This window comes from Helianthus annuus, chromosome 15 (genome assembly GCF_002127325.2).
Source record: "Helianthus annuus cultivar XRQ/B chromosome 15, HanXRQr2.0-SUNRISE, whole genome shotgun sequence".
Classification (NCBI taxonomy): Eukaryota; Viridiplantae; Streptophyta; class Magnoliopsida; order Asterales; family Asteraceae; genus Helianthus; species Helianthus annuus.
Genome location: NC_035447.2, coordinates 118,971,162 through 119,102,296, shown reverse-complemented (window position 1 = coordinate 119,102,296; position 131,135 = coordinate 118,971,162). Strand labels below are relative to the sequence as shown.

General features: G+C 39.8%; 3 protein-coding genes and 1 long non-coding RNA gene across 4 annotated transcripts; 2 read left to right on the top strand and 2 right to left on the bottom strand.

The window, feature by feature from the left end:
• Positions 1 to 32,348: 32,348 nt before the first annotated feature.
• LOC110914097 lies at positions 32,349 to 33,609 on the top strand. The gene is made up of 2 exons (XM_022158918.1): positions 32,349 to 32,695; positions 32,961 to 33,609. The coding sequence occupies exons 1-2, from the start codon at positions 32,349 to 32,351 to the stop codon at positions 33,607 to 33,609; spliced, it is 996 nt and encodes a 331-aa protein (XP_022014610.1).
• Positions 33,610 to 49,737: 16,128 nt separating this feature from the next.
• LOC118487679 lies at positions 49,738 to 50,816 on the bottom strand. The gene is made up of 2 exons (XR_004882621.1): positions 50,702 to 50,816; positions 49,738 to 50,609 (listed from the first exon to the last, which is right to left on the bottom strand). It is a non-coding gene; the product is annotated as an uncharacterized LOC118487679 (long non-coding RNA).
• Positions 50,817 to 53,030: 2,214 nt separating this feature from the next.
• On the bottom strand, positions 53,031 to 54,971 carry LOC110914096 (FK506-binding protein 5-like). Its single transcript, XM_022158917.1, has 2 exons — positions 54,854 to 54,971; positions 53,031 to 54,568 (listed from the first exon to the last, which is right to left on the bottom strand). Exons 1-2 carry the CDS (start codon positions 54,969 to 54,971, stop codon positions 53,031 to 53,033), a joined length of 1,656 nt encoding a protein of 551 aa, XP_022014609.1.
• Positions 54,972 to 125,436: 70,465 nt separating this feature from the next.
• On the top strand, positions 125,437 to 126,432 carry LOC110914095 (uncharacterized mitochondrial protein AtMg00810-like). Its single transcript, XM_022158916.1, has one exon. The coding sequence runs from the start codon at positions 125,437 to 125,439 to the stop codon at positions 126,430 to 126,432; it is 996 nt and encodes a 331-aa protein (XP_022014608.1).
• Positions 126,433 to 131,135: the final 4,703 nt, after the last annotated feature.

Genomic DNA, 131,135 nt, shown 5'->3' with positions numbered 1-131,135 from the left:
GGTAGAAATTATTAGTGTCTAACTTATTAATAATAAAATTTACACAGATGAACACATAAATTATCACACCATACAAGCATAACCAAAATTGTCAATTTCTCGACTTTCATTTTGTTATGGTATATTGTATATGCATCCGTACACACCGTATCTTACAGAGTTTTATTGCCCATTTTACAAAGTTTTTAGGTTACTATTTATATATAATAAGGTTTCCTGGCTTTTTCATGGGTTGACTGACGGTTCTAATAACGATGTTCTCTCTCATCGTACTTCCAAGTCAGATGCTCTCCCATTTCCCTGATCCTATTACCCGTACCTATCAGTTCTTCGCCGAACTGACGGAGTTCAGCTAGGTTTTCATTACTCATGGGTGGATTGGGGATTGGTTCGGGATCGAATTGAGGAAGGAAACTATAAGGACTATTGACTATATCTTGGAATTGCCAGTCGTTTGTCCACCATTCCTCCAGTTCGCCTAGTGGTCGGGTGTGGATTAAAGGTTCAGGAATAGCTGGTGCTACGTTTAAGGGAAATTGGACTGTAGCCGGGTAAGGATACAAATTAGTACGGATTGGGCTTATGACTTCACAGTTTCCTAATAGACGGTCTATTTCGTCTTGGAACGTGATTTCTTCTGGCTGTTTAGAACTTTCGCCAATCTCTATTCCCTTTTGCTTAAGATCTATTCCTATTTCCTTTTCGGGTGGTTTCGAACTTTCTCCAGTTTCTAGTTCCTTTCCCTTGCTCACGCTCACAGGATTTTCTATTTTAGGGAGTCTCCTAGTGGCTGGTTTCCTACGGCGTACTTTCCTCCACCCTACATGTCTTCTCTTCTTTTTAGGTTTGGCTTTTTCCAGCGGTGGAGCTTGGAATTCCACGGGTTCTTCTATGTCAGCAATGTAACCAGTAAAGTCGTGAGAGACTTCGATAGGCACTGGATATAAGTTGAGATTCTGAAAAGCTTCCGACATCTCATTCATGCTGCATAGCATATATGCAAAAATGCAATGTTAAAACTTTGGAACAAAGTTTAACAAACAAACACTGAAGTTTTATTGCATATTACTTTGTACAGAAGAAAACACACTAGGATTTATTTATTTACTGGATAGTGATTTTTCTTACTAGCCCCAACTTATCAGATATTTAGAGATTTGCATTTTCTGCTACAGTAGCTAGCATATAAAGATTTGCCCATTTCCCGTCTAATTTATCTTCCCAGGGTGCACTATGACCCAATTCTTGGACTTCTAGGTTAAACCTAACTTTCTTGGTTCAGGGTTTCTTGTTCTCCTGACTCTTTTTAAGTATCGAATCCCTTTTCTCTGGGGAAAGAGGATTCTCATAGTTTGCCTTTCGGACAAAGATTCCTTCTTCTAAGTTTACTGGGTTTTTAGAAGAAGATGCAACATCTAGTTTGTGGTAGATAGCAGACAGCTTTTGTTTACCCATACTGTAACTAACAAATAGTCAGTTAATAACACAAATAATCACAGAATAACAACTAGTAGAATTAAGTATTTTGTCAAATACTTAATTTAGTATTAGGCTTAATCAGAGGCTCGATCAGTGGCTCAATAGTTATTAATTCTTAGCTCTGATACCACCTTCACTGTCACGGCTCCCCGACCCACCCCGGACGGAGCCGGGGGCCGCGAGGCAGTTCCCGTGGTATCCGTGGTATTTAATTTATGCGACAGTGGAAGTCTTTTTATTTTTACAGGATCTTTTCACCGAAAATACTCGTTTAATATATTACACAAAGTTTAAGGGATAAATCCCATAATTTACAATAAGTTGATTTCACACAGAAATCTTTATTTTCCAAAACATATTTTATTGATTTATTCATACTGAGCCACTTCTCTGAGATTGATAGTGCTTTACTGCACTTTTCCTGGATCACATAGATCACCTGAAACATGTTTGAAAAAGGTTTTGTCAGCGGGGAAATACTGAGTGAATCATTCCATTTTCTAAAACGACCCGTTAGTTATAAATTCACAGTATTAAGAGCAATTACAATGTTTCTATCAACCAATTATCAAGAATGGGTATTTGTCACTCGACCGGATCTGTGACTGTGGTCATACCACTATTGGGTCCCGTCGCCCCAATAGTGACGCTTCACTCACATAGAGTGATACTCACTCACCTAGAGTGATAAACATAGTAATGTGCACAATACCCCACATACCAGCTGTAATTTGGTGATTACAAAGACTTAATCCCTGTAATTATAACCTTGAAAATAATTTGAGGTATTGTAATACTTACTCACAAACTGTGAGAAAACAATTTAAAAAGGAGAATGACTCACATTGCAGATTAACGAGCAAATAGATAAGCCTACTGATTATCCTTGCTTACACCTAGTTTAACATAATGCACACACAGGCAGGTTAGTAACTAATACAGCAGTTACGTCAATTCACGAGATTAAACCCTCACAACGATTAATCAGTGCAATACTCGATAATTCAGTCGGATTCACAACGAATAACAGAGCATAGTCCGAATTCGAACAACACTCAAATATTCAAGTCGAAATCACGACGAATAATCAAAGTACAAGCTCAATTGAGCAGCACCCGGACTATCGTTGGATAGTTATAATCGATCGGACGTTGAATCGTAATTGCGATCGAGTTATTACCCTGATTGCGGCAGCACCTCGTGATCGTGTGTGTATGATTGTAGTGTAACAGTGAAAACTCAACGTACACAGAAGCTTTGTGCAACGTTTTAACACCACAGTTCAAGTGCCAAGGTCGGCTATTTATAGCCAGAATTTCGACTCGCTTACGGACCGTATGACCCAACCCTTACGGTCCGTAAAGGGACCGGTTTGCTTACGGTCCGTAAGGACCAACCCTTACGGTCCGTAAAGGTGCAACCTATTTTTCCTAGCCTAGCTGAGTTCGGTTGTAGCTTAGGTGATTCAATAATTTCAACCAATCAGCTTTTAGCAATGGCTTAAACTAGATAATTATCAATTAGGGTTTGCCCCCCTCGAGTTTTAGGGGCCCTGATCCTGATTCCGATTATTTCGGAAATTTCAGGGTTTATGCCAAATTACTTGGGTGTCTTAATTAGGGTTTTCTTATTGGATAATTATTATCCTAATTACCGGTTTTATTGACAGTTGTTACAGACGATAAGCGTTCGATGGTCCTTGATAACTCATACTGTAAAATAACATATTGTCAAATAACACAAAACAATAATATACACATATGCAAATAGTCACATAGATTATTTCCTAACAGAATTGACAATTTCAATGTCAGCAGAACACTTCTGTGGCTGAAATAAATGGTTGTAGCTCTGATACCACCTCTTGTCGCAACCCCCGACCCCTTGCCCTGTGAGGCGGGCGGCCGCGAGCTTCGCACATTCGGTGGTATCAGTGTTAATTTTATTTGGCAGTGGAATTTACATCAGGAACGTAGTTAGGAAATATTTTATCAGAGTAAAACACCTCATTTTATAAATGTTAAACACATTGGTAAAACCCTCTCTAGGGGTAGAGGTAAGGTGTTCCCACATCCCACCCTCCCCAGACCCTACAAATAGCTTTGCTATTTGTGGGATTTTATTAGGTATGATTGATTTATTGATTGATTGATTGAATGGGTAAAACCCAAGTTTCCATTCATAATATGTTTGTAGGGATAAACCCTAATTTATTGAAATAAAACTTCTTCTTTATTTAGGTAACTTTTATAGCCACTTTTCCAAGCCTTCAGTGCTCCCAGCTGGCTTTTATTTTGGCTTTCACATTTTGTTACCTGAAACGCGTTTAAAACATTTTTGTCAGTGGAAAATACTGGTGAGTGAATCCCAGTTTAATCAAAACAAGTTTTATCATTTTATAACATTGAGGGCAATCCAACAATTACATTTGTTTACATCTACCTTAATTACCACCCACGGTACTGTTAATCCTGACTTGTGGTCATGCTACTACTCACAGTGTAGTAACAAGTTATGTATACAAAACCCCAACATACCGATGATAATTGTAGAATTACAAATACTCAATCACTGTTAATTATAATGTAAATAATTGAGGTTTTGTAAAAACAATTTATAAAAAGAAGGATTACTCACATTGCTAATTTATGTATTTCCTTGTGATTTCTTGGTTATAATCTATTAATTTAATCAATGCACACGTGTTAGTATAATAACCCAAATTTACATTTGCTATACCCTCCCTGAGACAGAATTCTAATGACTAAGTCAGGCAGAGCCTCGACATGAGTTACGAAGTACTAGATCAATCGGGCAGCGTATCTAATACGTAACCGGGGTTATAATACTTACAACACAGCAGAGCTTCGCTAATTAGGAGGTATAATACCCGGGAATTACTTTAGGTATTCAGAAATTTAGAGAGAAAGATCGATTGTGAACGTTTTCAAATGAAAGCCGAGGCCCTCCATTTATAGGGCTGTTCGGCCGCTTTCTCGCGTCCCGCGACGGAAACAAGACCGGGCTTCGCGCCCCGCGAGAGCCTGTAGACTAGGCCCTAGCCTTGCTGACTTGCGGACTAGCTTCGACACAATGCTGACACGTGGCGGCACCGGGTTAAGCCTAGTGGCCAGGCTGCCGCGCCCCGCAACAGAATTGGTAAAGGGGGTCGCGCCCCGCGAGCGAGTAAGGAATTTTGTTTTAATTTAATTTTTGTTAAATTAAGGTATTTCGGGACCACTTTTCGTATACGGGGTGTATTTTAGGACATATAGGGGTGTTATAAGTATCTTAGGAGAGTTGTTATAATGACTGATCCTTGGCATTAAAGGCCCCATGCTCTCCGGCCGCCCAACACTTGCTTAGCATGAAAGCACACATTTAAGGAGACATGCACTAGGGATATATCCGGATAAAACTGTTACCCAGTGGAACATTCCTTTGAACTCTAGAGAGAGGGAAAAAGGAGCATCATACATTGGGCTCATCCCATATAAGCAACATAAGCGATCATAACAAGGTAAGATATCATATATAAAACACTTGAAACTAAGAAAAGCTCTCAAGCTTATTGAATCCTTGCATTCAATACTGGGATCTCACTAATAACATGCCGACCCATTTACTGTAATTTCAGTCCAAGACACGAGACTTATTCTCATGCCAGAGATTGGTCACAGACCCCCCCCCCCCGGCTCTCCGTGAAAAGGCCAACGATGTTTTTTTGTAGGTTAGGTCCGGTAAGTGGCGAATGTCAGTGGATCTCCGGTGACAGACAAGTCATCTGTGACATTTTGGGCCAAATCTAAGGGACTAAAATGACAATTTACTTCAAAATTGGGGCTGTAAACGAACCGAACGAACATGAACAAGGCGTTGTTCGTGTTCGTTTGTTAAGGAAATAAATGTGTTCATGAACGGTTCACAAACACTTTCCGAACGAGATTTTACGTTCGTGTTCGTTCATTAAGGAAATACGTGTGTTCGCGAACAGTTCACGAACACAAATGAACAAAAACGAATTTGGCGAATGCGACGAAGGCTAAAGGTAGATTGCCCAGAGAGTAGCACTGGAAATTGAATCCCTTATTGTGGAACGAAGGTTGATTGTTTTCGTCGATGTAAATAATGAGAAAGGAAAGGGAAATGGTGCATAAAGAAGGTGAAAGCGGGTTTCCTAGTTTAATTGTTAGGGAGATAAAATAAATAAAACTTTAATAATATAAAAAGTATAGATAAAATATATGAAAGTACAAAAATCTTTAATTAAAACACAAACATACGAACATAAACGAATGTTCACGAACACCTTACTAAACATTCATGAACGCAATCGAACGAACGAGACCTCTGTTCATGTTCGTTCATTTAACTAATCGAACAAAATTTCTTGTTCATATTCATTTGTTTATTAAACGAACGAACATAAACGAACTTCTCGCCGAACGGTTCACGAACTGTTCGCTGAATGTTCGGTTCGTTTATGTGCCTATAGGCATCGGCTAGGGCTTTCCAAACGGCTTTGGCCGTGGTATGACCAATAGTTTCGGTCATGGCTTCTTCGGTTAGGGTAGAGTTGATGAGGAGGAGGACTTTTTGATCGGCTATTTTCCAAGCAAGGAAGTCGGGATTGGCCACAGGTTTGTTATCGGCAATGATTGTTTCGGAAGGAGATGGGGTGTTGCCGGTGACATGCCCGGTAAGTTTGAGGTAAGAGATGACCGGAGTAATTTGTTTCTCCCATGTGAGATAATTGGTGGAGGTTAATTCGATGTTAATGAGGTGGCTAAGAGAATGGAGAGGAATAGAGGTAGCGTCGGCAGCCATGGAAAAGGAAGAGGATGTGACCGAAAAGAAAAGAAGGAAGAAGGAGATGTGCTAGAAAGAAAGGATCTTGAATGTTTTAGGCTGATACCATATGAAATCACAATGGTTCAACTTAATTATTTCATTATTTACAAGCCTTTAAATACAAAAATGAAGACAACTAATGAGGAGAGAATTACTCCTCTATACATGGATACAATTGACTACATAATTATACTTTAAAGAATTAATGGTATGGGAGGATATTACTCCAAGAGTTTATGGTGTGAGAGGATATTTCTTCAAGAGTTATGTTGTAGGAGGATATGGCTCCAGGAGTTATCTTATTTCCTAATAGTTTACAACCCTATTTAGAAGGCTATATAATATACAAAAATAATAAAAGCCCGTAAATTTATTACATTATTAATAAAGAGGAAAGGAGAGACTAGATAAAGATGATACATCGATTCATTGTATCTAGTAGGCCGCCTACTATTTGTGGCCTTGTGGGGCAAAAAATCATAATACAAGGAATACAGCGTATTTTGAAATCAAATTTGGTTTGTTAATAAATACATGGACTTTATATGAGTAACTATGTATTTAGTTTAGTCTAATGACATTCAAGACGTGACGTGGATAATATCTTTATCGACCATTTGAACGAGAAGTTTCAGATTTAAGTAACAAAAGTATTTATATGGCGTCTTTGATCATAACCAATTAAATACAAAAGAAAAAAAAAAATACAAAATCACTTAACATGTTCATAAATATGTAGAAAGTAGATCGTTGGTCTTTGACTTACCATTTCTTTGTAAGTCAATTATCCATTTTGTTGTGGTTCTACTTTTAGGAAAGTTTGTTTGCATGGGTCCCCGCTGTATATAAACAACTAATAGAGATGTGTACGGTGTGCCGATGATTGATTGTTGGTGTACTGACATTAGGTGTTTATACATGTTAGGGTGAAGGGAGTGGTTACCTATTAGGAATAGGTAAACTCTCCATTCATCCAATCAGACAGTTCCACGTCAATTTAACTATTTTGTTTACCTAATGCTCAAAAATGTTGACGGTGGTTTACCTATCTTTGATTAGGTAAACTATTATTTAAAAAAAACATAATAAATGAAACCATCCAATCATCGGTAAACCTTTACCGCTTCCTTCCCCTCACCGATCGGTAAATACCATCGGCGGCGGTGTTACCGATAGGTAAACCGCTTACCGATGGTGTTTACTGCACCACTCCACTTTCCTTAAAGTAACCTTGTTTTTGAGAAATCAGTTCATGTTCTTGTTCACCAAACATGTTATCTATATCATCATTTGGAAGTTCTCCTTCCGGCTATTCTTCAATCACCCAAAATCTTGAATGATTAATATACTTTTATAATCAACCAGATCATAGGATCTCTTAGCATATTTGTGTCTAAAAAAACATTTACCTAAATGTTAACACTTAAAAAGTAAATTACGATGTAATAATTGTTTTAAAAAAAATCATGATATCGTACCTATTTTGTAGGCGCAAGTTGTAATGAACAAACACATGTTGTAATGAACAAACACAAGGTCATTTAGTCATTCATGTTCCAACCTATTTCTTTTTTTCGTGTGAATTCTTCAAAGACACTCCAATTACGTTTACAACCCGAGGAAGACACAGTTTGACTTAATATTTGAATGATAAAGTTTTGCATTAAAGGATAATCTCAACCAAATAATCTCCACCATTCGGCTACAACAAAATGGTTATCAAAATGATAACAAAATAACAAACTAATATAGTTAAACTAACCTTAAGAATATATATCTTATCGGGTTAAGTAGCATTACGAGAAGCAACAACACTACTCCTGCAAAAACATTCAAGTCCATCACGAAAATTTCCTAAAGCCATCGTAACATCTATAACATCATCACCAGGAAAATTCTTCTCAACCATATCAAGAATAACCTTAAAAACTTCTTTACTTTTACAAATATTTTCTTTATCATATTGGAATTTAACCAGTTGTCGCACAAAGAATACTAGAGCGCAATGTCTTTCCATCGAGCATCGATTATATCTGTATATGGCTTATACAAAGCTAACTTTTCCTGAAATAATGCCTTAATTCCCATACCTTCCCGATTAATCCCCTTAAAAACATAAGGCATAGAAGCTTTTTCATCCAAATCACACAAACATAAAACCCTCAACAAAGGAATCATCGCTGTCACAATAATCAAACAATTTTTCAAAAAGCTTCATTCATCACAATTTCTTTACATTCAATTATTCCCCAACTTCATCATCTTTTTGAATTCATTAGATATCACAAGGGCTTGCAAGTCATTATATGATTATATGATCGACCAAACTATTTAACGTAGTGAAAGTCATGTCAAAATGGGTGAAACCTAGATGGGTGATTTATGTCCAACTCTCTCTCTCTTTTTAACTAATTCAAGGGCATCTTGTGATTATAAATAAAAACAGTAACCCTAGATGCAAGTTTGACCAACTTTGCAACATTCTCTATCTCTAAAATATCTTTTAACACAATATTAAGGCAATGAGCTGCACGAGGTGTCCAAGTAATTGAAGGATGTCTATCATATAGCATTTTACAAGCAAGCTTGTAATTAGTAGCATTGTTAGTAACTATCTGAACTACATTCTTAACCACAACCATTTCAACAACCTTAGCAAACAAGTTACACAAATTCACAGAATTACTCTCAATATCTGATGTGTCTACAAATTAAATAAATGAAATCTATTTTTAACAATAAACTAAGAAATTAATCAAGTGATTGTGCCTAATATCCCTCCACCCATCAGTCATAATCGTGCAACCATTTTTAACCCAGTCACTTCTATATGAATCTATTAATAACCCGATTGATGTTTTTGCATATTTCAACAAATTGGACCTTAAAACATGATAGTTAGGTGCTTTGTAACCATAACCTATATATGCTATTGTATCTACCACAAGTTAAATATAAGGAGAATTACAAGCATTCATAGGGATACAAGAATCATAGAAACTACACAGCAATAGCCAAGTGAACATCATGTACCTTTTCTTTACTTTGCATAGCTTATTTTATAATTTATAGTAGGTTGAGAAGGATCGTTTATAGCTTTTGTAAAGGAAGGATACAAATTCGATTTCACTTTCCTCTTTCCCTTTATTGTTTGGTCATTTATTTCATCAACTTCTTTGTTGTTGTTTAAGACGTCAGCACTAGATCCAATCGTAGTAGCTGATGTAGATGTCGTCATCTAATAAAAAACAAGTTAAAAGTGTAGTTTTTGGAAGTAAGGTCGTCTCCACACGGAATTGGTGGCCAATGATGTTTTCTACTAAATTAACTAAATGCTAAAGTAAATTGGTTGGTTGGTTGTTTGCAACAAAGCAGTTAAAAGTATGTGAAAAGAAGATTATCATATTAAAAAAAGTAACCCCTACCCATGATTCATATTGTAAATTTTACAGAATAATTAGTTCAATTACTTAAACATCAGATAGACATGGCTTTGGAATTGTTAGATATGAATAACAATCAAGGACAGTTTTTAATACTAACCGTATAACCCAATTATCCGTTGATAGATACCAACTACTTACCTAATTACCAACCCGCTTACGATGGAAGAAACCGCAAATACGTTTGATAAAAGACAAGCGGTTCAAATATAATAAGTGTTTATCAAATCTAATCACAAATGGTCAAGATGTACTAGTCAATAAAGTAACTAAAACAAAGTATTTGTGCAAAAACCTAACAGTCTTTCACCCGGGGGAAGTCACAAGGAGTTTTGTAACATTTGTGCTTGTAATCATTATGAACAGTTCTATTATCAATAAAACAATGTTATTTGATCCCAATGTTTGTTTGGTTGTGTTTTACATTTTTTCAGTTTTGACTTTTGTTCAATTCCAAACTCTACATCGCTTTCTGGAGAATTATACGCAAACTGGTGCGTAAACGTACTCAGTTTAATGCGACAAATACTCCGGAACATCAACATATACTCAACATACCTTAAGTAACCTTTACATAACTTAGAAATAAGTTTTGAAGGCTTTGGTATGGCAAAAACAAGTTAATTCGCTTACAGGGACTAAACTTGACAAACTGCGAAAGTATGCCAATTTGAACTGTAATGAACATTCCGGAACATGTCCATAAGTTAAACATACCATAAATATCCTTTACATAGCTTAGAAATAGGCTTTGAGGGGTTTGGTATGCTAAAATAAACTTTTGGATAATTCAGGGACTAAAAGTGTCAAAAAGTGCACAAGTTTGCACTTTCGAACCGACATCACAACCGTACGGCCAAACGAACCGACATCCGGGATATTTTCAAGCATATTTCATGTTCCCTATGTCTTAACATCATTGCGGAGCTTGAAATTGGGTTTGACGGGTGTTAGAAGTGCCGTTAAAACATGTGCAGGGACCATTTCTGCAAATTCTGCAGAAATAAGGCTAGGCGTGACGCGACGGGTCTAGGCGTCACGCGAGGCCCCTTCTGGACCAGATTCAATGTTTAAACAGCTTGTAACAGCCCTTCAACTCTTCAAAGGCCAATGCCACTTGTCAAAACCCTATGGTGGGGGCAAAATAAGCCACCACAACTTTGCGACAAGTGTACGGATTAGATCGTGGCACGATATTCAAGAAACGATCCTAACGGTCTTGCTTTTCCTATAAATACCCCCCCCTTTTGCTAAAAACTCACATAATCTGATCTAAAAGCTCTAAGTTGGAACCTTTGTTTCATACCTGAGCCATTTTGATCTAGATTAGCATTCGGGGACCCTTCGTAAGTGTTCTTTTGTTCTTTTATTCGCTTTTCGAGTCCGAAAGTCAAAGTTTTGTTTGACTTTCTGTGTGACCAGCATATGGTCAACACGAAGTTCATGGAACTTCATAGCGTGAGCGTGATCACGATGGTTATAGTCCATGGTGACTATACCTACTGATTACCACGTTATCTAGGCTCAGTGACGAGTCGTAGTTTCGGCCAAAATACGCATTCTTGCGTATTTTGTAACCAAACTACTCGTGAGCATCAAAGCCGTTTGTTTTGATGCCAAACCTGTTTTCTAAACTTAGTTAAGCATGTTCTAACATGCTTAGCTCGTCACTTTTAATATAGTGCTTATATAGGGACGTAAGGTAAGCGATCTAAACCATCGCTTATACTTTCGAACCCGACCCATTTGGTCGATCATTAGGATCCGACCAAACACATTAGGTGACCATAGCTATAACCTTCCGAGGTTATACCTTATGGCCACGATGTTAGGCGTCCCAAACGCGTTCTACGCGAACGACACGTTAAGGTAGCATAAGCTACCTAAACGAGTCGTAATGGGCCGTAAGCACTTAGGTTAGGTTTCATTTTAGTATGTAGGCTTTGTTAAACCATATTTCACGAGTCTCCATACTCGTTTGGTTTACGAACCCGCATGCTATCCGATCCTTCCGATTTTGGTCCGGTATATTAATATAGCTACCTATTAGGTGCCGTTTGATATCCCGTGATCTCTAGCATTGTGTGATTATTACACAAGGAATTCAAAGCAATCTCAGGTGAGTACATAGAACCCCATCTTTTACATGTTTTCGAGGAGTCAATGTGAGTACATTGAACCCCTCTTTTACTGTTTTCCAAACTGTTTTGGGGTGAAACACATGTGCCTACTTGTTACTTTCATGCTTTCCATGTTTTCACATCATATACCGGCTATGTTCGTTAGTACATTATAGTACATGTTTTCATTACATTTCATGCTATGTATGCCCATTGTGTGCGTACTTAGTACATTGCTTTACATTACATTTCATGCTATGTATGCCCATTGTGTGCGTACTTAGTACATTGCTTTACATTACATTTCATGCTATGTATGCCCATTGTGTGCACACTTAGTACATTGCTTTACATTACATTTCATGCTATGTATGCCCATTGTGTGCGTACTTAGTACATTGCTTTACATTACATTTCATGCTATGTATGCCCATTGTGTGCGTACTTAGTACATTGCTTTACATTACATTTCATGCTATGTATGCCCATTGTGTGCGTACTTAGTACATTGTTTCACATTACATCTCATGCTATTTATGCCCATTGTGTGCATACTTAGTATAATTGTTTACATCACATGCCTTCATTTTGGTATGACATTTGGGTTGTTTAACATGGAACAATACATTCATTAACATTGATCACGCCATTCGTTAGTAGGTAGTGGTACCATAGGACTTGACAACTCCCGTTCCTGAACCCTAGGTTTGTTTGGGTGGAAGGAATGACCGAATTCGATATACATAACTTAGATAAACCTTTAATTTGTTTAAGGGTTTATCGCCACAGTCTCAAGGCTTGGATGTATGCATATTTCACAATACCGTATAAATGTTAATATCAGTAGAGCATGCATTGTTCCACAAAACATAACGTTGATTTAAACCATGTTTTACTTCAACCCCTTGTTTTGTGCATTTTACATATGGTTTAGTTGATACATCTCACTTACCGTACAAGATATATTTTGGGTACACATTACATGATCTACATTAAACATAAACATTTTGACATTCATATACATACTTGGTGGTTTACATTGAACATAGACATTTCGATATGGTTTACACAATAACACTTGACAATTGATTTATACATGAACAATTTACATGGTGGTTGGTTTGGGTAAATGGTTGGAGTAACGTGGCGTATGTAATATGATACAAACATGGTAGATACGCCGCTGGTACTTCCTATATATAAGTGCTTGTATAATATTACATATCGTAGCGTTATCTAAGTCATTTCAGTTTAGACACATTACATTTTACACAAATAACATACTCTTCACAAGACATTATTTTTACAAACAACTTATCTTATTCAACTCATTTTACTTGGTTACTCGTTTAACCTTACACTTATCTATACATATCATCTGATATTATCGTTTTTTTCAAATGGTTTACAAAGCAAGACAAATTACAAGGTTCATGACTGACTGTTATTAAACATTTCTTTAAACTCAAGTCATGAATCCCATTTTCACAAAACCTATGTATCTCACAGGCATTTTTATGCTGACGTACCTACTTTCACATGTGTTTTCAGGAGCTATTCCATAGGATGATGATCATGACACTAGGGCGGACCTGTGCCTTAGAGACTAAAAATGAAGATAGACTAGTTTATTTATGTTTTGAACTCTTTGTTTTCCTGTTTAAGACAATATAACACTCTTGTTTCTAAATAAAATACAACTTTGTATGCCATGGTTATGAAACAATTAATTCTGTCCACAACACTCCCTGGCGTTTCCGCCGCGGTTGCACGTTATACGCGGCCGGGGTGTGACAAGTTTAGCCGCACGTGCTCGTCATCACAGCTTCAAATCTTGTTTCGAAATGAACTAAAATGAAGAAATTGGAAGAATATGATGAAAGACACCAAAAATTGCCTATAGTATGCTCTCAAATCGTCCCAGGAATGTGAATATCTTGGTCGACATGCCTTAACTAGGTCAAAATCTATTTTTCTCGATTCAGCCTCCCCTGGGCGTCGCGGGGGATCCTTGACTATCTGTCATGTGACGCGAGGACACAAAAGAATAAAAAATAATAATTAAACACCACTGCACGTCGCGGGGGAGACACATTTCCAGCAAACTTATTTTCTTGTCTTCGTTTCACCCGTGCGCTCCAACCTTTGTCATTAGAACTTGATTTCCATCATTTAGCACCCTTTTAACCTACAAAACACGACACAACATAAATACAAAAAAACCTATATAAATCAACTCGATAAAACACTAAAATGTATACAAAACTACTATAATAACGCTGTGTTGTTTCGTATCACAATTACAACCAGCACTCGCAATACCAGTATAACCGGCTGGTATTTACCAGTTTTTAAAACATTGGTTTCTACAAACTCCACCTGTACTTCGAGTATACCTTAACTTTATAATTTATAATTTGTAATGGTAATGATATTTTTAAATTAAAATTTACCGGAAACAGATTTTTATGAAACTTTCATATATTTGATTTATAATGTGAATGATATTTTTGAATTACGCTATCAAAAAATGCCCTTATTTTTAATATAATCTAATTATAAGCATTTAATTACGAAGATATATTTAAATTCAAACCTTGATTTTCCTATATAAATATGAGCCACGCCTGATTGTTTTTGCATTCAATCCTCTCATACATGTTTATTCACTGTTAGTAGTGTGTTTTGAATTAGCCATATCCCCTTCTACTTCGATCCACAGGCTATTTTGTTAGTTATTGCAAAAGGTTGAAAAAAAAAAATTGAAGCTGAACATAGAGAACGAAGCATAACCAAGTGGCATATTTTGAAGATGTTTTAATTAATTAACTAGTGTATAAATCCGCGTACTACACGGATTTGAAGATAAGGATAATGTAATTTTATAACATGTAGACCAATTTACATAAATGATTTATACTTATTAAATCAAACATTGTAAAATCAAGATACACATTTACAAATTTCTAAACACTTTTTTATAGACGATATTTGTAGTTTTGTTTGTAATTTGACCATCCTCATGAAGTATCAGTAGCTTAAGGTTGCATCTACTTTTTGCTCTGGACAATGACACATATTATTGGTCATGCGTAAAAACTGGTTTTTTCTAGAAACAAACCAATCTTACGTATTTCCCGACTTTTATCAAATATTACTTATGGATAAGATATGCTCCTAAACAAAGTGATTGCCATCGTCACCGACAAGGTTCCTCACTGTAATAAACAATTAATTGGTAACCTTGAGCAAAATAGGTAAATCTAAATAAGAAATTTCAAGCATACAATGTGAAGACAAATTTATATATATAATCACATATGGTAGTGATGAAACCAAGAATAATGACTACATAGGGAATAGAGATCGATTAGAAAATTTACCATGTGTGAATTAACTTGTAGGGGGAGGTCGGTGATTATGAGGATTTTTTGAGGCTACAAAGAGGAGCGGTTCAATTATAGGAGTTTAAAGAGGGTCTAATTACGATTTTTAATTCTAAGTTAGAAAACCAAAGTAAATCTAATTAAAATTTGTTTTCCATTGGTAACATTATAATCGAATTCATATTAAATTTAAAAGGCTTTAAAAGCTCAATTACGTTGAAAATTATCAAGTGGCATTTTATGGAATCATTTTAAAAAACTTATAGATAAAATTAACTTGTATTTTAAAAGTTTAATTACATTAGAAATTGCCAAATGTCATTTTATGGAATCATCACCGAAGCCTCTTGTGCCCCGCCTTCCCTTATATATATTCTTAAATGGGACAAATTAATTCAATATCATATATATTCTTTTTAAATGTAAAACTATTATTATTTTGATAGTTTTATTTATCATTAGTAATTACTATACTTTTATCATTATAAACATGTTACTTTTGTTTTTTATTCGATTAAAAAACTCTATTGTCCTTAAAGAAATATTAAACTTTTAAATTACTAAATATGAAATAGCCAATGTAATTATTATTATTATTATTATTATTATTATTATTATTATGCATTATAATATTTATGCAAATATGAAATATAAATATATATTATTAGTGAATTGAATAAGAAAATGCCATGTGGCATTAATAGAACTTTTAAATGAGAAAATATCATATGACATTAATAGGACTCTTTTATTATAATTAGATTAATTATTTGTTATTAAGAAGAAAAAGAAGAAGAAGAAACCGAAATTTTTGAAGGGTTGGATCTAACAAGGCCCAAATCTCCATTTTGCTCATTTAGCGTCCATACCAAAAATAAACCGGTTTAGGTTGGATTTTGTTTTGAATCATCCCTAGTTTCAGTGTATGACTTATTTCTCGAATGTTAGTGTTGGAAGTTTTGGGTGTATGAATAAAAGTCTCAAAAGTGGTAAATACTGACATGTTTATAAGGTAAAACCTTTACTAATCCGTTGTGGCTTTATGACATGTTTTACCACAAGTCCTACTCACGCGCAAAGGGGGTGAAAAAAAATGAGTTTCCAAATTGGAATTTGGTTGAATTCGTGCATGCCCGCACGTCTCACGGACATGAAAGCATTTCCGAACGGCAAGCAAGGCCCAAATCTGGTTTTTGATTATTTAAAATGTAGTTCAGACCAAAGATAAACCGGTTTAGGTAGGTTTTAGTTGTGGTCACACCCTGACCACTATTATCTCTTCCCTAGAGGTTAGATTTCTTTTGAACGGCTAATTTCATTTTAGTGTATGTCATCTGTGGGCCTTCATGTGTAAGCTTTCTTCTAACATCCGTATAGGTTAGGTTCGAATTTAAATAAATACTTAATCTTTTTTAAAAGAAAAAAAAAAAGAAAGAAAGAAAGAAAAAAACTCAATCCTCTAAAAAGTATGTGTTCATAGTAACTAATTTACTAAACTTAACGAATATTCCAAATTTGTGTATTGTATTAGAGTATGTAGAAAAGGTATGGGCATCATCAGCGTCTAAATGTTAGTTTCAATATATGGACACATGCATGCATGTATCATTTAAAGATAGAGACGAGGATGATGTATGCTTGAAAACAAGAGTTTTATGATAATCATGTGACACTCTAAAACCATATGATGTCATATTCTTTATTTGGTACACGTAAGAATATATGAAAGAAACATTGTTTTTTACATTGAAGTAAATTACGTTTTTGACCTCTAGGGTTATATCACTTTTACTATATTAGTTCAAAATAAGAATTTTTAATATATCTGTCCCCATGGTCTCTATAACTAACCATTTTGGCCCCTAAGTCTAGAGATCATTGGGGCCAAAATGGTTAGTTATAGAGACCATGGGGGCCAAAATGGTTAGACTTAGGGGCTAAAATGATTAGTTATAGAGATCATGGGGGCAGATATGTTAAAAATTCTTACTTTAGATTAATATAGTAAAAGTGATATAACCACAGGACCAAAAAACATAATTTACTCTTTACATTGTTATACTAGATCCTCTAACTTGTAATATTGAGATATTTAATTCATATGTATGTTTCCTTCACATACATATATTTTATTATAGATTTAGAAATATTGGAAGGCTAATGAAGTGGCGGATCTTGCCCGTTGAATGTGCCAGGGCCGAAAGACACGGGGATTAAAAAAAGCCCGGACAAGCCCCGGCCAAACATAGTATATATAAAAAATTTCGATCGAAATGCGGAAAATTAGCATTACGGCCGAAAAACTTGCCCGTGCCGTGGCCCTGTCAGAGCTCTTCAAAGATCCGCCCACGCTAATGATATTAAGCGAGCCTCAATATTATTGTTCATATAAGTGATCAGCCGATGCCTTCTTGCTCAGTGATCACGTCAGTTTATTCCTTTTAAAGTGGTGCAGGTTTAAGTCCCATGAAATGAGCAATATGTGAATTTTTGAAGTAGATTTAAGGGGGTGTATGTGTGACAACCCTCACCAAATCAGGTATCCGTACGAATTAATTAACATTTAATTACTGCTTAATTACCGTGCTTGCTTACAATTGTGGATAAACTGCTACTTGAATTCTGATAACATACTTATACATGCATCATACTTTATTAACTGTCACTACACTATCTACACAAAACTTTAGTGACAAACTTGATGCACAAAAGCACAGTAGCACAATGAACGGATAACCCAGTAAACGTGCTGACATAGCCAGCACCAGACAGACACTGTCTCTAAGGCCAGTATGAGCCGGGAATAGTTTACTACACTAGTAGGAAGTGTAGGGAGGTGAGGATTGTAGAACTGCGTCACTAGATGATAGTTATAGTGACCGGATGTGCCTAAAACATGTTTTAAACACAAAATCCTGCACTTTACCACAAAATTCAGGATTTAAGCTAACTAGTAAAGTGTAAAAACATGGGAAAATAATACTAGACACTTTCCAAAGTGTCGGGAATTCATTGTGTCACTAAAAATAATATTAAAGACACTCTAAAGCTTTGTTTGACACTTTAACGGATCAGTATCAAACCGAACAATCGGACTCTACCCGGAACATAAAAATATTGTCAATGACAATGTTTTTCTTTCTCTGGGCCAGTTAGGGTCCCCGAATACCCTAACACCCGCTATATTGCATAACACACTAGTAATTAATTAAACCTCCTAACTAAATTAACTATAGCATAAATAACACCATAGGATCATTACATTCACATAACCAACCAGCAAAATTCCATCTTTCTCTCCCTCTCTAAGATATCCTCGGCCGAACCCACACACCCACATCCACTCACTTCAAGTTTTGATGAAGGCATTCCAAATACATACAAAGGTGAAGGATCACATATAAGGAGGCTCGGTGCTTGCGGAATCACAAGGACCTCTCTACGACGCTATTATCCACCTATTTTTCGCCTAGATTCTTCCCTAGCCTTGAGCTAGTTGTAAGTGATTCTAAACACCCTCTCGATCTTGTTTGAAGTGGTTAATAAGAGATTTAACGGGTAAAAATTATGAACACTAAAGATCAAAGTTTAAAGTCTTGAAAGTGTAATGAACATGGTGGATAAAAAGAAACTAATGGTGTAAAACTCATGAATCTTGTTTTGTTATGGTTATTTTGTGTTGTTTGATGCTAGTAGTAGATCGGATCGTCATCTAACCAGGCTAGGTCATGTTCATGAAACATGAGCTAGTGTTATGTTAAAATGGTAAGATGATGAACCCTACTACTTATGAACATGAACTTGTGTAAAAAGAGCTTTTCATGTAAAATGGAGTTCTAAACTAGTAGATCTAAGGATCTACAAGTGGTATTTTCGAAGAACCAAGTGTAAGATAAAATTAGGTTTAAAAGCCGGATCTTTCATAAACTAAAGGTGTTTTTGTGAACAAACAAATGTGTAAACACTTGTGAGACAAAAGGTTTTAACAAAGAAATATTTTCGTAGTCCTTGGACTAGAAGTTGTAAACTTGCATTTTCTATAAAAATAAGATGTCCAAGAAACTGATTTTATTTATAAAGATGAAAAGATCTACTAAAAATATTGGGAAGTTACTACATACTTTTACACAACTTACAAGTTCATGTGTTTGCGATTTATATTTGTTTTGACTAGTTTAATGTTTGAATATTGTTTGTTGATGTTGGGAAAATTGTTTATTGAATTTTGAAAAGAAAATGATACGCCAGTAAGCGTGGCCACCTCCAGTTACAGAGAAAACTCTGGCGAAATTTTTCCAGAAATATAACACTTGGAAATATTTTTGTAACAAGTGTTATGAATATTTTTTTTACTAGTTTTCCTAAATAAAATTCGCCATGATTTTTATTACAAAACTTCCAAGTGTCGGAGATGGGATTTTCATAAATAAAACTTGCTAAAATATATATTTAGAATATATAGTTTTCATAATAGCACTTGTGTGAATTTTATGATTAATTTGTGAACTACATAAATATTATTTTTAGAGTAAAAATAATATTACTGGAATATACTGAATAGTAACGACTCCAAAATAATACCAACGCCTTCACAATAAATATATAAGTTACACCGGTATTATTATTACCACACAAACGTTAAGATGTAACTTATGTATTTTCGGAAAATACCCTTAAACGCGTATTTTGATAAAAGTATTGTTTTGGAAATAGTATGAAATAAAAATATAATATTTTTGGGAAAAATATTTATATTTTGGAGATAGAATGTTTTGGACGAACGAATTAAAGTATATTTTATTAAGTGGGATTTAATAATGAAGTCTTGAAATTATATAAACGCAAATGTATTAAAACCCCCATCCTTGGGAAGGAATATAATTAATACATAATTACGAAGTGTAAATACGAAATAGTTGTCTAACTATTTCCCAAAAACATTAAACCTTAAGCTAAGGCACGGCCGTCCGTCTAATAGAAGTTAGTACGTGTAGGTCGTCGCACAGCAGGTTGACTGGGAGATTTCTAGTTAGAGACGCACTACGATGAGTTCATGTCCCCCTTTTCTCTTAACTGTTTTCAGTTTTTAAACTACGGGGGTGAAATACATGTTACTATGATTATGAGTACTTTTACACATGGTATGATTAGCGTAAGGAGGGTTACTACCTAGATCATGTGAGTGAGTAGGCGGGAACTGAAGGCAATTAATCCTCAGTGTAGGAGCGAGGGACAATAGCGGTAGATCTATCTAGGTGTAGCGAGCCCAGCCCCAGGCCCAACAGTACGGACCTCGGGGTGACTTGGTGCCCGACGCAAAAATCTGCTAGGTTTGAGTCTTCCTACTGCACTTCACACATATCAATGGCCTTGCAAACCATTGATGATCTCTTTATTTCCTTATTTGCTACATACCAGGGATTTTATACTTACAAAGTTTTTACATACTCACTACACATGAACTCGCTCAACATTTTTGTTGATTTTTCCAACTTACATGTATTTCAGGGAATTAAGGATCTGGCACGGTATGCTACGTTTTCACGCTGCGTAAGAGTTATGGGATCATCGAAGTTTAGGGGTTGTGGCTTTTACCTGGATGAGTCACAGTTCTTAAACGGCGTTTATTTCATGTTTGTGTTGTGTCTTAAGAACAATGTTTTTATCATGTAGTGTTGTAAATTCGATGCATGTGTCGGCGTTTCAAACAATGTTGTGGTATTTTGTTTTTAAGACTTTAATCAATGGATGATCTGCATGGTTTTACTTTCATATAGCTTTGTTGTGATTAAGCTATGGTATTAAGAAGTCACACCAAATTAACCCACGCTTCCGCAAAGCCAGGGTGTGACAACTTGGTATCAGAGCTCTGATCATAGCGAACTAGGATTCTTTCTCGAGTCTAGACTATGATCACTAGGGCTCTCACGAAAACATTTTTTACATTGCATACCACTTAAGTCCACATCCAGGTCACAAAACGTTTTTACAAACAAAAGTTGAGCACATTTTATTTGTTAGTTATGGCTCAGTCTGGGAGGCTGAGGGAGTGGTCTAGTGGGACTAGGAGGCTCAGTCTGGGAGGCTGAGAGAGTTGTTTAGTGGGACTAGGGTGTCAGTCTGGGAGGCTGGGAGAATTGTCTAGTGGGACTAGGGAGTCAGTCTGGGAGGCTGGGAGAGTTGACTAGTGGGACTAGGGCGTCAGTCTGGGAGGCTGGGAGGCTAGTGGGACTAGGAGGACTATTTGATTGCTTATTGTTGATTAACGTGCTTATATGACTATATGATTGATTATTTGTGCATATGTGTGTTTGTATTACAGACGACATGCCTTCATCCGACACTGGAGAGTCGGACACCACAGACCCCATGCCCATAGTATCAGACGACATAGTCTCATCAGAGCACGAGGTGTATACCTCAGATACTACCAGCACTGACGATGATGATTTCCAGCCATTTGCGCTGCCCGATGTCGTTGCTGAGCCCGCTGATGGCCCTATCGCTGGGGATTTGCCGCTCGCGGTGATCCATGCCCCTGTACCTCTTGCCGCTTACCCTATGGTTGACATGCCCCTCGACGTAGTCGCTGACGAAGACGTCGACTTGTTTGACGAGGATCCACTCGAGGATGATTTTGAGGGCGAGGCACACATTGCTACTGGTGATCTCCTACTTCTTGTTGATGCTCCTGCTAAGGAGGCACCCGTTCATTCACCAGTCCCAGACTCCTTTGAGTCTGTGGCATCTGCACCTACACACCTGCAGGGAGTGCAGCACCATTCGCATGACACAGACCCTGATATGGCATCATCCGCTGCACCTGCACCTGCCCCTAGCTTTGCGTTCGATCATGATATTGATGATGATTCGGATCCTGTTTTCCCACACGGTTTTGACCCAGATCATGACATTGAGTTCATACATTTAGATCAGCCCACGGAGGATCCCATAGCCCCAGTTGACCCTATGTTTGCTGATCCCGCTGATTTCGAGATGGAGTTTGATGATCTGGAGCCTGCTGTGGCCCCTAAGCCAGTTGATGCTCCTGTCCTCGCATTAGAGCATGATCTTGATCATGCCGATGCACCAGTTGTTGCTCCCTTGGTTGATGACGTACCTGTTGATGATCATCCTGTTGTTGTTCCACAGTTGGTGGATGATCATGTTGCTATTGATGCTCATGTTGATGCTCCTCATGTTGCTGATATTCCTGCTGATCCTGTTGTTGCCCCTCTTCCTGACCCAATGCCTGTGCAGCCCGATCATGCACCTTTTGCGACCCATATTTATCCTCGATACGCGCACACCCGAAATGGGTGGATAGACGATGATGATGACTACCCGCCTTTCGTGGTACATGTTACACCTGCTTCAGCACCTGCTTCAGTTCCTATTGATGCACCATTGTTACCCACACTTACCGCTGATGCTCACCACACCGACTTGCCTATCACATTTCTCCAGGACATACCCCCACCACGTCCTGGGGAGGGTTCATCCCGTCAGCCATTTGGTCAGATACCTTTCATGACTGGAGGAGATCAGTTTATACCACAGATCTCTCATCATACTGCGATTCCCCCTGTTGCACCGTTTGCTGTGCCATCCTTTGCTCCATCTAGTGAGCCTTTTCTCTGGACTTCACCAACCATTATGCCACCATCTGATCCTTATCATCCTTATCACATGGGTTATTCTATAGAGGATATTCTCAGGTCTTTCATGATACAGTAGGAGGCGCTGACTCGTCGCGTACAGAAGCTTGAGAGAGCTCAGCGACCACCATGCCAGTGCCAGGGCCAGACTCACCCTGCGATACCACACCCTCCTCGTCCGTTATCTCCGGACTCTGCTGCTCGTTTTTGGACTCAGGAGCAGCAGATAGCATATCTGTTGCGTTCTCATCAAGCCATGGAGGAGGATTGGCTTCACATGCGACGTTTGCTCTTTTCTCTTTTTCCCCCTCCTCCACCGCCATCAGCTTAGGCTATTTTGTATGACACTGGTAGACTTTTGTTGAGAAGACGGCGATTGCATAGATTGCACAGCTTTTGGGAGACTGCATTTTGATTATGACTTTTGTTGCTATGTATATTGGATGTTGTTGACACTGATTAGATATTTTGGACTAGGGCGATGTGGCCCTTAGTCATTGATGTTGTATGATACAGTTGTGTACTTGTAAACTTTACATTGTGGTCTTGATATATGATAGTGCAATCGCAGTATTCTCATCATATGTGATGTTTGATTGATTGTTTATGTTTGTTAACACGAGATGTTATGTGGTTGATTTATTTATAACATGGGATGTTATGTGTTTGGTTTATTTATAACATGAGATGTTATGCATTGATATATACGTATGCTTTACTTACTATGACCTGACCTACGTGAACCATATTTTAGAAGATGCCTCCAAGACGCCAGACGCGCATGCTTACCAACGAGGCAGAACTCCAACAAGTCATTGCTGCCGCCATTGCGCAATATGCTGCTTCACAGGCGGAAACCAGTGGGAATATCTCCCAAAACCATGGCAATAACAATCCGCCTCATGGTAATATTAAGTCATTAAGACATACCATGATACATTTGGATATCTCTAGCAAGTTTGCTAATACCATTTGTATATTCTAACGTATGTGCAGGGTGCACCTACAAGCAGTTCCTAGACTGCAAACCTGTAAACTTTGACGGCACCGGAGGTGCTGTTGCTTTTGTCCGATGGGCCGAAAAGACAGAGTCTGTTCTCCGGATGAGCAAGTGCGCTCCAGACCAACAAGTTACTTACATTTCTAGGCTATTCTTGGACGGAGCCCTGTCCTGGTGGAATTTACAAGTACAGACTCTTGGTGAAGCCGCAGTTTACGCGATGACTTGGAATGAGCTGAAAGAGCTCATGCGAAGGAAGTATTGTTCACGCGCTGAAATTCAAAAGTTGGAAACTGAGTTTTGGCATCTGAAGATGGAAGGTCCGAAAATTGCGGAATATGTTCAGAGGTTTCACGACTTATCTCATGTGGTACCTTATATGGTTACGCCGGAATTCAAGCGAATCGAGCGCTTCATTTGGGGTTTAGCTCCTCAAATCATGAGTATGGTGACCTCTTCATAGCCGGCAACAATCACCGAGGCAATCGATCTGAGCGTAGCTCTTACTGAGGAAGCCGTCCGCTTAAACAAGTTTTCTGATGTTGAGCAAAAGAAGAAGGAGACTTACGTAAAGTCGTCCGGGGTAATAAAAGGAAGTTCTCGAATTTCAAACAAGGAACAAGCGGGGTTGTTAAGAAAGGAGAGTCAAGCACGCCGGTTCAAGCTACAACCGGTGCTGGAAAGAGAGGAAAAGGGTATATGGGTACACACCCCAAGTGTAACACCTGCCAGCGTCACCATTCTGGCCGGTGTGGGCCAAAAGTATGCGAAGCTTGTGGAAAAGTTGGACATTTGAAGGATAACTGCTGGGCTAATGCTGGCCGGGGAGGCTAAGGAGGTTTTGGTAATCGGAACAATAACCGTGGTGGTAATGGAAATCGTGCACAAGGAAATAATGGAGGAAATGGAAAGCGAGGCAACGACACGAATCAAGCTGGTAATGCGAACCGAAACAACAATGCCAAGCTGGGAATGGAGCAGGAAATGGTCAAAGAATGGGTTGTTTTAACTGTGGTGATATTGGGCATTTTAAGAGAAACTGCCCGGAATTGAACCAAGCACGGGGAAGGGTTTTAATATCGAAGCGAGGGAAGCGCGCCAGGATCCCAATGTTGTTACTGGTATGTTCCCTATAAACCAACGCTTTGCATCCATTTTATTTGATACTGGTGCTGATTATAGCTTCATGTCGTTAGAGTTTAAGAATATGCTTGGGTTAACCGCTAGTAAATTAGATATTCCCTACTCAATCGAATTGGCTAATGGAAAGTTGGTAGAAGCCAACGAAGTTGTCAGAGGTTGCGTAATCGAGTTGGGAGAGCGTGAGTTTGCTTTGGATCTACTACCAGTCAAGTTGGGAAGCTTCGACGTGGTAGTAGGGATGGATTGGTTATCGAGCAACAAGGCAGAGATTGTCTGTCACGAAAAGGTCGTACGCATCCCAACCGAGGATGGTGAAATGATTGCTATTCATGGGGAGAAACGTGATACACCTTTGAGAATCATCAGCTGCCTGAAAGCCCGTAAGTGTCTACGAAAGGGATGTGCTGCCTTCCTGGCACACATCGTGGATAAGAAAGCTGCTGAGCCGAAAATCGAAGACATCCCTATCGTAAGGGAGTATCCTGAAGTCTTTCCTGAGGACTTGCCAGGATTACCACCCCAGAGGCAAGTGGAGTTCCGCATCGACTTAGTTCCAGGCGCCGCGCCTGTGGCTAAGGCACCCTACAGACTTGCACCTTCAGAAATGCAAGAATTGTCGACACAACTTCAAGAGTTGCTAGACAAAGGATTCATCAGACCAAGCTTCTCACCTTGGGGAGCTCCGGTCCTGTTTGTCAAGAAGAAGGACGGTAGTTTTCGTATGTGTATCGACTACCGGGAGTTGAATAAGTTGACTATCAAGAATAGATATCCTCTACCAAGGATTGATGATCTGTTTGACCAACTGTAAGGTTCAAGCTTTTACTCTAAGATCGATTTACGACCAGGTTACCATCAGCTAAGGATACAAGAGGAAAGTATTCCGAAAACAGCCTTTAGAACTCGCAATGGGCACTACGAGTTCCTAGTTATGTCGTTTGGGTTGACTAACGCACCAGCTGTTTTCATGGACCTAATGAACAGAGTTTGCAAGTCGTACTTGGATAAGTTCGTAATATTGTTTAACGACGACATTTTGATTTATTCAAAGACGAAGGCTGAACACGAACATCATTTAAGGGCCATTTTGGAGTTGCTTAAGAAGGAACAGTTGTATGCTAAATTCTCGAAGTGCGAATTTTGGTTGCGTGAAGTCCAATTCCTTGGACACGTGGTGAATGGGGATGGGATTCATGTGGACCCCACCAAGATTGAAGCGATCAAGAGTTGGGAGACCCCAAAGATGCCAACCAAGATTCGACAATTCTTGGGTTTGGCTGGTTACTATCGAAGGTTCATTGAGGATTTTTCAAAGATCGCTCAACCACTGACACTCCTCATGCAGAAAGATAAGAAATTTGATTGGGGAATCAAACAGGAAGAAGCGTTTCAGCTGTTAAAAGACAAGCTCTGCAATGCGCCAATCTTAGCACTACCAGAGGGTACAGATGATTTTGTGGTATATTGTGACGCTTCGCGTCAAGGCTTGGGTTGCGTGTTGATGCAACGCCAGAAGGTTATAGCTTACGCATCGCGCCAGCTGAAGGTACATGAAAATAATTATACCACACATGATTTGGAACTCGGCGCAGTGATATTTGCGTTAAAGATCTGGAGACACTACCTATATGGTACGAAATGTACAATCTTCACAGATCATAAGAGTCTGCAGCACATATTCGACCAGAAAGAGCTGAACATGAGACAAAGGCGTTGGGTCGAGTTGCTGAACGATTACGACTGCGAGATGAAGTATCATACAGGGAAGGCGAATATGGTCGCCGATGCCCTTAGTCTAAAAGAAAGGATCAAGCCCATAAGGGTTAGGGCTTTGGAGATGATCATCCAGACAGATCTTTCCTTGCGCATTCGTTCCATGCAAAAAGAGGCTCTGAAAGAAATAAACATTGAAGAAGAATATCTCCGTGGGATGGAGAAGCAAGTAGTTCCAAACAAGGAAGGAACTTTATGTTTTATGAAAAGGATTTGGGTTCCTCTGTTTGGTGGTTTGAGAAAAGTTATTTTTGATGAAGCTCACAAATCGCGGTACTCTATCCATCCAGGAGCAGATAAGATGTACCAGGACCTTAAATATTACTATTGGTGGCCTAGGATGAAAGGCGACGTTGCTGTTTACGTGAGCAAGTGTTTAACGTGCGCTAAGGTGAAAGCTGAATACCAGAAGTCTTCAGGACTTCTGCAACAACCTGAGATTCCCAAGTGGAAATGGGAACAAATTTCCATGGATTTTGTAACGAAGTTGCCAAGAACGCCGAGAGGTCATGACACTATTTGGGTAATAGTGGACCGATTAACGAAATCAGCGCACTTCTTACCTATCAGAGAGAAAGATAACACGAGCAAGTTGGCTGAAATTTACATGAGAGAAATCGTTGCACGCCATGGAGTGCCTCTCTCGATCATCTCTGATAGAGACAGAAGGTTCGTGTCAAGGATTTGGCAGTCTTTCCAAGAGGCTTTTGGCTCACAATTGAATCTGAGCACTGCATTTCAACCACAGACCGATGGACAAAGCGAACGGACTATTCAGACATTGGAGGATATGCTGAGAGCATGTGTTATGGATTTGGGTGGTAGCTGGGATAAGCATTTACCACTGGACGAGTTTTCATACAACAATAGCTACCACACCAATATTGGTGCCGCGCCATTTGAAGCTCTTTATGGCCACAAGTGCAGATCACCGCTTTGTTGGTCTGATGCAGGTGATAAACAATTGGTTGGTCCCAATGTGGTCCAGGAAACCACATATAAGATTGCACAGATCCGAGATCGCATCAAGGTGGCTCGCGATCGACAAAAATGCTATGCGGACCGAAAAAGCAAACCTCTAGAGTTTGAGGTAGGTAACATGGTATTGTTGAAAATATCACCCTGGAAGGGTGTGGCACGCTTCGGGAAGCGTGGAAAGTTGAACCCGCGCTATATTGGTCCATTCAAAATTCTGGAAAGAATTGGGTTAGTAGCATACAAGTTGGATTTACCTGCCGAGCTGAACAGTTTTCACGATACATTTCATGTATCAAATCTGAAAAAGAGTCCAACGCAAGATACTGTTGTTATTCCCGCAGACGAGATTCATATTGACGACACGCTCCATTTTGTTGAAGAACCCGTTGAGGTTACGGACTGGAAGGTGAACAAAACCCGCCGGAGCAGTGTCAAACTCGTCAAGGTTCGTTGAAGCGCAAGACACGGTCCAGATTACACCTGGGAGCGTGAGGACCGAATGAAAGAAAAATATCCCCACTTATTTCCCAAGACTCCTGCAACTAGAAGCAGAGCCTAAAATTTCCGGACGAAATTTTTCTAACGGGGGAAGAATGTGACAACCCTCACCAAATCAGGTATCCGTACGAATTAATTAATATTTAATTACTGCTTAATTACTGTGCTTGCTTACAATTGTGGATAAACTGCTACTTGAATTCTGATAACATACTTATACATGCATCATACTTTATTAACTGTCACTACACTATCTACACAAAACTTTAGTGACAAACTTGATGCACAAAAGCACAGTAGCACAATGAACAGATAACCCAGTAAATGTGCTGACATAGCCAGCACCAGACAGACACTGTCTCTAAGGCCAATATGAGCCGGGAATAGTTTACTACACTAGTAGGAAGTGTAGGGAGGTGAAGATTGTAGAACTGCGTCACTAGGTGATAGTTATAGTGACCAGATGTGCCTAAAACATGTTTTAAACACAAAATCCTGCACTTTACCACAAAATTCAGCATTTAAGCTAACTAGTAAAGTGTAAAAACATGGGAAAATAATACTAGACACTTTCCAAAGTGTCGGGAATTCATTGTGTCACAAAAAATAATATTAAAGACACTCTAAAGCTTTGTTTGACACTTTAACGGATCAGTATCCAACCGAACAACCGGACTCTACCCGGAACATAAAAATATTGTCAATGACAATGTTTTTCTTTCTCTGGGCCAGTTAGGGTCCCCGAATAACCTAACACCCGCTATATAGCATAACACACTAGTAATTAATTAAACCTCCTAACTAAATTAACTATAGCCTAAATATCTAGTTAAATTCCAACCCATTTACCCCCCCCCCCCATGAACCGAATCGGTCCCAAGAGGACACCACCCACAAATTTTTTTGAATATTTTATTAATCCATGCTTAATATCATGAAGACATAATATCTAGTGGTTAATGAATATGGATGGATTATAAATAACACCATAGGATCATTACATTCACATAACCAACCAACAAAATTTCATATTTCTCTCCCTCTATAAGATATCCTCGGCCGAACCCACACACCCACATCCACTCACTTTCAAGTTTTGATCAAGGCATTCCAAATACATACAAAGGTGAAGGATCACATATAAGGAGGCTCGGTGCTTGCGGAATCACAAGGACCTCTCTACGACGCTATTATCCACCTATTTTTCGCCTAAATTCTTCCCTAGCCTTGAGCTAGTTGTAAGTGATTCCAAACACCCTCTCGATCTTGTTTGAAGTGGTTAATAAGAGATTTAACGGGTAAAAATTATGAACACTAAAGATCAAAGTTTAAAGTCTTGAAAGTGTAATGAACATGGTGGATAAAAAGAAACTAATGGTGTAAAACTCATGAATCTTGTTTTGTTATGGTTATTTTGTGTTGTTTGATGCTAGTAGTAGATCGGATCATCATCTAACCAGGCTAGGTCATGTTCATGAAACATGAGCTAGTGTTATGTTAAAATGGTAAGATGATGAACCCTACTACTTATGAACATGAACTTGTGTAAAAAGAGTTTTTCTTGTAAAATGGAGTTCTAAACTAGTAGATCTAAGGATCTACAAGTGGTATTTTCGAAGAACCAAGTGTAAGATAAAATCATGTTTAAAAGCCGGATCTTTCATAAACTAAAGGTGTTTTTGTGAACAAACAAGTGTGTAAACACTTGTGAGACAAAAGGTTTTAACAAAGAAATATTTTCGTAGTCCTTGGACTAGAAGTTGTAAACTTGCATTTTCTTTAAAAATAAGATGTCCAAGAAACTGATTTTATTTATAAAGATGAAAAGATCTACTAAAAATATTGGGAAGTTACTACATACTTTTACACAACTTACAAGTTCATGTGTTTGCGATTTATATTTGTTTTGACTAGTTTAATGTTTGAATATTGTTTGTTGATGTTGGGAAAATTGTTGATTGAATTTTGAAAAGAAAATGCTACGCCAGTAAGCGTGGCCACCTCCAGTTAAAGAGGAAACTCTGGCGAAATTTTTCCAAAAATATAACACTTGGAAATATTTTTGTAACAAGTGTTATGAATATTTTTTTTACTAGTTTTCCCAAACAAAATTCGCCATGATTTTTATTACAAAACTTCCAAGTGTCGGGGGTGGGATTTTCATAAATAAAACTTGCTAAAATATATATTTTTCATAATAGCACTTGTGTGAATTTTATGATTAATTTGTGAACTACATAAATATTATTTTTAGAGTAAAAATAATATTACTGGAATATACTGAATAGTAACGACTCCAAAATAATACTAACGCCTTCACAATAAATATATAAGTTACACCGGTATTATTATTACCACACAAACGTTAAGATGTAACTTATGTATTTTCGGAAAATACCCTTAAACGCGTATTTTGATAAAAGTATTGTTTTGGAAATAGTATGAAATAAAAATATAATATTTTTGGGAAAAATATTTATATTTTGGAGATAGAATGTTTTGGACGAACGAATTAAAGTATATTTTATTAAGTGGGACTTAATAATGAAGTCTTGAAATTATATAAACGCACATGTATTAAAACCCCCATCCTTGGGAAGGAATATAATTAATACATAATTACGAAGTGTAAATACGAAATAGTTGTCTAACTATTTCCCAAAAACATTAAACCTTAAGCTAAGGCACGACCGTCCGTCTAATAGAAGTTAGTACGTGTAGGTCGTCGCACATCAGGTTGACTGGGAGATTTCTAGTTAGAGACGCACTACGATGAGTTCATGTCCCCCTTTTCTCTTAACTGTTTTCAGTTTTTAAACTGCGGGGGTGAAATACATGTTACTATGATTATGAGTACTTTTACACATGGTATGATTAGCGTAAGGAGGGTTACTACTTAGATCATGTGAGTGAGTAGGCGAGAACTGAAGGCAATTAATCCTCAGTGTAGGAGCGAGGGACAATAGCGGTAGATCTATCTGGGTGTAGCGAGCCCAGCCCCAGGCCCAACAGTACGGACCTCGGGGTGACTTGGTGCCCGACGCAAAAATCTGTTAGGTTTGAGTCTTCCTACTGCACTTCACACATATCAATGGCCTTGCAAACCATTGATGATCTCTTTATTTCCTTATTTGCTACATACCAGGGATTTTATACTTACAAAGGTTTTACATACTTACTACACATGAACTCGCTCAACATTTTTGTTGATTTTTCCAACTTACATGTATTTCAGGAAATTAAGGATCTGGCACGGTATGCTACGTTTTCACGCTGCGTAAGAGTTATGAGATCATCCAAGTTTAGGGGTTGTGGCTTTTACCTGGACGAGTCACAGTTCTTAAACTGCGTTTATTTCATGTTTGTGTTGTGTCTTAAGAACAATGTTTTTATCCTGTAGTGTTGTAAATTCGACGCATGTGTCAGCGTTTCAAACAATGTTGTGGTATTTTATTTTTAAGACTTTAATCAATGGATGATCTGCATGGTTTTACGTTCATATAGCTTTGTTGTGATTAAGCTATGGTATTAAGAAGTCACACCAAATTAACCCACGCTTCCGCAAAGCCAGGGTGTGACAGTATGTTCGTCGGGAAAAAAACGAAAGAATATATAAGTAATCAAACCTCTACCACGGGTAACGTTACGTGTCAAGACCTTTTTGAACATATAATTCTTTTTAAAATGAAAACTCACACACTCAACTATTTTAGGGTATACGGTGTGGTGTGGCAAAGGGGGTTGGCAAAGTGGTTTGCCGCGCAGGAACGCCGCCGCCAACCCCCCTTTGCCGCTCGGTTTCATTGTCGCTCGGTGACCAAACGTCGCTCGGGAAAAGGTCCAAAAATGACCGTTGGAACGATGTAACGGCTAAAAGCCGTTTAAAATAAAAAATATTTTTTCTTTAAAAAATTAAACTATAAATACCAAACCAAACCATACCCAAATACCTTCAAATTTATACCCCAACCAAACCAAAAAAAATACCACCAATTATTCCCAAAAATTTAAAAAACAAAATGGTGGATGAACTCCCGTTATGGTTTCCACCCATGAGTAGCGATGAGTCATCCGATAGTAGCATTCTTTTTTGTTTTCAAAATCTCATCGAAGAAGCCGAACTTCAAGACACGGGCACATCTAACCGAAGGAGATATATTGAACGTCAACGTGAGGAGGGGCATAAGACACTCATGGCGGATTATTTTGTCGAAGACCCGAAGTACAACAAAGATATTTTTCGACATTGGTTCCGTATGTCGAAATGTTTATTTCTAAAAATTGTGGCTGGCGTGGAAGAGAACGACTCATGGTATAAGAGGCCCTCGATGCGTGAGGTAGGAAGGGCTTTACGCCGTTGCAAAAGGTGACATCGGCAATTAAACAGCTCGCAACTGGTAACACTCCAGACGAGAACGACGAGTACTTGCATATGGCCGAAAGAACTTCCCGCGAGTGCCTAGAATATTTTTACGACACGGATTGCAAAATATACGCTCTCGAGTTCTTGCGTAGACCGACAAGCCACGAAATGGAACTTTTATACGAAGCTCATGAGGAAAAACATCACTTTCCAAGTATGTTCGGTAGCCTTGATTGCACCCATTTCGTTTGGCGATTTTGTCCGACAGAGTACCAAGGCCAATATATGCGAGGAGATCACCGATATCCGACTGTTATGCTCGAAGCGGTTGCATCTCAAGACTTATGGTTTTGGCATGCTTTTGCCGGTCCACCGGGTTCTCAAAACGATATCAATGTGCTACAACAATCTCCGTTATTTTTAAGGAACAAAATGGAACCGCGCCAAAATGTCCATTTTACGTTAACAACCATTTATACAAACGTTGTTATTTTCTCGCGGATGGAATCTACCCTCCGTGGTCCGTGTTTGTGAAGTCGATCCCTTACCCTCACGAAGTAGACGAAAAGAAATTCAAGAGGCAACATGATGCGGCAAGAAAAGACGTCGAACGGACTTTTGGTGTTTTGAAGTCGAAATGGGGTGTATTGAGTCGACCGATGCGAGCAACATCCGTTAGAAACATTAGGAGTGTTGTGTACACGTGTATTATTTTACACAACATGATTTTGAAAGATGACGGAAAGGCGATAGCACCGGTGCACATTCGGGATCCTCTGGTCGAGCCCGCTCTAGACGATACGGTGTTGGGCGAGTTGATGGATGAAAACACACATTGGAGACTAAAACACGATCTCATAAATCATCTTGCAAGTCAAGATTTACCCCACCTCTTGGTCGATTCCGACGAAGACTAGTTTAATTTATTTCAAGTTAATGTAATTTTATTGTTTTTTAATTTAATGTAATTTTAATGTTTTTAATTTAATGTAATGTTATTGTTAATTTATTCTACATTTATCAACTTAAATATTAAATATACTTGTTTACAAAAAAATAAAAATAAAAAAAAAGTTTACCACTTCAGCAAATGTCTAAACCATTGCCAACACTTTTCAGCATAGTTTAAACACTTTTCACTAACTGACGTAACGCACTCTGATTGGTTAATTTTTTAGTTTGCCACTCTTAAATGTCTAAACACTCCTTATACCCTTCCTCCTAATTCTAGTTTAATTCTAATTTGTGAATTCGAACACGAATAATCTGCTCATGTCAATATGTATCTTTCCGCTATGTTGTCAAGCCCTAGTCTAGCTAGACTTAGTCGGCCAATCAACCGGCCCCCTATCATCTTTATGTAGTTTTCAACCATTTTTTTATTTTTAGTTGAAGTTGACACTTAAATACTATATAATATTCTCTTAAAAGTGTGCTCTTCTAGAATATATAGCGACCTTTTCCAACATTATAAATTTGAAGTTGACACTTAAATCATGTAATAATTACTTACAAATTATCCATTTCTAGACAAATTTAATAAAAAAATATTAATGAACTAACCAGACCTTGTGACTCTCCCACCGGAACGTCCTCTTCCGACGCCCTTTTCGAAAACTTTCCCGCTACACCGGAGTTAAGACCTACCACACCCATACTCTCCGGAACCCAAACATCATTAACTTCTACTGACCAGACCTTAGAAGCTTTTATTCTTCCATTTGAGGATCGGGCTCCCGGGCCTGACGGTTTTAATTTTAAGTTCGTTAGGCACTTTTGGTACTTATTTGAAGAAGACTTTCGGAAGGTTGTGGACTATTTTTTTAAAGAAGGCAAAATCAACGTGGGTAGTGGCTCGTCTTTTATTACTTTAATTCCTAAAGTCAAAGACCCGGTGGAGCTTAACAACTATCGTCCGATTAATCTAGTGGGGGTGATTAGTAAGGTTATTTCCAAGGTTTTGGCTTCTCGCCTCAAAGCGGTTATAGGAAATTTGGTCTCGGAGTCGTAATCTGCGTTTTTGAAAGACAAGTTCATTCTAGATGGGCCTCTTATAATTAATGAGATTATCTCTTGGTACAAAAAGACGAAGAGAAAGGTTTTCTTTTTGAAGATCGATTTTGAAAAGGCGTACGACAATGTTAATTGGTTATTCGCGATTGACGTTATGAAGCAAATGGGATTTCCGGACGAGTGGTTTTCATGGATTTCGGGGATTCTCAAGTTGGCTAGATCGTCCATTCTCGTGAATGGGTCCCCTACTTTTGAATTTCGCGGAAAAGGAATGAGACAAGGAGATCCTCTTTCTCCGTTCATTTTTTATTGGTTATGAAAGCCCTTTCTTGTACGTTGGAAAAGGCTAAGGATGAAGGCGTCTTAATAGGAATCAAGACCCCGAATGACGGGCCCTTAATTACTCACCTTCTCTACGCGGATGATGCCATCATTATTGGTGATTGGTCTAATGACAACATAGTGAATGTCGTTCGCATCCTTCGGGTTTTTTATTTGTGCTCGGGCCTTAAAATAAGTCCGACTAAATTCAATATGTTCGGGATTGGTGTGAGCATGGAGGAGGTGGAAGAAAAAGCCTTAAGAGTGGGTTGTAGAGCGGATAAGCTCCCGTTCAGGTACTTGGGCATTACGGTGGGAGCAAACATGAATAATATCAACAATTGGAAGCCGGTGTATGATGTGTTCGAAACTCCGTTATCTAAATGGAAAGCGGACTCGCTCTCTATTGGGGGCAGGCTAGTGCTTATTAAGTCTGTTCTCGAAGGTCTCCCCAATTATTATTTTTCGCTTTACAAGGCGCCTTGTAAAGTGGTAAAAGACCTTGAAATAATGATTAAACGTTTCCTATGGGGGGGGGGGTTCTAATGAAGTTCATAGAATTCATTGGGTTACGTGGGACCACATTACGATTGCAAAAGATCGAGGTGGGCTTGGCATTAGCAAACTTAAAGACACTAATGTGGCTTTATTAGCCAAATGGGGTTGGCGGTACAAAACAGAGGAAGATAATCTTTGGCGGAAGATCGTTGAGGCTATTCATAGTAGCTCCCGTAATTGGGACTTCCTTCCCGCTATGAACTATATGGGTGGAACTTGGAAAAATATAGTAAATGTGAATTCTAGAACTACTGTGGAAGAGACTCCGCTAAGAAGTTTCTTTAAGGGAGTCCCGGGAAATGGAGAGAATATATCCTTTTGGCTGGACCCGGGGGCGACAAGTGAACCGCTGAAAGATTTGTTCCCCAGTCTGTTTCATATTGACATGAATAGGAGATGTAAAATTAAAGACCGGTTGATCGGCGGATCGGGACATGATCGTTTCAAATGGCAATGGAAAAGGACCCTGAATGTTGGGCCGGAAGAGAACAAAGTGGGTCAGTTGCAAATCCTTCTGGAGCAGGTCTCGCTTTCAGATAGGAAGGTTAAATGGGTGTGGATCGGAGCCGATTCAGGGATTTCAGTGTGGGGGTTGTGAAAAAAGTGCTAGCGAGTCGCAATAATTCCATAAGCAGTGATATCTTTAAATGATGCAAGTGGCTTCCTGCTAAGTGCAATATTTTTGCGTGGCGTGCGGGGCTGGACCGGATTCCGACAGTGGATGCTCTCATTAAACGGAATATCAATATTCAAGACTTGAGTTGTAGGTTTTGCAACGATGCCGAAGAATCGGTTAATTACCTGTTTTCGGGTTGTTTCTTCGCCAATGTTGTGTGGCAACATATTAGTAGGTGGTGCCGAATCCCGCAAATTTTTGCGTTCTCGTTTCAAGATTTGACGAAGATTCATGAACACTCAGGATTGAAGGAGCCGGAAAAATCGTTTCTGCATGGTATTGTTATTATTTGTTGCTGGAGCCTTTGGAGGTCGCGGAACGAAGCTATGTTTTGCAACATTGAGACCTGAATTGAGAAAGTCATTAGCGAGGTGAAGTCGGTTGGGTTTCTTTGGGCTAGAAATAGATTTAAGTTTAAAATTTTGTTGTGGGAAAATTGGTGTAAATTTGTGATTATATAGTGTGTTTTTTTGTTGCTGTTAATAAAGTTCACATTTCAAAAAAAAAAAAAAAAACTACTAACCTTGTAAATTTATTATTTTTTAACTGTATTTTAGGTGTTCCTAGAAGCTTTACTTCTCTCATTTCCTCATTTTAGGTGTTCATAATATTATACAATTTTTTACATATATCCTATGGAAAATTTGTAATTCTCATGAAAATAATATTATAAATTTTATTTTTATGGAACAACCAAATATTGCGTATTAATGTTAGATAAAAAAAACATTGACCAAACCAAAACTTGATCACTAAGAAATACATAGGAAAAGAAAAAAAATAGATTTGGATGCCAACACATGTTAGACATCGCTATATGAAAACATATTTCACGTGTATTCGCATCTATCTTTTGTGGTAACTATCGAAGTAGTCGTACTACGGAACAAGTTAAAAATTAACCCAGAACTTGTGCCGCTTGCATCTTGGCTTCGTCCTTTATAACTTACAACAAATTTGTTCCTCCTTTTATGTGAGATAAGGTCAAGCCTCATTTCCTTCTTTAATTACATGTTATACTCCATACTGTAGTCGCTGGTCACTGATATCTCAATCACCAAACTGAATATCATCTTCAGTTTGGATGCAACTTAGCTTGGGTTGAATTTCCAATTAAGTACCAGTTTTAAGTAGAGAATTGCGAAAACCCCACAATAGGCTTATAAGATATGCTTTGTATTAATTTAATGGAAGAGAGAAAATGACTGAAGATGACGACGTCTCATGTGTTAAAGCTAAAGCAATGTGAGAACTGTCACCAAATTAACTTAATAACAACTTTAAATGTAACTTATTGCTAGTTTGATGTATTAACGAAGCATGATTATGTGTACACATAGCCTTGTGATAGGTAAACATATTATATTTAGTAGGGAATTTAAACTAGAACAAATCCCTGTTATTTATAGAAAGTTTTAGGAATTAATAAGTAAGCATTGACGAATGACCGATAATTATCCGAGTATGAAAATTATGGCCAACAAAACCTTCACATATCACAATTAGGCTATTAGTAGCTAATTATATCAAAAAACAATGAAACTTTTCATAAATAGAAGCTTTGGTTTTAAAACTGACAACTGTAAGTACAATTAATTAAATTAACCTTCAAAGACATCCAAATTTACGATCTATAGTAAAATTAAAGCCAAAAATATCAAAAGTTTCCAAACATAAAAACTTTAGTTGAACAACTTTGAAATGTTACATATGTAACATATTTAGCTACTTTAACCCAAATTAGTTAAATCTAATAATATTATTTAAAATTCCATAATTATCTCTATTTAAATTCAAGTCCTTCTCAAATCAAACCAAGACTTATTCTCCAAGTCGAATACCCAACCATTATCCTCCTTTCCCTCTCTATTTTCTCACAAAAACCTTTGAAACAATCATTGGAAGCAATCAAAATATGTGTAGAGAAGTGTAATCAACAACAACCATCAAATAACACCTCGGGTAAAACTCTAATCCTTGTTTTATTGTTTTCTGAGTTTGATACATGAATCAAACCCTAATGTTATTAAATTTACTAAAATAATGACGTATTGACATGAATCCATGGATAATTAGTCATTAGTGATTGATCTTACACTCAATTAGTACTTAAAAACTTGTTTAGAACACAAACAATGATAACAATATTCAAACATATTCAAAACTTGGTTTTGTGGAAGTAGTAACTTGATGATAGCTAAACTATTTTGGTCAATTAGTGAGCCTATGATGTACTTCTATGAGTTATTAATTCAGATATTAAATTTTATTATTTTTCACTAAGCCTAAGTCAGTCTTTGTGAATTTACTAAAACATGTGCCAAAACTGTTTTGAGAGCATTAAGGTGTCTTACGAAGGTCATAATTCACAAAATATAAGCTCAAATAACCTAAAATGTATACATAAGATAATACCAGCTTTTCCAATTGGAATGACATGATCAGCATAAACGTGGAAGTTTTAGTAATTTTGTTCGTAAATTGTTGTCAGCAAAACACTGTGCTGACCTTTCAATGTTTATTGATTTTTCATAATTTTTATACAAACATTTAACACAAACTAAAAATATGTAAAAATCACCAAAACATGTGAGAACATCCCATAAAATTTTCATAATTTTGTTTGGCCGTTTAGTATTTTATTAGAATTGATAAATAAGGACCAAAACTTATGTGAAAACATAGCTGCTAAACTGGAATGTTTTCACCTAAATCATTAACCTAAAGACTTTGTGTGACAACTTGAATTTCCAAGATTTCTATTTCGCATTTATTGCACGTTCTTGTATTATTTAGTCGATTGATTTCACAATTAGTTGTTATGGAATTGTATATGTTAATTGTGATTGTGCATGACTATGTGTTAATTGTGATAAACTTGTCAAATGTATAAACTTGGTGGTGAAACTGTGAAATTGATTGAGATGGTGTACTTTTGTAAAATAGAATATTTGAGGGTGTGAAGAGTTATTAGTGAAAACTTAATTACACTTAACCCTAATCCCCTTTTCACTAATCATTCTCTTAAAAATCAAAACACGTACTTGTAACTCTCTAATCCTCTAGCTAGCAATCATCACCATCATCATTGACAAGCTAATCATCACTTTTGATTTCGCATTTCTCTAGGATCATCACAAGGTAAATGATTATTGCTTGTTGATTTCTTGATTCTATCAAATGATTATTGCTTATCGATGTCTTGATTATGTGTTCATGGAAAACCCTAGTTTCTCATGTGATATTCTGTGATTTGATCTTGAATAGTTGAGATTATGACATGATTAGATGCATGCTGGATAGATTATCATTGTGATGATTGTTGTTGTTTAGCATCTGTCGAATAATTTGTGATTTCTGCCGTCGAGATGATTGGATTTAGGGTTTTTGCTTGAGCAATGGAACGTAACTGTTGAATGATATACGTAACTGTTTTAATCGCAAAGGTTGTAGGATTGAAGTGTTGTCTGAGTTTAATTGATGCTTGTAGTCTGAGTTTTTATCAAATGAAAATGGGTCCGACTTTAAGAGGTTAATAAAGCCCGAGCTTTAACAAGATATTAAGGTCCGAGTTTCACAACCATTATGTTGCCTGAGTTTATTGAATGAATTGTGTCTGAGGTTATAAAATGGAAGGGAGTCCGAGTTTCTTGACCCTCCCCAAGACTGAGTTTCTTGAATGAAAACATATGCCGAGTTTGAGAAACATCACTTAGTCCGAGTTTAAAATAGTGTATCATGTCCGAGTTTAATGAGATCTAGCATGTCCGAGTTTAATATGATCTAGCATGTCCGAGTTTAATAAGATGTTCTTTGTCCGAGTTTATATAAAAGCCTTATGGTCCGACTTTAATTAGACAAGGGGTCCGACCTATGTTTAACCATGTTGTCCGAACTACTTGGAAGTGTTAGGTCCGAGTTTATTAAAAAGAATCAGGTCCGAACATGTAGGCAAAGAGATGTCCGACCTTAAATCATGCTTACCATGTCCGAGCTTTTTAAGTGTCACAAGGTCCGAAACTTTTGTGATGTACCTTGTCCGAGTTTCTTTAATATGCGCATGTCCGAGTTTGTTTTATGTAGGCCACATGTCCGAACTCTTGTTAACACTTGAAGAGAGTCCGAAGTTGTGTAAGGAGTTAAAGGGGTCCAAGTTTGAAGGGTAAACCCCATGGCCGACTTTTGTAATGATGATAAGAGTCAGAACTTTTGTATGATTATATGCTTGATGAAGTCCGAGTCTTATACTCTATACTTGTCTAACGTTTATACTTGGTAAACTAGCCCGACTTTTATGCATGATAAACTAGCCTGAACTTTATGTTAAATACATAATCTGAACTGATTACTTGATGGATAGTTTGATGAACTGTTTGAATTAGGTTGATTTATGATCCGGAATGCTTGTTGCGATGCATGCACTAATTACTTGAAAAGACTGTATGATTGTATGAAGTTGAATGCAACTACATGATCCTGCATGCGTGAACATACTATGTAATATCATCATGTACACAATAAACACACAAAGCACCGTTGCTTGAATATCGAGGATTGTAAACCCTAATTGAATGAATCATGTGCAATGTATCCTAGGTCGTGTGTAACGGACTTAGAGATTAATAAACCTTAGAAGCAATAACATACCGAGCAAACCAAGGTGAGTTCACACAGCCAAGGCATGGGGTTCCCAGGGCGGGAATGGGATTTGATTATTTACTGGTACTTCTCTATACTGGAACGTAGTGATGGGATTTGATGAACTATGGTACATACTCCGCTGATTTAACTACAACTAGACTAGTAACACTTATTGAACTGATCTTCGCACACCTGCCAAGGGTTGGCCGCGATATTATGACTGACTTCGCACATCTGCCTTTGGAAGGCCGCGAACTGTAATTTACTAATCTTCGCACACCTGCCTGGTAGGCCGCGATACAGATAAACCTAGTCTAGAATACGCGGGATGAACATCCCCCTAATATCTTCGCATACCTGCCTGGGAGGCCGCGATGGAAACTGAGACGATACATGACAAAACGAACGAACATACTTCTACTCACACTAAACTATTACTGAACTGATAACTGTGAACTCGCTCAACTAGTTTGTTGACTCTCTGCTGCATGCCTTGCAGGACCTTAGGTACTTATGGAGCTTGCACTGGAGAAGCGAGTCGTTGTGGACAGTGGATCATGAACGCTATGTTTAACATTTCGAATACTCGAACTTACGATTTTACTTGGGTTATTTACTTATGCTTCCGCTATACTTTAAAACTATGATTATGTTTGAACACCTATCATATTGAATGACTGGTTTACATTTATTACATTTGGTATTAATTACATGTTCGATATGATTGGTGGCTTGATCCTGGTCAGTCACGCTCCCAAGCGGTGATACTCCGCAGGTGGATTTTGGGTGTGTGACAGATTGGTATCAGAGCCATTGGTTATAGAGAACTTGGTTTTAATACGGGAAAACGTTTTTATTAAAACCAGACTATAACCAGAACAGTGCTCTCAACGATCCACAACGACGCTTCGCTCCACGTGCAAGACTCGACATCCTAGGTAATAAGGTTTATGTTTATTACCTGCTTGCTAGAACTGCATAGAACTTTGCTCGTAGTATGCTTACATTACTTTGCTCACTACTTGTTATTGCTTGAGTACACCTACGTGCTTACACTTTTCTGTCATCGCCCTACTCGCGAACCACTCTCGCTTACATTACTTTTACTATGAAGATCATGTCTGGAAGAATTAGCATGACACAAGCCCAGCTAGAGGCTTTCGTTCAAGCTCAAGTTGCTGCGGCAGTTGCAGCAGCTCAAGCAGGTCAACACGCGCAGCAGCCTGTCTGCACTTTCAAGAACTTCATGGACTGTCGTCCAAATTCTTTCAGTGGCACCGAGGGGGCAGTGGGACTCCTCCATTGGTTTGAAAAGCTAGAATCAGTATTCGAAATGTGCGAGTGCCCTGAGGCTCGCAAGGTCAAGTACGCCACTGGCACCTTGGAAGGAATAGCACTGACTTGGTGGAACGCCCAAGTCCAGATCTTAGGGTTGGCAGCTGCTAACGCCACACCCTGGAATGATTTTAAGGAACTTATCAAAAGGGAGTACTGCACACGTGAAGATATTCACAAGTTGGAAGACGAGCTGTATAATTTGAAAATGGTTGGATCAGAGATCGAAGCGTATACTAAACGGTCGAACGAGCTAGCCGTGCTATGCCCAACTATGGTAGACCCACCATACAAGCGCATTGAGATGTATCTCAAGGGATTGGCGCCAGAGATCCAGAGCCATGTGACATCGGCCAATCTTGACAACATTCAGGCTATTCAGCGCCTCGCTCACCGTATCACAGATCAGGCAGTGGATCAGAACAGACTGCCAAAGCGTGTCAAGGCTACCACTACTGCTGTCACTACTTCTGCTACTCCCAGTGACAACAAGAGAAAATGGGAAGGGGATTCCAGCAAGGGATCAGTTTCTGTTCAGTCTCAGCAGCGCAAGACAAATGACTACCAGAATTCGAGTCAGCAATCATCTAGCAGTCAGGGGCAGGGTGGATATCGGGGAATTCACCCATTGTGTAATAAGTGCAACCGACACCACAGAGGAAGATGTCACAGGGAACAATGTCAAAGATGCCTCAAGATGGGTCATGAGGCTAAGGATTGTAGAAGCTCTCGGCCAGCAAATCAGAACCAGCAACTCCCACCGCCAGCTCCACAGAACCAGCAGCAGCAACCACAGCGTGGAAACCGGGGATGTTTCCAGTGTGGGGCAGAAGGTCATTACAAACGCGATTGTCCTCAGTTGAACCAGAATCAGAACCACAACAATAACCAGGGCAACGGGAACAACAACAACAACAGGGGAAACAACAACAACAATTGCAACGAGGCAAGAGGTCAAGCTTTCGTGTTAGGGCGAGGAGACGCAATGAACGATATTTGAACATATAACTTATTTTGGGTTTTCATTATTATGTTTTCACTACTCAAACAAAGTTTGGTTTGAACATCAATTGTATTGGGTTTTATGAATTATTTTAACTGCTATACTTTATGTTTGATATGATGGATGGTTTGATATTATTGAGCGCACCTGCCGTATTTATGGACCTTATGAACAGGGTGTGCAAACCCTATCTTGACAAGTTCGTCATTGTCTTCATCGACGACATTCTGATCTACTCCAAGAGTCAGGAGGAACACGAGCAGCACTTACGTCTTATCTTGGAACTTCTTCGAAAGGAGCAACTGTATGCAAAGTTATCAAAAGCGACTCCTAGCTTCGTGAAGTTCACTTTCTAGGCCAAGTGGTGAACAAGGATGGGATTCATGTCGATCCATCCAAGGTAGATTCAATCGAGAACTGGCCTGCACCGCGTACACCGACGGAAATACGCCAATTCTTGGGTTTGGCAGGGTACTACCGACGATTCATCAAAGACTTCTCGAAGATCGCTCAGCCGCTCACAATGTTGACACACAAAGGTGTCACCTACCGTTGGGGAGATTCCCAAGAGACCGCTTTTCAGTACCTTAAGGATAGGCTTTGCAGCGCACCTATCCTCTCACTGCCGGAGGGCACAGACGACTTCGTGGTTTGTTGTGACGCATCGATACAGGGTCATGGTTGCGTATTGATGCAACAGGATAAAGTTATTGCTTACGCTTCACGCCAACTTAAGATTCACGAACAGAACTACACGACGCACGACCTAGAGCTGGGAGCTGTTGTTTTCGCGCTTAAGATATGGCGACACTACCTGTACGGTACCAGGTGCACGATTTACACCGATCACAGGAGTCTCGAGCATATCTTCAAGCAGAAGAATTTGAACATGCGTCAACGGAGATGGGTTGAACTCCTGAACGACTACGAATGCGCCATCACGTATCATCCAGGCAAGGCCAATGTTGTGGCTGACGCCCCCAGTCGAAAGGACACCCTACCTAAGCGCGTGCGAGCGCTACAGCTTACTATCCAGTCCGGTTTTCCTGCACTGATACGAGCTGCTCAGATAGAAGCATTGAAATCCGAAAACGTCATGACTGAAGCCCTACGCGGTTCAAGGCAACGGATGGAACAAAAGGAAGACGGCGCCAACTATGTAACGGGGCGTATTCGGGTCCCACTTTATGACGGTTTACGAGAGCTTGTGATGGACGAAGCACACAAGTCTCGCTACTCGGTACATCCAGGGTCGGACAAAATGTACCACGGCATCAGAACTACTTATTGGTGGCCTGGCATGAAGGAAACGGATAAGTTCTCCACTCTCGCAGACATCTATCTTAAAGAGGTTGTTTCGAGGCACGGGGTGCCCATGTCCATTATTTCGGATCGGGATGCACGATTTACGTCAGAACTATGGCAAGCGATGCACAAATCTTTCGGCTCGCGATTAGACATGAGCACCGCGTATCATTCTCAGACGGATGGGCAATCTGAGCGCACGATTCAAACTCTAGAAGACATGCTTCGGGCGTGTGATATCGATTTCGGCAACAGCTGGGAAAAACACCTTCCTTTAGTGGAGTTCTCATACAACAACAGTTACCACACCAGCATTCAAGCCGCTCCATTCGAGGCATTGTACGGACGTAAATGCCGGTCACCTCTCTGTTGGGCAGAGGTGGGGGATAGTCAGATTACGGGTCCAGGGATTGTAGTGGACGCCACGGAAAAGATTGCACAGATACGACAACGCATGGCGGCAGCACGCGACCGTCAGAAAGCCTACGCGGATAAGCGTAAGAAGCCATTGGAATTTCAGGTCGGGGACCGGGTTTTATTAAAAGTCTCACCCTGGAAGGGTGTGGTTCAATTTGGTAAACGAGGCAAACTCAATCTACGGTATGTTGGACCGTTCGAAATCACTGAAAGAATAGGCCCAGTAGCCTACAGACTGAACCTACCAGCTGAACTCGGTGCAGTTCACAATGTATTTCACGTGTCGAATCTGAAGAAGTGCCTATCAGATGAGACCCACATAGTTCCTTTTAAGGAACTCATTATCGACGAGCGGTTGCAGTTCGTCGAGGAGCCAGTTGAAATCACGGACCGGGATGTTAAGGTCCTCAAACACAAGAGAATCCCTCTTGTGCGAGTTCGTTGGAACTCCCGACGTGGCCCAGAGTACACCTGGGAACGCGAAGACCGGATGACAGAAAAGTACCCCAGTTATTCGAAACCAATGCAACCACTACTGAGGCCGAAGCTACTACTACTGAATTTCGGGACGAAATTCCAAATCAACGGGGGGATGATGTGACACCCCAGGAAAACCAGTGAACGATATAACTTACCTAGCTTCCTCAGTGAGTGCGTACCAAATTTCGGGACGAAATTTCTTTTAAGTTGGGGATAATGTGACAACTTGAATTTCCAAGATTTCTATTTCGCATTTATTGCACGTTCTTGTATTATTTAGTCGATTGATTTCACAATTAGTTGTTATGGAATTGTATATGTTAATTGTGATTGTGCATGACTATGTGTTAATTGTGATAAACTTGTCAAATGTATAAACTTGGTGGTGAAACTGTGAAATTGATTGAGATGGTGTACTTTTGTAAAATAGAATATTTGAGGGTGTGAAGAGTTATTAGTGAAAACTTAATTACACTTAACCCTAATCCCCTTTTCACTAATCATTCTCTTAAAAATCAAAACACGTACTTGTAACTCTCTAATCCTCTAGCTAGCAATCATCACCATCATCATTGACAAGCTAATCATCACTTTTGATTTCGCATTTCTCTAGGATCATCACAAGGTAAATGATTATTGCTTGTTGATTTCTTGATTCTATCAAATGATTATTGCTTATCGATGTCTTGATTATGTGTTCATGGAAAACCCTAGTTTCTCATGTGATATTCTGTGATTTGATCTTGAATAGTTGAGATTATGACATGATTAGATGCATGCTGGATAGATTATCATTGTGATGATTGTTGTTGTTTAGCATCTGTCGAATAATTTGTGATTTCTGCCGTCGAGATGATTGGATTTAGGGTTTTTGCTTGAGCAATGGAACGTAACTGTTGAATGATATACGTAACTGTTTTAATCGCAAAGGTTGTAGGATTGAAGTGTTGTCTGAGTTTAATTGATGCTTGTAGTCTGAGTTTTTATCAAATGAAAATGGGTCCGACTTTAAGAGGTTAATAAAGCCCGAGCTTTAACAAGATATTAAGGTCCGAGTTTCACAACCATTATGTTGCCTGAGTTTATTGAATGAATTGTGTCTGAGGTTATAAAATGGAAGGGAGTCCGAGTTTCTTGACCCTCCCCAAGACTGAGTTTCTTGAATGAAAACATATGCCGAGTTTGAGAAACATCACTTAGTCCGAGTTTAAAATAGTGTATCATGTCCGAGTTTAATGAGATCTAGCATGTCCGAGTTTAATATGATCTAGCATGTCCGAGTTTAATAAGATGTTCTTTGTCCGAGTTTATATAAAAGCCTTATGGTCCGACTTTAATTAGACAAGGGGTCCGACCTATGTTTAACCATGTTGTCCGAACTACTTGGAAGTGTTAGGTCCGAGTTTATTAAAAAGAATCAGGTCCGAACATGTAGGCAAAGAGATGTCCGACCTTAAATCATGCTTACCATGTCCGAGCTTTTTAAGTGTCACAAGGTCCGAAACTTTTGTGATGTACCTTGTCTGAGTTTCTTTAATATGCGCATGTCCGAGTTTGTTTTATGTAGGCCACATGTCCGAACTCTTGTTAACACTTGAAGAGAGTCCGAAGTTGTGTAAGGAGTTAAAGGGGTCCGAGTTTGAAGGGTAAACCCCATGGCCGACTTTTGTAATGATGATAAGAGTCAGAACTTTTGTATGATTATATGCTTGATGAAGTCCGAGTCTTATACTCTATACTTGTCTAACGTTTATACTTGGTAAACTAGCCCGACTTTTATGCATGATAAACTAGCCTGAACTTTATGTTAAATACATAATCTGAACTGATTACTTGATGGATAGTTTGATGAACTGTTTGAATTAGGTTGATTTATGATCCGGAATGCTTGTTGCGATGCATGCACTAATTACTTGAAAAGACTGTATGATTGTATGAAGTTGAATGCAACTACATGATCCTGCATGCGTGAACATACTATGTAATATCATCATGTACACAATAAACACACAAAGCACCGTTGCTTGAATATCGAGGATTGTAAACCCTAATTGAATGAATCATGTGCAATGTATCCTAGGTCGTGTGTAACGGACTTAGAGATTAATAAACCTTAGAAGCAATAACATACCGAGCAAACCAAGGTGAGTTCACACAGCCAAGGCATGGGGTTCCCAGGGCGGGAATGGGATTTGATTATTTACTGGTACTTCTCTATACTGGAACGTAGTGATGGGATTTGATGAACTATGGTACATACTCCGCTGATTTAACTACAACTAGACTAGTAACACTTATTGAACTGATCTTCGCACACCTGCCAAGGGTTGGCCGCGATATTATGACTGACTTCGCACACCTGCCTTTGGAAGGCCGCGAACTGTAATTTACTAATCTTCGCACACCTGCCTGGTAGGCCGCGATACAGATAAACCTAGTCTAGAATACGCGGGATGAACATCCCCCTAATATCTTCGCATACCTGCCTGGGAGGCCGCGATGGAAACTGATACGATACATGACAAAACGAACGAACATACTTCTACTCACACTAAACTATTACTGAACTGATAACTGTGAACTCGCTCAACTAGTTTGTTGACTCTCTGCTGCATGCCTTGCAGGACCTTAGGTACTTATGGAGCTTGCACTGGAGAAGCGAGTCGTTGTGGACAGTGGATCATGAACGCTATGTTTAACATTTCGAATACTCGAACTTACGATTTTACTTGGGTTATTTACTTATGCTTCCGCTATACTTTAAAACTATGATTATGTTTGAACACCTATCATATTGAATGACTGGTTTACATTTATTACATTTGGTATTAATTACATGTTCGATATGATTGGTGGCTTGATCCTGGTCAGTCACGCTCCCAAGCGGTGATACTCCGCAGGTGGATTTTGGGGGTGTGACACTTTGTTCAGCGTGTAAATATCATAAAACCCTAAAATAACATTAAGGGATATTTAACAAAGGTTAATTACAAAACTCAACTCAAGATTTACAACGAGTAACATAAACCATCATATAATGACAACTTGAACGTAACGGTTACCAATTCGCCATAGCTAGTCTTAATACATGATAATTACTTTGCAACCTTCATGTAGACTTACAACCTAAACAACTTTCGTGTGGATCATCTAGAAACTTATCAGGTGAGTTTGCATCCTTATTTTCTCTTGTTTATATCTTTTAACTCGGGGGCGAAAAACATGCAAACCTTACAATTGTTTAATGTTTACTGGCTTGCTTTGTATATGTTTTTGCTTTAAACTCTGGGGGAGGTTGATTAATTCGGAGGAGGGTGGTTGGAGTGTTGAAGGTTGAAAGTTGAAGTGTAATAAATAACTTTTAATTTTGTTAAGTTAGATATAAAATAATATGAGGGTATATTAGACATTTCGCCGGTCAAGTAGTGGTCAACTGACATATCCTGTCAAACGTGACTTGATTGATTCAAATCGACAACCACAGAGACTTGGTTGTCCAATTTGTAAAATAGGGACTAAACGTGCCATTGGCTGTTAACCACAAGGATTCAAATTTTAGTTTGCTCTATTTTAAATTTTTACATAGGCTGTTTCTTAATTTATCTAGTTCGATTTCTAACTTTTATTAGTTAAAACTAAGCCCATTAAAGTTTATTCTATTAATTAAGAGTGTACATTGTTTTATTTAATTATTATTTCAACTGATTGGAGTATTGTTTTTCGTATATATTTTTTTCTGTTAAGATTCTAGGAATACATAAACATATATTTTAATAAAAAAGAGTTCTAAAACATTATGATTTAATAAAATTTTAATAATAATAATAATAATAATAATAATAATAATAATAATAATAATAATAATAATAATAATAATAATAATAATAATACGGAGATTCGAGAAAATGTTTAAGTTATTTGAAAATAAGTTTTTCTTGGCGAGTGAATCCATTTGCTTAAAGGTAAAATTAGACTTTCCTAGCTGAAAAGTTCTGATTCCGCCACCTAGGTGAGACAGAGAGAGGGGTGGGGGAGAGGGTAGAAGGAGAGCGCGACAAATGTGTATGTTATATACATAAAAATAAATAAACTAACTTGTTCATTTTGTTTATTTGATTTCTAAGTGTTTACTTGTACATGTTTTATACATAAAGAGTAAATTATATGTTTTGTCCTTTATGTTTACATCAAATTGCAAGCGTTGTCCTTTTGGCCAAAAATTTACATGCGGTGTCTTTAACCTTTCAAAATCTTGCACGTTTTGTCCTTTAGGCCAAACCTGGTTAGAAATTTCAGTTAAAAACCGTCATGTGCAATGCACATGAGGATAAAATGGTAATTTCCCTCTCAGCCCTTACACTTACACATTCATTCTTCTTCAATGATTTAAAGTCAGCACTCAGACTTTCACAACAACTTTTATGAACTACAAACATACAAGAACATTTAAAGATCATGTTGTATTGGAGCATGTAACCACACTTGTGACATTCACCATCGCTTGCAATCCCTTGAACGAATGAAAGGGGGTGTGGATGCACTCGAGAATTCTTGTATGTTCCCCCGAACTTTACACGGAACCATAGTCTGCAAGTTTTTGATTTCATAATATTCTCACAGCCAAAACCCTCACTCCCTCCTTAACAACAAAGCTTCCGTCACTAATAGTCTTTTTTCTCAATCAATTATCCTTCTTCTTTTTTCTTTGTATTTCAACATATGCAACAAACTCTTATCACAATTTTTTGCTTCAGCTTCAGATCTATATCATGCGGCATTGGTTTCTTTTCCACATTATCCCCTTTGCTTTCTTCTACTCTTTGAGTAGACCCACTTCCAGTATTATTCACCAAAGATGTCGGCACCGGTTTATTCAATTCTTCACGCGGTTTCACCTTATTATTAGACTTTGTTTCTAACTTGGGTACTTCTTTATTCAGCTGATTCGACCCAAATTGAGACGATGGAGCCCCAATCCCAGTCTCGTTTCGACCCAATTTCAGTCATTGGAGACCAAATTGCACTCTGGTTCAACCCAATCAGAGACAGTGGAGACCCGATTGTAGTTCGGTTTGACCCAATTGAACTCTGGTTCGACCAATTAGGGAATCTTGAACCACATTTGGTGGGTCAAGATACAGGGGATGAGATTCGGAAACGGAGGAATTCTGTTTTGATTCAAATGAATTTGTTTGGAAAAAGTAAGAGTAAATTGAAGAGAAGTGAGATATGTTATCAGAAGATGGAGAAATTGTTGTACCAAAGTTCTGCCGTTTATGGGTATGTATTTAGTTGAATCTGTCATGAAAGTGAAGAGTTTGGTTCCACTAAGTGAAGTGTGTGTGTGCGTGTGAAGAGAGAGAGAGAGAATGGAGTGTGAAGAAGAAGATGTTTTGGAATGTGAGAGATACGTTTTGATTATAAGGGAAAGTGTAAGGGTTGAGAGGGGGAAATTACCATTTTACCCTCATGTGCATTACACATGACAGTTTTTAACTGAAATTTCTAACCAGGTTTGGTCTAAAGGACAAAACGTGCAAGATTTTGAAAGGTTAATGACACCGCCGGTAAACTTTTAGCCAAAAGAACAGTGCCTGTAATTTAATGTAAACATAAAAGATAAAACTTGTAATTTACTCATACATAAAAGAAACATTGTTCAAAATATTTTCTGAATTTCAAAAGAGATGAATATATATTACATTTCAATTAAATTTTTATAATTGAAAGAGGAAGTTATTTATTATATTCTTTGTTTTAGCAAAGAGTTCCCTGTCTAAAACTCTCTCCGATTTGTAAAATCACTATCTATTAAATTGGGTTCTTTTTTATAAAGATTAAAGTGGTTAGCATCAATTGCGCTAGAACTTACTTAAGTCCATTTTATATATAGCCATACCGCACATGCTAAAAGAACACCAAAGTATTTGTTTACTCTAAATTTATTTAAAGTTTCTAAATACATCTCATGGTTGAAAAATCCCGTATATTATACTAATAGAATAAAACATAACGTAACTTGTTAGCATATGTTGTCGTTAAGATATGTATTTAAACGTTTCAGTTATAAACTTTCTGAAGTAAAATTCTAAAATATTATTTCTTTCAACAGAATTTTAAAATATTATTTCTTTCAACCAGAAATTTTAAAATGTTATAAACTTTTGTGTTTTTAGGTATCATTATTAAGATATTAAAAAAGTATGACAAACGAACCGGTGGATTACATTTCACACAACTTGCCCTTGGTCAACCATTTTTTATCACAGAACCTTTGACAAGATTGGTCCACGAGTGTGAAGAAAAATCTAGAGCTCCTTTTCCTTTATAGGGGTAGGAGTGGTTATCACTTGTAAAAATTTCATCACTTACAATATCAATCAAGTTCCGCCATGTCATCAACCATTATTTTATGACTCACAACCTTTTTTAGTAGAAATGGACATCATGTAGGATCAGTTTTGACCTCTCGAGTGAGTCAATCAGAGCTAGTGCTTACTGAAAATGTGGCGGAAACACATTTTCAGCATGATACAAAGAAAAACGTAGCAGAATGGAGTAGAAACAGAGAATTCACACTTAAAACACTTTTTCTTCACTTGATAACGCTTGCCGTACGGACAACAGTTCGACGTGGAGTTCCAGACAACGTTACAAATGAAGAACACAACGGGGGTATTTATAGACTCGGTGGTCCGCTCATGTGACATGTCCACAAGAGCGGTCCAGACAACAAAGCTGGTTCGCTTTTGTGGATACATGCCACAAAAGCGGACCTACAACATGAAATTCATAAATTTACACTTTAACCCCGTGGACTTATACAAAATAACCTATCTGGACCCTATACATTAAACTAGCATTACAAAGACGCAGGCTTTAGACATTGTGCATCAACAAACTCCCCCTTGGATGAAGCCGCAGTCTTTGTCTTGAATGTAGGTCTGCAGATAGCTTTGAATTTCTCTTCCTTCGGTTTCGGCTTTCTACTCATCGCAACTCTGATCTTTTCATTCTTTATCTTCCTCGCTTTCTCTTCCTTTTCTTGTTGCTTCATAAACTTTCCTCTATTTTCTTCCATCTTTTGATTCTCACGTTCACGATCACGCTTTGCTTTCTTTTTCATCTTCTCGTCTAAAGACCACCACGAGGATTTCCACTTGTTGTCAGAGTTGATTCCTTTCTGAACACACAGTGATACAACACGTTGGAACTGAAGAGCTTGCTCTTTATCTGCTGGTGAGTAGCGAATCTTGTGAATGAATAGACATTCGATGTCTTTTGCTGAGCAATTAACTAACCACATAGGGTCGTAAACATGAATATCCCTCAGCTCTCCACCAGCTCTGTACGTGATTATTGCTTCAGTCGTCCTGCAACTGTAAACCCAATCAATAAAGCCTTTATAAAATTCATGTTCCATTTCTGGCATTGGAATTGTCTTCATAGTACGTAGAGGCTTTACATTCAGAATAATTTCTACAGCTCCAGTTTCCGGATCAACTCTATGAACACGCCTTGGACGATGAGGCTTCCACTTTCGAAATCGCTTCAGTTGTTCATACTTGATGTAGCCCCACATCGCGGTATCATTCTTTCTCACCTTGTACTCCCAAGACTCTCACCTTTGCTAATTCATCAACGTCCCACCACGGTAATGACATTATGTCATATAAACGTGCAAAATACTGGACGCCATATTCTCTTCGAATAGCATAAGCGTTAACTTGCGGAAGAAAACCCCAACTAATAATATCGCCAAGCGAAACATTTCGATCTCGTTGGAAGTACTTCAGCGGCCTCTTGAACTTTCTTTCATGAGAATCTTTAAACCATTTAGAACGATCAATTTCTTCAACATTCGATTGACCTTCTTTATCAACATTAGATTGGCCTTCCTGCTCAGCTTCTTTCCTCAAACATTCAAATACATTATCATTCACCGCTTCAGTCACTTTCTGACGTAATTCATCTCTATTCTCAGCAGCAAAGAACTCCATTAATGTTGGAAGTTTCGAAGTAACTTCAGGAACCTCTTCATTATCCGAACCTTCTTCAACCTCAACTTTATCGTAGATATCAGCATCTTTAACATAATCATACTTATAATCTTGCTGTTTATTGATATCAAACGATTCTAAGTCCTCTTCGAAGTCGAAGGGAATTTCAGGGTTTACATTTTTAAGCATTTCTTTATATTCCTCTAGACGCATGAACAACGGCTCATGATGCTCTACAATCTGTGTCTTACTCGACTCCCCCTTACCTTCAGCTTCACCACTTTCTTCATTGATTGTGTCGTTCAACAGATCTTCAACGACTTTTTCATTTGAGGCTTCAGTCACTCTAACACCTGAACCTCCTGCAGCGTCATCATCATCATCACCTTTAGAACTGTGACTGCTAGCAGAATATACAAACTCATCCTCATCATCATCTTCATCATCCTCTTCATCTTCGCCACCAATTAATTTAGGCGATGGAATTTCTCCTTCGACTAAGCCAGGAACTGCAGATATAGGCTCAGGATTATCTATCACCATCGAAGGTACAATAGACATTTCAGAACTTCCTTCCACCCCTTTACCCTTATCTTTCATTTGCCTTTCTAATTCTGCTTGACGTTCTGCACGAAGGTCTTCTAGCTTCAACTCTTCATATTTCTGTTCCACTGATGTCTCTAACATGCTTTCCACAACTCTATTCAGCATGTAGAACTTATGTTCATGTAGCGCTTTAGCAGCCATAAGTTCTTTATTCTTCAACTTATAGTATTCATTTTCACTTTCTCGATGATTCTTCTCTTCTTCTAATTCAGACACTCGAACTTTCAAAACGTCGATTTCCGTCTGATCAACTTCAATTTTCAGTGTCAACACTTTGTTTTCACCTTCCAACCTCTGCACTCTACCAGCAAGAGTCTTTTCTCTATCAGCAATCTTTTTGCTTTCAGCCACCAACTTTTTATTCTCTGCTATCACATCCTCAATTCTCTTTTCCAATTTCAACACTTGTGAATTGTTTGCAAAGTCGAAACAAACGTCTAGCAGATTATCTTGCGGTATCGGAAGACCTCTACTCGAAGAACCAGGTTGTACTTGGGTGAGTGGAGATGTGCCAAAGAGATCTTGCGAAGTATAATATGGTTGTTGTGGAGGTGGTGTTGATTGAAAAATAGGAGATGGTTGTCGTTGTGGAGTAGGTTGTCTGGGTGGTGTTGAGTGTGATGGAGGAGTAGGTGGTCTTGGTGATTGTTGTGGTGTTGGTTGTCTGGGAGGAGATTGATGAAATGGAGATTGTGGAGGTGTTGGTTGACGTGGAGGTGTAGAATGCGTTTGCTTGATCTTCTGAGGGCGCTTTGACACTTTAATCTTTGGTGTAGTTCTCTTTCGACCAGCAACTTTCTTTTTACCTCTCGGAGTAGATTGTGACGCTGAAACGTGCTCCGGAGAAGGTTCATAAGGTGCATCTTCTTTCTCTTCCCTCTTCCTCTTTCTAATCAACTTCTCCTGTTCTACCTCTTCTCTCATTCGTCTTTCACGTTCTTTAGCATCTATCACTTCATATTCAGACGAACTAGAAGAACTAGTAGTGTCTTTATCAACGCCGTCACCTTCAACATCATCTAACACCTTCTCTTTTTCTTTTTGAACATCAGAAGTAACCGTTTCCACAACATTATCCATAAAATATGCTTCTGTTGTAAACAAATCTGTCTCAATTACAATGTTTTCAGCACCAGTCGTCTCTTGTTCATTTTCAACATTCATCTCAGAGATATCTTCATCAGATTCATCTACTAACACTGTTTGCGCTTTCTTCTTTTGTTTCTTCTTCGGCTTTGAAGAAGAACCTTCACCTTCAGCTACAGGAGTTGCAAATCTACGTCTGCGTCCTGACTCCTTTACATACCACTCATTCTTGGTTGCTTTGAAACTCTAAAGTATTTTCAACTCTACAGTATACAACGCCTCTTTCATTTCCTCTTGATTTCTCCAATTCTGATGATTTTCCGGATCAGGATCCACATAGTTCACATCTCTAAGCAATCCGAAGTTTTCAATCACTAGTTCAGGCTCTGGATGATTAGGATGATACTTGACCAGGTTCTTCAAAGTGTTATTAGACATGTGAGCTTGAACAAGAAGATCACCCTGAATGTTTCTATCAATTCCAGGGTATGCACGATCAATCATCATTTGTACAAAACGCGGATACCTCCAGGTTCTAACATCCGACGTGAGATTCTCCACCATATAATGAAAAACTATGTGCGAAAAGTTGTATTTCTTATTCAACACTAATGCTGTCAACATGTTCATTTGGTAATCCCTCATCTGGTCGAAACTACCCTTTGTATGGCTCAATGTAATCAGAACACAATGAATTAGGAACTTGAAAGATTTTTGAAACTTCGACTTCAAGTAGTTCCCGGTGTTCAAAGCACCTCTGTATCCCATTCTCAGTATACATCCCTTCACCAAACGTTCCGGAAATCTTGTGGGGTAGTTAGCGTCATCAGGAAAGTTCATAACTTCTCGAACTAATGCTTCAGTCACCAGAATAGTCTCCAACTTTCCATCCACTTCCACCACTGATGATATCACCTTGTTTGCTTCGTCATACTTTGCATTTATCCAAAATCTACTAATATGTGATCTATACAACGGTCTTTGGTCAATCATTGCTTTCTTTACTGGAATACGATTCATATAGTCCAAAATACTGCTGAATTCTGACAATAAAGGACACTTCTCCACATCTAAATCAATGCAGCTGTTGTGTACTGGATCGAATAACACGTTTGGTGATGCCTGCACAACAACAACAGAAACCAAGGCTTAGGAAAAAATTTCACATTTTGAACACTTGATCAAAAAGCGAACCAACATTTTACAGTAAAAGCGAACCTACACTGTACTACCATAAAAGCGAACCAAACACTTTGCAACCCTATAGGCGAACCACTGTAATGACTAAAAAGCGGATCTACTTAGAAAATACACCAAAAGCGAACCATCCCTAGCCACATAAGCGAATCAACCCTTTACTGCCTTAAAAGCGGACCTGATATGGTACATATGGGCGAACCTGAAAGTGTTCCTAAAGGCGGACCTAAAATGGTAACAATGAGCGGTCCTACAGATGACTTAAGAGCGGTTCAAAGTTATCTGTTCGTAAAAGCGGTCCTAATACAACACTTGTAAAAACTGCTTAAAACCTAAAATTGATTCCAAAATCAGACTCTACACAACATTCCGAGTCTAGAGGTATCTTTGATTTCTACAAAACATGCCTAAAGTACCCTAGATCTGAAACTGAATCTATGCATCATAGACAAAACACATCTAACACTCAAATTACAGCATCTAAAGCATAACACTATACTCGGAATCATCAGACGACACGACTACACTATTCTATTCAACCAAATTTGACAGTTAAAAGCTCAAAACGCGATTCATTCATTCAAACATACCGACAGACATGTTTTTAACACAAAGAAACTAAAATTGAAAGAGTACTTACCTTTCCCATGATGTAACAACTAAGGATCTATCAAGAATCGAAGAAAAATGGGCTCAAACAGCAAGAAATCTTGATGAACACGAAGGATCGCTCGAAATCGCCTCAGAGACAACGACGGATAAGCGGACCAGGAAATGACAACAAAAGCGGACCCCTGTACCTTTATATGGGGTCTGGTTCGCTTATTCGACATGTTCTCATGAGCGGACTATCTTGTTACTATGACAGAAAAGCGGACCACAAGATGCCATAAAAGCGAACCTGTCTCCAATTTTTTTAGAAATTTATTTTTTAATCATTTTTCCAACTTTTTCGATTTCACACGCTGACACCCAGTTGACCAAGTCCAAGTTAATGACCTTGGACAACTGTTTGACCTACCAAGTCCAAGTTAATGGCCATGGATGATCAGTTTTATGAAGTACTCTGTCGTTTTGTTTCAAAAACAGTTCAAATTAATGAACTTTTCAATGTTTCAAACAATTTCACATTTTATCTTTCAAACATCATACCAGATCTTTGTTTGCAATCACAGCTTACCCAACCCTCATCAGACACTGACATGTTCTGCACACAGGCTTTGAACTTCCAATCCCCAGTATCAGTTGTCGAAAATAAAATGAGAAAAGAAAATCTTTTTGGGTTTTAAGCTGTACAAACTGAAATATATACACACAATATTTTTGTGAGCGTGTTAGGGGATCATATCAGCTGCCGACAGAACACAAGCACCGTTAAGCTTATTTCATTTTAACCATTAAGCAATTCGCGTTGATTGTCGGTATATTGATCCATTTTAAATTCTCGCAAAACTTTCAATCTGTTCAGGATACGTGATTAGTGTTTTAGAGACTTAAACGTTAACGTGTGTTCCCACCTCAGTATATACTCCCGTATCCGGATCCCAGTATTCAGTCTTACAGGTGAATATACCACAGCTGATATCTGTTGGGGTTAGATGCGAAACCGTGAGAGCTCAGGTCAGAACTTCCGTTCAGCAGAGAGATGACGGCTCGACTTTTCGGTGGGTCCCCTTTAGAGGATCTTTTGTATTTCAACAGCAGCGACTATTAATTTTATTGTTTCATCAGCATGCTGAGGGTGAAGCTTATGTTTCAAAGCTTTTTGCGTAAAGTATTATCCGGGGACTAGGTCAGTATTTCCATACAGCAGAAGTCCCGGGATAATACCCCAGATATCACCGAGCATAAAGACCTAGTATCTCAGAATACGGGACCTTTCAAACAGGATTTCAGGGGTTACCTATATATCCTGGAGGTGTTCCCCACGAAAACGCAAGTTAAATTTAGTTTATATCCCAAACTGATCTACTAATTCTGTAAGAACCTACCGGCACATCTTTAGCGAGACTGCTTAATTGCATTTTTACATTACAATTCTTTAGCGTACTGTGCCCGTCTAGCTGATGTACTATCATTTCCCCTATATTACACAGCTCTTTTTGCATTTTTTAATGTTTTTGGATTTTTTATGGTTTTATCATGTTTTTGTATTTTTCTGCGAATATCTCCCCCTAAAACTAAAACATATTTTTGTGTTTTTGTTTTTAACGAAAAGCAGGAAAAAAAATACAACTGTACAAACAAAAGTTGACAACTCGATACGGTTCAAGTCAGATCGCCGCCCAGCTCGGCTTCACACTCGATTACCCTCCCAGATTGCAGATTTTTCATCCCATTTAACCTTATAAGATAATAAAATCTCTTTTTCTCAAAAGGTTTTGTGTAAAAATCAGCTTTCTGATCATCGGTGCCCACATGTTCAATCCGTATTAATTTCTTTTCGTGACAATCTCGAATAAAATGGTGACGGATTTCAATGTGTTTTGTTTTCGAATGGTGAACCAGATTTTTAGTAACATTTATGGCCGCTTCATTGTCCACAAATATCGGAGTATCCAAGAATTGAAGACCGAAGTCGCGCATCTGCTGTTGGATCCAGAGGATCTGCGAGCAACAGCTAGAGGCTGAGACGTACTCAGCCTCACATGTGGAGAGCGCAACTGCAGTTTGCTTCTTGCACTGCCAGGTAACGAGCCGAGTTCCGAAGAACTAGCACCCAGCAGTGGTGGACTTTGCGTTCTGTTTACAGCTACCAAAATCTGAATCAGCGAAACCGGATAAGGTAAAATCACCCGAACGAGGGTACCACAAGCCAACGCTTGGGCAACCCTTCAAATACCGTAAGATGCGTTTGACGATAGTCAGGTGTGATTACTTCGGATTCGACTGATATCGTGCACACAGACATGTCGGATACATGATGTCGGGAGGGGAAGCTGTGAGATACATTAAAGACCCAATGATCGATCGGTATAACGTTTCATCCATCTTCACTCCCTGTTCATCCGGACAAATACCATGGTTCTGTGCGAGGGGGGTTGATGCAGGACTGCAATCTGTCATATCAAACTTGTCGAGCACGTCCTTTACATACTTTGATTGGTGAATGAAGATTCCATCGGGCATTTGTTCTACCTGCAGCCCGAGGAAGAACTTCATCTCCCCCATTGAACTCATTTCAAACTTCTTCTTCATTACTCTCTCAAACTCTTTACACAAATCGTCGTTGGTGGAACCAAAAATGATGTCATCAACGAAGATCTGCACGATCAGCAAGTGGCCTTCTTTTTCTTTTGTGAACAAGGTGCTGTCTACTGTTCCTCTTGTGAACCCGTTGTCCAGCAAGTAGGTCGAGAGAGTCTCGTACCAGGCTCTCGGGGCCTGGTGTAGACCGTATAATGCTTTATCCAGTAGGTACACCTTGTCTTTGTTTAGTGGATCTGCAAACCCTGGTGGTTGCCCCACGTAAACTTCTTCTCGAATCTTGCCATACAAGAATGCTGATTTAACATCGAGTTGATAGACTTTGAAATCTTTCCATGATGCAAAGGCTAGAAATATGCGAATTGCTTCAAGCCTTGCAACTGGTGCGTAAACCTCCTCATAGTCTATTCCCTCCTGCTGGCTGAAGCCTTGGACCACTAGACGTGCTTTGTTCCTCACCACGACTCCTCTATCATCTCTTTTACATTTGAACACCCATTTCGTCTTTATCAACTTCTGATTCTTTGGCAGATCAACAAGTCTCCAGACGCCCAACTTCTCAAACTGTTGCAGTTCCTCCTGCATAGCATTCACCCAACTATCCTCTGTCAATGCTTCTTTGTAAGTCCTGGGCTCTATCTGCGAAATAAAACATTTGAGTGAGACTTCTTTCTGTATATCAGCAATATCTGAATAAAAACATGTAAAAGCTTGGTCTATCTGATGTCTCGTCTTGACACCACTCTGTAGATCGCCGATAATTTGTTCTGAAGGATGGTAAGACAGGGTCCGTGGCATCACAGTATCAGGCACCACAACTTCCGATTCCAAATTTGAAATGTCGAGATCAACAATTTGATCAACAGCCTCCTCTGATGTCTCATTTGGTTCCTCGTCAAAGGTAGGAGCGGGTTCCTCCTCTGAGTCGTCAGAAACGTCAAACGACGGAGCTGGTTCCTCTGGTTCCTCTGGTGGTATATGAACGGTTCCACTCGGTCCAGCTTCATCATCGTGAGTACCCACGGTGGGCATAGGAACATCTAGCGGTCTAGATTCCGGCTCTTGCAACTGACTTTGCTGATACAAGTACATGAGAGTAAGTTCCTCCTCACTCGGCTCGGACGGCAGATGAAACGATTCCCAGAGTTTGTTGTAGTCGAACAGGAATCTTTGTCCGGGAAGTTGTTGCGATGGCGTGTGCTTCTGACAATCCACATGATGGACCTGAATTACTTTTCCCAGACACGGTACAAACACCCTTTTTAACGAGCTGGCGTAACCTATGAAAAATCCTTCATTCGCTTTCGCTCCGAATTTACCATCAGCATCTATGAAAGTACACGGAGAGCCAAAAGGTTCTAGGAACTCAAGATTTGGCTTATAGCGATGCAGCAGCTCGAAACAAGTCTTTTTATATTTCTTCACTGTCAGAACTCTATTCAATGTATAGCAAGCCGCTGACACTGCTTCACTCCAGAAGAAAATCGGAAGCTTAGAATCGGCCAACATAGTACGTGCGGTCTCGATCAGGGTTCTATTCTTTCGTTCAGCCACGCCGTTCTGTTGTGGTGTGTACGGCGCACTGAATTCATGTAGTATCCCCTACTCGTTGCAGAACTCGTACATTTTGTTATTCTTGAACTCTGTTCCGTTATCACTCCGAATTCTTCTGATCGGCAGCTTGTACACCGTTTCCATCTTTTTGAATAAAACCATGAAAGCATCAAATGTTTCGTCCTTCTTCTCCAGACAAACAACCCATGAAAACCTTGTATAATCATCCGTAACCACCAAACAGTAAGAATCTCCACTGATGCTTTTGACGTTGACCGGCTCGAAGAGATCCATATGCAATCTCTCGAGAGGTAACCGGATGGTGTTGAGCATCTTTAGCGGATGAGACTTCCGTACCTGTTTACCTTTCTTACACGCAACACAATCGTCAGGTAAATGAAAATTCTTAACATTTACACCTTCTACCAAATCGTTGTGCACAAGAAAATTCATTTTACGAACGTGTATATGACCCATTTTTCTGTGCCACATAATTGACTCTTTCTCAGTTGCTTTAGACTTTGTTACAAAACATTGTTTTTGAGGAGTTGTTGGTGTTGCAGTGCTCATGTCTAAAATGTAAAGATCATTAACCCTAGGAGCACGCAACAGCACCAACTCATCAGGGACTTTAAACCCTGGCTTTAAAACCAAACACTCTGTTTTAGTAAAATGTACGCTAAAGTCTTTGTCGCAAATTTGTGAAATACTTAACAAATTGTTTGTCAATTCAACAATATAATTCACTTTGTTAAAAGATATGCTTCCGTTTGTGAGCTTTCCTTGACCAACAATCCTGCCACCTTGGTTACCAGCAAATCCAACGTAGCTTCCATTGATTGCTTTAACATCATACAATAGTGCTAAGGATCCCGTCATATGTCTCGACGCTCCGCTGTCCATTATCCACCTGGATAGCACAGACTTGGGCATCTCCTGCAATCAACACACAAACACATCAGTTAAACAATGATGCCCACGACTTTTTAACTTCCGACACTGAACCAAAAAATACATTGCATTTCTCAGTTGTTTTCGGAAAGTTAAATGTGACATTTGACTCAATTTCCTTTTTATCCTGTTTCACTTTGTTATGAAGTTTGGGAAATTCCGACAAAAACTGATCAATTTCAGACTCAAACACAGCAACATCATCTTTCACAAACTGTGACTCATTTTTCAACACACTTTCCATCATTTTGATCTCACCAGATGGTTTAGATTTCGCTACCCATGACTGATTTTCAAAAGTTTTTGCTTTAGGATAAAATTTCGAACTCTTGGGAGACTTAGAAGACTCGCCAATCTCGAAAGTCGATTTTGGCTTATCCTCCGACTTCAACTTTTCTCCCCGTTTAAGAATTCGAATCGGCAAAACCAACACTTGTTTATCTTTTGCAACGACCGGTGATTTTGGTCGAGGTTTTTGAATGATTTGTTTTGAAACATTTTTGTTTTCAACCTTAGGTTTTTCAACCTTCGGTTTCTCAACCATTTGTTTATTAACAGCTTTTACCACAACCGGTTTTTCAATCACTTTCTTACACTGCTTCGCAATGTGGCCGACTTCCTTGCAGCGATAACACACACGCTTATCATATTCTACAAAAGTGGTTGTGACAGTTTCCACTTTTAGCTTTTGCGCTGCATTGAAGTCGTCCACAGCCTTTTGACTAAAGATATAATCTTTTTCAACATCAGTGCTAGGACCAGCGACAAACACATCATCAATCCTATCTTTCGGTTTGACTACCTGCTTAGTCATTTTCTTCTCAAAACCAATACCTTTATTCTTTAACTGATTTTTCTTGTTTTGGCTTTTACCCACCCCATCTAACTTTTCTGAACTAGTGGGACGTGAAGAACCAACTGATTTTTTCAGTTTCGAAAAGAAATCATTTTTCTTGATTTCGTTAACACTCAATTCAACCAACTTAAAAACTTTCTCAACATTCTCGAATTTGACGTTCTGAAGCGGAAACTCGGTGTTGGAGTAAAGTTTGTCAGACCAAACCATAGTGTAAGCCACCATAATCGAATCATCATCCGCACTTTTATCCGTTTTTGACAAATAACGATCTAAAAAGTTTCCATCCTCCTCAGAATCACTACCGGACTCCACTGATTTTTCCTTCTCAGATTTCTCACTCTCATCGTCCAACACCTGATCAATAACATTTTTGATAACCTGGGATTCGTTATCAGTGTCAGACGCAGTGAAAGTGATATCAATATTATTAGGCAAATTACTTTCAATAGTTTTCAATTTAAGCTTTAATGCAGCTTCCACCCCATCTGGATATTTCTGTGTATAATGATTCCACATTGGGGGTGGAACACTGTTAAAGGTAGGTGAAGCATGTGGTTGTTGTGGTACTATTTGCTCTAACACATACGATGACGCCACATAACTCATCAATTTCTGATCAATTCGGTCATTTTCAATTTTAATCAATTCAAGTTCTTTTCTTAAAGATGCGATTGTGTCAAGATGAAAATTAACTTCTCTTTGTTTATCATACAATGTGGATTGAGCCAACTTTGTTGCTTTATCATTTTCAAGACTCTCTTTTTGGATCATTTTTATTGACCTAGACAATGTGTCGTATGCCTCTTTTACTTGATCTAAGTCAAACTTCACCAAATCTGCATGTTGTTTCAATTCCTGATACTTGGTGTCTTTTTCAAGACACCCCGTGCATGGTTGTGAACAACTTAGACACGGTGTATCGGGGATTGAAACTTTTTCAACTTTAATCTCATCCTCACAAACAATTTTACCAACAAGATCTGACTCCGACTCAGACGACTTGACCACGTTGACCTCTATGACTCCAGTTTCCTCTCCTAGACCTGACACTTTATCAATTGACTCCTGGACGTCTGAATCTACCTCTTTTAACTTGCTCATCAGCGCTTTATCTGCAATCTCCTTTAGAACTTTTTCAGTCATTTCCTTCGAAACGTCGATCACTTCTTCGACTGCTTCTTTCTCTGCTTCAAATCTCGGACATGTTCCAGTTCTTGGCTCTTCAAAATAATCTGCAAAAGAATCAAAGACGTTAGGAGGCAAAATAGATTTCATTGTATAAACAAATTCCTCCTGCCATGATTGAAAGTTGAGAACTTCAGTCACTGATTCCTCAGCTTTTGCAGAACTGTCTGTAGAAACCTCTCTAACAACCTCCGGAACCACCTGATCAGCAGCTTTCATAACCTTCTCGATCACAATTTCAGTAACAGAATCAACCATCTTAGTAACTGCTTCCTCAACCTCCTCAGAATCAGACTCAACAACACTCTCAGAAACTACTTCACCGACATTCTCAGTAATCACCTCATCGATAACCTTCGACTCGGCAACTGTCTCAGTAATCTCAACTACCTCAGCCATCATTGCTCTATCATCCTTTCCTGGAACATACTTGTCCCAACTAAACCCAGACGCAACTTTTTCATCATCTTGGTTTACAATAAGTGCCTTCTCTGGTTTGTTCTCAATCTGAGGCCTTTGAACAGCAGATTGTTGATTTGGTCGATGATATATAGCTTGTCTGTAATAATCGTTTGTAAACGGATTCTGATGATTCTGCACTTCACGATTCGGACACTCAGGCTTGAAATGACCTCGTTCTTTGCACTTAAAACAGGTCACCTTTGACTTATCAAATCCTAATTTCTGATCAGGACCTGATAGACTGTTTCTACCCGTGATCTCCATAAAGCGTTGAGCTCTTCTAACCAGACTCGCCATACACCATTTTATATCTATCAGTTCCAGTTCTTCAGGATCGATCTGATCGTAATCCTCTTTAGTCATATCGGGATTACCGATCCTACCAGCCACCAAACCTTCGTAAGCTTCTAGAACTGATGCTAGTAACGCGATGTGCTGCTTGGCTGCATTCTCGGTGATTTCATTTCCATTCTTGATGTTAACCGCAATGTTACACTGCACACCGGACACAAACGTCTGTTGATTTGACCCTGTAGAACTTTGAGGAGAATCCTGCTCTGAAACTTTGACATTTGGCTCGTAGTTGGCAAATGGAGTCGACTGACTCGACTGATAGGCATTTGGAGCAGCAGATGAAGTGTTGTCTACACTAAACCCGGTTTGAATCTTCGTACTCTGAACATTAGTAGCTGCCGGACTATTCTTGTAATACAAAGACACATCCTGAGGCATATTCGCTGAATTCATCTTCTTGATTTTTACCAACTCCAACTCATGAGCTTCAATTTTCTCTATAAACACGCTCAAACTATAGTTCACGAAATCTAAACTATTTTTCAACATCATCAAGTACGTTCCCCATTCTTCATAGGGAAGTGCATCACATAACTTGTCTATCCACTCCTCATTCGTCTTTTCGATGTTCAACCTTCTCATCTCTACCACCAGGTGACAATACCTCTCGATAAGCTGCTTTGTCGATTCACCTTTAATTCCCGTGAATATATCAAATTCTTTCTTTGTCAGTGCTTTCTTACTCTTGATCATCGACGCACTGCCTTTGAATTTCTGTTCCAAAGCTTGCCATATCGACTGTGCACTATCATCGTGCTGTAGCAGAACTAGAATATCCTCTTTTATCACTTGCTGCAGGATGCTAACCATTTTCTTTTCTGCTTTGAACTCGACTTGTTCTTCCTCTGTAAGACTTGCGATGGTCTTCAACATATTCAACCCATCTACCGGAGGAACATACTTCCGTTCAATTTTTATCCAGCACTCTAAATGGTTGGCCTACACCCAATTTTTGAATCTCCCGGACCATCCTGAATATTCATCCAAACTCATCAATTTAGGAGGTTTCTGCATCGTTCCAAGCTCGTTTTCCAGATTTACATTCTGTATGATGCTAGCAGGACTCTGAGTAACTCCACCACTACCCGCAAACATGTTGTAAAAATCTTGGCTTTCCATTTTCAGTTGTAACGAAGAAAGTTTTCAAACAGTTCTGAATAAGCGAACCACGCTAGCTGAATAAGCGAACCACAGTGGCTAAATAAGCGAACCACAGAAGTAACAATGAGCGGACCAGAATGTTGCCCTTGGAGCGGACCAGGCAACTGACTTTCGAGCGAACCACAAATGTATTCTGGAGCGGACCAGAAATTGTACTTCGAGCGGACCAGAAAATATGTCGTTCAAGCGGACCAGACGAGCGAACCAGCAACCAAAACAGCCATTTCGAGCGGACCAGAACTAAAAACAGGAGCGAACCAGCTTAAACTGTACGTTGGAGCGGTCCAGAAAAGCGAACCAAGACCATGACGTAAGCGCGAACCTATTTCACGAGGGTTTTTAGGTCACTTTTAGGCCGTATTTTGATCTGAATCTTTCGAGGGTTTGTTATTAGTGTATTTCACACCTGTTGTCCAAATTTCAGTCCATTTCCACCGTTCAAACAGTCCAAATCTACAAAAGTCCGTGTAAAAAGCTTCGTATCTAGCAAACTAACTCGCAACTGGCTCTGATACCAATTGTAGGATCAGTTTTGACCTCTCGAGTGAGTCAATCAGAGCTAGTGCTTACTGAAAATGTGGCGGAAACACATTTTCAGCATGATACAAAGAAAAACGTAACAGAATGGAGTAGAAACAGAGAATTCACACTTAAAACACTTTTTCTTCACTTGATAACGCTTGCCGTATGGACAGCAGTTCGACGTGGAGTTCCAGACAACGTTACAAATGAAGAACACAACGGGGGTATTTATAGACTCGGTGGTCCGCTCATGTGACATGTCCACAAGAGCGGTCAGACAACAAAGCTGGTTCGCTTTTGTGGACACATGCCACAAAAGCGGACCTACAAACATGAAATTCATAAATTTACACTTTAACCCCCTGGACTTATACAAAATAACCTATCTGGACCCTATACATTAAACTAGCATTACAAAGACGCAAGCTTTAGACATTGTGCATCAACACATCACTTGTGATGGAATTCCATCACTCACAACATTTTTTATTTTTTATTTTTAAATTATAAATTAACAATAAAACATTAAAATTATAAATTTTATTTAAATTAAAACATACTAATTCAATATTTTAGACTACAATTAAAAAAAACATACATAAAGAAACTCTACTTCTCGTCCGAATTAGGAAATTCAAAACCTAAAGAACCTACTAGTTCGATTAAATCGTATCTCAACGGAAAGTGAGTTTCTTCATCACGCAACTGTTGTTGGATATTTTCAGGAACGTGAACTTGTGTAGGAGGATCCGGCTGTGACATCTGTGCTTGTAATCATTGTAAACAGTTCAGTTATCAATGAAATAAAGTTATTTGATCCCTATGTTTGTTTGTTTGTGTTTGATGTTTTTCATGTTTTGAATTTTATTCGATTTTCAACTCTATATCGCTTTCTGGAGAATTATACACGAACTGGTGCGAAAACGTAATCAGTTATATGCAACAAATACTCCGGAACACCAATTATGCTTAACATACCTTAAATAACCTTTACATAACTTAGAAATAAGTTTCGAAGGCTTTGGTATGGCAAAATCTAGTTAATTCGCTTACAGGGACTAAAATTGACAAACTGTGAAAGTATGCCAATCTGAACTGTAATGAACATTCTGGAACATGATCATAAGTTAAACACACCTTAAATATCCTTTACATAGCTTAGAAATAGGCTTTGAGGGGTTCGGTGCACTAAAATAAACTTTATGCTCATTCAGGGACTAAAAGCGTCAAAAAGTGCATAAGTTTGCATTTTCGCGCATAACTTACGTTCTGAATACTTACGGACATCCAAAAATTTATGTAAGCATTAAAATATTATGTTTTAGTGTTTGGCATGAGAAAAATCCATTCGTCGCGCAATTTGGATCGTCTTTCGCGCTTATGCGCATTCCGTCGTAATTAAGCGAACATCGCGATCGTACGACCAAACGAACCGACATCCGGCATATTTTTGAGAATGTTTTATGTCCCTCATACTTAGGCATCATTTTAGGGCCTTAAGGTTGGCTTAACGGGCCTTAAACGTGTCAAAAATGGCCTTAAAAGCATGCAGGGGCTGAAACTGTCATTTCTGAAAGCTGTTTGCTGATCTGTGCACCCAGGCGGGGCGCGTAAGACTTGTATGAATCTTACGCGGGCCGCGTGGCCTCCTGAGACCTGCAATTTTTGCTGAAAACAGCTATTAACAGCTGTTAACAGCTGTTATACACCTAAAAATCATGTGCAAATGGTATTTTCAAAACAAGGGACTGAAACAATGGGCTCTAATGGTTTTGCAAAACAGTGGGTACACTTGGACGGCCGAGATCGAAGCACGTTTCGTGATAAACGATCCTAACGGTTGTGCCTTTCCTATAAATACCCAACCCCAATTTCATTCAAACCCACTTGATTCTGAGATTTTCTCTAAGTTGGAGTTATAAACACTTCATACCTGAGAAATACTCGGAAATCAATCTTGCGGGGACCTTCTGTAAGTATTCTTTCGCGTTTTTTTCGTTCGTTTTAGCGTTAAAGTCAAACTTGTAGGTCCCCCGGAGGACGAGGTTAAACCTTACCCTTGTTATGTTTAACACACTAGCAAGTGCGGAATCCAAGCTAGAATGCAAACCGGTAGTTTATATGAGAACACAAGCTACAAAGAGAAAGGAAGACACATGAGATATCAAAGTTTTCTCTTGTATTTCAGTGGACACGGTTACAGCCCTTGACCAAACTAAAAATACGCTCTCTACAAGACTAAGTTCACTCACACACACACTTTCTATCTTTCTGTCTTACTGTCTCTGTGTCTAACTATGAAGTGAACCCATTACAAGACTATATATACTCATAACAGATTGTCTGGTCGAAGGATCAGAAAGACTGATCGAAACATCATCTATCGATCAGACACCTACCGAAGGATCCACATATACCTCGAAGGATGTATCCTTCGAGGTCCATATATATCCATCGAAAGTTATCCTTCGAGCTCATCGAAGGATATAAACAATCCTTCGATGACTCATCCTTCGACACAAACAACTTACAAACCATGTGTTAACTGTTTGGCCAAGTCAAACCAGGAGGATGGTTTACTTGGTCAAACTTACATCAAAACACATATACAAACCAAGCCTAAGACGTAACTCAGACTATCAAAAGACATCGTTTTGTATCATGACAAAATACAGACAAAGTACAGACACAAGTGCACCAACAAACTCCCCCTTGGCTGTAGCTTTGTCTCGATCTTCATGTCTTCAAGTCTCTGACGTCCTTTCAAGTCTTCAATGTCGGAGGATCTTCAAAGTCTTCACGTCTTGAAAGCAGAAAGTGTATCAACAAACTCCCCGTTTCATGTAGGAAGTGTGTTGACAAACTCCCCCTTAACATAAGCTCCCCCTTGAGTTATGCTCGTGAAAGACTTGATCCTTATAGCTTGAGATCCTTGTGGTGTTGATGATGGTCAGTGGCAACTCGATCTTTTTTCATCTTTTGAGCGCCTTCATGTCGTGTCTTCATTCCGAAGCTTGTCATCGACCATGTTCTCCTTGCCTTTAGAATCTGCACATGCAAGAAACCTAAACGCATAATGAGAACAACTGCTTGGAATATAGTTTATATAAACAAATGACACACGAATGACCATGTCACAATCAAACACCGTCCGACAGTTTGAAAGTTTAGTAAATTTGTCAGTTTTAGTTTCTAACTTTCAAAACTTGCAGATTTCGACCGTTTATGAAGATTTAGTCAATTCGGTTTTCGTTCAGGTTTCAGGCAACGAAGACTCGAGTTCCAACATCGTACGATCGAAAATAAAATAGAAATAAAATCTTTTTGGCTTTTATAAAGTTTATATTAAAACACACCTAAAATCTTTTTGGTATTTTTAATATTTCGAAATGCAAAGACTGAAAGCAGTAAATAAATATATACAGACATTCTTTTTGCGAGTTTCGAGGGTAAGAGAATCATATCAGTGCACGGTCAAGCCAAAACACTCTCTTTGTTCAGTTAGTTAACATTAAGATAAGCATCCTATAACAATTATCGGTATTGTTGTCCACATAAGCTCAACTTATCAGATGTAATCATGGCGAGGGGATACGTTGAGGTATGATTTATACTTACCGACCGGTGTTCATCCATATCACGACACATTCCCGTATCAAGGTATGCACGAGGGTTCATCTTACCGGTGAGTATACCGATTATCATCTGTTTGACCGTATATGATGTGAGATTCTCACTTATTTTGATTTGAAAACAAGCCCTATGTGATAGAATCACTTATTGATGAGGAACTTGATTTTCCTATGCATGAGGGCACAGGAGCAAGTCCGTGAACAGGTCAGTACTTCCGTACAGCAGAGAGACGAACTTGACTCCCGGATAAATGTGATATTTTATTACTTATTTGTTTGGACATGTGATTGTTTATCACTTATTGAGGTCGAATGCAGTATGTACACGTATGTATGGTATCATGGAAGATCTAGACTTGCGTCCCGGTTATTTTTTTATTTTATTTTTTTTCGGTAAAAGAAACAACCATGATACCCAGATGATAAGCAGCATAAAGACCGAATATCTCAGAACCTCGGCAATCTATCAAACGAAATTTCGGTACTAAGACCATATGCCAATGAATGGTTCCCACCTGGTCTTCAGTCGATTTAAGTTTATATCACCCTGCACACTTTAAAATGATTGTGAGCCTACCGATACATCTTATATAGAGCTGCTTATCGTTTTTCATTTAAGGTTTAAAGAGGTTTGGATAGACCACTGATGTACTATCATTTTCTCTTTTGCTCGCCAGGAAACTCATTTTTGCTTTTCTATTGTTTTTGTGTTTTTTAAAATTTTTCGATGTTTTTGGATTTTCAAATTTTGATTTACTCCCCCTAAAATCAATAAACTAGGATAAATTTAAAAAACACAAAGATATTTACAAAAAGATTTTCCGATGTTGGTTTTACTCTTGCTTGACCTTAATGCCGTTTACCAATAATAAAAAGTCAAATCTTGATTTGTCAAATGCTTTGGTAAATAGGTCGGCACGTTGGTGATCGGTATGAATATGAACCACATCGATAAGTCTCTTTTCAAAGCAATCACGTATGAAGTGATATTTAATATCGATGTGCTTCGTTTTTGAGTGTTGTACAGGATTTCTAGTGATCTGTAATGCAGCAGAATTATCAACATAAATAGGAGTAGTTAGGAATTCAAAACCGCAGTCCCGTATCTGTTGTTGGATCCATAGAACCTGGGAGCAACAACTAGACGCAGCAATGTATTCCGCTTCACATGTAGACGTAGCCACACATGTCTGCTTCTTGCACTGCCAAGTGACTAGGCGATTGCCTAAGAACTGACATCCTGCTGTAGTTGATTTGCCATCTTTCTTGCAGCCGCCGAAATCAGAATCACTGTAAGCCTTGAGATAGAAGTTATCATACTTAGGGTACCATAAACCAGTGTCAGGGCAACCCTTCAGATAACGAAAAATCCTTTTGACAGCAGCATAGTGAGAGACCTTCGGATTCGCTTGATATCTGGCGAGAAGGCACGTTGGATACATAATGTCGGGTCTTGATGCGGTGAGATACATTAAAGATCCAATCATAGCACGATAAAGTGAAGAGTCCACAGCTTCCCCTTTTTCATCCGGAGTAATCCCGTGATTCTGCGGAAGAGGAGTAGAAATTGGCTTCGAATCGGACATCTGGAACCGGCTCAAGATGTCTCCGACGTACTTGGTTTGATGGATAAAAATTCCAGATTCGGACTGATTAACTTGCAAACCCAACAAGAACGTCATTTCACCCATCGCACTCATCTCGAATCGATCTTGCATCACCTTCTCAAATTCCTTGCATAACTTATCATCGGTAGAACCAAAGATAATGTCATCGACGTATACCTGTACCAACAGAAGATCTTCACCTTTTTCTTTGATGAAAAGGGTACAATCGATCAAACCCCGTCTAAACCCGTTGTTCAGCAGGTAGGTAGACAGTGTCTCATACCAGGCTCGAGGTGCTTGATGAAGACCATATAATGCTTTGTTAAGTAGTAAAACTCTGTCAGGATGTAATGGATCTTCAAACCCCGGTGGTTGCTCGACATATACTTCCTCTTCGACTACTCCGTGAAGAAATGCACTTTTAACATCCATCTGGTACACCTTGAATTTCTTGAAGGATGCGTAGGCTAGAAAGATTCTAATAGCCTCCAGACGTGCAATAGGTGCATACACTTCATTGTAGTCAATACCTTCTATCTGACTGAAGCCTTGAACAACTAACCTTGCTTTGTTTCGGACAACAATCCCACGGTCGTCTTTCTTGCACTTAAACACCCAACGAGTTCCGATCTTCTTGCAGTGGTCGGGCCTATCAACCAATTTCCATACGCCCAACTTCTCGAACTGCTGAAGTTCTTCTTGCATGGCTTCCACCCATGAATCATCTTTCAATGCCTCCTTCCAAGATCTAGGCTCTTCTTGGCTAACATAGCAGGCGAAAGACCAATCATTTTGTTGTCCCGATTCTCGTATCTCAGCATACAAGCCAGCATTTTCGTTATTTCTGATTTGATTCCTTGTCCTTACACCACTGAGAACATCACCTATAATATTCTGCTGATAATGAATGTTATGAATTCGGGTTTCAGAAACTGGAGGAATTTCAACATTGTTCCTCAAGTTATTGATATTTAAATTCCCGATATCATTCTAAAGCAGTTGAGTTGTAGAAGATGATGCATTTTCTTCTTGGACACTTGGCGCAGACACTGGATCCGTTGCTTCTGAAGTACCTTGAACCGGACGCGGTGTTTCACCATCATTTGCATCAACATACTCCTCATCTTCCGATGACAAATTGTAGTCGACAGCATCATTAAACACCTCATTTGAAACGAGATTGTTGACAGAAGAAGCTGCTTGTGAGTCAACAATGATTGGGCGAGCTAACTGAGAGCCAGTCGCATTCTCGCTTTCAGACAACATTTGAGCAATTGCATTGTCATCATCAAATGTCGGCAAATTAAATGAGTCGAAAAGACCATCATAATCGAACATCCATGGATCTCCAGAAGGCTTCGGTGGATTAGAATATCTTTGAACTCTTACTTCACCCCATTCTTCAATCTTCTTGGTAGTCAGGTTCCATACTCGCAGATTAGGAGTAGCATACCCAAGGAAGTAACCTTCGATAGCTTTGGCACCAAACTTCCCGTCAGGCTCAATCATGGTACATGGTGCACCAAAAGGTTTTAGATATTCCAAGTCAGGTGTTGGTGCATGTTTGTGACAACAGCTTAGATTTGGTCTTTGGATATCTTGTAATTAGTTAAACGATAAACAGTTAGCGGGTTTAGCTTTGTAATAGTGAGATAATAGTGTTTGGGCTAAACTAAACCCATTTGGGTCAAGGGGAACGAATTGGGCTTTGCCCATGTAGTAAACCCTAGCCCAAATAGCAAACCTTGTGTTATATAAACAAGGTTAGGCTTTAGGGTTTAGGTTGATCAGTTAATCAGTTAATCAGCCAAAACAGTTTGTGTGAGAGAGATTTCGTGAGAGCTTAGTCTTGGACGAAATTGTGAGGGTTAGGGTTTAGATTGATTGTAATTCTTGTTTGATTGATAATCAATAGAAACCCGGATTGAAAGTGTCTTGCTGTTCTATACGATTTCTGCTACAATCTGATCTAGAGGATTCCGCACTCTAGGTTAGATAGACGATTCTGTGAAAGATCCATACATCAAGGGGGACCTACAATTGGTATCAGAGCGTTAGGCTCTTGATTGCTCGGTTCAGAATTGTTTGCTGCAGAAACAGGAAGTGATTTCGATTTTTAGTTAAACCTGAAAATTAGGGTTTAAAAATTTTCGAAATTTCTTGTGTTTGGTTGATAAAATTTTCGAAAATTTTGGGTATTTTGATCTTTTGTTTGTTTGATTTTGCTGAATTGCAGGTTTTCAGGATTGTTCGGGTTGTTTGGTTGAAAAATTCGGCTGAACAGATTTGAAGATTGGAAGATTGTTCTTCGTGTTCTTCATAATTTTCAAAAAAATTGGACTGATTTGCTGTTTCGATTTTGCAGGAAATTGTTACGAAATCCTGGAAAATCTCAGAAATTTGAAACAGATTAAGTTTCCATTTTTTTTTGACCAGCGAATTTAAAACATCAGCAAATTTAATAAATTTGCTGACTGATCAGCGAATTTGAGACCCTATATCTCGGTGACCGGAGAACATAAATCCAAAGGCGACTTTGGTAATCGTGAAATTTTCCACAGCGAAATTATCACGGTTTCAGCGAACTGGTTAACCGGCGAAATAAATCTGAGCGAAATTGTTCAGCGAATTTACCAGCAAATTTAAACTGATCAGCGAATTTAACAACTGGCCAGCGAAATTAAGCCATACCAGCGAAATTATCAGCAAAATTAAGAGGTGGAATTTCAGTCGGCAAGTGTCGGAAATTTTTCGGTGTTTTGAAAATAGAAATTGATCCGTAACTCGTTAGACAGAACCGTTTGGACCGTTGAACTCGTGTGACTCTGGAAAATCCCGAATTCAGTTTTTGACATTATATATCATTGGATTCGTCTTTTCGAGACGATTCCAACGGTATAATTTGGTAACCACTGTTTTCGGACAACTTTTGTACGGTTTTATCAGTACGGTTACGGTAAAACGTGTTTAAAGATGATTAAAGTGGACAATGTCGAGAAGTGGCCAAAGCTTACAAATGTTAACGAATATGCTGTCTGGAAAGAGGAGTTTGAATTGGTTGTGAAGAGCGAAGATACCAGAATGTGGTATTGTATTATAGATGGATACATGGCTCCTACACGTCGTGTTGAAGGAAGGACAAAAGTGATTTCTTATGACAAGATGGATGAATCTGAGAAACTGATGGTTGATGCTGAGAAGAAAGCTTTAGCAGTGATAAAGATGTCCCTGCCTGAAGGAATTAAACATACCATCAAGCACTATGGGACTTCTTATGATCTGTGGGAAGCTTTACGAAAACGCTATCAGAATTCATCAAGACAGAGTGTAGGAGATCGTGCGTTAGATGAAGAAGCAGTTGTTGTGAAAGAAGAGAAGAAGAAAGCTCTTGAACAGAAGGCTGAGAAGAAGGCTGCAGAAGTTTCAAAGTGCATGAATGGTGTGAATGAACTTACAACAGAGGTGAAGGTAACACCAGAACCTGTAGGTCATACGTGTCATAATTGCACTGAACTACAGGGTGAAGTTGACAGACTATCGGAGCAAAACAACATTCTGTTAGCTGATTTGGAAAACCGAAAAGAGTTAAATGTTCTTTTGATTAAAAGAGAGTCAAACTGTTTAGAAAAACTAAAATCAAATGAACAGGAAATTAGCAGTTTAACAAGCAAAGTCAATGAACTGTTACAGATCATTGATTTGGCTCGTGAAACTGTGAAAGAAACGAATAACGAGCTTTCAGAAAAGTGCACAGAATTGGCTGATGCACAAGCCAAAATTGTAGAACTTCAGGGGAAGTTACATAATTTTGGGAATTCTTCGTTAGTCAGAACTCAAATTCAAAAAGGTTTAAAAAGAAGTAATGATAAAACAGGGGTGGGGTTTACTAAAGCTTCATCTTCTGACTACTCATTTTTACCAACTGAAGATGAGCTAACTGATTTTGTAACCACTGCACATGTAGTGGATCCGATAGCTGTGGACTTGCCAAGTAGTCCAGTTTCTTTGAAAGAATCTGTTGGGTCTAACAGTACACCTCATAAAGTGGATGAGGATACTAAAGACAAAAAGGCCAACACATTTAAAAAGGGATCAAACAAAAAGAAAAATTACAAGAAAAGATCCTGTTTTAAATGTCACAACAAAGGGCACGTGGCGAGTTGTTGTCCTTTAAAGAAAGGTAAGCAAAAAGTTGACGAAGTTATGGACGGAAACCAGGTTGGGTCAAGCAATAATGTGAAATCTGAATCTAGTTCAAAAACTTCCAATAAGAAGTTTTCGAAAAAGAGATCGTGCTTCAAATGTCACACCAAGGGACATGTAGCTAGCTGCTGTCCTAACAAAAAGAATGAAGCACAGGTGAGTGAGGAGAAAGGTTCAAATTCTCCAAAGAAATCTGCTCCCAAGCAACCACAGAATGTTGCTGTTGGTGTAGATAAGGCTGAAAAAGGAACTCCTCAAGTTCCTCGTTTTCAAAGAAATCAACAAAGATTTCAGCCTAGATCTCCATCAAGCAGATATCAGAGACCTAGAAGCAGTTCATCTAAAATGAACAATTTTAATTCAAATAATTTCAGAGGTCAAAGTCAATATCAAAATCGATACCAGAATAATGGTGGTCGAAATTTTTATAACAATGGCTTTAGAAATTATAACAATAATGCTTCTTGGAATCAAAATCAAAATTTCCAAAGGTCAAATTGTCCAAATGTATATAGAAACCCTCAGGACCAAAGGCCTAGTGGAAATCAAAATCAAATTCCAACAGGTCTACGATCCAAGACTCCGGTTAGGAGTAATGGATATTGGATAGATGTTCCGGTGGTTGGTGAATTTGGACGACCCAAGACCTTTAAGGCTTGGGTACCCCAATCTAACTAATTTCTAGTTAGTGTGTGCAGGAGCTGCTAAGGAGGAGTATCAACTTATGTTGATATTGGCTGCTTCAGGCACATGACGGGGGATGTGAGATTGTTGATATATATGTATATTAAATGATTTAAATTGAAGTTCAAAGTGCTTAGTCGACACAGCGGATAACCTGGCAGATCTTTATACTAAAGCATTTGACAGGGCTCGCTTTGAACACTTAGTCGAACTCAACGGGATGAGGAATCCTGAATAACTGGTTTTTCATAAGAATTTTTGTAAATAATTTATTGCTTTTCTTAAAAATCAAAAACACAAAAAAAAAAAAAAAAAAATTGAAAAATCAAAAACATAAAAAAAATAGAAAATCAAAAATGAGATATCACTGTGTGAAAAAGAAGAAATGATAGTACATCGGCAAGTTAGACTGTCACACTGAAGTTGAACCATAAATTGCTTAAGTGTGATAGCAGCTTCATTATATGATGTACCAGTAGGCAAAAAGCATGAAATAATCAACTTACCAATGTGATATAAACTTAAATGAATTGAATATGAGTGGGGAACACATTAGTGATGTATGGTTTAATGACCTTAATTCTTGCGTTGATAGATTGCCAAAATCTGAAGTTTTGGGTCTTTATACTGTTATTTCATCTAGGGATATCTTGGCTGTCTGTCTGTTAGAACAAAAATTGTACATGACCCCAGGAAAGATAGTCACTTGGAATTAGCTCATTTCTATTTGAATGTCTGTATATTTCCCGATACACACAATTTTGATCTGATTCTGAAATCTTCTCTGAAAAAACTCGTGTACCTCCTCTGCTGCATCCAGATATATGCTGACCTGGAGGTGCTAGGCAACGACAGCTTCTGCTGCATCCAGATACATGCTGACCTAGCTGTACGTTGTCGCGCTATAGATCTAATACACCCGAAAGAGGCCCTCAAGTGCCCAAAAGAAACCCAATAAACCTATATCAAACTGAGAAAATCTCATTTGATTTGTATATTACACCATCTCTACTAAGATCTATTCTTTTCTCTTCTCAACCTAATCCCAGTTAAGATTTCAGAACTCTGGATTGGACTTGTGAAATATGTGGTAGGGAAGATACTTGCATGATAGAGTGTGCTGTTTATATTTCCAGGATTTGATTAGTACTTATTGGGTGTTCATAGTTAAGAAATTAAAACATGATAAAACAGTTTATATGCAGAACTAGACATAGTCAGGATATCTTAAAGGATGAATTCAGTATACTCACCTACTACGATGAATCTTTGTGCATACCTTGATCGTGGGGGTATATCCTTTTGTGGGACACGCTGATATTTCAGAAAATAAAATTACCTTAACGTATCATACGGTAATGGTACCTGAAATGTTCATGCATTTTGTTTAAGTGGACAAACATACTGGTAATCGTCTTGAACTGTTTTTCACGAAAAATTGAATAAAGAATTATATGATTGTGTGAAACAGTTTGCTTGTGCTGATATGATCTTCTTACCAGTGATTCTCACAAAAATAGAGTGTTTATTGCTTTTGTATTTACTTGCTTTCAGAAAAATATAAAATTCCAAAAATAGTGTCATTTTCTGTTTTAAAATTCTTAACGTACGGAAAACTGTTATTCTTGGAGGAATTGTTACTGATAGGGGGAGACGGTGTTAGAAAGTGAGTTCAAAATTTTCAATCAGACAGGTTGTTCTTGTGTGTTGAACAAAAGTTTTGCGTGTTGGTGAATTTGAAAATGCTTAATCTGTTACACAGTTTAACTAATCTCTTGAAAAATAATAATTTATTTAACTTATGTTGAAAAATTCTTATGGTTTCTCGAGATGTTGGTTTTATAGTGTTCAGATTGAAGCGGTTTGTTGCTGAGAAGTTGTTGTGAAGTGTGAAGATGAGAGTTTGATTGGCTGCATGGTAGAACCTCCTTTCTATATTGCAGACAAGATTGAAGAGTTTGAAGATTGCTGTGCAAATGCTAAACTGGAGTTTACTCAAACGCTAACGTGTTGAAGATTTGGTGATTGGATGCATCAGCTTAGGGGGAGTCTGTTGCTGACAGAAGCTGTTGAAGCTGAAGCTATCCAAAGACCAAAGACAGTGCAAGACTGCATGAAGATTGCAAGAAGACCGAAGACAAAGTTTTGACTCAAGACAAAGTTTTTATGAAGCTATTGTCAAGGGGGAGTTTGTTGGTGCATGTTTGTGACAACAGCTTAGATTTGGTCTTTGGATATCTTGTAATTAGTTAAACGATAAACAGTTAGCGGGTTTAGCTTTGTAATAGTGAGATAATAGTGTTTGGGCTAAACTAAACCCATTTGGGTCAAGGGGAACGAATTGGGCTTTGCCCATGTAGTAAACCCTAGCCCAAATAGCAAACCTTGTGTTATATAAACAAGGTTAGGCTTTAGGGTTTAGGTTGATCAGTTAATCAGTTAATCAGCCAAAACAGTTTGTGTGAGAGAGATTTCGTGAGAGCTTAGTCTTGGACGAAATTGTGAGGGTTAGGGTTTAGATTGATTGTAATTCTTGTTTGATTGATAATCAATAGAAACCCGGATTGAAAGTGTCTTGCTGTTCTATACGATTTCTGCTACAATCTGATCTAGAGGATTCCGCACTCTAGGTTAGATAGACGATTCTGTGAAAGATCCATACATCAAGGGGGACCTACATCAGGAGTCTTCTTGTGTAGGAGTTCGAAGCACGTTTTGCCATGTCTTTTCACTGTGAGAACCCTGTTTAACGTGTAGCAAGCCGAGGCAACAGCTTCAGTCCAGAATCGAACTGGAAGCTGAGACTCAACCAACATGGTTCTTGCAGTCTCAATTAAGGTTCTGTTCTTTCTTTCAGCGACTCCGTTTTGTTGTGGCGTGTACCGAGAGCTGTATTCATGAAGGATTCATTTTGCAGTGCAAAATTCATCCATAACCCTGTTTTTGAACTCGGTTCCGTTGTCGCTTCGAATTCGCCTCACCTTTAGATTATCAAGATTTTCAACAAGGTGATCAAATTCTTTAGAATTTCTGGAGTCTCGCTCTTGTGGACCATGAAAGCAACCCATGAAAATCTTGAATAGTCATCAGTGACTACCAAGCAGAAAACCTCCCCGTGCACACTCTTGTGTTTGACTGGGCCGAAAAGGTCCATATGCAGACGTTCGAGTGGCTTGTTTACAGTGTTAACCTTCTTCAATGGATGTGATTTCTTGATCTGCTTCCCTTTCTGACACGGCACACAGACATCTTGAAGTTGAAAATTCTTCACATTGACACCTCTCACCAGATTGTTTTTGACAAGGTGATTCATTTTTCTGAGGTGAATATGACCCATCCGTCTGTGCCAAGAGATCGTCTCCTTTTCAGTGGCTTTTGAAATAAAGCAAGTAACTTGTTTGGACTTAGTTATTGCTTGGCTCATATCGAGGACATACAAATCATTAACTCTTGGTGCTGATAAGAGAATCCATTCTTCGGGAATCTTGAATCCTGGCTTCAGCACATAACAACCGGCATCATCAAAATGCACGGTGAACTTCTTGTCGCAGATCTGAGAAACACTCAGGAGATTGTGATCCAACTGTTGCACATAATTGATTTTGTCGAAACTCACAACTGCATTTGAGATCATTCCCTCGCCGGTGATATACCCTCCTTTGTCTCCAGCAAACGCGACATAACCTCCTCTTATACTTCGCACATCGAAAAGAAGACGATAGTCGCCCGTCATGTGCCTGGAAGCCCCACTATCAACAATCCAATAACTATTAATAGTTCCTCCTGGAGCCGCCTGCACATGCAACTAACTTATCAGTTTGAGAGGGGGACCCAAGCCTTTGTGGACTTGGGTCGTCCTTGATCATCAAGGAAGGTGATTTCAATCACTTGATGATTAGGAAAAAGAACCTGTGGTGCTCCCCCTGATTGAATTACCTGCTTTTGCTTCCAAGCTGTTTGTCTTTTACCAGTATTTGAATTTATTGTTTTAGCATTTACTGGTTTTATAGTTTCAGGTTTTGCTTGTACAGGTTTTTCTTCTTTGACCTCTGATTTTAAGGCCTTTTCAATTACCTTTTGATTCTTTTGCTTTAACTTCTTTTCCCTTTCTTTCAAGATACGTGGGTCTTGTTTCGGGGAAACTGATCGTTTTTGGTAATCGATTTCTTGAGGAGCACTCGTTTTTGATTTCAGCTTTTGCAGGTATGGGCAATATCTTACAATATGCCCAACTGTGCCACATTCAAAACATGTTCTCCGCTCTACAAACTTCGGAGAAACATGTTGATGACCAGACGGAGAACCAGACAATGAACTTTGTGATCTAGACGTGCTTGGACCTAAATCACATCCGTTGGTGTGTTAGGTGTAATTATTCTGATCATTTCGTTTTAAAATTCTAACTTGTTTTACAAAGTCAACGTTAGATTTATCCTGAAATGTTTCAAGTTTGTCTGAACCCGTGGATCCAACAAAGTTCATTTTCTGTTCTCGTTTCTTAACAGGAGCTCTTTTGTTTTGCACCTTTTGTTGTTGAACCTTAGGTTGCTCAACCTTTGATTGTTGAATTTTAGGTTGTGCAGCCTTAGGTTGAGTAGCCTTAGACTGTTCAACTTTAGGTTGTTGAACCTTTGGTTGTTCAGTCTTAGGCTGCTGAACTTTAGGTGCTTGAACATTCTTGTTCTGAGCCTTCTTTCCCTGTACCTTACCCTTTCCGGAATTTACTTGTTGTTTTCGCTTAATTGGTAGTTTTTGGTTTCTGTATTGTTTTCTAATTTGTTCACACGGAATTGGATCACATTGAGTGACGATAACTTTGCCACTTTTGTTCCCCAAAAACTTATCAGCGCATCCTTCAAAAATTTGTTCAATTAAATCTTGATTTACATTTTTAATTGGAAAATCTTTGTTAGAGTAGATTTTGCTATCTCCTTTGAGTGTGTACAACAAATTATTCCCTTCAAGGTTAGATACAAGGGACTCTATTGCTTTTGACATTTCAGTCTTACTCGGTTTCACTGGTGGATCACACAGGATGTGATTCGCGATTGGAATATCTGTTGTAACCGAGTTAGACTGTTGTTTCACAGTTTCTTCAGATTCATCGTCCGAAGAATCAGCATCCTCAACAATGGGAGGACTCTGTTCCTTAACACACGATGAATCTGTCACATTCTCAGATTCTGATTGACCCGAGGTTGATGTACCAGTTGTGAACCCGAGGTCTGCTGCAAAGTCATCTAGACCGAGTGGCACAGTAGGTTCAAAATGGGGCATATCCTCGTCATCAGGCAATTTGGAATAATTGTGATTCATTGGGGGAGGGCATGATTTGAATCCAATACATTTTGCATCCCCCTTTTTCTTTTGAACGTCAATGATGTGATCCAATACATAGCGGGAATTGGAATAGCTTTCCAGTTTCTGCTTAATTGTCTCACATTCACATCGAGCTGTTGCTAACTCTACCATTTGCTTTTCAATTGTGTCAATAAGATTATTGTTAGCATGTTGTTTTCGCAAAACAGCCTTTTGTAATTCTGAAACATCATGTCTTAATGACGCAATTGTTGCTTTAAATTCCTTTTCATTTCTGGTTAAAAACAAGTTAGCTTCGGTTGCTTTAGAAAGATCTACAATCAGTTCTTGATTGTGTTTGTGTGTGATTTCAAACTGACTTTCCTTTTCTGCATATTTTAAACACTTTGCACATTCAATAGGAACAGAAATAGAGTCAGAATTAGTATCACATACCTTAGAAGTCTGACCTTCTACGTGAGCCATAAAGGCTGTATGAAAAGAAAAAGATCCATCTTCAGAGAAGAACTGAGCAAGCTTCTCGGAAGTTCCAGCAGATTTCTGGCAAAGAATAGATCTCCTCTTGCATAATGCTTCAGCTTCAGCCAAAAGCTCATCAACTTCCAAATCTAAAGCATCACTTGATAAATCACCAGCATCAAGTGATTCCCCATTCATGCTCCCACTATAACCCGAGCTATCTTCATCTTCTGAAGATTCACCAGCAGACACGGGTTCTATTACCTTCTCAATCACTTTAGCATAACATGCTGTTCCACCATTTCCTCCTTCTCCGAGCTGAAGGTTCCAGTTGCAGATTTCATCAGCTTGAACGACCAATCCTCTGTGGGGATTAGTGTTTGTGGATCCAGATGCATTTCCTCCAACAGGAACTATTGATCTGACAGAATTGTTGTTCTGTTGCTGTTGTGGCTGTCCTTGATTCCTGAAGGGATTCTGATTTCCTTGCTTAGGTGGCTTCTGACACTCCCGCTTGAAGTGACCCTTTTCACCACAATTAAAGCAAGTGACAGCATTCTTATCAAAACCATACTTGGTGTTGTTGTTGCTTTCCAAGTTGGTTCTCCCCGTCCTTTCCATAAACTCCTTTGATCTTCGAATTGCACTAGCAAGAGCCCATTTGATATCCATCATTTCAAACTCTTCTTTATCCACTTGCTAATAATCTTCATTGGTTAGATTGATATTCCCAATCTGACCTGCGACCAATCCACAATAAGCACTAACCACGGTATTCAACATCTCCATATGCTCCTTGGCTATTTCGACAGTGACTTTGGAAAAATTGGAAGTGTCTAATCTGACTGTGTTCGGATTGGAAGTGGCTTGAAAGTTTGAAGAGCTTCCATAAAACCCTTGCTGTTGCGGTTGTTGCTGCTGAGCTCTGCTTGGGTCTAAGAAAGGCGGTGGTGTGAATTAATGAGCTGCCGGTTGCACATACTGTTGTTGAGAAGAAGAATCTGGTCTTGAATACATCTTCGTGTATGCTGAAGGATCAAACTGATTTGTTGTGGAAAGTCCGGTGTTTGAGATGAAAGCTGTTTGAAGCTTCGCGTGTTGAGAGGCTGGTGTTTCTCCACTGATACCTCCTGCAATCCCATAGTACATCTCTGGATTTTGAGGAGTTAGTGTTCTTTTTGCCTTAAGCTTTTCTTCTACATCCTTGTTCTCCAATTTTTGAATTAACTCATAAACGGTGATTGTGTCTAGAACACCATTTTGTTTGAGAATTTCAAGAAAACTGCTCCACTTTGCTGGTAAGCTATCAGCGAATCTCTGCACCATTTCTTGTGGAGTGGCAGTGACTTTAAAAGCAAACATCTCGCTCAACAAGTGATGGAACCTTGTAGATAACTCTGCCAAAGTCTCATTCTCCATACACGTGAATCCTTCAAACTCTTTCTTCAGTAATTCTTGCTTGATCTTTCTAGATTGAGCATTTCCTTCACATCGTAACGTGAGCATATCCCACAAGCTTTTAGTAGTCGTGCAGTAAACAAACTGGTGGTAAATGTCTCTGTGAAGAGCTTGTGTGAGAATCATGAATGCTTTCTTTTGTAACTCATATTTCTTCTTATCATCATCCGACATAGTGCTGTAAGTTGTTGGATTAGATCCTGCAACTTCCAAATCATTGTCAAATGCGGTGAAGAAACACATCCATAGATCTTGACCTTGCCCCTGAACATAAGTTCTCAGCCTTTCTTTCCACCATCCCCAATGTCACACCCCAACCAATGGCGGAAACATCGGGATGAGACGAAGTGTGAAGATTGCTCGAGACATCATAACGCTATTTGTGACGATAATTTAATAATCCAAATTTCATTTCCAAACTTCAAGTAGTCAACAATACAAGATCCCAAATAACAACAAGTCTAATCAAAAATAACAACCAACATAACCAAAATTCGATACAACATTTTAAACCTAACGTCTAAAGTGTGTATCTAGGCATCGTGCTACCTCTTTCATTTCATCATCATCAACCTGTAACATGTTTAAAAATACAATTCAATGCAAAAGCAAAGGCGAGTATACAAGTTTGATACATACGTAGCATAAGATAAAAGTGTGAACAATTCCTCATAGCAAGCATGTGATTCAAGATAAACATTTAAACATGGTATGTGCCTAACATATCAAACCAAGGAAACGCAATATGCTCATGACATTACCGAGATAAAGGGGCGGGTCGTTAATCCTATAGCGCTACATATGTCACGGTTTGGCTCGTACGAAGTTAATGATAAATTCGACACATAAGATAAATCCAAGTTTAAAGCATCAAGCCATCACGTATACAAGCATGTTATAGGAATGTTCATGTGTCTAAGCAAAATGTTCATGTGTTTATTTGTTGATAGATAAAACATGTTACACCCCAAAAGTGATAAAAGTAAAAGGGGGAATACGAGTATACTCACGGTTTTGCAAGTCTTTAAACTTGAGAATCCGAGAGCAAGTTGGTGGTTGAGTTAGCTAGTTGGAGCACCTTGTTCCTCTACACAAAGAAACAAAGCGTATGAGTTTGGGGAGTTCGGAAGATTCGGAATTTAAGTGATACGAAAATGTAATAGAATTTAATATCAAAATACTCATCTTCCCTTTAACACTTGCATGACACTTGGTAACCACAAGGGTTATAATGATTTCATGAGTTGAACACTCATAAGAATCATGGCAAGGTTTAGGTCCTTAGATGATTATCAAAGAGGTGTATGTACATATATGTTATTTAACTTGTAGAATATATGTATTTTAGATATTCAAGTAAGAGGTAGAAGGTTTATCCTTCATTTAGGTACCTCAAGTTTATGTCATAGATGTCATGTATGGGGTAGGAAGACAAGCTTCCGTTTAGGTACCCCTTAGATGTTCACCACTACACTTGATGTAAGAACAACCAAGGAGGGTCATGAACTAAGGTCATTACAAGTATTAAGGTAATAACAACAACTAATCTATAGAAAAACATCAAGTAATGAGGGGATTCTTATGAAGGATAGCCTAGGCTAAACCATCTATCACACATACATCAAGTTTCACACTTGAACATTACTTGTGGGTAAAACCCTAATTAAAACAAAAAGTTTGTGAGGTTTTAACCTCTGATTTAAGTGTCTCAACCATGTTTTTAAGCTTAACCAACCATAAGAGAGGTTGTAAGCATTAGGACATTGGTGTAAGATGTGTTGGACACAAGTTGGATAAGAAATAACAAGTTGTCGATTAATATTAAACAAAACAGAAAGTTTTAGTCCATTTTAGGGCAAATCCAAGCATGATTCTTCCAAGGAAAAACCAAGGATTCAAACCCAAGGACATAACAAAGCAATAGGAAGAAGAATCAAGTGATTTGGCTAAGAAATAAGCAAGTTACACTCACTTTAGTGAAGTTACAAGAATCTGTCCAAGAACTCAGATTTACTGCAGATTGAGAGTGAATTTGTGAAGATTAGAGAGTTGTGAAAGTGTCAAATGGGTTGGAGAAGGTGGGTATTTATAATGAATGAGTTAGAAGGTGATTGGAGGTGATTAGAGGTGGGTTAAAGGTGATTGGGTGAGTTGGATTATTGGGATTTCGTGCAAAATTTGAAAGGAAACACAAGTCTGCCGAAAACAGGGGCTCGCGTGACGTCTAGGACCCTCGCGTCACGCGGCGGCCTTGTCTCCGAGACTTTTATTTTTTTACACTTTGGCCCCCTGAAGTTTGTATTTGGTTCCTTTAGGTGCAAAGTTGAGAGTTTAGGGACTTGTTTTGATATAAAAGCATAGTATGAGGTGTAGTTAAGCATGATAATCAAAACCAAAGTATGTTTAAGCGTATAAATGTCATAACCAAGTATCGTGCTCGTTCAAAAGACGTTCAATGCATAAGTTTAGATTAATTACAAGTTTCGCACATAGTTTCCAAGAATAACGATTAGACATTGATTGGTTCACCAAATCGAACATACAAGCATACATAGAGTGTGTATGACATAAATGTAACAAAATGCAAGCTTCATTAATGATCCAAGTCTCGGTTTGATAATGATTACAATGAAAGGAGCGATTACAAGAATACAAGGTTTCCAAAAATAGAAATACGAACAAAGCTTTCTATAAATGGAAAGTACAAAAGAGCCGGGCGTTACAGTCTCCCCTCCTTTAGGAAATTTCGTCCCGAAATTTAGGAAGACTCGGGGAAAAGATGAGGATATTTCGACTTCATTTCACTTTCAAGCTCCCAAGTAAATTCAGCGCCACGTTTTCCTTCCCATCGAACCTTGACAATAGGAATTCGACTGCGCCTCAATTGCTTGGTTCCTTGATCCATGATTTCGACCGGTTTTTCCACAAAGTGAAGCGTTTCGTTGACTTGCAAGTCTTCGAGGGGAACATGAAGTCCTTCGTCAGCTAGACATTTCTTTAAGTTGGAAACGTGGAAGACAGGGTGTACATTGCTGAGTTCTTCGGGCAGGTCTAGTCTATACGCAACCTCGCCAATCCGCTCGAGGATTTTGAAAGGACCGACGTAGCGAGGTGCGAGTTTCCCTTTCTTGCCAAATCGAATCATGCCCTTCCAAGGGGATACCTTGAGAAGCACGAAGTCACCCGTCTCGAATTCCATAGGTTTGCGTCCTTTGTCAGCGTAACTCTTTTGTCGGCTCCTGCCTTTCAATAAGTTATCTCGAACCTGTAAAATCTTGTCCGTCGTCTCTTGTATAAGCTCGGGACCGGTGATTTGGGCTTGACCAATCTCGTGCCAACAAATAGGCGAACGGCACTTGCGACCATACAATGCTTCGAAAGGTGCCATTTGAATACTCGCGTGATAACTGTTATTGTACGAGAATTCGACCAAGGGCAAGTGTGAATCCCAGTTGCCACCAAAATCTATTACGCATGAACGAAGCATATCCTCTAAGGTTTGGATTGTACGCTCGGTTTGACCGTCAGTCTGAGGATGGAAGGCAGTGCTAAGGTTGAGTTTAGTACCCATAGCAGATTGAAAAGTTTACCAGAGACGAGACGTAAAGCGAGCATCACGATCAGAAATGATGTCGATGGGGATACCATGACGACAGATTATCTCCTTCATGTAGACCTTAGCCAATTTCTCGACTTTGAAATCTTCACGAATAGGGAGGAAGTGAGCTGACTTGGTCAATCGATCAACAATTACCCAAATGCTGTCATGACCAGCAGTAGTGCGAGGAAGCTTAGTGATAAAATCCATGGCAATGCTCTCCCATTTCCAGGTAGGAATTTTTGGTTGTTTGAGTAAGCCAGAAGGACGTTGATGTTCAGCTTTCACTTTGGAACATGTGAGACATTTTGAGACGAAGGTGGCTATATCCTTCTTCATTCCAGGCCACCAATAGGATGTACGCATATCATGGTACATCTTGTCGGCACCAGGGTGAATAGAATACTTCGTGTTATGGGCCTCCTTCATCAGAAATTTGCGATGATCATCACGGTCGGGAATCCAGATACGATTGAGATAGTATAAAATGCCATCAGATTTGGACACGAGACTATTTTCAGCACCACATTGCATCTCGTTGTAGAGGTTACCCTCATTAACGGATGTGTACTGAGCGTTACGTATGCGATTTTGAAGGTCGTGGACGAGTTGGAAACAACGGATACTCTTGACGTGAGTTTTACGACTAAGAGCGTCGGCTACTACATTCGCCTTACCTGGGTGGTATTTGATTTCGCAATCGTAGTCGTTTAACAATTCCACCCAACGACGTTGACGCATATTCAGTTCCTTTTGGTTGAAGATGTGTTGAAGGCTCTTATGGTCGGTGAAGACCACACATTTAGTACCATAGAGGTAGTGTCGCCAAATCTTCAATGCAAAAACGACTGCACCAAGTTCAAGGTCGTGGGTAGTATAGTTTTTCTCATGAATTTTGAGTTGTCTCGATGCGTAAGCGATAACCTTGTCACGTTGCATAAGGACGCAACCAAGGCCAAGGTTTGAAGCGTCGCAATACACGACAAAATCATCGTTACCATCAGGAAACGTTAGGATAGGAGCATTGCAAAGCATGTCCTTGAGCGTTTGAAAAGATTCCTCTTGTTCGGGACCCCAAACAAAAGGTCTCTCTTTTTGAGTCAAGGAGGTCAAAGGAACAGCGATTTTTGAAAAGTTGGAGATGAAGCGACGATAGTAACCAGCAAGACCAAGAAACGAGCGAATTTCAGACGGAGATCTAGGTGCGATCCAATTTTTCACAGCTTCGATTTTTGCGGGGTCAACGTGAATTCCAAGTTCGTTGACAGTATGACCAAGGAATTGAACCTCTTTTAGCCAAAATTCACACTTGGAGAATTTGGCGTATAGACGTTCAGTACGAAGGAGCTCAAGGATAAGGTGCAAGTGTCGCTTATGCTCTTCTTGCGTCTTGGAATAGATGAGGATATCGTCGATGAAGACGATCACAAAACGGTCCAAGTATGCTTTGCACACGCGGTTCATTAAATCCATGAAGACAGCAGGTGCGTTGGTCAAACCAAAGGGCATGACCACGAACTCGTAATGACCATAACGTGTACGGAAGGCGGTTTTAGGTACATCTTCTTCGAGTACTCGAAGTTGATGATACCCAGAACGAAGATCGATCTTTGAAAAGCAGGTCGCGCCTTGCAATTGGTCGAAGAGGTCATCAATGCGAGGAAGAGGGTATCGATTTTTGATAGTAAGCTTGTTGAGCTCACGATAGTCAATACACATACGAAATGATCCATCTTTCTTTTTGACAAACAAAACGGGAGCGCCCCAAGGAGAAGTACTAGGGCGTATAAAGCCTTTGTCAAGAAGCTCTTGAAGTTGACTCGAGAGCTCTTGCATCTCAGAGGGTGCTAAACGATAGGGGGACTTAGCGACAGGCGTAGCACCAGGCACTAAATCGATGCGAAAATCGACAGAACGAGCAGGAGGCGGACCAGGAAGATCGTCGGGGAATACATCCGGATAGTCGCGTACAACAGGAACGTCACTTATGCTTGGGCCTTTGTCCTTCTTTTCCACAATGTGGGCGAGAAAGGCGAAGGTACCCTTGCGTAAGCATTTGTTTGCTTTGATACACGACATAAGCTTAAGGCCTTGAGAAGGCTTTTCACCATAGACGTGTAGAGAATCACCGTTTGGAAGAGGAAGGCGAATAAACTTTTCGGAACAAACAACCTCAGCACGAACTCGCCTAAGCCAGTCCATGCCTACTATTACGTCAAAGCTACCTGTAAGTCCCGTGAAACGGATCTTTCAATGATATCAAACAATCTTGTGAGAGTGCGGAATCCAATCACAAGATGATTCAAGAAAACCGAAAAAATATGAAAAACAAGAACAATACCGAATCACCTTTAAACACTTGCACACGATTCTATTACTTGAAAAGCAAAACCGTCTGGTACAAGTGTTCACAACCAAATCGAATCCTCTAGCTCTCTCTCTAGGAAATCTGTAACAATGAAGATCCGACCCTAAAACAAGTTAGAAACTTGTTTATATACTAACTCAAGCCCACTTCACTACATGGGCTCCCATTGGGCCTGCTTGGCCCACATGGCCTAAAGCTTGGCCCAAATGACCTATAAAGGTCCACAACCTAATATAAACTAACCCGGTACGACCCAGTTCGTAACTATAGCCCGTTGTATTAATTTGATGCGTCAGTCTCACACTTTAGGGCCTAACAATCTCCCCCTAGACTGATGCTATCAAATTGTCTTCATATCATGAATTCAACAACATCTTCAACGAAGTCTATGGTCGTCGCTACGCTGTAGATGTTGTGGAAGTTCTTGACTTCTGAACTCTCAGCACTAGGTCTCTTTCTTCAACTCTTGTGGTTAGCTTCATATCAGGATCTTGATCAGCTTTGCTTGAAAATCTTGTTAAAAAGAATGTGAGAGGAGGATTCTCAGCAGCTCTTTTCTTCTTCAATCTTTGTCTTTCAAGCAGGTTCATGGTACTTCTTCAAATGCACTATCACTGTCAGACGACAATTCGTATCCGGTTCTTCTGACTCAGGTACATCTTGTAGTCGAGCTGCTCCAGGCTTCTTCAGCAACTAACAGCATCTCAGTCTTCAACAACCCCTGTTCTTGATTGAAATCAAGTTCTGCACATGCTCACAAACTCATAAGCAAACATTTCTCATGCAACAGGGATAGTACCATATGAACACTAGGTACATCCAATTTCACAATTTAAATTCTTTTAACTTTTGATGATCAGTTAAATCTTCAAGAACGGTTATAATTTTTAATTTTAAGAAACAAATAAGCACTCTATTTTTGGATTTTTGAATTTTTCAATTTTTTTTTTAAATTTTTTTTAATTTAAGAACTAAAAACTAAAAACAAATAAAAATCAAAATATAAACAACTACCATAATATACAATTACAATTGCAATGGGATCAAAATTCGTTCTCAGGCAGACTAAGGAACACTTTTCAGTACAAGCCTAATCAAACTGGTCTATGCGATTGCCAATATGTTTGTCCACTTAAACTTTAACACTCAACTTTCAATTTTTCAACTTCGTGATATGCTTAAGGTAATATTATACTACAATACCCGTGTGTCCCATTCCAAGGCATACCCCCGCGATCAAGGTAAGCACAACGATTCATCGTAGCAGGTGAGTATACTGATGTCATCCTTTAAGATATCCTGACTGTGTCTAGGTCTGCATATAATTTGTTTTATCATGTTTTGATTTCTTAACAATGAACACCCAAATAAATACTAATCAAATCCTGGAAATATAAACAGCACACTCTATCATGCAAGTATCTTCCCTACCACATATTTCACAAGTCCAATCCAGATTTCTGAAATCTTAACTGGGAATAGGTTGAGAAGAGAACAGAATAGATCTTAAGCAGAGATGGTATAATATACAGATCAAATGAGTTTTTCTCAATTTGATATAGGTTTCTTGGGGTTTCTTTTGGGCACTTGAGGGCCTCTTTCAGGTGTATTAGATCTATAGCGCGACAACGTACAGCTAGGTCAGCATGTATCTGGATGCAGCAGAAGCTGTCGTTGCCTAGCACCTCCAGGTCAGCATATATCTGGATGCAGCAGAGGAGGTACACGACTTTTTCAGAGAAGATTTCAGAATCAGATCAAAATTGTGTGTATCGGGACAACATACAGACATTCAAATAGAAATGAGCTAATTCCAAGTGACTTTCTTTCCTGGGGTCATGTATAATTTTAGTTCTGAACACAAGGACAGCCAAGATATCCCCGGATGATTCAACAATATAAAGACCTGAAACCTCAGATGTTGGCTATCTATCAACGCAAGATTTAAGACCATAAAATCATACGCCGTTGGTATGTTACCCACATGGTACATAGTTCGTTATGTTTATATCACTTAGTATCTTTTATCATGTTGAGCGTCAAGCCTATCGACATATCGCAGTAGATCCTAGTCTTTTCAGCTATGGCACCTTACATGTGTTAGTCAAACCCTTTAACACAAACATTTATTTCACTTCCCATATCATGCAATTTATCTTTTGGCTTTTTCATTTTTCTAATGTTTTTGTATTTTTCTCATTTTCTCCCCCTAAACACTATATATGTCTCTCTCTCCCCCTAAATTTGTGCATAAATCTTGGATTTTTGCGCAAATTTACCATTTACTAGAGAAAGGACACTTTATATACAAAGTTATAAACTAAGAAAAAGAGAGAAAAATATTTTTGTTTAACCGTTCTATCATCAGATTGAAGACTAATCAAATTCAAATCAAAGTACTGAATTTAAACGGTACCTTTTGCTGATCATTTCTTACTTCGTTTATCTCCTCCAAAGGAAACACATCATCTGTAAAAAAAAATTTGAACTTTTTGCAACAGTGAAATGTTACCCGTTTTATCTCTGGAACAACCGCTATCAACATTCCAGAGATTGTCAACAGCTCCTCCTTGGTTGTTCCTGAAAAGTAAGGAGATTAGTAAGACATGGGTACCCAGGCCATCGTGGTCCTGGGATTTCCTGAAGCATCAAAATAAGACACTTCTTTTAAACACAGGTCCCCTTTAATTTCAAGGATTGGAGACGTTGCTGCTTTGGATTTGGGTTTCCAAAACTGTTTCGGTCTAGCAAACGCGTTTGTTGCCTTCGGTTGAGCAACTTTAGCTGTTTCAGGTTTGTTAGTTTTAGAAACACGTTTTTGTTCCTGAACAGCCTTGCGTTTGTTTTTAGCAGCATTCCAATCCCCATCAGAAGGTTTAACCTTGGGATTCACATTCTTCATTGCCTTAGGTGAAGATACCTTCATTGGCTTGGAATGATTGTTATCCTTTGATGTAACCCTCTGATTTTGCATATAGTAGGGTACGTAGGGACGCCTTGGGCAGTTTCTAGCAATATGACCCGCAATGCCACAGTTGTAGCAAGTTTGTCTTTTCATCGGAAAGACATTTTGAGTAGCTTGATTTGCTCTAGCAGGTCCTGAAGGACAAACCGGTCCTTTTTGCTTTGGATGTGACTGCACATTACTCTTAGACGAAGATGAATTTGGGTGCTTGTATTTGCTGTTTGCAAAAGTCTTGTTGCTCTGAGCACCATTCTTCGTCTTTTCTCCCTGATTGGAGCTTTTCTTCACCTTGTCACGAGCCTTACGGGATTGTGATTGTCCTTGATGAGCAGACTTCTTATATCCCTGATTTTGATCTACTCGTTTTGGCTCCTTCTGTGTGTTGTGAACCGGCTCACAAACATCAGCACAAGAGTGAATATTCGCATTTTGTTGCACGTTTGGGCGATGAACACAATTTCTAGCAATGTGCCCAGGAATTCCACAGTTGAAACATGACTGTCGCTTCAATGTATGGAGATTCGGAGAGCCAGCAGCAGTAGCTGATCTGATGGGCCTAGATGACCGAGCTTGCTTAGCATGCTTAGGTTGCTTTGCTTGTGTTCCATGTGCCTTTTCTGATTTCTTCTGTACCTGTTGATCAGAACTAGCACAAGCATGAGATTCAGTCAACTGATGTTTTTCGTCTTTTATAATTTTATCAGGATCATTTTGAAAAGACGATTCAGTTTCTGTTTTAATTTCCTTTTCAGAAACATTTTCTTCTGACTTTTCATTTAATGTGACCACCTCTTCCCTTTCAAAATTTGGTTCAGTTTTAATTTCAGAAGATGTAGAAGTTTCATCAAAACGTGTTTCTGCATCACATGCATCAACGGTTTCCAATGGGATCCCACTAGATTCAACATTAGGGACACCCACTGAGACCGATTCAGAAGAAGAATCAGGATATTCTTGATTTTCTTGAGAAATAGTTTCAGTGGTTTCACTGAATGTATCCTGAGGGACCTCACTTGTACCACTATCATCAACTGAAGAGTTAGAAACATCACATTCACAATCATTAGCTGAAGAAAATTCATCGCCAGAATTAACGTTCACAGATTCAACACACCCATCATCAGTCTTGCCCAAAACATCAGGCCCATTGGACGCTAACGAAAGAAACATGCTAAAAATACTTTGTCCTAAAAGAAGATCAGGATTATTTTCATCAAAACAAGGTTTTTGTAAATCAGAATTTAAAACTTGTTCTCCCCCAAGGGTATCTTCACATTTCAAGTCAACCTTTTCTGCACATGCAAACGACTGGTTAGGATCAACATTGCCTTTAGAAACAAAGTTCATTGATGGGGCTGACTTTTTATTGCTAACAGATTCATTCTTGACAGATGACTTATCAACTTTTGGTCCATAAGTCATTTTACCCTCATTAATTAGCTCCTCTTCCGTGAAAGGCAAATATGTATAATTGTGATTGTAAGGAGGAGGAGCTTTTGTGTATCCCAAACCAGCCCCTTTCTTTTCTTTGTACTCTAGTTGTATATCACAAATGTTCTTGACCAAATTACTAGAAGTGTCAAATTTTTTAATATTAATTTCATTTACCTGATATTTGACCTTTAAATCTTCTAGTTCTTTGGTCAAGTCACTAATTGTTGCTAGAGCATCTAAAAAATTACAGTTCTTGGCGCTGAGATCTTCTTTTAACTGAACGATATCTTTTCTTTGGGCCTCAATTTTTTCTTTGTAAAGTTTTTCATTTTTGGCCAAAGTAAAGTTTTTATTTTTAATATCTTTGTAATCTTGAATCAACTCAGCGTTGTGTAACCGATATGCCTCAACTCTTTCTCTACACTCAGGAGTGCAAAAGACAGAAAGTATCTCTTCACGTAATGTCATAATTTCAATGGGTGGTTGATACTTTTGTTCTTCTCCTCAAAACACAAACCAAACGAGCACCCGTGTACTTGCTAACTCAAACCCTTTGCAAGCGAATGAACCCGCTTTCTGAACCGTGCCTCAAAAACCTGTCAAAATCCGAATTCACCACGAAACAAACACCCTTTTTTTTTTTTTTAATTAGAAAAGTAAACTAATAGATATTATTATTATTATTTTTATTATTATTATTATTATTAATATTATAAAATCTAATGATTAGACAATGATGACTCAATGATTAAAATACTTATATTATAATTATTAAAAAAAATATTATTATATATTAAACCCTAATGATTATTTAATGATTACTATTATTATATTATTAAAATGAAAAGGAAATCAAATGCTGTTTGTCTTCTTCTTCGTTAAACACACCTGAACTACCAAAACCCTAAAAATGCCGACCGTCTTCGATTAACAGCTAGAACCAAAATCCTATTTCAGATTTAAGACCAGACTGTGAATGGTTATCGGAATGGTGATGTTGGCGGATGACGGTGACCAGTTGTTGAAATGAACAGCGATGAAGATGATCGGAACGGACAATGGTGAGGAACGGGTGACCAGGTTGAAGGTGACCGGAGTTGGTGTGTTGTTAGTGATGAAGCGTTGAATTGAGAAAATGATGTATGGCGACGGTATGATCGAGAATGATGGTGCTCGGAGGTGGTGAACCTATGTTGCAATGTGATTGACAGCGGTTCGATTTGGTTGAGTGACCGGAGAGACTGACGATGAAGATGAAGAACGAAGAATGATGACGACGGACGGAGGTGGTTGCAGGTTGTTGTAGATAACGGCGAGAAAGACGATGAACGAAGGTTGTGATCGGAGTGGAGAAGTTGCAGGTTTCACAGTGATGGTGAAGATGACTCGAACCCGTTGACAGTTGTCGCACACTCTGATGACGTTGAAGATGATGATTGATGTTGTCGCACACTCTCTGATGACGTGAAGATGATTGGCCAGTGAAGTGATCGGAGAACGATGATCAAATGGTTGCGACTCGTAACGGTGTTTGCGAGTCGAGACTGAAACCGTGATGAATCGAGACCTTGATTTGAGTCGAGACCGAGATGACGGTTGCGACTCGTTGTCGGTGATTGAGGTTGCGACTGGAGGTTGCGGCTGAAGGTGATTTAACTGGAGGTTGCGACTGGAAGACTCGGTTGCGACTCGGAACGGAGATTGCGACTCGGAACAATACCGTGAAGAGCCGAAACAAAGATTGCGACTGAACACCTTGACAACTCGAGACCTGCTGGATGATGAACTGATGAAGATGATGGACGGACTCGAGACCTTGATGTTGTCGGTTGTTGGAAATGACTCGAGACTGTGATGACGATGATTCTTCGGAAAACCGAGCTCGAGACCAAAGAGCTGTTGTTGCGACTCGTGTAGACTCAAGACCGATGAAGAAGGTTGCGACCAGTACGGTGAACAAAATCCAAAAATAATGGAAACAGTTGCCAAATAAAATCTTTTAAATTAGGAAGTGGTTAAAAACCCCCCTTTTTTAAAAAAGATTAATTAGGAAACAGTTTCGAAAATATTGAATTTTTCAAATCAATTTTTTAATTTAAAAAATCAAACAATATCCCAATCCTTTAACAACTTTCAATACAATCAAAATACCAAAATATAGCTATTTTTGATAAAATTCGTATGAACATTCACCAAGAACACGAAGAACGCGAAGAACACCGAACCCAAAAATAACGAAAATCTTGAATCTTTGATATCAAACCGAGCCTAGAAATAGGTTCTAAAGGCTCTGATACCACTTGTAAGTCCCGTGAAACGGATCTTTCAATGATATCAAACAATCTTGTGAGAGTGCGGAATCCAATCACAAGATGATTCAAGAAAACCGAAAAAATATGAAAAACAAGAACAATACCGAATCACCTTTAAACACTTGCACACGATTCTATTACTTGAAAAGCAAAACCGTCTGGTACAAGTGTTCACAACCAAATCGAATCCTCTAGCTCTCTCTCTAGGAAATCTGTAACAATGAAGATCCGACCCTAAAACAAGTTAGAAACTTGTTTATATACTAACTCAAGCCCACTTCACTACATGGGCTCCCCTTGGGCTTGCTTGGCCCACATGGCCTAAAGCTTGGCCCAAATGACCTATAAAGGTCCACAACCTAATATAAACTAACCCGGTACGACCCAGTTCGTAACTATAGCCCGTTGTATTAATTTGATGCGTCAGTCTCACACTTTAGGGCCTAACACTACCCATTTGCATAGGTATGAGATTGATTGAGAACGTGTGATCATTTAGAATCAACGAGCAATTGGAGAGAAAAGAATTGACAATGACGGTTTTACCATTAGCGACTTCGACAGCGAAAGATTTTGGCAACTTAGAGCGTTTACACTTGAGCAAGGACTCGAATTCTAACGACACAAAACTTTTATCGGCACCAGTATCAAATAGGCATGAAGCATAGACATGGTTAATGAGAAACGTACCAGTGATGACGTCGTTTGCGTTTTGAGCCTGAGCTGTGGTGAGAAGGAAAGCTCGACCTCTAGCGGGTTCTTGGATCTGTTGCTGTTGTTGTTGAGGCTGTGGTTGTTGTTGTCGAGGTTGCTGTGGCTGGTATCGTTGAGGGCATACGTTGGCCATATGGTTGGTATCACCACACGTGTAGCATGCTCGCGCAGGGGCGACTTGATTCGGAGCTAAAAGGGCTTGGTTTTGGTGGGTATGAGGTGGGAAGCGGCAGTATGGAGCAGTATGCCCACCTCGGCCACACTTGTCGCACTTTCGACATTGAGCGTTTGGAGGGTGGTGATACTGGCATTTGCCACACTTCGGTTGCGTTCCAGTGTAAACCTTGCGTTCATTGTTGGCAAAAGCAGGCACGGTTTGAAGGGGTTGTGGATTTGGCGGAGTGACGACCGCACAATTTTGGCTCGAAGCCTTCCGCTTCTTGCCTTGGTTTTTCTTAGACGACTGGGAGGGTTTGGGCTCATCAGGAGAGTCAATTGTAGCTTGGCGTGCACTCTTTGTTGAAACCTTGTCAAAGGTTCCATGAAGAACGCAGTTGTTGTTAAGTTCAGTGGCTATACGAAAAGCATCTTCAATGGTTTGGGGATTGGCAGAGGCAAGGTGGTTTGTCAGAGAAGGTGCAACACAACGGACGAATTTGGCTACGGTTTTGGGTACGGTTTCAACTTGTCCAGGACAGAGAACACTGAGTTGCTTAAAGCGCGTAATCAGGCCATCCATGTCACTCCCTTTTTGAGTAAGGTTCCAAAATTCGTTCTCCAATTTTTGAAGTTCATGAGGAGGACAGAAGTGGTCCTTCATAAGCTGTTTGAGATCGTCCCAAGGCATAGCATGCGCAACCTCGTTTCCCCTTTTGTTGCGTTCAGTCGTCCACCACTCGAGAGCCTTTTCACGAAACACCCCAGTTGCATTCAAGGTTCTTAGTTCGTCAGGGCAACCACTTTGCAAGAAGGTAAGCTCGATGGCATCAAACCAGTTCATCATGGCGGTAGCGCCATTCTTGCCAGTAAATTCTAAGGGTTTACAAGCCATGAAGTGCTTAAATTGGAAGGTCGATTTGGGTTTGTCTGCCTTTGAGTCAACAGAGCCATGCGGTGAATCGGTTTGAATCTTGCTAACGATGTCGGGTAGGACTTTAGCAAATTGTTTGGCCATGAATTTCATGCAATCTTTTTGAGACATGGCGGAGGAAGTCGAACCCTTCTTAGACTTGAGTCTCTTGGAGGAGCTAGACGACATCTAAAAGATTGAAAGAGAAGGAAAGGATGAGACTTTGATCATTAATCGAAAACAAGGTTTGTGTATGTAAAAGCAAGTAAATGTTCATGTACCAAGTAAAGTTCACATAGATCATAAGTTTCCAACATACATTCGACAAGTATAACACATAAGTTGCGTAAAGGGGTATAAATTTAGTTTGTTCACGAGGATTATTATTGTTTGTGATTGCGGTAACGTGCGAAATGATTAAAACGACATTTCGAAACGAATGAACGTTCAAGTATAAAATCACATATAAATTGAGATACATAAAAGAGAGGCTCAATAAAACATAGGAATGTTTCGGGTAGAGAAACGTCGACAATTCCAAAGTGGGTCGAAAGTCCTTTCGATTTAGAGATATTGTGCTTTGGCCTATAAGTAAGATACTCTCGTCGAGAAGCGATTAACGGTATCTTACCCTTCCGGTTACTACACACCTCTAAATGATTGGAACATTCGGGACTTTGGCGAGATAAAAATCAAGGAATGGGACTTAATCGACAAGATGCGGGTTTCACCCCTAACTTGACGATTTCGTACCCTAAATGTGGTTGGTACTTGTCGGCCAAAATAAAATTGTGACACTTTGACAAGGGTCCACTAGAGTTGAAATGGAAATTACTATTAAGTTGTGGATGTCACTCCTAGCTTAATGGTGAAATTTCGTGCAAAAATAGATTAAAGGTAGAGTGAGAGTCGTTTACCAAATTGTGGGTTTCACGCCTATTTTGGTAAAGTTGTCTCGTTGATGTTACAAGAGTATAAAATAGCATAAGTGTATTCGTGTTAGCCTTAGGAAAGGCGCATAAGTTTAATAACAAGAAGTATAGCTAGGAAGCATGCATGGTAGAGTACAAAAGTTTTAAACAACAAATAAGAGACAAAGTTCCTAAAACTATAGACTAGGGAAAAAGCATAGCAATTTTCCTAATTCCCTATAGTTATGGCTCTGATATCAATCTGTCACACCCCAACCAATGGCGGAAACATCGGGATGAGACGAAGTGTGAAGATTGCTCGAGACATCATAACGCTATTTGTGACGATAATTTAATAATCCAAATTTCATTTCCAAACTTCAAGTAGTCAACAATACAAGATCCCAAATTACAACAAGTCTAATAAAAAATAACAACCAACATAACCAAAATTCGATACAACATTTTAAACCTAACGTCTAAAGTGTGTATCTAGGCATCGTGCTACCTCTTTCATTTCATCATCATCAACCTGTAACATGTTTAAAAATACAATTCAATGCAAAAGCAAAGGCGAGTATACAAGTTTGATACATACGTAGCATAAGATAAAAGTCTGAACAATTCCTCATAGCAAGCATGTGATTCAAGATAAACATTTAAACATGGTATGTGCCTAACATATCAAACCAAGGAAACGCAATATGCTCATGACATTACCGAGATAAAGGGGCGGGTCGTTAATCCTATAGCGCTACATTTGTCACGGTTTGGCTCGTACGAAGTTAATGATAAATTCGACACATAAGATAAATCCAAGTTTAAAGCATCAAGCCATCACGTATACAAGCATGTTATAGGAATGTTCATGTGTCTAAGCAAAATGTTCATGTGTTTATTTGTTGATAGATAAAACATGTTACACCCCAAAAGTGATAAAAGTAAAAGGGGGAATACGAGTATACTCACGGTTTTGCAAGTCTTTAAACTTGAGAATCCGAGAGCAAGTTGGTGGTTGAGTTAGCTAGTTGGAGCACCTTGTTCCTCTACACAAAGAAACAAAGCGTATGAGTTTGGGGAGTTCGGAAGATTCGGAATTTAAGTGATACGAAAATGTAATAGAATATAATATCAAAATACTCATCTTCCCTTTAACACTTGCATGACACTTGGTAACCACAAGGGTTATAATGATTTCATGAGTTGAATACTCATAAGAATCATGGCAAGGTTTAGGTCCATAGATGATTATCAAAGAGGTGTATGTACATATATGTTATTTAACTTGTAGAATATATGTATTTTAGATATTCAAGTAAGAGGTAGAAGGTTTATCCTTCATTTAGGTACCTCAAGTTTATGTCATAGATGTCATGTGTAGGAAGACAAGCTTCCGTTTAGGTACCCCTTAGATGTTCACCACTACACTTGATGTAAGAACAACCAAGGAGGGTCATGAACTAAGGTCATTACAAGTATTAAGGTAATAACAACAACTAATCTATAGAAAAACATCAAGTAATGAGGGGATTCTTATGAAGGATAGCCTAGGCTAAACCATCTATCACACATACATCAAGTTTCACACTTGAACATTACTTGTGGGTAAAACCCTAATTAAAACAGAAAGTTTGTGAGGTTTTAACCTCTGATTTAAGTGTCTCAACCATGTTTTTAAGCTTAACCAACCATAAGAGAGGTTGTAAGCATTAGGACATTGGTGTGAGATGTGTTGGACACAAGTTGGATAAGAAATAACAAGTTGTCGATTAATATTAAACAAAACAGAAAGTTTTAGTCCATTTTAGGGCAAATCCAAGCATGATTCTTCCAAGGAAAAACCAAGGATTCAAACCCAAGGACATAACAAAGCAATAGGAAGAAGAATCAAGTGATTTGGCTAAGAAATAAGCAAGTTACACTCACTTTAGTGAAGTTACAAGAATCTGTCCAAGAACTCAGATTTACTGCAGATTGAGAGTGAATTTGTGAAGACTAGAGAGTTGTGAAAGTGTCAAATGGGTTGGAGAAGGTGGGTATTTATCATGAATGAGTTAGAAGGTGATTGGAGGTGATTAGAGGTGGGTTAAAGGTGATTGGGTGAGTTGGATTATTGGGATTTCGTGCAAAATTTGAAAGGAAACACAAGTCTGCCGAAAACAGGGGCTCGCGTGACGTCTAGGACCCTCGCGTCACGCGGCGGCCTTGTCTCCGAGACTTTTATTTTTTTACACTTTGCCCCCCTGAAGTTTGTATTTGGTTCCTTTAGGTGCAAAGTTGAGAGTTTAGGGACTTGTTTTGATATAAAAGCATAGTATGAGGTGTAGTTAAGCATGATAATCAAAACCAAAGTATGTTTAAGCGTATAAATGTCATAACCAAGTATCGTTCTCGTTCAAAAGACGTTCAATGCATAAGTTTAGATTAATTACAAGTTTCGCACATAGTTTCCAAGAATAACGATTAGACATTGATTGGTTCACCAAATCGAACATACAAGCATACATAGAGTGTGTATGACATAAATGTAACAAAATGCAAGCTTCATTAATGATCCAAGTCTCGGTTTGATAATGATTACAATGAAAGGAGCGATTACAAGAATACAAGGTTTCCAAAAATAGAAATACGAACAAAGCTTTCTATAAATGGAAAGTACAAAAGAGCCGGGCGTTACACCCAATCATTGATGTGATTTAGCTTTGGCGGTTTTGTGCTTGTACCAGTTTCACTGTCGTTCTGCATCATTGCTTGAATGCTGCTGCTTTGATTTGTGACCAATGCCCATTGATTTGCAGTTATCATTGCAGCTTGAGGTGGGGCAATAGCCTGCATCCATGCAGTTTTGTCGAAATCTGACGCAGATTGCGTAGCTGATGATTGTGGAGTCAAAGTTGTTGTAGTCCACGCGGTTGGATCCTACTGACTGTTTGTTCCCATTTTATAAAAATTAATATATTAAGTGAAAATTGATTTAAAATTTGAAAAACAAGTTTTCCCCCTTTTTTTTAAAAAAAAATTAATTTTCACAAACTATGTTAATATCTTGAATGAGAACAGACAGCCGAAAGATCCTTGATCGAAAGACCTGAAAAACACAAACTTGTTAAACTCAAACAGACTAGGATCGAAAGATCAATACTTGTTCGAAGGATCAACAGTGTTCGAAAGATCACTGTTGAATTTCGAACAATGATTTCGAAAGATTCTCCAAAACGAAGGATCCTTATCTTTCGAATAAGAACTGTAGATCGAACAATATATCCTTCGAAAAGATTCCTTGGATCGAAAGATAAGTCACAGACTTCGAAGGATGTTCGAAGGATGGTTATCTATCGAACCTCCTTTGATCGAAAGATGATCTTTCGACTTCGAAGGATATCGTTCGATCTGTACGAACACTGCAGACAAAAGGTGATAGGTTGGTGAAAAGGTGATTGGTTGGTAGAAACTTTCGGCAGAAGGTATGTTTAAACCATACCTTTTACCAAACCAGGATTTGACCAATAAAATATTACTTAAAATGGAAGGATCTTATCCAGAAACCGGTCACCGGAATAAGCCGGAATTTGGCCGGAAATTACCAAACTTCTTAAAAACAAGTTTTTAAGTCACCCAAACCGTCCTTTAACACACCCGGTTAGTTTAGAACACGTTTTTACGTCTAGAAATGCGAGAAAAACACTAAAAACGGGTGCTAAACCATGTGAGTTTTGTCCAAACACTCCAAAGTCTTGTATAAACTCGGTTTTTTAACAAGGAAAAGAGCCACGGCTCTGATACCACTTGTAGGTCCCCCGGAGGACGAGGTTAAACCTTATCCTTGTTATGTTTAACACACTAGCAAGTGCGGAATCCAAGCTAGAATGCAAACCGGTAGTTTATATGAGAACACAAGCTACAAAGAGAAAGGAAGACACACGAGATATCAAAGTTTTCTCTTGTATTTCAGTGGACACGGTTACAGCCCTTGACCAAACTGAAAATACGCTCTCTACAAGACTAAGTTCACTCACACACACACTTTCTATCTTTCTGTCTTACTGTCTCTGTGTCTAACTATGAAGTGAACCCATTACAAGACTATATATACTCATAACAGATTGTCTGGTCGAAGGATCAGAAAGACTGATCGAAACATCATCTATCGATCAGACACCTACCGAAGGATCCACATATACCTCGAAGGATGTATCCTTCGAGGTCCATATATATCCATCAAAAGTTATCCTTCGAGCTCATCGAAGGATATAAACAATCCTTCGATGACTCATCCTTCGACACAAACAACTTACAAACCATGTGTTAACTGTTTGGCCAAGTCAAACCAGGAGGATGGTTGACTTGGTCAAACTTACATCAAAACACATATACAAACCAAGCCTAAGACGTAACTCGGACTATCAAAAGACATCGTTTTGTATCATGACAAAATACAGACAAAGTACAGACACAAGTGCACCAACAAAACTGCGTTTGACTTTCTGCATTGACCAGTTTATGGTCAATGCGAAGTTCGTTTGAACTTCATAACGTGAGCGTAATCACGATGGTTATAGTCCCTAGTGACTATACCTACTGATTACCATGTTATCTAGGCTCAGTGACGAGTCGTAGCTTCGGTCAAAATGCGTTTTCTTGCGTATTTTGTAACCAAACTACTCTAGGGTATTAAAACCGTTTGTTTTAATGCCAAACCTGTTTTCTAACATTACTAAACATGTTCTAGCATGTTTAGCTCGTCGCTTCTAGTTTTGTGCTTGTCTAAGGGTCGTAAGGTAAGCGATCTAATCAATCGCTTATGCTTACGAACCCGACCCATTTGGTCGATCATTAGGATCCGACTAGGGCTGTAAACGAGCCGAGTCGAGCCGAGCTATGCCTAGCTCGAGCTCGGCTCGAACTCGATTCGAGCTGGCTCGGCTCGAGCTCAAATTTCAAATCGAGCTGAGATTTGAGGCTCGAGCTCGGCTCGATTAGAATTCGAGCTAGCTCAGCTCGGCTCGATCTAGCTCGAACTAACAAAAAATCGCAAAATTTACTACTTAAAAATGAATTTCTTCATAAACTGAGGGCTATAATTGCCATTTAATTTAACCATATAGTTAAATATGCAAGTATAAATAGTTAATTTACTTTGTACCTTGTCTTTACCTTCTTTTATAGGGGAGATACTCCCTTAGTTTTTGTGTTCTAAGCGATGTGGGACAAAGAAAATGATGGATGTAAACCTTATCGAGCCAGCTCACGAGCTCACGAGCCGAGCCAGGCCAAGCTCGAGCTCGGCTCGTTTACAAACCGAGCCGAGCCGAGCTGGCTCGTTTACACCCGAGCCAATTTCGAGCCGAGCTTTCTTCGAGCTTTTTTCGAGCGAGTTTCGAGCGAGTTGCGAGCCACGAGTTTTTTGAACACCCCTAGATCCGACCAAACACTTTAGGTGACCATAGTTGTATAGGGAATAACCTTCCGAGGATGGTCACATCGTTTAACTAGTTGTATGATAGGTAATGTATGTGCCTTAGGTAAATTACCAAAATACCCTTTTTACGCCAAAATTCATTTTAAGCCTATGTAACATAATTTTTGGTATCTAAACTGATTTAACAACAATATTAAACATGTTAAGGCATATCTTGTTTATCATAGGGCTAGTTAGGCGTTCCAAACGCGTTTTACGCGAACGACGCGTTAAAGTAGCATAAGCTACATAAGCGGGTCGTAACGGGTCAAGAGCACTTAGGATAGGTTTCGTTTTAGTACGTAGGCTTTGTTAGACCATATTACATAAGTTCCCACACTTATTTGGTTTACGAAACCTCGTACTACCCGATCCTCCGATAGGTCCGGTTATTAATGTAGATACCTATATAGGTGCCGTTTGATTCCGTGATCTTCTAGCATTGCTTGGTGGTTATCCTACGACTTCTAAGCAGTCTCAAGTGAGTACATAGTCCCCTCTTTTATTGTTTTCCAAACATTTTGGGGTGAAACACATGTGCCTACTTGTTACTTTCATGCTTTCACGTTTTCGCATTATATACTTGCTATATTCATTAGTACATTGTTTTACATGACATTTTCATGCTATGTATGTTCATCATACTTAGTACACTTGTTTTACATGACATTTTCATGCTATGTATGTTCATCATACTTAGTACACTTGTTTTACATAACGTTTTCATGCTATGTATGTTCATCATACTTAGTACATTTATTTTACATGACATTTCACGCTATGTGTGTACATTTGATTACATACTTTGTGCATTGTTTTTACATGCTTACATCTTGGGTATGACATTTGGTTTGTTTAAGTGGGACCATATACATTCATTAACTTTGATCACGCCGCTCGTTAGTAGGTAGTGGTACCATAGGAATTGACAACTCCCGTTCCTGACATCCTGGGTATGTTTGGATGAAAGGAATGACCGAATTCAATTTAAACATAAAAACCGATAGACCTTTAATTTGTTTAAAGGTTTATCACCACAGTCACAAGGCTTGAATGTATGCATTTTCACAATTCCGCATAAATGTTTGTATTCAGTATAGCATGCATCTCCACAAAACATAACGTTGATTTAAACTGAGTTTTACTTCAATACTTTGTTTTGTGCATTTTCACCTATGGTTTAGTTGATACATATTTCACTTACCATACATGACATTTTGTTTACACATGACATGATTGACATTGACATAAACATTTTGACATTTTGGTTAAACATAAACATGTTTACATTGGTGGTTTGTTTTGGTAAGTGATTTAAGTAACGAGGCGTGTATAATATGATACAAACATGGTGGATACGCCGCTGGTACTTCCTATATATAAGTATTTGTATGATATTACGCATCGCAGCGTTGCTTAAATCATTTCAGTTTAGCTATATAACATATTTTTCACAATACATTGTTTTACAAATAACTTGTTTTATACAACTTATTTTACTTGGTTATTCATTTAACCATACATTATTCTTCCAAAAATACATATCTTCCATCGTTTTTCAAATGATTTACAAACAATACAATCAACAAGGTTCATGACTACATTTCATTAAACGTTTTTTTTTTCTAAAACCTAAGTCATGGATCCTATTTTCACAAAACCTATGTGTCTCACAGGCATTTTTATGCTGACGTACCTATTTTCACATGTGTTTCAGGAGCAAATGCATAGGATGATCGTGATACACTAGGGTGGACTTGGGCCTTAGTGACGATAAAATGGATCTAGACTAGTTAAAACTTGTTATGTACTTTGTTTCTTTTTATTTTAAGACAATGTAACTTGTGGGTTCTCGTTTGAAACAATGTATTCCACCCTTGGGTGATGAATAAAATATTATATAAATTACCTTGGTTGTGGAACAATAATTCTGTTACAACACTCCCCGACGTTTCCGCCACGATTTGATGTTTTACGTGGTCGGGGTGTGACAGAAGAGTTGGTATCAGAGCCAATGGTTATAGGGAATTAGGTTATTAGTAATGCTTTGACCTAGACTATAACCTTTCTAGGACCCCAACACAAGTGGTCTTGTGTTTAGATTTTAAAACATGCACTTCACCTATCCTTAGGTGATCACCAAAACAAGAACCCAGTTTTCTAAAACGATTTTTGAAAAACAATCTTCTGTTTTCAAATGATTTCTTATGCGGTTTTGAACCCTTTTTGGTTTTTCAATTTGATTTTGAAGCTTTATCATTTGTTTTTAAATGATTCTTTTGGCCTTGTGCCTTCCAAGTTTTCAAAATCTCGTCAAAGTTTTGGGTTCTAAATAGTGTGAACACGTGCAAACTGGAAGGGTGAATGCCTGTACCCTGGGTTTTCTGTCTAAGGCTAGAGTGTTCGTACAAATCCACATAATCGGACCAGTCACTCTTACCTGGGAACTCCTGGGGTGAGTGTTCACTTATAGGCGAGCATGTCTTCGCTAAGCATTATTTATGAGCCCATTTACTTTGATTAGTCACTGTGTGTCGTTTGTTTGCTTTGTGATACGGACAAATGACCACCATCCTTGCTTTGTTGATTTTGTTTCGTCTCGTTCTTTTCATCTAATCATCTCACTCGTTTCCTCTCATGTTTTCCTCTTTTTAGCATGCCTCCTCGACGCGAAAATCAGCTACCCAATGCTGAACTGGCAGAAATCATCGCACAACATATGGCTGCTGTGTTCCCGAATCTTATTACTCAGTTTAACCAAGCCAACATCAATCAGAACGCTCCTTGTAACTTCAAGAGCTTCAATTCGGCTAAACTACTCAAGTTCAGTGGTACTGAGGGGGCAACTGGGCTCCTTCAATGGTTTGAGAGCATTGAGAATACTTTCCGTCATGTTCAGTGTCCTGATAATCGCAAAGTTGAGTTTGCTTCAAGTGTTTTTCAGAAGAGGGCGTTAACATGGTGGAACAGGGTTATGAGAGATCGAGGTGCTGAAGTCGCTTTAGCGCAAACATGGGCTGAATTGAAGACTCTCATGATAAGTGAGTTTTGTCCTCGTCATGAGCTACGAAAGTTGGAAAGGGAGTTTGACGATCTGAAACAGGTTAGTGGTGAGCACCGGGCGTATACGGAGAGATATGAAGAGTTGAGTTTGTTATGCCCAACAATGGTCACCCCACTTGACAAGGCTATCGAAAGATACATCGATGGTCTACCTGACTCTGTGCAAGACATCGTTACTGGTAGTAAACCTACCACTGTTCGTCAGGCAATCGAACTATCTGCAACGTTGACAGAATCGCAGATCAGAAAGGGTAAATTGCATAGGAAGGGTGACAAGGGCAAGAATCAGGCGTCTGACAAAGGGGATAGCAAGAAAGGTAAGAAGGGGAAGGATTCTGGCTCATCAAAGGGCTCCAGGAAGCGAAAGGCTTCCCAAAATTTTGCCATCACTGCCCAACAGAACCAAGCGGCTCCCAATCAGCCAGCGCAGCCTCCCGCAAAGAAGCGGTATGAAGGGAATGCACCTTTGTGCAATAGGTGCAATAGTCACCATCAACAGCAACTCCCGTGTCGTTTCTGTACCAGCTGTGGAAAATCGGGTCATCTTGCAGAGGTTTGTCGTTCTGCTAGAAATCCAGCCCAACAGGGAGCTCAACTACCTGTTCAACAGCAAGCACAAGCTGCACGACCTCACTATCGTCCTGGCTCGTGCTTTAATTGCGGAGACCTGACCCATTATCGAAACCAGTGTCCAAGGCTGGTTAATGCAAATCCAGTTCAGGCTCAGGCTCGTGGACGAGCTTTTAATATGAATGCTGTTGAGGCGCAAGCAGACAACGAGGTGGTGAACGGTACGTTCTTAGTTAATAATCAACCTGCATCCGTTCTTTTTGATTCAGGGGCCGATAAGAGTTTTGTGTCGTTATCTTTTGAGCCTTTGCTTCGCGTGTCTAGAACGAAACTAGGAAAGCCTTTGACAGTAGAAGTTGTGAATGGTGAACCCATTGTTCTTGATTCTGTTTTTCGCAACTGCCAGTTGAACCTCAACGACCATCTTTTTCCTATTGACCTCACGCCTATGCAACTTGGGAGCTTCGACATTATTGTTGGTATGGATTGGTTAGCCAAGAATCACGCAGAGGTAGTTTGTTTTGAGAAGATCGTTCGTGTGCCGCTTTCGTCAGGTGAGATACTACAGGTTCATGGTGAAAAACCTGCTAATAGCCTCAAGCTTATGTCTTGTTTTCACGCTCGGAAGTATCTGCGAAAGAACTATGTGGCCTTCCTGGCACATGTTACGGCAGATAAAGACCAAGGTAAGTCTATTCAAGATATCCCTGTTGTTCGGGATTATCCGGAGTTGTTTCCTGAAGAGTTGCCTGGTCTACCTCCAGCACGCCAAATCGAGTTCCGTATTGATCTTGTACCTGGTGCAAATCCTATTGCCAGAGCTCCATATCGCCTTGCACCATCTGAGATGCAAGAACTGTCTAAGCAGCTTCAAGAGCTTTCTGACAAAGGTTTTATCCGTCCTAGCTTTTCACCTTGGGGTGCTCCCATTCTTTTTGTCAAGAAGAAGGATGGATCCTTCAGAATGTGTATCGATTATCGTGAGCTGAATAAGCTTACCATCAAGAATCGATATCCCCTACCTCGCATTGATGATCTCTTTGACCAGTTGCAGGGTGCTACATGCTTCTCGAAGATCGATCTTCGTTCTGGGTATCATCAACTTCGTGTGTTCCCAAGACAGCATTCCGCACTCGATATGGGCATTATGAGTTCACAGTCATGCCATTCGGTTTGACCAATGCTCCTGCTGTATTTATGGACTTAATGAATAGGGTCTGCAAGCCTTATTTAGATAAGTTCATCATCGTTTTTATCGATGACATCTTGATTTCTTCTAAGACGCGAACTGATCACGAGCGCCATCTTCATCTTACTCTGGAACTCCTAAAGAAAGAGCAACTTTTTGCCAAGTTCTCCAAGTGTGAATTTTGGCTTAAGGAAGTTCAATTTTTAGGACATATTGTCAACGAACAAGGTATACATGTAGATCCCTCCAAGATCAGTGCGATTAAGGATTGGGATACGCCTACTACTCCTACTGAGGTTCGTTCTTTTCTTGGTCTTGCGGGTTATTACCGCCGCTTCATCGAGAACTTCTCGAAGATTGCAGTTCCTCTAACTGCCCTAACTCAGAAGAATAAACCCTTTGAATGGGGTTCTAAGTAAGAAGAAGCATTTCAGACCTTGAAGCTGAAGCTTTGTGATGCACCTATTCTAACTTTGCCTGAAGGCAATGATGATTTTGTTGTCTACTCTGATGCATCGAAATTGGGTCTTGGCTGTGTTCTGATGCAAAGGAATAAAGTCATAGCCTACGCATCAAGACAATTGAAGGTACATGAGAGAAACTACACCACTCATGATCTTGAGTTGGGTGCAGTTGTCTTCGCTCTCAAAATCTGGAGACACTATTTGTATGGTACAAAGTGCGTGGTTTTCACTGACCACAAAAGTCTTCAGCATATCTTCAATCAGAAAGAACTCAACATGAGGCAAAGACGTTGGGTCGAACTCCTAAACGACTATGATTGCGAAATTCGCTACCATCCTGGTAAAGCGAATGTTGTGGCTGACGCATTAAGTCGTAAGGAACGTACTATGCTTCATTGTGTTCGTGTTCAATCTGCTGTTCAAGCTCGATCTGATATCCAAGCACGCATTACTCAGGCTCAACAGGCTTGTGTTTCACAAGACTTGATGGGTAAGGAATTACCCTATCACATTAAGCCTGATCTTGAGCTGAAGGAAGATGGATCATATTATTTCATGAACCGTTTGTGGGTCCCAAGCCAAGATGATCTTCGCACTTTGCTTATGGATGAGGCCCATAAGTCTCGTTATTCTGTTCATCCCGGCTCAGACAAAATGTATAAGGATCTTCGTACTCAGTATTGGTGGCCTGGTATGAAGAAAGACATTGCCTTGTACGTTTCCAAATGCCTTACGTGTCTCAAGGTTAAGGCTGAACACCAGCATCCTTATGGTCTTTTGGAGCAACCTGAGATCCCAGTTTGGAAATGGGAAAACATTGCTATGGATCTCATTACCAAACTCCCGCGCACTAAGAAAGGTCATGATGCCATCTGGGTAGTTGTTGATCGTCTTACAAAGTCAACGCATTTCCTGCCGATCCGTGAGAATCTATCTGTTGAAGATCTGGCTAAAATCTATGTGGATGAAATTGTATCTCGACATGGTGTTCCCTTGAACATTATTTCTGATAGAGATGCTCGTTTCTCTTCTCGTTTTTGGAGAACCATGCAATCTGCTATGGGGACCCAACTCAATCTTAGCACAGCATATCATCCACAAACAGATGGCCAAACTGAAAGAACAATCCAGACACTGGAGGATATGCTTAGAGCTTGTGTGATCGATTTTGGTGGTAGTTGGGATTCACATCTTCCATTGATTGAATTCTCCTACAACAATAGTTATCACTCCAGCATCAATATGGCTCCTTTTGAGGCTCTCTATGGTCGAAAATGTTGTTCACCTGTCTGCTGGAATGAAATAGGTGAGGCTTAGCTTACTGGACCTGACCTCATTCTAAAGACAACTGACAAGGTTAAGAAGGTTCGTGATAACTTACAGGCAGCTCGAAGCCGTCAAAAGAGTTACGCGGACAAACGACGCAAGCCCTTAGAATTCCAAGTCGGTGATCGTGTATTACTTAAGGTCTCACCTTGGAAAGGTGTGATCAGATTTGGAAAGAAAGGAAAACTTGCACCTAGATACGTTGGACCATTCAAGATCGTCGAAAGAATCGGTAAGGTAGCCTACAGACTTGCATTACCTCTTGAACTTGGAAATGTTCATCCAACCTTCCACGTATCCAATCTCAAAAAGTGTTTAGCTGATGAGAACCTCCACATACCACTTGACGAAATTCGTGTTGATAAAACACTACATTTTGTTGAGAAACCTGTGGAAATTATGGATCGTGAAGTCAAATGGCTTAAACGCAAGTGCATTCCGTTGGTTAAAGTTCGCTGGGAGACTTATGTTGACTATGCCTATACATGTACATTGCAAGAATTGAACTCTTTACCTTAGTATAGAGGGGAGACACCTTACCATCACACTATATCCCTTAGAGAAAATCTATATTACACTTATTTAATTGGATGACTAGTTAGTGGTAGACCGTAGTTACAACCTATCACATTCCTCCTAACACTCAAGAGTCCCCATAATTATTCATTTATTCTCATTGATGTTTGTTATTAATTTCACATTAATTCTTTGCCTATATGTATGATCTTCTTGTAACGTGTTTAGTCATAGTGAGAGTTAACATTTCCTACATGGTATAGAGCCAAAACCGATCCACCCTCCCTCCCTCCCTCATTCTTCATCGTCGGTTGCTATGGCCTCCCCTTCTTCCGAATCCACCCCCCTCCCTCACTCTCTTGCTAATCTCATCCCCATCAAACTCTCATCCTCCAACTACCTCCTTTGGAAAACCTAAATGGAGCCTCTTCTTTCCCTTCAAGGTCTAATATCACATGTTGATGGCTCGGTTGATTCCCCAACTCCCACTGTTACTACTAATGATAAAACCTCCCCTAATCCTGAATATGTTTCATGGCTCGCTGCTGATCAATGCACCATTGTTCTCATCAATGCCACGCTATCGGAGGAAGCGATGACCGTAGTGGATGGCCATGCCACCGCTCGTCAAAGGTGGCAGTCTCTTGAAGCTGCCTATGGTAACACTTCTATTGAACGGGTCCAGAACCTACGTGATCAGCTTCGCACTCTTCTAAAAGGGTCTAAAACTGTGGCTGACTTTGGTCGTCAATTCAAGGGTTTAACGGACTAATTGGCGGCGATCGGATATCCAGTTAACCGGGATGACTAGACTCACTGGTTTCTTTGTGGTCTAGGACCCTCTTTTGAGTAATTTTCTGCCATCATCAAATCAGTTCAGCCCCCGCCATCTCTTCAGGATCTTATTGCCAAAGCCGAAAGCCATGAAATGTTTTTTCGGTCGTTATATGCAAACAATCAGCCTCCTTTTGCTTTCACAGCTCAGGCCGATCGCACCTCCACTCCTATGCGTGGTCATGGTGGTCGTTTTTCTCGTTTCGCTGGAACCGGCAACCGTGATGGTCGCAATGGTGGTCGTGGTTATAACAGGAGACTGCCCCATTGCCAACTGTGTCGTCAATCGGGCCATTATGCCTATGCATGCCCCTCATTGTCCACCTTTGCTAATCGTCACAATTCGGTTGATGAGAGCATTGCTAATGCTTTCTCATCGAAATGTGTTGTTAATGAATCTCGTCCCGATTGGTTTGCTGATTCGGGAGCAACAGACCACATGACTCCCAATGATCAAAATGTCCTCAACACCACACCATCTTCAGGTAATCATTCGGTTCTGTTTGGGAACAGTCACTCACTACCGGTTGCCCGAACAGGTTCCTCTACTCTCTCCAATTCATTAAAATTAAATAATGTTCTTGTTGTGCCACATCTTACACGCAATCTTCTCTCAATTAGCAAACTTACTATGGATAACCCTGTTGATGTCCTATTTTCTTATCCTTCTTTCTTTATCCAGGATCGCAAAACAAGACAGGTTCTGGCTCGCGGTCACTGTGAAGATGGTCTTTACGTTTTGAAGGCCACTTCTCATGCTTGCTTTCTACGTCGTCGTTTTCCACCGCATCTTTTGAAATTTGGCAGTCCCGCTTGGGACATGCCCATTTCGATGTTATTGATAATCAAAATAAACGTGGTTCTTTGTCCGTTTCTGCTTTATTACCTAAACCTCAATTATGTCAATCATGTCAAATAGCCAAATCTAAAAGGTTACCGTTTGAATCAAATAATAATAGGGCTACTAAGCCTCTTGATCTTATCCATTGTGACCTTTGGGGTCCATCACAGGTTTACTCAAACGATAACTTTAGATATTATGTCATATTTGTGGATCATTATTCTCGTTTTTCTTGGTTCTATCCTCTCCGTCTAAAATCGGATTTCTATCATACATTAGACATTTTTTTAAAACTCATACAAAACCAATTTTCATCAAAGGTTAAAGTGTTTCAAAGTGACGGTGGCACTGAATTTGTTAACCATAGAGTTCGGTCTCTATTTGAACAAAATGGCACCCTACATCGTCTCTCGTGTCCATATACACCGCAAAAAAATGGACATGTCGAGCGCAAACATCGACATGTTGTTGAAACAGGTTTGGCCATAATGTTCAATGCTCAACTTCCTACGTCTTTTTGGGTTGTGCTTTGTCATCCGCTGTTTACATTAATCGTTTACCCACTCCAACGTTAGAAGGTGCATCTCCATATGAGCTTTTATTTCATAAAACACAAAACTACAACACTTTTCGTGCATATGGGTGTCGTGTGTTCCCGTATCTTCGGGATTATGCCAACCACAAATTAGCACCTACGAGCCTTCCATGTGTGTTCATTGGATACAGTCCGATACACAAAGGGTACCGTTGCCTTGATCCTATTACCAATCGTGTATATATCTCTCGTCATGCGCGTTTTGATGAATCCATCTTCCCGTTTCAAGGTAGTTCGGCCACACCAAGCCTTTCACAGCTTGATCTTATTACATTTCAGGATGATGCTCCCACTCCCACTCCATTGGCCACCCCCACCATGCCTTCGGCTACCTCTCCACTAGTTGACCAACATAAACTCTCTGTTGATGTGCTATCTCACTCTTCTACCCCACCAATCTCCTCACCGCTTCTGGTGCATCCGTTTACGTCGCCACCTCTTTCCCCTACCCCATCGTCTTCATCAGAAGAGATACCATCGCTCCCTACGTCTCCTTCGTCTGCCGCCAGTCCGCCCTTGGCGGTGTGACAACTCGAACTTTAGATTTACTTTGTGCACAATATGTGATTATATGAACTTGATCGATTAATTGAAAGTATGATTATTACGCTTGTGTATGTAATGTATTTATGTATGGTTATGACCCGACCGCACAACACAAATACACAACAATCGCACAAGCCCATGTTGGGCTACTTCACTCGCACACGGCCCAAGGGCAGCCCAAGCAAGGGCCGGCCCACTCCTTTTATTCGTACAAACACCCAAGTGGTGGGTTTGTTTCTCACAACTAGCAAACACAAGAAAACACACACAAGAACCCTAGACTTTTCTCTCTCTCTCTCGTTTGCTTGGAACCCGACGGCAAGAGCATCCCCTACTCGGATCACCTTGCTTTTACTCATAATCCGGTTAGTGGTGTATGTTTTGATTGTATGTTGTTGCTATTAGGGATACGTGCTTGATAACCGAGGATCCTTGTTCACATGATTGCTTATGATAGTAGTTAATAGTGTGTTGTTGATCGGCTCACATATATGAATCAATCTAGGTTGTCAATCCTATTTTGGTGAGTATGATGTAAACCGAATGCATGATTTATCGGCTGGATTGTTACACAACGTGTTGGATGAATTATTTGACTTGTTCGGGTGTAAGGGAATGATACAAGATACCTGCTTATATGTTTAGTGTTCATGAGGATTTAGGTTAGGGTTCATGCAAAATCATGTTGTTATTGCCTTGTTTGATCTATAGTTGGTTAACCGAATAATAGGAATTATGTTAATGGATTGTTGTATAAGGAAACTGTTATGTGATTTGTAACTGATTAGCATGATTATGGGAATGATTTCCGGAAATTAAAACCAATCGCACATCTTGGCTGAAATCACACAAGCCCACTCGCACAAACTGGTCCGATCACACAAGCTGATCCAGTCGCACAAGGCATTACCTCAGTCGCACAAGTATTAGACGTACCAGTAGCCTTGCCTGATCGCACAACACCTGGTGGATCGCACAAGCTAGTGTGGATCGCACAAGGTGTTGGGCCACACACAAGTTATATGTTCATTTAACTGTTGGGCCGGACAGCCCAAAGATCCGGACGCACAAGCCCATTCCTGATCGTACAAGACCGGCTGAATCGCACATGTGTTCAACGATTGGGCCTCTAAGCCCAATACGAGTCGCACAAGGCCGGTTTATATTGTCTGGGCCGGAAGGTTATTGGGCTGGACTTAACCGCACAAGTAACACTGAATCGCACAATGTCACTTACACGTATATCTTTTGGGCCACTTTCTGATGGGTTTAATATTTGGGCCGGGTATGTTTGGGAAACATATGATGGATCGCACAAGACGGTTGGGCTTGTGCGAGCCCATCCTTGAATATGATATAACTGTTATACATGAGGTCGCGTAATTGCCATGATTCGTGTGTGTTTCCTATATGCTATTTTATGTGATAATCGTGTGCAATTCTTGAAGTCAAAACCTGACTTGTGTGGTAACCCTGTTAGGACGTGGTTGACCACTGTTAGTTCAAGATCCCTTTCTCTTTGTGTATCTGCCGAGCAAACCAAGGTGAGTTCACACAGCCAAGGCATGGGATTCCCGGGTTGGGAATTGGGTTGGATATGTTGGATATGGAATGATTACTCGTACTTACGCAATCGCTAGACTATAGACCATCGTCCTCAGGATAGTCAGGACACTTACGTAAAACCTGCGTAAACTAGTATCTACCATTGTCTCCCGGGTCGGGAGGACACTTACGTAAATCCTGCGTAACCTAATACCCACTACTGTCTTCCGGGTCGGAAGGACACTTACGTAAATCCTGCGTAAACCCCACACGTACCACTGTCCTCGGGGAAGGGCACTCACGTAAATCCTGCGTGACCTAGTACGTATTCCTGTTCTCGGATTAAGAAGAACACATGGTTGCAATTAGTCTAGTAAGTACCAAAATGGGAATCCCCCATTGTTAAGGATAAATGTGAGAGTCCCTCACCAATAGTATATACTCGTATGGGAAGCCCCCACTAGCTGAACTTACATATTACTGTTACGAACTTACTTTCTGTGAACTCGCTCAACTAGTTTGTTGATTATTTGCTGCATGCCTTGCAGGACCTTAGGTATACTTGGAGCTTGCACCAGAGGAGAAGCGGGTCGTTGTGGACAAGGACACGTGAATGCCTATTAAACACTTTTACATTCACACATTAATACTTAGTTTTGGGTTTTACTTAAATGCTTCCGCTACATATACAATGTTTGGTTTTGAACATCAATTATGTCTATGGTTAGTATTAAATGCTATGTTTGATATAATTGGTGGCTTGATCCTGGTCATGTCACGCTCCCAAGCGGTAGTACTCCGCAGGTGGATTTTGGGGGTGTGACAGATTGGTATCAGAGCCATTGGTTATAGAGAACTTGGTTTTAATATGGGAAAACGTTTTTATTAAAACCAGACTATAACCAGAACAGTGCTCTCAACGATCCACAACGACGCTTCGCTCCACGTGCAAGACTCGACATCCTAGGTAATAAGGTTTATGTTTATTGCCTGTTTGCTAGAACTGCTTAGAACTTTGCTCGCATTACGCTTAGATACACATGACTTTATTACACGAGAATACCTACGTGCTTACACTTTTCTGTCATCGCCCTACTCGCGAACCACTCTCACTTACGTTACTTTTACTATGAAGATCATGTCTGGACGAATCAACATGACACAAGCCCAGCTAGAGGCTCTCGTTCAAGCTCAAGTTGCTGCGGCACTTGCAGCTGCTCAAGCAGGTAGTATATCCTGTAGTCATAACTTTCGCTAGGATCTTTAGATCCTACATTCCTAAACTAGCCCTTGTATTTAAACTTTGTCCTATTCGTATACAATAGGTCAACCAGCGCAGCAAGTTTGCACCTTTAAGAACTTCATGGACTGTCGTCCAAGTACTTTCAGCGGCACAGAGGGGGCAGTGGGACTCCTCCACTGGTTTGAGAAGCTCGAGTCAGTTTTCGAAATGTGTGAGTGCCCTGAGGCTCGCAGGGTGAAGTACGCCACTGGCACTCTCGAAGGAATAGCACTAACTTGGTGGAACGCCCAAGTTCAGATTCTCGGGTTGGCAGCTGCTAACGCCACACCCTGGAACGATTTCAAGGAACTCATCAAGCGTGAGTACTGCACGCGTGACGACATTCACAAGCTGGAAAACGAGTTTTATCACTTGAAGATGACGGGGTCAGAGATAGAAGCTTACACGAAGCGATCGAACGAACTAGCTATTTTGTGTCCTACTATGGTAGACCCTCCGATCAAGCGCATCGAGTTGTACCTCAAGGGTCTAGCCTCAGAGATTCAGAGCCACGTCACGTCGGCTAACCTCGATAACATCCAAGACGTCCAGCGTCTTGCTCATCGCCTCACGGATCAGGCGGTGGATCAGAACAAGTTGCCCAAACGCATTAGTGCTACCACTTCAGCCGCTACTCCCACTACACCTAGTGACAACAAAAGAAAGTGGGATGGGGATTCAAGCAAAGGTTCAGCATCCGTTCAATCCCAAGCTCAGCAGCAGAAGACTGACCACTACTAGAGTCCTAGTCAGCAATCCTCTGGTGGTCATAGACAAAGAAGGTATCAAGGGTTTCACCCCAAGTGTCACAACTGCAACAGGCATCACATCGGCCAGTGCAACAAGGGTCGTTGTCAAAGATGTCTCAAGATGGGTCACGAGGCTAAAGACTGTAGGAGCCCACGGCCTGCAAATCAGAATCAGCAACCGCAACAACCTGCTCCACAGAACCCACAGCAACAGCAGCAGCCACAGCGTGGAAACCGGGGATGTTTCCAGTGTGGGGTTGAGGGTCATTTCAAACGCGACTGCCCTCAGTTGAACCAGAATCGCAACAACAATAACCAGGGCAACGGGAACAACAACGGTGGGAACAACAATAATAATGGCAACGAGGCTAGGGGACGCGCTTTTGTGCTAGGTCGAGGTGACGCGGTGAACGATCCCAATGTGGTTATGGGTAAGTTTCTCCTCGACAATATTTACGTTACTGTTTTGTTTGATTCGGGTGTGGATACAAGCTATATGTCTGTGAAAATGTGTCAACTGCTAAAACGTGCACCAACACTTTTACCCACCAAACATGTAGTAGAGTTAGCTAACGGTAAAAGTCTAGAAGCCACGCACGTAGTTCAGGGTTGTAATCTTATCCTAGCTGGTCAAGCTTTTTCTATCGACCTTATTCCCATAGTCTTGGGAAGTTTTGATATCGTTATTGGGATGGATTGGTTATCCCAACATCAGGCAGAGATCTTATGCAGTGAGAAGATCATTCGTATTCCACGTTCTGGTCAAGAACCTCTTGAAGTCCAAGGCGACAAGAGTGGTGCTGTGGTTGGCATCATCTCTTTCTTGAAGGCTCAGAAATGTTTGCGGAAGGGTCACACCGCAATCTTGGCACTCGTTTCAGACGCATCAGCAAAGGAAAAGAAATTGGAGGATATTCCAGTTGTACGCGACTACCCTCAGGTGTTTCCTGAAGACTTACCTGGCTTACCGCCTCACCGTCAGGTCGAATTTCAAATCGAGCTCGCTCCAGGAGCAGCACCCATAGCTCGCGCACCATATCGTCTAGCTCCATCAGAATTGGAGGAACTGTCAAAGCAGCTACAAGAGCTCTTGGAAAAGGGCTTCATTCGTCCAAGCTCTTCGCCTTGGGGAGCTCCAGTACTATTTGTGAAAAAGAAAGACGGTACGTTCAGAATGTGCATCGACTACCGTGAACTCAACAAGGTGACGGTGAAGAACCGTTATCCTCTTCTGCGCATCGACGACTTATTCGACCAGTTGCAAGGGTCGTGTTACTATTCGAAGATAGACCTGAGATCAGGTTATCATCAGCTGAGAGTCCGGGATGAGGACGTCTCCAAGACTGCATTCAGAACTCGTTATGGCCACTACGAGTTTCTTGTCATGCCGTTCGGATTAACGAACGCGCCTGCCGTATTTATGGACCTTATGAACAGGGTGTGCAAACCCTATCTTGACAAGTTCGTCATTGTTTTCATCGACGACATTCTGATCTACTCCAAGAGTCAGGAGGAACACGAGCAGCATCTACGCCTTATTTTGGAACTCCTTCGGAAGGAACAGCTATACGCTAAGTTTTCGAAATGCGACTTCTGGCTTCGTGAAGTCCATTTCTTAGGCCACGTAGTAAACAAGGATGGGATCCATGTCGATCCATCCAAGGTAGACTCGATCAGGAACTGGCCTGCACCACGAACGCCAACGGAAATACGCCAATTCTTGGGTTTGGCGGGTTACTACAGATGGTTTATCAAGGATTTCTCAAAGATTGCTCAGCCGCTTACGCTACTGACACAGAAGGGTGTCACCTACCGTTGGGGAGATCCCCAGGAGACTGCTTTTCAGCACCTAAAGGATAGGCTTTGCAGTGCACCTATCCTCTCTCTGCCAGAGGGCACAGATGACTTCGTGGTTTATTGTGATGCATCCATTCGGGGACTTGGATGTGTGTTAATGCAGCGCGACAAGGTCATTGCTTACGCCTCACGTCAACTCAAGATTCACGAACGGAACTACACGACGCACGATTTAGAGCTGGGAGCTGTTGTTTTCGCGCTTAAGATATGGCGACACTACCTGTACGGTACCAGGTGCACGATTTATACCGATCACAGGAGTCTCGAGGATATTCTTAAGCAGAAGGATTTGAATATGCGTCAACGGCGATGGGTCGAGTTACTGAACGATTACGAATGCGCTATCAAGTACCATCCAGGCAAGGCCAATGTTGTGGCTGATGCCCTCAGTCGGAAAGACACCTTACCTCGGCGCGTGCGAGCGCTACAGCTTACGATTCAGTCTAGCCTTCCTGCACAGATACGAGATGCTCAGGCAGAAGCATTGAAGCCCGAAAACGTCAAGGCTGAAGCCTTACGCGGCTCACGACAGCAAATGGAACAGAAGGCAGACGGCGCCTACTATGTAACGGGGCGTATTTGGGTCCCACTTTATGGCGGTCTACGCGAACTTGTAATGGATGAAGCTCACAAGTCTCGCTACTCGGTACATCCAGGGTCGGATAAAATGTACCACGACATCAAAACTACTTATTGGTGGCCTAGCATGAAGGCCCACATCGCTACGTACGTTGGAAAATGCTTGACCTGTGCGAGAGTCAAGGTTGAATACCAGAAACCAGCGGGCCTACTTCAGCAGCCTAAGATACCTCAATGGAAATGGGAAGAAATTTCCATGGATTTTGTCACGGGCTTACCCAGATCCCAGCGTGGGAATGATACCATATGGGTGATCGTGGATCGACTCACCAAGTCTGCACTCCTACCTGTAAAGGAAACGGATAAGTTCTCCACTCTCGCAGACGTCTATCTTAAAGAAGTTGTTTCGAGGCACGGAGTGCCCACCTCCATCATTTCGGATCGCGATGCACGGTTCACGTCAGAGCTATGGCAAGCGATGCATAAATCTTTCGGCTCACGCTTAGACATGAGCACAGCATATCATCCTCAGACGGATGGACAGTCTGAGCGAACGATCCAAACTCTTGAAGACATGCTTCGGGCATGCGTTATAGACTTCGGCAACGGCTGGGAAAAGCACCTCCCTTTGGTGGAGTTCTCGTATAATAATAGTTATCACACCAGCATTCAAGCCGCTCCATTCGAGGCATTGTACGGGCGTAAATGCCGGTCACCTCTCTGTTGGGCAGAGGTGGGGGATAGTCAGATCACGGGTCCAGAGATTGTAGTGGACGCCACAGAAAAGATAGCACAGATACGACAACGCATGGCGGCAGCACGCGACCGTCAGAAAGCCTACGCGGACAAGCGTAGAAAGCCTTTGGAATTTCAGGTCGGGGACCGGGTATTACTTAAAGTCTCGCCCTGGAAGGGTGTGGTACGTTTTGGCAAACGGGGCAAACTGAATCCGCGGTACGTCGGACCATTCGAAATCATAGAAAAGATTGGCAAAGTAGCATACAAGCTAAACCTACCAGCTGAACTCGGGGCAGTTCACAATGTTTTTCATGTGTCGAACCTAAAGAAGTGCCTATCAGATGAAAACCTCATCATTCCTTTTAAAGAACTCACTATCGACGAGCGGTTGCAGTTCGTCGAGGAACCAGTTGAAATCACGGACCGGGATGTGAAGGTCCTCAAAAACAAGAGAATCCCTCTTGTTCGAGTACGTTGGAACTCCAAACGTGGCCCAGAGTACACCTGGGAACGCGAAGACAGGATGACAGAAAAGTACCCCCAGTTATTCGGAACCAATGCAACCACTACTGAGGCTGAAGCTACTACTTCGGAATTTCGGGACGAAATTCCAGATCAACGGGGGGAGGATGTGACACCCCAGGAAAATCAGTGAACAATACAGCTTACCTAGCTTCCTCAGTGAGTGCATACCAAATTTCGAGACGAAATTTCCAATTAGTTGGGGATAATGTGACAACTCGAACTTTAGATTTACTTTGTGCACGATATGTGATTATATGAACTTGATTATATGAACTTGATCGATTAATTGAAAGTATGATTATTACGCTTGTGTATGTAATGTATTTATGTATGGTTATGACCCGACCGCACAACACACATACACAACAATCGCACAAGCCCATGTTGGGCTACTTCACTCGCACACGGCCCAAGGGCAGCCCAAGCAAGGGCCGGCCCACTCCTTTTATTCGTACAAACACCCAAGTGGTGGGTTTGTTTCTCACAACTAGCAAACACAAGAAAACACACACAAGAACCCTAGACTTTTCTCTCTCTCTCTCGTTTGCTTGGAACCCGACGGCAAGAGCATCCCCTACTCGGATCACCTTGCTTTTACTCATAATCCGGTTAGTGGTGTATGTTTTGATTGTATGTTGTTGCTATTAGGGATACGTGCTTGATAACCGAGGATCCTTGTTCACATGATTGCTTATGATAGTAGTTAATAGTGTGTTGTTGATCGGCTCACATATATGAATCAATCTAGGTTGTCAATCGTATTTTGGTGAGTATGATGTAAACCGAATGCATGATTTATCGGCTGGATTGTTACACAACGTGTTGGATGAATTATTTGACTTGTTCGGGTGTAAGGGAATGATACAAGATACCTGCTTATATGTTTAGTGTTCATGAGGATTTAGGTTAGGGTTCATGCAAAATCATGTTGTTATTGCCTTGTTTGATCTATAGTTGGTTAATCGAATAATAGGAATTATGTTAATGGATTGTTGTATAAGGAAACTGTTATGTGATTTGTAACTGATTAGCATGATTATGGGAATGATTTCCGGAAATTAAAACCAATCGCACATCTTGGCTGAAATCACACAAGCCCACTCGCACAAACTGGTCCGATCACACAAGCTGATCCAGTCGCACAAGGCATTACCTCAGTCGCACAAGTATTAGACGTACCAGTAGCCTTGCCTGATCGCACAACACCTGGTGGATCGCACAAGCTAGTGTGGATCGCACAAGGTGTTGGGCCACACACAAGTTATATGTTCATTTAACTGTTGAGCCGGACAGCCCAAAGATCCGGACGCACAAGCCCATTCCTGATCGTACAAGACCGGCTGAATCGCACATGTGTTCAACGATTGGGCCTCTAAGCCCAATACGAGTCGCACAAGGCCGGTTTATATTGTCTGGGCCGGAAGGTTATTGGGCTGGACTTAACCGCACAAGTAACACTGAATCGCACAATGTCACTTACACGTATATCTTTTGGGCCACTTTCTGATGGGTTTAATATTTGGGCCGGGTATGTTTGGGAAACATATGATGGATCGCACAAGACGGTTGGGCTTGTGCGAGCCCATCCTTGAATATGATATAACTGTTATACATGAGGTCGCGTAATTGCCATGATTCGTGTGTGTTTCCTATATGCTATCTTATGTGATAATCGTGTGCAATGCTTGAAGTCAAAACCTGACTTGTGTGGTAACCCTGTTAGGACGTGGTTGACCACTGTTAGTTCAAGAACCCTTTCTCTTTGTGTATCTGCCGAGCAAACCAAGGTGAGTTCACACAACCAAGGCATGGGATTCCCGGGTTGGGAATTGGGTTGGATATGTTGGATATGGAATGATTACTCGTACTTACGCAATCGCTAGACTATAGACCATCGTCCTCAGGATAGTCAGGACACTTACGTAAAACCTGCGTAAACTAGTATCTACCATTGTCTCCCGGGTCGGGAGGACACTTACGTAAATCCTGCGTAACCTAATACCCACTACTGTCTTCCGGGTCGGAAGGACACTTACGTAAATCCTGCGTAAACCCCACACGTACCACTGTCCTCGGGGAAGGGCACTCACGTAAATCCTGCGTGACCTAGTACGTATTCCTGTTCTCGGATTAAGAAGAACACATGGTTGCAATTAGTCTAGTAAGTACCAAAATGGGAATCCCCCATTGTTAAGGATAAATGTGAGAGTCCCTTACCAATAGTATATACTCGTATGGGAAGCCCCCACTAGATGAACTTACATATTACTGTTACGAACTTACTTTCTGTGAACTCGCTCAACTAGTTTGTTGATTATTTGCTGCATGCCTTGCAGGACCTTAGGTATACTTGGAGCTTGCACCAGAGGAGAAGCGGGTCGTTGTGGACAAGGACACGTGAATGCCTATTAAACACTTTTACATTCACACATTAATACTTAGTTTTGGGTTTTACTTAAATGCTTCCGCTACATATACAATGTTTGGTTTTGAACATCAATTATGTCTATGGTTAGTATTAAATGCTATGTTTGATATAATTGGTGGCTTGATCCTGGTCATGTCACGCTCCTAAGCGGTAGTACTCCGCAGGTGGATTTTGGGGGTGTGACAGGCGGTCTCTGCGGTTCCTACACCGCCAGCCCTACCATCTCATCCGATGATTACTCGGGCCAAAACCAGCATTTTTAAACCTCGCCATTTTGCTGACTTCTCCCATTTGGTTACTCAACCACTCCATCATGCCTTGCTTGCGGCTAGTGACCCTAAAACTCATAAATCTGCGGTTAAAGACCCTAAATGGCAGGATGCTATGTACAAAGAGCTCGATGCGCTTCATAAAAATTAAACCTGGTCCCTCGTTCCTCGTCTTACTAATCGGCACATAGTTGGCTCCAAGTGGCTCTTTCGGACAAAATATCTCTCTGATGGCACTATTGATCGTCATAAAGCCCGCCTCGTTGCTCATGGTTTTTCTCAATACCCGGGACTTTATTACTCTCACACTTTTAGTCTAGTTGTCAAAGCATCTACAATTCGCATTATTATGACCATTGCTGTCTTAAATAATTAGAAGTTACACCAACTTGATGTTAACAATGCTTTTCTCCATGGGAACTTAAGTGAATCTATTTATATGGAACAACCACCGGGATTTCTTGACCCGCAGTTTCAAGATCATGTCTTTAAACTGAACAAAGCTCTCTATGGGTTAAAACAAGCCCCACGGGCCTGGTTTCGTAGACTAAGTGACTTTCTTGTTCGTAGTGGATTTATCTGCTCTCGGGCAGATCCGTCTTTGTTTATTTTTAACAAGGGCACTACTAATTCATGAGAAATTACAATAATGCCCCTTAACTTTACAGATTTGACATTTAGACCCCTATACATTATGACCTAGACTTAAGACGTAGGCTTTAGACATCGTGCACCAACGGTGCTATGTATGTTCTTGTATATGTTGATGATGTTATTGTGACAGGTAATCAAGGACACAAACTACAGGAATTTATTAAAGCTCTCAACACTAAGTTTGCACTTAAAGATTTAGGTGAACTTAGTTACTTTCTTGGCCTTGAGGTTGTTCACATGCATCAAGGTTTGTTTATACATCAAGCGAAATACGCTACCAAAGTGCTTGAAGGAGCTCGTATGATGGATGCAAAACCGGCGGCTACACCTCTCTCATCCACGGTCTCGTTTACCTCAATGGGTGACCCGTACCACGATCCGACTTTTTATCGATCCATAGTTGGTGCAATACAATACTTAACTATCACTCATCCTGATCTTCCGTATGCCGTAAATCAAGTGAGTCAATTTTTACATGCTCCAACAACACAACATTTCCAAGAAGTCAAACGCATTCTTAGATATGTTAAAGGCACGCTATCGTATAGGCTCAATTTTACTAAACCAACCAATATGAACATACTTGGGTTCTCTGATGCGAATTGGTCCAAGTGTCTAGAAACAAGGAGGTTCACCTATGGTTATTCTATCTTCTTTGGAGGCAATCTTATTTCTTGGAGTTCAAAGAAACAACCAACTGTGTCCCGCTACAGTTGTGAATCTGAGTATCGGGCCATGGCTAATACGGTGGCAGAAATTATTGGTATAACTCATCTTCTAAGTGAACTTGGGGTCCTACCTACAAAGTGCCCAACGCTTCTATGTGATAACCAGAGTGCATTTTTTATAACTCAGAATCTCGTTGCTCACAAGCGGGTTAAACACTTGGAACTTCACTATCACTTCATTAGAGAGCTTGTTGCTTTGGGTAAGTTACTCACCAAGTTCATTCCATCCAAGCTTCAGGTGGCAGACATTTTTATGAAGAGCTTGCCTAAACCGCAATTCGAAAGCTTACGCTCAATGCTCCGGCTTAGTCTACCACCGTCTCGCTTGAGGGGGGATAACTATAACAACCCTCGGTAAAACCGACACCCTCATAATATTTCTGACACCCTAACATATCTTGAAATGTATCAATATGTCTTTATATGCACCCCGTATATGAAAACCGAGCCCAAAATACAATATAACATATTAAATAAATTAAAAACAATAATTAGTAAGCTGAGGCGGGCCGCGTAGGACCTCACCTCAAGCTCATACGGGCCGCATTAGGATGTAATTGGACTCCGTTTAAACCGTTAGTTGATGCGGGCCGCGTACAAGATCGCTTAAGTCCATGCGGGCCGCGAGTGTCCTGAATTGTGGCGCAGCCCTGGGCCGCCACGTGGCCCAACACCCGGACAAGCTAGTAAACGACTCAGCTAAGCTACGCAGTTGACCGGAGTCAACGCGGGCCGCGTAGGCCTTATGCTCATGTCACGCGGGCCGCGAGAAAGATAGGATCAGGCCCTATAAATAGCACGCATCGGGTCTTCAGTCCGATCGCTCAAATTCTTTCTTTCTTTCTAAAATTCTGTAGTGGCGTTATTATACCCGGGAATTATACCCCCTAATATAGCGAGGTTCTGCTACGATGTAAGTATTATAACCCCTAGAGACGTATTAGATACGCTGCCCGATTGATCTAGGGTTCCGTAACGGCTGTCGTGGTTCTGCCCGACGTAGTCGTTGGAATACCGTCTCGGGGAGGGTATTACTAATGTTAAAATGGGTTATTATACTAACACACGTGCATTTGTGTAATTTATAGATATTCACCAGGAAACCTTAAAGAATAACCTAAGACAGCAATGTGAGTTGATCCACTTTTTGTAAATCTTTTTGTTAAATGTTTTTACAAAACCTTAAATATCTTTCCATGCGAATGACAGTTATTGAGTATTTGTAAGAATACAATTACAGTAGGTAAATTTGGGGTTTTGTATACAAAATTTGTTACCACCTGGTAAAGGAGTAACATGACCATAAGTCGGAACGACATTACCGTGTGGTGGTAATTGATATAACTTGGAAACAAATGTAATTGCGGATGCGCCCTCAATACTGTTCACTGTGAAATTGTTTTTATATAAACTTGATTAAACTGGGATTCACTCACCAGTATTTCCCACTGACAAAATGTTTTTAAAACGCGTTTCAGGTAACAATATGTGAAAGCCAAATAGAAGCCAGCTGGACAGCACTGAAGGCTTGGAAAAGTGGCAATAAAGTTACCTAAGAATAAAAGAGATGTTTTTAATAAATAAATAGGATTTATTCCTATGAAACGTGTGTATTGAAAACTTGGGTTTTTCCCATATGTTTAATATTATTAAATGAGGTGGTTTACTCTGATTAAATATTTCCTAACTACGGTCCTGATGAAAATTTCCGCTGCCAAATTGAATAAATAAAAGTGATACCACCGAAACTGGCTCACGGCCGCCCGTTCCCGGAAACTAGGGATCGGGGGCTGTGACAGAAGGTGGTATCAGAGCTATGCCACTGATTCAGCCACAGAAGTGTTCTGCTGACATCAAAAAATTCAAAGTGTTAGGAAATAAACTATGGAAATACGTGTATAATTGTATTTCTTGCTATGTGTTATCTGACTATTTGTTAGTTTACAGTATGAGCGACCAAGGACCTTCTGACGCCTATCGTCAACTGTCTGGTTCGCCTAGGAGCGAAGGCACCTCCTCTTCTCAGCCTGCCCTCTCGGGGTATTCTGCTGACACAGAAGAAGGAATCTTTGTGTTTAAGGCTCAATCTGAAGAGCCATTTCCTCAGAAAAAGAGGGGATGGTTCAGTAGGGGAGCGCATGAACGTAGGAAAAGAATGAAAAAGTTGCAGGAACAGCGAGTGTTAGCCGCAGTAAAAAGAGAGACTGATGCTTATAATCAGGATATGCTCAATAGGGGTATCGCTAACATCCATATTTTAGCAACCACTGCTGCTGACCCAAACCTGGAACAAATGCTAGCACCCCAACCACAAAATCCCGACCAACCCATGGAAGTAGAAAACCAGATAGAAATGCCTGATTACAACCCGGAGGAGATACCTAGGGTACCTGCACCAGATCCCCTAGACCCAAACAACTACGACCCCTGGTGGGACGATGTTAGGGACTACGTGCAACAAAACCCAATACAGGAAAATGTGCCAATACCCAACTTAGGAGCTTATCCAGGGTTAGATCCTCAAGATCCCTACAACATTAGTGATGCATATGTTAGGGAAATTTTAGAGAATCCATACCCGTACCAGGCCCCTATGCCTCCGTACCAGGAACCCGTACCACAGATTCCAAACCCAGTCCTAGAACCTGCACCCCCAATGAGTGCAGAAAATGTCCAAGAACTTAGGACTTTTGGGGAGGAAATTTTAGAAAGCAGTGAAAGAATGTGACAAGTGGGAGAACGCCTCGTATGGAAATACGATGAGCGTAATATGGATTTTTGGATGAATCCATATCAGTAAATGTGATGGCGAGAACGGTAGTAATAATAATATAATAATATAATATAATAATATATGTGTGTATGTGTTAGAAAAAAAAAAACACTACGGATGCCTACTATTAGTATTGTAGCTTTACATTTCAGTCGGTATTGTAATTTAAATTTCAGTACTAGTGTGTAATGATGCATACTATATAAATAGAGTAAAAGTCGCAATGCTCGACGCTTTTGGTTAAAAGTGTGTGTCATGTGATTGGCCATATTCAAATATTAATTGTGATATTAATATTTGGTAATTGTTTAAAATTCAGATGGCCGACGAGGAAAATCAAGATAATCTAAATAACGATAACCAGAGTAACATTAACGTGGTTAATGAGAATCCTGACAACAATAACAATGGGAACCAAATGGATAATAGTGCCGTTCAACACATAGTGGCACAAGGAATTATAGATGCAATGCCATTTATTATTCAAACGGTTCAAGAAGCAAATAATAAAAGTAAGCAGAGTAGTAAACGACCAAGTGAACCGGAACACAGCGTGAACAATGGACTCGTACTTCAAGCGCCCATCCCCAAAAGGAGAAGAACCAAGCCATATGGTTGTTCTTACAAGGAATTCTGGTCCTGTAAACCAATAGAATTCTCGGGCAATGAAGGACCCATTGCAGCCCTACGCTGGATAGAGAAAACTGAGGCTGTTCTAAAAATAAGTAAATGTGCTGAAGAAGATAAAATAATGTTTGCTTCAAATCTGTTTAAAAATGCAGCCCTAGAATGGTGGAACACTATCCTCCAGTCAAGAGGAAGTGATAGGATTTATAACACGGAATGGGAGGAATTTAAGAACATGGTAGAAAGGAAATTCTGCCCTCCCAATGAAAAGGAACAGATAGCAAATAAGTTTCTAAACCTTAGAATGACTGGGGTAGACAGTAAGGGTTACACTACCACATTCTTTGAATATGCTAGGATAGTACCTACCCTTGCATCACCTGAACCAGTGTTAATCTCCCGTTACATCTGGGGATTAATTGGAGAGATTAGACATGTAGTCAAGGCAGCTAGACCCCAAACTATAGAAGTAGCTGTAGAACTAGCCAATACCTTGACTGATGAACTAGTGAGAACTAGAGAAGAAGACCAGAGGAGAAACCTAACCCAAAGGCTTACTCAAGAATTCCGTTCTGGGAATTCTAACCGTAGGAATATAGGTTCTACCTCTGCACCATACTGCAAAGCCTGCAAAAAGAAGCATTCTGGAAGATGCTCTACTTACTGCAATTTCTGCAAAGCACCAAGACATAAGGAGGAGACATGCAGAAGAAAACCAATTAATGGAATGTGCTTCAATTTTGGAGAAAAAGGTCATATCAAGCCAAACTGTCCAAAGTTAGCTCCAGCTGCAAACAACAAGAACACTAAAAATGCTAGAGCATTCGTTCTAACTGCAGACGAAGCTAGACTAATTCCGGACGTCATTGCTGGTACGTTTTTAGTTAATGATATTTTTGCTAAAGTATTATTTGACTCTGGTGCCAACCAAAGTTTTATTAATACTTCATTTTGCAAACTCCTAATTCAATCATTAACTAAACTACCACAAGAATGTCTAGTAGAGACAGCAAATTGAGAAACCGTTAAAATTTCTGAAATCTTGCAAGGAGCAAGAATAGAAATTTTTAATCAAAAGTTTATTGCAAACCTTTACCCAATGAATCTAGTAGGATTTGATATCGTGTTAGGAATGGATTGGTTAATAGCCAATAAAGCCAATATCTTATGTGATCAAAAGTCAATTCAGATAAAATCACCAAGAGGTGAAAAGATCACAATTAAAGGAGATAAACCATCTAGATCCACTAAATTCATCTCTGTGATGAAAACTGCAAGTTATATAAGGAAAGGATCTATAGTGTATTTGATTTCTATAATCACTAACACGAAAGGAAAAGAATTAAAAGACATTCCAGTAGTGTCCCAGTTTTCAGATGTCTTTCCAGAAGAATTGCCAGGACTACCACCCGACAGGGAAGTTGAATTCAGAATTCACCTGCTACCAGGAACATCACCAATTGCCGAAGCACCTTATCGTTTGGCACCCGCTGAAATGCAAGAACTGAAGAAACAATTAGACGAATTGTTGGAGTAGGGATTTATACAGCCAAGCTCATCACCATGGGGAGCACCGATTTTATTCGTTAAAAAGATGGACGGATCAATGTGTATGTGCAATGACTACCGTGAATTGAACAAAGTCACGATTAAGAATCGGT

Bases quoted from the DNA above. Each gene is read 5' to 3' on its own strand.
- LOC110914097 (XM_022158918.1), top strand. From the start codon at position 32,349: ATGGTGGATGAACTCCCGTTATGGTTTCCACCCATGAGTAGCGATGAG. The intron at 32,696-32,960 runs GTGACATCGGCA...TTTGTCCGACAG, and splicing joins GCTTTACGCCGTTGCAAAAG to AGTACCAAGGCCAATATATG.
- LOC110914096 (XM_022158917.1), bottom strand. From the start codon at position 54,971: ATGAGAGAAGAGGTAGAACAGGAGAAGTTGATTAGAAAGAGGAAGAGG. The intron at 54,569-54,853 runs GTAAAAAGAAAG...ATACTTCGCAAG, and splicing joins GTCACAATCTACTCCGAGAG to ATCTCTTTGGCACATCTCCA.
- LOC110914095 (XM_022158916.1), top strand. From the start codon at position 125,437: ATGTATGTTCTTGTATATGTTGATGATGTTATTGTGACAGGTAATCAA.